Genomic DNA, 122,854 nt, shown 5'->3' with positions numbered 1-122,854 from the left:
ACAATCAACATAACACATTATATATATCAAGATTCATGAGTTTTAGAAACAATTCAATATCAAGAACTAAGTTCCAGTTGAATCACGGTTTGATCAATTTTATTCAAAATACATTGTTCTGACAACAAGATTAAGTATGAAGAATCATGCTATCTAGGAGGCTAGGTCATTCCCCTTACTTGGTCACTGACAAGAAATGTCATAGCAAGCTCTTTTTCTCCTTTCCCTCACTATTCCGTTGATAGAACTTTTTATTGGCCACCAAAAACTTTGTCTCTAATAGCTTTAATCTCTCTTTCTAGTTTATGGGAACGCCACAAAAAATTAGGGTTGCCATGAAATAACTAAGCCCTTATATAGCAGTAGATCTTCTCCTTGCATTAGGATTCCTTTTTCTTGTGGAATCTTGATTTTTAAAAGGTGTATGACTGTACCTCATATAAGGTATGAGCATACCTCTATAAAGTGGTGCACGAGTGTGACTTATCAAGGGTCATAGTTGTGCTCCAAGCCCAAAATTGAATTCCATCTATGATTTTGACCTAAATTTTATTCATATCAAAATCAAGGTTAGGGAAAGGACAATAATGCCTTTGGAATGTACTAGAGGGTGTTACAATGTTGTTGGCTAAAGACGTTGGCTTTTTGTGTAAGAATATATACAACCAAGATATATGCCAATAAAGAAAAGAAATATATATAATGAGATGATTAAACATTTAAACAAGGGTATTGTAGTGTGTATAAGGTAACTAAAATATTTGACCATATCAATCTATATTAATTAGGATATTTGATCATATCAGTCTATGTCAATTATATTAATCTATATTAATTAGGATATTTGATCATATCAATCATATCAACTTAATATGTCAATATGGTGTCATGGATAATGCTAGCCATCGAATGGCATCAATCCAACTAAGCGGTTAGTGGTAAGACATGTTATTTGGACACAATTTAACCTAATGTACAAATGAGCGATTTCTAATCAAAGTGGAGATAACACAATAATATTGGCTCAAATAGAGAAAAAGTTTGGTCATTCAGTTAAGGCCACACATCAGCACTAAGTGAAGTGCATAGGCTAATGTTAGAACACTTATTGAGAGAAGATTCTCAACACGACAATCTTTTGGTCCAAATCACATTACATGCAAAATGGTAGCATTGCTTTTTGTAGTTCGGATTACATATGTGTCATTTATGTCAACAAAGATCTAAGGCCCTTATATCTTTGACAATTACAATAATGCCCTTTCTTTCCTTTCATTTAAATGAAAGGTTACACAATAAAATTGGTGCGGATCAAATTTGCTAGGACAGAAGAAGAGCAATTCTCCTTGGCTAGGCAAGCTGCCAAGAAAATATCTTTTTTTCAATCTTGATACAAACTAAAGAGAACAATCTCTTGAATAATTCTTTCAAGAACTCTTTTGAAAACTCTCAGACTTAATCAAACACAAAAAAACACAACTCATTGTAATTGTTACTCATGAACACATTAAAAAAAGAGTTTTAACATAATTATAGACGTAGGTTTTACTTAGACAATCAAACCATTACAAAACTTTTTTATATATTATTATTTATTGTTTTGTGTTTTCCACACATGGATACTTTCCATTGTAATGTCATCACTATTCTAGCATAATATCTCTAGTTATGCCATCAGGTCGATCCAATCTCTTGCATCAACAACTATAATATCAATTAAAAGCTCAATAATCACTTAAAAAAATTGAGTCAAATTGTTGACATTACAATCCGTAATATCTTTCTTGATATAAAATAATGACATAAATAGTATAACAAGAGATAATTGGCCACAAAGTTACACTTGCCCCTTGTTTTATTAAGCTTTGTCACCGAATTAAATGTATTTTGATGTGACTTTCCCCCTCTAAACAAAGTAAATGCATTCGAACTAATGGTATTCTATTGAGTTGAACTTGCAGACTAAGTTTTGGTCGTCAGGCTAAGTACCCAAATTACGCAAATTAATCTCCTATCTCTATCATTTGCCATAAACTAACAAATGATTCTATCGGAACTTGAGGACTAATAGACTTAAATCAATTTGTATTTTATAGTTTATTTACATTTAATGACAAATTGCATGAGGCTTGCTAACGGGTTCTTTCATTTTAAATGTCTTCCTTACATGACCCCTTCCTAGTAATTTTACATAGTGATTAACATTTTCCCAAAGTTTGGCCTTAAAACATTTTTTCATTCGTGCAATGCATAAATCATATTTTTTAACCCTAAATTTAACTTAAATTTAATAGAAAAGTTATTAGTTAATAGAAAAGAATCCCATCCCAAACTTAGAATTTAAATTATCATATTACCTCTAATTATTTCAATTTTCATGATTACCTTATTACTCCAAATAAATAAAATTTTAATAGTCATTTGCATATAAAATTTTTCATCAATACTCTCTTATTAAGTTTGTGGTAGGTTTAGGTTTTAGAATGATAGCAATTACAGTTTCCAAACTTAATTTACAAGTTTTCAAACTTGTAAAGAGTTCATTTTTTTCAATTTCTTATTTTGATAATGAAATTACTATTTTATCTTTATATTTTAAATTTTTTTAAAACAAAGTTAGCTTTTGAAAATGAAAGTGTGTACCATGCATTTAATGGGTGAAAATGGTTTTGAGGTGAAACTTTGGGTGGCACAAGGCAAATTACTCCTCCACATATATATATATATATATAAACAAATTAATTTATACAACCAACTACTAAAAACACAACACATCAATGCATGTCTCATATACACGCTCTTTTTATTGATTGGTCGTGTGTGTGTATGTATATATATATATATATATATGTGTATATGAGACATGCATTGATGTGTTGTGTTTTTAGTAGTTGGTTGTATAAATTAATTTGTTAGACCTAAATGGTTAAACTCTATATAATAACATGCTAAATAACCCAACATTAATATATAAATATAACAAGAATCCTACTTCTTACCAACCAAAAAAAATAATTAATTAATTACTTAATTTTATAGATAAGTGTGAATGTTTAATCATGATAACATATTTTTTAGATAGCACAACATTCGTATTTTAAATTTTAAATCTAATAAGAATCCGGTCTCTCAAAAACAAGCAAAGGAGACAAGGCATTGAATTTTAATACACTATTCTTGCATAATTTGACTATTCTAATTAAGTCCCAAAACTCTTGCAAGTAAAGAATGTTTTGAAGCATGACCAACTGGCGATTTCTTACTCAATGTTTGATGAATTAGCATATTCCCACCCTTTAAGTTTAAAAAAAACCAAATTTTCACTTATTTATCAAAATCAACTGTTACTTTTACGAGTACAAAATTATTGATGTTATTTTGTCTATATATTATAGTAGAGGTGTAATCAATTACATTTTGTCTCGAAGGTTTAGTATATTACAATAACACCTCTATTGGACTAAATTATGCACAATATTTTTTGGGGGTGCAATTAACATTTTTGAAACTATTAACGGGTATATTGAAATTTTATAAATTTCAAAAACCCTTGAAACTTTTTTCAAATCTCAAAACACCAATTAAAAATTTCATTAACACCTCTAACATTTTAAAAAATTGAACTTTATTTACATATATTCAAATTATTGACGTCCTTAAATTTTTTTTTAATTATTAATTGAAATTAATATAAATAGGGTTGATAAGATAATTAAAAAAAAAAACTTAAGGACAAAGAGTTATTCAGTTTGACAACTTTTTTGTCTTTTGGGTAATTTTATAAAAAATTTAACAAATTTTATTAAAAGAATTAATATACGTGTAAGAAATTAGCTTTTTAAAACTTAAAGGGTAGACATACATTTCATTAAACCTTTTGTGGGATATAGTGATTTGGCCTTAAAATATCTCTAGTTTTTTTAATTTCGCACACATGTTTTGTGCTTCTTCAATGTTTATCAATGATCTCATCCTCTTTTTGTCTCTCCCCATATGTCAAGCTTAAATTAATGGCTCAACAACAAAATTTTACGTGGAAATTCTCACCAAAGACATGCATCGGTGGGTCACTATTATTTATAAAAATATATATGTTTGCAAATGTGACTAGTATGACGTATTTGCTCATTATTATTGAATTAAAAAATGACTTTGCTGAACATTTCACAGTTGGCAATTGCATCCGAATGTGTAATTTATTTACATTTATTCAAGTTGCCAACAGATTAAGAGAATAATTCTTTATTTATTGGAGGGTTATGCGAAGAATGCTTAAGCATGCAATAGTAAGTCCTTAATGGCATGTATATTTAGTTTTAAATACTCAATTGAATATCTATCTTAATTTAAAATCACTTAATCACATGATGATATATCATCTAAATATTTAATTAGATATTCGAAACTGAGCGTATATTATTCAAAACTAGCATATGTAAAATCTAATGTATGAGATCAATGCAAATGTCAATTTCCAGAGAAAGTTATAACTGATTCTTTTAAAAATAATCCATATTCATTGAATGGTATAGGTCTCAAAAGGAATTAGGGTTTCATCTAGTTTTTTGTTATTATATTCATTTGTACACACATGTATGCATTTTGGGATGTTAATTAAAACAAGCAAATTTGAGGGACTTTAATAAATATAGTCAACAACTTTGACAAGTTATTTAAGTGCAATTTTATGCTAAGAAATGGTAAAGTAAATTTTCTTCAGGTATACAAAAGGTAGGTGTAGCAATATTATGCTAGGATGGGCTATTGTAATTTGCCACTTGGCGTAGTCTATATGTAATCAAGGTAAAATCTTGAGTGTGGAATTGCTTTGACATATGTGAGGGTAAGCGGAAACATTTTGCTTTAAGAAGGGGTAAAAGGATCTCACTCTAGTCTCTTGGTATTAAAGAAAAATTTTACTTTAATAGGGTGGTTATTGCGATTTACAACATGAAACAGTCTAAAATGGTGAGCGCAAAATTTTAGGTCAACTGATTTTTTTTTAAATGTGCATTCAACACTTTTTTTTTTTTTTTAAATCAATATATGAATTTGTTCATCTTTATGAGTGTCATCTATTTATTTGATTTTTTTAATAATATTAATTATTTTAACAATTTTTTCAACCGTTTGTACAAATTTAGTCACTTTTCTCTTTAATATACATTTATAATCACATTTATGTTTGCCTTCTTTTTAAATTTAAAAATTGTTCAGTCTGATGCTTAGTCAGTAAGCCTACTACTTTTTATAAAAAAAAAATCATTTGAAAATGAAAGTTGTTTAGTCAGATGTCTGATTAAGTGTTTGACCAGTCAACCAACCAAAAAATCCTTTAAAAATGAAAGTTGCTTGGTTAGGTGCTTGACTTGATGCTTGACCAGGTGCTCGGTCGGCTAGCCAACAAAAAAAAAAATCTTTGAAAATGAAAATTGTTTGGCTTGATGCTTGGTGGGGTGTTTAACTAAGCAACGAACCAAAAAAAATCTTTTAAAATGAAAGTTGTTTGGTTTGATACTTGGCTTGATGCTTGGTTGAGTGTTTGATCGACCAGTCAACCAAGAAAAATCTTTAAAAATGAAAGTTGTTTAGCTTAGTGCTTGGTTAGCCAACTAAACACCTAACCAAATAACTTTTATTTTAAAAAAAAGTCAAATATAAATATGAATATAAATAGATATTAAATAAAAAAGTGACCAGACATGTATAGACAGTTGAAAAAGTGACTAAAATAATTAATATCTCGATCTTTTGTTTGCAAAAGTTAGCATTGGGTGGAAAAAAAATTAAGGTTCAAGACACAACACATGTAAATCAAGACACCACATATATAAATGTGTATAATAAGTTAGGGATACCACATATGTAAATCAAGACACTACATATATGAATGTGCAAAATAAATTAAAAGTACTACACATGTGAATCAAGATACTACTTGTATAAAAAAGAAAGGTCTTTAGTATAATAAGTTCAAGTTATAAGACACATTTGCCTTGATGGTGTCATTGGCAAATCCACATAATGGACAAGATTACCCCTTAAATTTTAAATCCTAAACCTATTTTTTAAAACCCTAAACCTTAAACTTGATACTATACATATGATTTAAGACACTACATATGTAAATGTGCATAATATAAGTAAATATATGTAAATTAAATGACACATTGCACCAATTTTGCTATTGTATCATAAATATAACTAAATATAACTGAATTAAATATTGCACCAATAAGCCGTTTTCTCAAAAACATAAGTAAGAATAATACATTCTTCTTGTATCAAAACTAAGTATGAAAGTTTGAGAAGAACTAAATCTCCTTCTATCAAGAAGCTTGAGTAGAAAAAAGAGAGGGTATGGAGGCGAATGGGTCAAACCTATTTTCATAATAAGGCGGTCAAATAGGTGCAATGTTTAAATCACTTATATTTATGATTAGGTTTGGATTTCAGGCTGAGTATTTTCAAACTTGAAAATAAACTCAATTTTAATAAGTTCGAAACAAGGTTAGTTCTAGTAAATTCAAGCTTGGACTCAAGTTTGAGAGTTAAATATTTTTTAGTTGAGATCAAGCTTGAATTTGAGGAATGAAAAAATTTGACACGAATAGACTAAAATAACATTTTTTGATCAATATTCATCAAAATGATATTGTTGTAATAATTTTTCATTCGACAACAGTACTAAACCAAGCTTTACTTGGTTTAGCACAAACTCGAGTTGAATTCAAGTTCGGTTCAAATTTGAATCGAACTTAAGCTCTACTCCTTTCAAACGAGCCAAACTTGAAAAACTTTGAAGGCAGCTTAGCGTGTTCAAGTTCAAATCTAACCTTATTTATGATACAATGGCTAAATTTGTGTATTGTATAATTCGTTTATGTTTATGATACATATGTAGTATCTTGATTTACAAATGCAATTTAGAGTTTAGGGGGGCCATATTGTGGAGTATGTAGTTATTATATCAAGTACCTTTCATATTTATATATGTGGTATCTTGATTTACATATGTTGTACCTTCAACTATGCACATTTACATATGTCAAGTCTTGATTACATGTGTATTACCAGGTTTAGAGTATAAGGTTTTGCAAAATAGGGTTTAAGGGGTCATATTGTCAAATATATGGATCTATTAATGACATTTTCAAAATAAATTACCTTATGATGCCAAGTTATTGCACTTTGACCTTTTCACATTATATTTACTTGTAGCATCCCATTCCTCAATGGATTGGGATGGTTTTTCTTTTTGCTTGTACATTCCCATAATGATGGTGTTTTTTCAAAATAAAACTATGTTATTCAGCATCTTCGACTAACCATCCCTTTGAAGGTATCATTAAAAGATCATCAATTCCTAATGAAATGGAAGTAGTAGTGGCTTGTTTGAGACCCATAGTTTTTACTTAATCCAAAATGTGTGATGCATGTGCCATTCCAAAGTGATCTATTCACTAGCGAATAAGTCCTTTAACAAAAGTGCCGAATATTAAATGGGGGAAAAGGCAATTGTAATTTAGAGTATAATATTGAGAATAAAACTTAGTTGGCATATTCTAGGGTGTCTGACTAGAAAATTTCAACCCTTTCCCCACTTATTGGTAAAAACATAAAAACCCCCTAAACTTATCACCGCACATATAAATCAAGACTCTATAGGTAAATGTGTATAATAAGTTGGAAGTACTAAGTATGTAAATCATAATGCATATATGTAAATGTGAAAAACTCCTTGTGCAATAACTAGGCGCACAAATATACATATTTCATAAAAATGGTTTAGGATTTAATATTCTGTGAAGTATAATTTTATTTCAATGATTAGAGATAGATCATTACATTGCATTTGTAGATGCTTTGTCACTTCAATACAAGGTTAGTTTTTGAAAAGTAAACGTAATTAATGAGCACAAAATTGACTTTGTTAGGTATTTTGTATAGAGAGTTTTAAGTATACTGGTAATATGTCATCATGTGATTAGATGATTTAAATTAAAAAATAAAATAAATTTTAATTATATGATAATATATTATTTATATATCCAATTATACATTTAAAAATATGTATATATAACACTGTTTATTCCATTAACATAAGATCCTTTTATACATAGAATTGTATTATTAATACATAGAATAAAAACTCAGCCTCGCAATCAGCATGAATACTTTATTTCTTAAAAAATTTTACAACCTTCAAGGTTTTAACCCTGCTAGACACTCCAACTTGTGTACTGTTCAAAGAACAAAGTTATATGGTTCTTCACTCTTTGGTTGAATGGAGCTTGATCAAGTCCATTGCCTGATTGAACCAAACTACATGGCAAAGCTCCAGGATTATATCTTGGAAACTGAATGCTTTTTCCATGGTGAAGATCCCATCTCTGCAAAGACAATTCCAGATGATGAGATTCTTGACAATGAGAACCAGGAAAGATTGCTCCAGATAGAGACAGAGCTCATGGATTTTGCTTCAATTAGTCAGCATTCAGTGAGCGGCAGCCCTGGGAGTTCCTTGGAAAAAGAACTGAGTCCAGGAATGGTTAAAGCAACAGAAGAGAAAGTTTTGAATGAAGCCCAGGGAGAGTTGATTGAAGAAACCAGTATAACTGATCTCTTGATGATGGGAGCTGAAGCTGTTGAAGCGCGAAATCATGTTCTGTCTTCAGCCATTATTGCAAAACTCAACAATCTGTTAAGTGAAGGGGAAAATTGCGATAATCCTTTTCATCGGCTGGCTTTGTTCTTCACTCAGGGCCTCTTTTATAAGAGCATTGATGCTCCTGATAAATTCCAGGAGCCTGTTGCTAAACAGGAAGACATTTTGGCCACTTTCCAGGTGCTCCAGGAACTCTCCCCATATGTTAAATTTGCTCATTTCACAGCCAACCAAGCAATCCTGGAAGCCACAGAGGGTGATGCAGAAATTCATGTCATTGATTTCAATATCATGGACGGGATTCAATGGCCGCCTTTGATGGTTGATCTTGCATCAAGAAAGAATGTTGTTTCTCTTAGAGTAACAGCCATCATAACTGACTGGGAAACTTCAGTAAATGTTCAGCAAGCAGGAAGAAGACTTAAAGAATTTGCAGAATCAATCCATTTTCAATTCACATTCGATCAGATGCCAATGATGACTGACAAAAATTTTCAATCACTCGAAGCCGGCCACACTCTGATAGCCAATTGCATGATGCATCAGCTTCACATCCCTAAAAGAAGCCGCTTACTGGTGAAAACTTTCATTGATGGTGTGACAAAACTCTCACCAAAAATTCTCATTTTAGTGGAGGAAGAACTTTTCAATTTTACAAGAACTCCGTCAATGTCATTTGTGGAATTTTTCTGTGAGGCCGTCCACCATTATACAGCACTTTCTGATTCACTGGTAAGCAGTTTTTGCAAGAACTCTGAAGCAGGATTAAGGCAGATAGAAAAAGTGTTTCTGGGGATCAGAATTCTGGACACTCTGAGCCAATTTCCTTCTTCAGATGAAGAGAAAATGCAATGGGGAAAAGGGTATGACTGTTTACGAGAATTCAAGCCCATAACTATGAGTTTTTGCAACATTTCCCAGGCGAAGTTCCTGGCGAGCCTCTTCAGAGGAGGCTATTGGGTACAAAATGAGAAGTGGAAGCTGACTCTGTGCTGGAAATCTAGGCCTCTGACCACAGTTTCCATTTGGGTGCCAATTTCAACATCAAGGTGATGACACAGTTGAAGCCCACTTGATTTGTCAACTTATGAAAATAGATTTGAATGGTTTAGGTATCGCTTGTTCATATGTGAATTTCTAGTTAGTTGTGCTTCGCGTGATTAGTTGCAACTTGCCACCATCTTTAAGTATTGTTCATGTTCACCAAACATCATGCAGACAATTTGCAGAAATACTTATGCATGTAATTCTGTGTTCAGTGTAATGGATCAAGGAGATGTGCACAAAATATTGTAGTAGAATTTATCATTACATCAATTTGATAAACCAGAAAGAAAATAATTATGGAGATATTTGAAACCTATTTCACCATGTTCTCCTACTGACAGAAAGTGGTAATTTTCATAACTGGGGAATGTTTGACCCCTCAAAGTATAACTGATTTCTAAAAAGCCCCGTAAGTTTCATAGTTAAAAAAAAAGGGCCACTACACACACACGCCATGTGAAAGCATAAATTCTAGCTAAGCAACGGAAGCATAAACCCAGAGCAGATATTAATTTTTAATCATGAGCAACTTTCAGACCGCAGTGGACCCTGAAACGTCACAAAATATCTCCAATAACTTAACTAAACTAGCTGGAAACTACCTGTTGAAATCGAAGCTTGGGGAGAGTCCTTCCTCCACGGTGTGGAAAGCGGAGCACGTGTCATCGGGAGATGTAGTTGCGGTGAAGCAAATTTATCTCCACAAACTGAACAAACACCTGAGGAGTTGCTTGGACTGTGAGCTTAATTTTCTTTCTTCTGTAAGGCACCCCAACATAATTCGCCTTTTCGAGGTGTTCCAGGTGGGGTGTAAATGCAAAATTTTGATCTTTGGTGATTGTTTTGTTGTTTTGTTTTGATTTTTAAGTGATTTGAGCAATGCCCTTTTTGTGTTTTATGAATTGGGTGTGTAGATTGTTGGTTTTGGTTGTTTAATTTTTACTTTTAGGCAGTTTATGGACTACCCAGTTTGTGTTTTCCGAATTAGAAGGTGCGTTTGGTGTGATTTTCATTTGTTATTGGATTTTTTATGGGGAATTTTCACTTTTCTACTGAATGATCTAACGAATTCAAGAGTTTTGTTCGGTGAGAAAGCGAGGGATGGTAAGTAGAGATTGTGAGTAAGAGAAAACCCAATTTAGGGAAGAACAGGCAGAATAAAGAGAGCTCTAATGCAGGGTGATTTCAATATTTTTTATGTGACTTACTTTAAATACAAAGACTTCTCAGAAACTAGTTCTTATACATTCTATTGTCTTTATCTTAATTAATCATTTATGCTGTCTTATTAGTTTCACAAATGGTATTTATTTTCTTTGATCTCAGGCTGAAACTTGCATATTCCTTGTTGTTGAGTTTTGTGCTGGGGGAAATCTTGCTTCTTATATTCAGCAACATGGGACACTTCCGGAGCTGACTGCCAGAAAATTTATGCAGCAGCTTGGTAGCTAATTCTGTGCCATTTCATCAATTGTGAAGGTCATTTTCATGCTATCAGTTTTTCACTTCGAGCTAAATATATCATCATTCAATTCTCTGTTGCAGGAGCTGGCTTGGAAATTCTACATTCTCACCACATTATTCACAGGGACTTGAAACCAGAGGTACCAGAGAATTATTAAACATACACATGAAGAAAATTGTAATATCCCTGGTCTAATAGCCTAATCTGCTATTAAAATATTGTCCACTCTGGACACATAGCCTATCATGGTTTTGCTTTTAGATTTTACAATCCAAAACGTCTCTTAACAGTTTAAGGAGCTCATAGACTATTTAACCAGTCAAATCTCTCATCCTTAATCGATATGGGATACACAGATAAAGTATAGACAGACTCAATATTTCTCTCGTGTTTTGTCGATGTGAGATTTGTTTAAAAGTATCATATACACTCTTCCTTACAGGACTTAGCATCCTCGCTGAGGTTTACCCTGTCATCTTTCAAGAAGATATGTGAAGCTGCTCTAATATCGTTTCTAATATCCTTGGTCAAATACCCAACCCACTGTTAAGATATTGCCCATTCTGGATATACAGTCTATCATAGTTTTGTTTCTAGGTTTTGCAATAAAAAACACGTTTTAACAGTTTTAGAATTTCATAGGCTATTTAACCATTCAAATCCTTCCTCTTCTAACTTATGTGGGATACACAGACAGAGTACAGACAGACTCAATATCTCTCCAGTGCTTTGCCAATATGAGATTTGCGTAAGAGTATCAAATAAACGTAAAGTTTGATCTTAATATGTCGTCAAAAAAGAATTGAACTCATATTCTCTTATACATAAAGTTTTTTTTTTTATCACTCAAGCTACTCTTTGGGCAAATTCCACATTGGCAAAACACGAAAGAGATGTTGGATTTATCTGTATTCTATCTATGTATCCTAAATCGGTTAGAGGTGAGAGGATTTGATTAGTTAAATACCTTATAAGCTCCTTAAACTGTTAAGATGCGTTTTTGGTTGCAAAGTGATGTACTATATCTCTAGAGTGGATAATATCTTGACAGTCGGCTAGGTAATTGGACCAGAGATGTTAGAAATAATATCAGAGCGGTTCTGTGTGTCTTTTTAAACGATAGTGGGGCAAACCTTAGCAAGGAAGCTGAGTCCTGCAAGGGAGGGTGTATGTGATACCCTTAGACAAATTTCACATTGGCAAAGTATAAGAGAGATGTTGAGTCTGTCTGTACTCTATCTATATATCCCATATTGGTTAGGGGTGAAAGGATTCAATTGGTTAAATAACCTATGAGTTCTTTAAATTGTTAAGATGAGTTTTGGGTTGCAAAGCGTAAAAGCAAAACCATGATAGACTGTGTGTCGAGAGTGGACAATGTCTTGACTGTAAGCAGGATTATATGTTTAGAGTGAATAATATCTTGACAGTAAGCTGAGCTATTAGATCAGCGATGTTACGAAAATTCTGGATAGTTGTTTTATTTAATTCTTTAACCTGTTTGGAGTAGGTGTATAGCAAAATGCTTATGAGAATGTTGACAATGCCATTCATCGCTGATAGTTTAGAGTGTGAGTCTATTATTGTTAGTACTTTGTTTATTTGTCTGGTAACCAACAGCAGGATGCCATCCTTGACCTAACAGCATGTTACTTCTTCCACTGTTATGCCGTTATAGTTCAGTTCATGCAAATGTAAAATGCTACGACTGATATGAAGACAAACTGGCTTGGTCCTAACCAGATCAACTCTCTTGTTAGGATGCAGATTCAGAGCAGTTGTTTTTAGTGGGCTTCCTTTATAAGTTCCACTCATATTTTTCCATGTTGATCACCCCACTTATGAAGAACAAAATTAAGATAAAACAAATTAGCAATCTTGAAAATGCTATGAAGCTCCCTCGGCTATTAACATCTGTTTTAATTGTAAACCCCAAAGCAACTTTCAATCTTGTTAATTGTCGTTAAATTCTAGCTGTTTCAAATTTTCACCCAGGTTATGCATGCATTTTTTTTCTCATTATGTTTTTTGCAACTGAAAGCCTTATTAATTGACTAATCCTTTTGCTTTTGATTGAGCAGAACATTCTACTATCTCATGCAGAGGATGGTGTGGTGCTCAAGATATCTGATTTTGGTCTTTCAAGGTAAATTATAGTCGTAGGAAGCAATATAAGGCATGTGGATAGGCCTTAGATATAGAACTGGCAGGAAACTGTAATGAGCTTTATGCAATTTCATTTTATTGTTTAGATATAAAGATTATGTTGAAATAACTTCTGTTTTAAAAATTTTGGAAACTTAAATTGATTTTTTTCATCATATTATGAACAGCAATCTCCATCCGGGCAAGTGTGCTGAGAAAGTATGTGGATCGCCATTATACATGGCTCCTGAAGTTCTGCAATTTCTTAGATATGATGAAAAGGTACTTCTTTTTCCCCTAACTAATTGTTGATTTTAAAACACATTGTTAATGTATTAAAATTCCGAACTTATATATAGGTAGACATGTGGAGTGTTGGTGCAATTCTTTTCGAGCTTCTTAATGGCTACCCACCCTTTCATGGTAGGAATAATGTCCAGGTATCACTTCTCCCTAGTGAGGAGTTCTTAATAATCGTTACAGTAGTCTAGCTTCCTCTCCATTAAAAAGCTTTGTTCCTTTCAGTTGCTGCAGAACATCAAGTCATCTACACATCTACCATTCTCTCAGTGTATTCTACCCTGGTTGCATCCAGACTGCCTTGATATGTGTTTAAAACTACTTTCTAAAAATCCAGGTTTTACTTTTTGGTATCAACTTCGCATATTACTTGAATTCCATCCCAAAAGTCTCTTTGTTTGCTCTTGGGTTATTGCAGTCATCCCCTTAACTGGCTTTTTCATTTGTTGCAGTGGATCGTATGTCCTTTAGTGAATTCTATCAGCATAGATTCCTGAGAAGAAAAGAGTGGGAAACTGACACCAACTTTTGATGTTCCATGTTTAATTCTTCCCCTGTATGGTAAATCAGTCTAATCCATTACAGCTATCCATAGTCACTCTTATACTGCACATAAATTTGCGGTGGCGTAGCAGTCATCATAGGTTCATTAACATCAAACTAAGTTTTCTCTGGTGAAATAGTCTTAATTTCTTGTGTCTTCTACTACCTCACGAACCATATTTCCAATTGTATCTTTGATATCACCATGTAAAGAAGCAACTGAAAAATGGCAATTTGGTGGAGGTCGTGGCATTGTAAAGGATTTTCACTTGTTATTGTTAAATAGGTGATCATAGGTAGTGCGAGATTTTGTATCATTGTAATCTACAGTAATACCCATTCCATCAAGTTACATAATTTCCCTCTTTGATGCCTGCACCTTTCTAAGTAGACGTATCTAATATATAAGAATAAGGAAAGGGAAGCGAGACAGCAGAGAAGAAAAATTTAGTCGGATGTGGAAACCCTTAGGAGAGAACCTTGTCTCTCGAAAACCAGGTGTAAGGAGAGGATTTCGGCACTCTCTAACTTGCTAGAAGATTGTATTGAACAGTGAGACAGAGGTACCTAATATAAATTGGTATCAGAGCACTTTTTTGGGATAAATTCGAAATTTAGGGAAATTGGAATCAATAAGAGGAAGCAAGAGAAATGAAAGCAGAGATATAAACACAAATTGGAGACGGATTTTCGAAGAAGTTCTCTGAATTGCACAAATATTGGGTCACTCTTCTGCAAATAAATTGCGAGAGCATTTGATGAAGATTGACACATAGATGATGACACAAAAAAATCGATTCCAACAAAAATGTAGTTAAACTTGACAAGATTCAGTCACCGTAATCTATTCCGTTGTCTAATGGCTTGAGTTTTGTGGTGATAAAGTTCAGACAGAAAGAGCGGGAACTGAATAAAGTGAGCGGAGATGAAAATGAAAGAAAAAAGATGGAAGTAGTAGTGAGTAAAGAAGAAGGAAATCAGGTGTTTGCAGAAATAATAGAAGAAACCAGAGAGAAACTAACGGCGGAGGAAGAGAAAGAAGATAAAAGAGGTACTAATGAAAACTCACTTAGTCAATAGGGTTGGATTTAAACCGAACGTGTTTAAGCTCCGTTCGACTTAATAATAATATAGTTCGAGTTCGAGCTCAAGCTCGTCAAGCTCGTTATGTTTGAGCTCAAACTTGATTCGAATTTAGTTTGACTTATTTCGAATTCGAGTACTCATTATTAAAACGATATCGTTTTAATATATATTAATCAAAACGATGTCGTTTTGTATTAAAAATTTTAATTTACAAGCTTTGACAATTAAGCTCGAGCTCGCGCTTGCTTAAACTGGCTTAGGGTTGACTCTTTTTGAGCTCATTCAAATCGAACTTAAATAGGTTTGGTTCAAATCTAACCTTATTAGTCAAGGAGGAGTCCATTTATGTTAATCACATCAGCCCATTTAAACACTTCCCCACAATCTTAAAGCCTCAAACCCAAGCCCGATACCAAGAAAGCCCACTTCTTACTCAAAACCCGACCCAACCTCCATTTTATGTTAATCACTCCACTAGCCAAACCACAGCCCATTTTTAAGCCCGATTTCCTACCAAATCAGCCTAAACATTTTTTCCCTTTAAACCTAACACCTATCCCAACCCAAAACTCCAACAAACCCAAACCCCAATACTCAATCAACCACTTATAGTAATAACCCAAACCCAAGACGTGACGCAAAAGCCAATAGGGTCAATCTAAGGACCAACACTTAACCCAAGCCTCAATCCATTCAAAACCAACTTGCCTATTTGAGTTAATCTGTGACACATCCACTTCCTTCACCTCTTCCATAACACCAATTTTTATACTATTAAAATCATCATGCATAAGGAAAAGCAAGAATAATACTTTTCTTATTCATAATCATAAGAAAAATAAAACACTTCTATAATTATTAATCACAAGGAAAAATAAGTATAAGTACTTTCATATTCATCAATCATATAGAAAGACAAAATTCATCCTTCTTTAGAAAATAATCTGGAGAAAATTTATAAATGTTGTTCATAATTAGAAAACATAAAATTCATAAGCATATAAATAGAAAAAAAAAATTTGTTAGTTCATAAATAGAAAACATAAAATCCATAAGCTTATAAATAGAGAACATAAAAATATGTAAGGTCATAAATAAAAAACATAAAATTCATATATAACTTTTGTCAAGTAATGTCACTTGTATCTTCGATGACCTTGTTGTTTTCTTATTCATATTCATCATAAATTTGTAAACTTTTTCTCATTCATATTCGTATTCGTATTAGTCCGTAGATTCTTTATCGTATTTGTATTCATACTCATATAGGTTCATAAACCTTTTCTCATATGCATATTTGTGTAGGTCCGCAGATCTTTTATCATATTCATATTTATATACGCATGCAGACTTTTCATCATATTCATATTTATAACTATTTCATAGACCTTTTTTCATATTTATATTCATAATATATCTACATATCTTTCATCATACCAATATATATCCCTAGATGATTTTATAATCAGGTCATATTTATCAATTCATAAATCCATTAATTCTTCATTTTACTACGGACATTCCACAAAAACAATTCTTATAAAACTTTTTCTTTCTTGCAAACCTTTATTTTGAAAAATATCTAAAAATCTTTATTAAATAAATTTATCCAATACTTTCATATAAGTTATGTCTATAAAAGAAATAATTTTCAAAATACTTTAAGTTAAAACATTAGATAGCATAGCCTCATTCAAAACATAAATCATCATGAGATAAAATAGCATAATTCATTACCTATTATCTAAGTTTTTACTTACCTCAAAAGTAGATAGTTCTTAATTACGCCTTTAATCACCCAATGAGATGCAAATGTTCTCATATTGTTTTAGCAACCATAAATCAAACTCAACACTGATAAATCTTAGTCTGATAAATTTCTCCTATTAGTTTGTAAACCTTACAAATCATGATCCTATTGCTAAATCATAAGAAACCCCATCAAAACCTACTATGCATACGCAAAATCTTCACTGGACATATATTGTGCATGTACATACCCTTCGCCAAACCACTATTGTTATAAGATTTTTAATAAATTAATCACTCCTTATAAATTCACAAAATTTGAAAAAATTAAAGTATATATATAAGAAAAATTCATAAAAATTTTCAAATGAAACCTTCACAAAAATTCTTGACTCTAAATTAATTCATTTCATATTTGAAATATTTGATAAAATCATAATATAAAATTGTCCAAAATTCAGAATTTTTACTGAATAATCTTTGTTCTAAAATTTTTAGTAATTCATAAACACATCAAAAATCGCAAAACTTTGTTATGATTTAGCAGAAATATTAATAATTCTTTAAGAAAAATTATAGAAATAAATTTTAATTCAATTTCATTTTCAAGAATTCAATAAAATCAAAATACGATTATTGTCCAAAATTTTCAGAAAACTTTTCAATTACAAATAAAATAAATTTCTTCGTCAAAACATTTAATAAAGATAAAATAAAAAGGGTCAAGATTTTCGATTTTTTAATATTCACAGACACAATTTTAAACCGAATACAATGCTAACACAATTAAAACCTAAGTCATATATAATTTAATAGAGGAAATCCAAAATCCTAAAATTTAAAGTAACTAAATAAAATAAAAGAAAAGACTTAAGCTTACTCGATTTTTTAGCCTCTTAGCGAATTGATACAAACCTTTCACCTCACTTCCTCCAATTGCTCAAAGGTGAATAAAAGAAAAAGAATATTTTTTTTATAAGGGATGTAAAATCTTGGAATAAAGAAAAGAGTAGTTTATATAGGACTCCTTTGAGTAATAAAAGGGATAATAACTCAACTAAAATCCATTTAATGCCTTATATCCCTAAATTTATCTAATCATATGTCTTGTTTTAATCCTTTTTTAATTTGAAAAGTGATAAAATCCATCCAAACTTAAAATCACTTTTAATAATAATAATTTATCTTTAATCTCAAGGATAAAACTTCCTCCAATTTATAACACCTTAATATCCTTTTACATCTATATATATCCAACAATAAAATTATATGTACAAACAATAATATCTCATCATATGATTGAAAATTATTTTATTTTTAATTTGAAACTATCTAATAATATAATAATACGTTATTGTTTTAACACAAAGTTTTACGCATTATTTTTTCATACAGTGTTACTCTTTATCTACTCTTGTCTTTTTCTTTATCCATAAGTATCTCTTCATATTTTTATTTATCATTAATATATTTTTTCTCTATTTTTCATAAAAATTGATATATTAAAATTCTGACACTCTTGTACTTATTAGAAGATTGTATTGAGTAGTGAGATGGAGGAATTAACAAATTGGTATTAGAGCTCTATTCTAGGATAGATTCAAAACTGAGAAAAATTGGGATCAATAACATGAAGCATGGAAAATGAAAGTAGAGATATAAACACAAATTGGAGAGGGATTTTTGAAGAAACTATTTGGATTATACAAATATTAAGGTAGGAAATTGAAATTTTTACCTTAATTTACACCCACATATACATTTATATCACACTTTTTACACTCTAACCATTTTTACCATTTTATATGTTAAAATACCTAAATTGCTCTTCTCTTCAATCTTGATAAACCAGAACAAAGGCAGTAGTATTACTTTTATCTTTTTATGTACTATAGAGAGAGAACATGTGTAGATATTTAATATCAATATTTTGAAACAAGATTTATATATATGTGTTAAATAAGATCAAGTAAATTAAAAATTTTTGAGTTTAAATTTTTAGATTAAATATACAAAAATTATAAATTCACTTGATTTTATCTTCCTAAATTTTGGTTGGTGTCAATCTCATATTGAAGCAGCACATAAAAAGACAATCCAAGAAGCCACCCATAAAGATCAATGATATTATGTGTATAGCATATAACATATATAGCATAAAAGAGAGAGTTGACATATTTAGCACAAATTTGCACGAAGAAAATTCAATGAGCAATCCGTCGACGACGAAAATTCAATGAGTAATGGTAGGATAACAGGTGAGGTTTCTTGTAAAACATAAGCATAATTGTATCGTACCAAATTTAATTCAATTTAAATTTAATGTAAATCAATTAAATTTAATTTGATCTAAATTCAATTAAGTAATTCAAAATATTATTAAATGTAAATTTCGATTTGATCTCAAAATATTGTTAATTAACCAATTGTTGCAATTTTAAAATGAATTAATTTCATGAGAAAAAATTGTCAAGAAATTATAATGTGGCAATTATAAGCATGGTGCATGATGTTATGAATAATTCAAACTGATTTTGGCTTGGAAGGCTAATTAGATAACCAACCCCTTAGCAGTGGGGGTTGGTGTCGCCAACCCTTTTCCTAGATTTTTTCTATTCTTTTAAAAATTTATTGAGGAATTCATTTTAATTAATAATTCAATTTTTTTATTCGAATATTACATTAGTTGATGTTAATCATATTAATTTAATAATGACTTTCTAGTTTGTTTGACCAACCTTCTTTTTGCGAGGTTTGATTCCAATTTTGCTTGTCACCTACCTTTTTTTTTTTAAATGTTACTCATGAAAAAATTCATTTTAATAATGCTAATTTTATTTTATTTTTATTCCAATGTTACATTAGTTGATGCCAACCATGTTAATTTAACAATGATAATCTAGTATGTTTGATTAATCTTTGATTGAAAATGATTGTCTTTAATTAATCTTTCATTAATGTAATTAACGAATTAATATATTTTTTAGACATTTGCAATCAACTACTAGAAGGGGGAATACTGATTCCATGATACATACAAATTTCGAGTGTACATGTCACTTCAGACAAAGATGGACACCGTGACTATAATTAGGAATAAACTAAAATTTACTCAGAGAGCTATTTTTTGGAAAACTTGTTTTGGACACTTTTTAGATTTGGTAGAGCCACGGTTTAGTGCCATTTTTATACAATTGATGTTGCTTTAGATGATTAATCGTGGGAACCTTGAAAGAGAAATATGGTTCAGAATAAATAGTGTTGAGTTCCAATTCAGCCCTGTGGAGTTTGCACTAGTTAGTGGTCTAATTTTCGAAGAGGACATTGACGTGTCCAACTATGTTGATTGCATGGGGATGCCTCGACTGAGAGAGGAATACTTTCCACACATTCAAAGGTTATTATAGCATGAAAGGATCGAGCAAGCAGTTGGCAATCAAATATGGGGAGACAATGAGAATGATGCAGTGAAGTTCATGGTATTGTATTTTGCATTTATGGGATTATTAGGGGCAGACAACAGAACAAGAATATCTTATCATTTTTTACATTTAGTAGGCAATCTAAATGCATTTAGTTGGTATCCATAGGGGACGGTTACATGAAATAAAACAATTAAATCGATGCGGAAGGCTATCTATAACAAATATCAATATTATGTTGAACACTGCCCACCCTACACACGTCTGCTCCCATTTCTTAGTTACAATGTTTTGAGATACTCGATTACTTTCCAGGTAAATATCGCATAATGAATAAAGTTAACATTCATCCTAATGATTGTAAATACTAAACATAAATGTTGTACATTGTGTAGCATTAGATTTATGAGACGATTCACAATCTATCACCTTATGTCTGTCTAAAAGCAAATGATCAAATCTTCTGTATCCTAAAGTAGAAGGCAAATGTACTACCGACTAGGATGACATATCGATACTTTATGAAGCTCCTCCGATAAGTTGCTCATTGGTTGATTTACATTTTATTATTCACTTCATCATTTCATTAATTTTTATAAATTTTCGTCATGTTTTAGAAAGGGATTATAGTTGCATTGCATCCGACTGAGACTGAATATAACTCTAAGTGGTACATTCAAGCTCTGAAGTTTATAGAAGAATAGATACTGCTCGCATCATTAGATGACAAGTCTATAGATTCTGATGATGATGCCCAATCGATTCATCTTATTCCCTGTCAAACAACCTCTAAAGGGTTTTCATAGTCTTCATTTGCTAGGTCATAAGTCTCCTATGTCCCTATGGCATCCCTATTAGTACAAGATTTCCCTCTTTATGTCGCCATCGTATTTATACGAATATCTTCATCATGAATGCCTTGACCCATTGTTCTTGGGACGTCTCATGCTAGATAGGTATCTCCTCTATAGGTGTCATCTTCTCGTACTACGTACTCCCGAGAGTCACATAAAGCCTCTATTAATGTACGTCTATCTTTTCTATGTAGGTTCACCTCCCCTGCCTCCCATCCTCGAGAGTGCCAGAGGGACGAGCTTGTAAGACACTTAGTTCACAGGAAATTGTATAAAGGTGTCTTGTATGACCATTTTCAATAGATTTTAATGGAACATGGAAGAGGCATTAACTCTCAGATACAACAACAGTTGGACTAGCACATTGTGATAATGCATACAGAGTGGGAGCAATATGCAGCGATGATTCATGGAGAGATACAAGGGAAAACATCAATGCTTCGTAGGGACATGTAAGAGCATTGGTAGTAACAAGTATCGGTGTTTCGTGGGAAGTTGAAGGAGTAGTGGTAGTCACAGGCATCAATGTTTTGTGGGGATATGCAAATGTAATGGCAGTAATAGGCATCGATATTCCATAAGGAGATACAAGATCAATGGTAATAGCAAATATCAATGTTTCATAGGGATATGCAAATGCAATGGTAATAATAGGCATTGATGTTTTGTAGGGAGATACATGAGCAACGGTAACAGCAAATATCGATGCTTCAGAGAGAGATGTAAAAACTCCAGTCATCTTTAAATAATCAAATGATGAGACTTGAAGATTCTTATGTTTAGGTATGAGGATTAGTAAAGGTTATTATCAAGTATATATATTTTTTAATTTCAATTAGTTGTATTATAAAATAATGATAACCATAAATTTCTTTTCAGTTAATGACTCATCAGATGACGATGTTTAACAAGAAAAGCAAGATCAACCAACAACTATTGAGAAGTCGATGACAATAAAAAAAGTATCAACATTCAGTCGTGTGCTATGAAAAGGAAAACAATTAGTCAGTCTATTCACAGATCTAATGAAGGCCAAAAAGAACAAACAACCCATACTTAAGTTCCATCCTATTGACTCGCGATTGGTTAAGGCCTACAATGAGTTTTTACTGTGGTATTATAATGCATCAGATAATGATAATCGACGTGTCTTTCTTGGGAGACTAACAAAAATGATAACCTATGTGAGCAAACCTTGGTGAGCCCAAATTGTTACTCTGGGTCAATGGTTAGAAAACATGATATGCACTTTTCCTTTGTATTCATTCATATTGGGTATCACTATCAACTTATGGTCTTACTTGATTATGTATACAACACATCAAAACTTTTATAGGAATACTCCGTAAATCTTTTCTAGATGATAACTAGACGACTATTTTGACCCATTTTGTAGCACTTCTCCACAGTGCTATGATGAGTTCGAATAGTTGGGAGCAAATATGTAGTGATCCTCATTTTTCCTATATCAAATTAATGGCACCTCACGTCTACAATCTATTGAATTCTTTCGGCCATAAAGTAGTGTTAACAAGGTCGTTTATAGTATACGATTATTAGTAACTATACTTATTTCTCTTCATTGGTTAGTAGACATTCATTCCCCTTAACATCGACAACTAACATTGGGTGTGTGGTGTATTGGATATCAACGAATGAAAGTGACTAGCTTAAAGAGGGTGAAGAAGTTGATGATGCCTATAGGACACTAACACACCTAATGAAAGAGAGTAATTTTTATACATCAAAGGGAATTTAACCGCTAAATACTCCACCAAAGTTACAATACAAGTGTGTTCGTGATGTCCCAAAATAAGATGTAGCAAGTTAGGACTGTGACATTTTTTTACTTATTTTTATGGAATACCTTGCATGAGATTGTTCATTCAATTTCACATCAAAACATTCTAGGAGGATAAGAATGCGCGTGACCACTACTATATTCCAAGGGAGGGCCTTCAGTAAGTATTTAAGGTTTATGGTTTATTTATATGTTACTGAACCTGACTTAATTTGTCGTACTTACTAAATCAATTGGATTCTGAAAATGCAGGTTTCGAGGATTTCGATTAAGGCATAGAAGGGCATGCATATGAATTAGATTTCATTTTAGGCCAAAGGACTATTTCCCACCTAAGGTATGCTTTTTTCCCAATTGCACCTCCGTTAACTTTGAAAATCCTATTTATCTACACATGGGCTGTTAAAATTAACTGAGTCTGTTACTCATATTATTTTCCCCTCAAACCTTAAAAATTAACAATTTTTCCCATCCTAAGTTTTCAAAAACTACATTTTCCCCTTAGGGTTTCCAAACCTTCAGACCCATTTCTTTGACAATGATTAACGATCTCCAAGTACTTACTCTCCCTCTCCGATGGCCTTTTCTTTTCGTTATAGATCTCTCAACGTTGTGTGGCATCGTTGTTGATGAAGATGATGCTTCTTTGTCGAGACGAAGACAACTTGTCTTTATCTCTGACGAAGACAAATCATCTTCGTTCAGAGACGAAGACGACGTCTTTATCGACGACAAAGCCTAAAAGGGGAAGACACTACATGATTGAAAAGAGAAGATGCCAGGAAGGAAGAGATGTCACCTGGAGATCGTTAATCGTTGCCGAAAAATTTAATCTAAAAGTTTGGAAACCCTAGAGGGGAAAATGATGTATTAGAAAACTTGAGTTAGGGGAAAATTGTTAGTTTCAGGGTTTGGGGGGAAAAATAAAATAAAATTTAAGTTTATTTTTAATATTACAGATAAAATAACGATTTTACTCTTAAAACCGTTTTTTTAATAGTTTATGGGTAAATAAATTAGATTTTCAAAATTAACGGGGGGAATTTGACAAAAAAGCATACCTTGGGTGGAAAATAGTCCTTTGGCCTTCATTTTATTATTGTTTCAATGATGTATTTTATTATTATTTTAGTGATATATTTGCATTTATTAATTATAATTTCTTTTAGAGGATTTCTTAATGTTTATTAATGAAATGAAACAAATTAATAAAACATATTAATACAAAATACGTGGTGCAATATAATACAAAATCAAATATACACATAAAATGAACATTAATAAATAAATGTCGTGGTAATTTCATTTTGCTATTTCAATCTATTGTCATTGTGTACATGTAAGATCCTAAACATAAAAAATTAATACATTAAAATTTTTACAAAATCCAATAGATAAATTTGAAAAATTAAACATGCAATATATATAATTAAAATTACTATATTAGACGCGATCATAAAATTAATCATGATTACCTATTTGGCCATACAGGTTGCACTGTGAGTACGACAACATTATCCTCGCTTGTTACTTGATATGTGTGACGAGCCAACCATTGGCACTGGAAGTAGACTTAGACAGTTTGAGTGAGTACGACCAGGTTGATGATATCGACTATAATTTTGTTGTCGAACTTCCTCTCCTTGTGAAAGTCTTCTTGTATGATTGAAAAAACGATCGAACCATCGTTGTTCTATCATAGGAGGATAAATTGTAGACATATTTGATGGTGCCCAAATTGATTGATCCTTTAGTGGATTAATATCTTCTCCATATATCCCTCGCAAATATTCAATTGAGTAATATGTACTGACCCAACCTATACAATCCGAGAGGTTATTATACCTTGCAATAGTTGTGGTGTGTACATATGGAATCTAGGAAAGTTGAAATTTCCCATAATCACAAGTTTGATAGAAAAGATTCACAATGAACACTTGTTGTCATGGATCATGGACTTCATATACATACATATTGATTAGCTTAACAACAATATTGGCAAATTTGAAAACATATTGAGCAAGCTTGTTCTCAGCTTGTGGTGTTAACGGGTGAGATCTGTCACTTGTAAAAACAACTAATAAATGCAATGAAAAAAAAAAAACACCGTTATAATTGTAGTTATATGTACTAACCATGTTTTGTCTATTGAAAAACCAATATTGCATTGTGTTCCTAAGAAACTCAATAATATTGGTCGTTATAATGTTGTACTGTTACCCTCTAAATTGGGCACACACCTATCTTTCAGACTCAATATTGGTCAAATAGGCGACTGCAGTGGGACTTACTTGGGCAATTCTACTCATAACAGCTTCAAAGTCCTTGAGGTGATATGTCTTAACAACTTTCTAAAATAATTCTTCAATATATTTAGTTTATTTGAACTGTTAATGTATGTTAACATTTATATGGTAATTACAAAACTCATGATGTGCATGAGGTATTACGTTCCCGACCGACATAATTATTAAATGATGGTGATAAAAAATAATGGCCAAATTTGACAAATTACCAATGCACATGTGAAGGTATGTCAAAAAGGGCATTTATGTATCTATTCCCTCATTATGCCCAATACTAAATACGAGTAGGTAAATTTGATTATTACCATCCTTCGCAACAACAATGAAAAGAGACTTAATATACTTTCTTTTTAAGTGTGAAACATCAATGCATATCATTGGGCGACAAAATTGTTGAAACTCTTTTATTGAACAATGTATACACATGAAGAAAAACTTGAACCTATTTTTTGGGTCGATATCAATACGTGTCACGGTTCCTAAGTTTTTAAGCTCCAAATTATGACAACACTCACACAATAGACTGAAAGACTCTTCTGGAGATCCTCTTAATGCATTTATTACATATGTTTTGGCATGTCATGCTTGCGTGTAGGGTATGTCAATTCTGTACCTATCTGTTATGTCTGAAATAATTTCCTTCGATCGATAAATGTGATTAACCATAAACATTAACTTAAGTATGTTCCCCAAAGACTTTGCATAACTTATCTATGGTGCAACAACATTTGATCCCGCGGACAAGTGTGTGCCTTGTCTATACGTTGTAAAACCCAATAGTCTCTATCTTGCTCTCTCGTTGCTCGTGCCCACCATTTACATTGTGGATATATGCACTTAAGCTCATACCATATATTATCAAAGTGACCAACCTTCCATTGAATTCCTGTCTCTAAGGCATATGTTTAAAATAATGCTTTCAATTTTGCCTTCGAATTATAAAAACCCATCACTTGCAAATGGTTGTCCTTTCATGATGCCTGATTACTAACACTTGCATTCTCAACATCAATAGTAAGCTCAAGAACCCATTAAAATAGATTTGAATTATGGATGTAACTTGGATATGCTCTAATATTCATAGAGCCATGACATCTCATGCTATATTTAACCCTTTCATTACAAGCATGACTTTGACTTCTATCGATGTCTTGGCTTAGAACACGTACATATCCTCATCAAACCTCGAGAATTCATCATCATTATCATCTTTATTACCCTCTACTTCATAATCCTTATCCACGTCGTCATCAATATCATCATCAACACCATAGTTCCCACCAATCTCTTAGAAACTTTACAAATATGTCCACTCATCTATCGAATGATTTTCTCTTTCTTTCTTATGAACATCTTCAACTTGTTGATTGTCCTTTCCATCAATTGGACTCTTGATAACATAGAGTTTTGTTGATCCTTGTAAACTTTTTACTATAACCATCAAAAACTTCATATTACCATCATCTACAAACTCTATTGGAACCACATCACTTAGGGTAAATACGTGCACATTTGACTAAATTCGATTGATTCTTAGACAATAACTTATTCTTGCAATGAATCTTTCAAAATCAATACTTGTATCAATACACATCCCTCTCTCATTCCCACCAACATATCTTGTCACATTATCATCACCTTCGATCCACTACCCTCTCTAGCAAATCTTACTTGTAGCTTTTTCCATCTTGACTACAAATAAATCTAAAAACATAAAAACATCTGTGTTTAGGCAAAATTGATGTATTGTAGATAGTAACTGTTGGTGAACAGTAACTTCGGTAAAGAATAGCAACTTTGAAATGAAGAGAATCACAGTTAGCTCACACAAACAACTAATGCTCTGAAGAATGGAATAAAGGAACTGAGTAGAATGGAAGAAAACAGAAAAAAATAAATTCAGGGGTTGGCATTACTAACCTATTATTTTTTTGAAAATTTTTTAGACTTGAATTTTTGTATTTTATAACCATCAGTACAATATTATAACAACTTTAAATAATAAAAACAACATGAAATAACAACATTAAACAACATGAAATTGAATAGAATGGAAGAAAATAGAAAAAAATAAATTCGGGGGTTAGCGTCGCCAACCCATTCTTTGTTTGGAAATTTTTCATACTTGAATTTTTGTATTTTATAAAACAATAAAAACAACAAGAAATAACAACATTAAACAATCTAACAATATGAAATCACAATAAAATTAAATTTCACATGAAGTCATGAACATGAATATACCATACATTATTTAATTTTCAATTGTTCATAAAGAAAACACATAACATATGAGCTTAAATCAAGATTGACCTGAATGTAGATGATTCTGCTGTGAAATCCTCGCAATAAATGCTAATTCTCTAAATAAATTTAACAATTTTCGTCTTTCCCTCCCTTCTGTCCAATTTGAATCCTTTATAATAGTTTTCTTATGGGTTTTATTGTTCAATGACATGTTTTCTCTGTTGAAGAAGTGTTTTTTTCCATACTGTAGAAATTTTTTCCTCATTGGAAGGCTGAGGAAAAAGAGGGATATGATATTCTTTCTTTCTACATATATGAGTTACATTAATGGGGATATTTTGTAAAAATGAAATAATATTGTTATATTTTTATTTAGGCTTTGAGATGAGTGACATATATGTATATACGGTTAAAAAAAGAGATAAAAATTTCAATTTTCCTATTAAGGTTTCTTTATGCAAATAAATTGTAGGAACATTTGGTGAAGATTAAATCACAAATGATGCCACAAAAAAGGAGTCGACAGGTTATGCGATAATAAAAATCGATTCCAACAAAAATGTAGTTGAATTTGATGAGATCTAGTTGCTAGAATCTATTCCTTTGTCAAATGGCTTGAGTTTTGTGGTGGCGGAGTTAAAATAGTTGGGAATGGAACCGAATAAAGTGAGTGGAGATGAAAATGGAAAAAAGAAGATGGAAGAAATGAGTTAAGAAGATGAAAGTAAGGTGTATGCAGAAATAGTAGAAGAAACGGGGGAGAAACTAATGGTGGAGGAAGAGAAAAAAGATAGAAAAGATATCAATGAAACCTTACCTAGTCAAGATATCCGATCTAGTCTAAATCGGGTTTGTCTTAACCCAATCTTTTAAATCCAATCAAACCCAACTCATTTTTACATGTCAACCCATTTAAATGCACCCCTCTTATTACAAAGCCCCAAACCCGAACCTAATACCAAGACAACCTATTTCTTACTCAAAACCCAACCTAACCTCCATTTTATTTTAATCACTTCACTAGACAAATCACAACCCATTTTGCATACCCAATTTCCAACCATATCAACCCAAACATTTTTTTCCCTTTAAACTTAAGCACCACCTATCACAACCCCAAAAACCTTCACACTAAAAAACCCAAACCTCAACACTCAATCAACCACCCATAGTAATAACCCAAACCCAAGACCCGACCTAAAACTCAATTAGGTCATTCTAAAGATCAACCGACCGTCTACCAAACCAACCTAAATGACAATTATCCCATTCTCCAAGCCCAAACTCAATTAATTCATCCGGTATTACAGGAAAATGAGCATTTAACAACTAAGAAAATGAGAGATGTCATCTTAAGATTATTGGTGAGAATAATATTAACGACATAAATAATATTATTAATTAGATAAATAGTATCATTAGTGAAATAAATAATATCATAAAAAAATAAATAATATTATAAAAAATAAATAATATCACTTACAGAAATAAACAATATTGTCAATTAAGCTTCATTGTTGAAAAGACAAGATAAAAAGATAAAAACGAAAAATTGATAATTGAAACTATGAAAAGGGAAGTGATGTGTTGAATTATGGCCTGTGAAATGAGGAAATAGCACAACCTCACAATTGTGAAGATAAAGTCAAGTCTTCTTGGAATCTTGGATTATCTGTGGAAAAAATGCAATGGCAAACAATATTAACTAAAATTGATATGTATTTTCCCTTAACATTTGAACTTGAACTGAAAACTCAAACTTTATCAGCCATCCAAAGGAAAAAAAATTTAAATTTTTAGAATTTAAAATTTTAATGATAAAATATTGTTTTATTTTTTTTAACTAACGATTTTAGTTAAGTTAAGAATGTATAGATAAATATTTGAATTTTTTATACTCAACATGTGTGTGTTTGAAAATGAGTTAACTTTGAAATGAAAAGAAGCCTTTTGGCCTTAGTAAAAGCATGCAAATTCAATATAATTATTCTTACCAAAATGTTAAAACAACACAATTTCCTTAACATATTAATTTTATATTATTAGTTGAAGGATCATAATTTAACACTCCTTCTTGATGTTTTTATTGACAAATCTAAGCTAAAATATCATGAACTCAAATCTTGTTCTGGTCAGGTTTTGGTGGAAATATAACTTCAAAAATCTCAGATCACCAAAGTATAGTAGAAATATTTTGTTTATTTGTTCATCTCACATCACTAAAGGATATTAAAATAAGATTGATTAAATAATTTGTTAGTTCTTTAAACTATTAAAACATGTTTTAGATTGTAAAATCCAAAAGAAAAACCATGATTTATTATATGATCAAAATAGACAATATCTTGAAAATGGATAAGACTTTCAGAGACTCTTGAAACCATCTGTTTCCCTGCTAGGAGATGTTGAAATGTGAACAGTGTATTGGTAGGGTGTACAAAATTCTGCCATATGACCTTATCAGAATTATAGAAAATAAAATTCCCTGAATCAAGCATCGGTGCTTTTGCAAAAGGTTCAGAAATTCACACAATGGATGTCTCCTGACCTTCTAGTGATTGTTGAATGAATCTACCAGCACATTTAGGAATCAATGTAACATCAGCGGGAACTGTACGGTTGTCATAATTCGCTGTCCAAACAACAATTTTCCTATCTATTCTGGCAATAAAGATTCCCACTGTAAAACCATTCCCTGTTTATAGAATCCAAAACCATATAAACCAGAAGACGACAGCCATGAGGAGTTTCCGCAGGTGATAACAAAGCCCCCAGACTTGTATTAGCATAACAGAAAATAAGATGGCAACCATTTTTGTAGTGTTTTCGTTTTTGTTACAATCCTGAGAACTGGAGTAATAAACTAATTTAGTACTAGTGGGAACATAGTATTCTACGAATGTGGCAATTGCATTTTCCAAGTGGTATGTATAAGCAGTGAAGAACAGTCAAAGATTTTTGTGCCTTCTAGCAACAAACCTTACTGGCATTCCATGGTTATATTTAAGTAGATTATCGGGGTGGCTTCAGTCTCTTTGGAAAATATTTTGGTTTTTAAAGCATTATAAAAATGGAGTGGAGCTTTCAGGATTTTCACTTTGTGTTAAAAGAAAAACGGTTTAACAATCCAAAACTAACTATTCCTACATAAATTTGAATTAATCAAGTGATAACCCCTTATCAATGTTAAACGTAAATATTTTAAATATACAAAATGGGCATACGGATAATGTAATATAATATGATTGTATGTTATTTTATTTTTAATTTAAAATTATCAAATCACATAATAACATATCATTTTTGTACTTATTTATATATTCAAAAATATGTGTATGTAGTTTTATTGTAACCCCCAAAGGTAGTTGACAAAAGTTAGGGCACCCAAACAATAAAGAAAGCATGAGTTCGAAACTTGTTAATGATATATCAAAATTAAACTCAATTTATTGGGTGTCATGATTGTGGGATTGGTCAGTAGACCGGGAGTCCCTCGTTGGCATAAACAATCCCACAAGTTGAAGGATTACATTCAAGATTAATATTAGCTACTCTTTTTTTTTTTTTTTGGGTAAACTAATATTAGCTACTCTATCTGCAATAAGAGTTACCTTATTCTAAATTATGATTTTTAGATTCACAAGAGAATGGTTATTATTAAATGAGAGGAAGTAGAACATAAATCCACTCTCTAAATTACATAGATACATTTGAAAGAAATAAAAGAAATGGAAAATCGGTTGAGCTTCATTCTCTTTTGCAGGACTCAGATAGAAGTAACAAAAGAGGTAGAGCTTGGAGGAATTGGAATCTCAACACTTCCTTCAAGCATTAGTAAAACTTTCTTCATTGAAGGACGTACTGATGGCTCATCAAGAATACACCAAAGTGCAACTTTGATCATCCTCTTCAATTGTTTTAGATCAACCTCTTCATTTCTTACCAGTTGCCTCAAATCACCAGCATCAAAACACTGGCAAACCCAATCTTGGAGAACAATTTGATTGTCTGGAAAGTTTTGGTCCATGCATCTTCGACAACATATGATCTCTAACAACACCACTCCAAAACTATAAACATCTGTTTTTACTGTCACGGCTAGATTTCGATACCATTCTGGTGCAACATATCCTCTTGTTCCTCTTATGCCGGTAAAAGTGTTAGTTTGATCCGGTTTCAATAGCTTCGCCAATCCAAAGTCAGCAATTTTTGCGCACCTATTCTCGTCCATGAGTACGTTGTGAGGTTTTATGTCACAATGGATGATTTGCGTTCGACACTCACTGTGCAAATAAAGAATTCCTCGTGCTATATCCCGAGCAATGTCCATTCTTTCTATCCAATTAAGCTGTTTTTCTGGTGTGAAAAGTAGATCAGCGAGAGAACCATTGCTCATGTACTCGTACACTAACACCTTGTTAGGTCCATCAAAGGAATAACCAAGCAAACGAACTAAATTCTTGTGATGGGTTCTCCCAATTACCTTTATCTCAGTCAGAAATTCCCTTTCCCCTTCTGCTAACACCTTCTCTAATTTTTTGACAGCTACAAACTTATTGCAATGCATCATAATCCCCTTATAAACTATACTTGAAGATCCTTTGCCAATCTCTTCCTTGAAACCATCAGTTAGTTTCTCGATTTCTGCAAAAGTAAAAGATACCGGTGCGATGTCCTCACAAAACCTGAAATTACCGTTTCCAGCAATTATTCTGTTTGACCAGACTTGGTATCCGTGAATGAAAATCAAGCAAGCTGCAAAAACAAGTATAGAAGCACCAAATACACAACTTAATGTAATTATCAAACCGGTTCTGAGGCATTTCTTCTCCTTTCTAGGCTCATTGTTTACATCAGAGGATGCAATTCCCACCTTGATGAAAGCAAAATTTTTTGATCCATTACCCATATCTCTTTTCCCAAATCTCAAAGGAAGCTTTTGCATTCTGCACTTGCGATCATTGCTCTTGAAGAGTGCAGCTTCGCAATTGCAGTCCTCCAAACATGCTTGTTGACAGTCTTCTTTGGTTGTTTCTGACAGATCTAAGTATGAGCCATCTTCCCAGAGAGTATCCTCCAATTGTTCAATCTTGACTTTGACAGGTCCATGCCCATTGCTGCAACTTTCTAGAATGAAATCTCTTTCACACCCGGATGTCCAATTGCCTTGGTTTACAGAGGCAAATCCTGGAAGACAGCTACAGTCGGTTTTTTTATCATTTGTAAAACAAAAGCTGTTAATGCCACACTGACCCTTAGGATCACACTTGTTTTTCGAAGATTCCCACAGAGCAGACCATGTACCATTTGGTCTCAAATTGTGTGAATATAATCTTAATATCCCATCCCAATCAACTCTCATCAAATAAAGTATTCCCCCTGTTGGATACCCTTCTGTAATACTCCATATATTGAAGCCACTGGCGTTAAGCAGGTAAAGATGGCCACTAACATCAAGGTTTAGCGTCACATGATCACCTCGGCCCCCTGTACCAGTCGACCAATAGGCATATGCAGGTGCGTCTTCAGTATGCGTTGGGTACTGAATAAGGTTCCCATCTCTGTGTATCTTAAGCCGGAATTTCCCTGTGGAAGGATTTGTTTCTGAAACACTTGAAAACAACTCATATCCTGTCAAAAGACGTTGAGTTGGCAAAATAGTGTCAGTTGGGTAATCAAAACTTTGCCAGATTATTTCCCCACTAGAGTTGTAAAGCACAAAGTTTCCAGAGTCGAGCATGGAAGCAGAAGAGGCAGACCCAGTAATCTGATTAGCAATATCAGTAACTTGGCTTTGTGCTGATTGCAAGACAAGCCTGCCTTCAGTATTCAACAGCAAGGTAGCGTTGCTGGGGATTGGTGGATCATCGCGGTACACTGTCCACACTACAGTTTTCTCAGGAATTCCGGCAAGGAAAATTCCAAAAGCATAGCCATTGCCTCGTGGGTAAAATCCGAAGGCATAGAGTTTAGAACTTGACAGCCATGAGGAGTTTGTGGTTGGTCTTAGAGAAGATCCCAGGCTTATATTAGACTGTCTTTGTTGAGCCGTAACACAAGAAGATGCAAATAAGAAGAACAAGAAGATAGAATGGATTGAAAGAAATTGAAATCTCTGCATTCTAAAGTAAAAAAAATGAATTTTGATTGTAGTGAATCGATTTGGGGCTAAATAATAAACAGGATCCTGGAATGCATATTTCTAAGACCTATGAAAATTAATCAAAAGTCTCCTAAGTCAAGTAGTCATCCATTAGGACCATTACCATTCAGTATTATACCAATTAGTGGCATGCTGACTTCTCTTCTTCTTCTCCTTTTCTAGTTCTTTTCACATTTTTTCCAATTTTCATATCAGCTTTGAAAAACAAAGATTATTCTAAATTTCAAGTATAACAAATGAGCAATATTATTTGCACCTAGTTTTGAACATTTAATTAGATACTAAAATATATTTTATTATATGAATGACTTTTATTTTAATTCAAAATCACTCAATCTTATAAAGACGTATCATTTAAGTATCAAATTGGATATTGAAATTAGATGTATATAATTTTATTAAAATACATTTTTGAATTTGAATTATAATATTGTGCTCAAAAGTCTGTGAAGTGATCAATTTTCTTAACCTTTGTAGAACTGTCTCTCTTATTTGAATTTGAAAATTGATCATGCAGTAATTGGAAGAATAATGCAGCTAGAGATGCTCATTGTCAAAAGCTACTTCCCGCAAATTACTATGCCACTAACATACCATTTCTAAGTCTTTTTATTTTTCTCTAATTACACGGCTTCCAGAAAAGCTGATATCCCTCACCCTACAAACACGGGATTGAAACTTGGGTTGCCCAATATTTTTACTTTTTCATTGAAAGAAAGAGAGATAATTACAGCAGACAGTTCTATTACTAAACTTTGCTGGTGTGCTAACATGTTTTAATTAGATTTTGTTCATACGTTTATAAGGAGTCATTTTTATAATTTTAGCATTGTTTTTAAAATCCGAACTATTGGTTATTACCCTCGCGAACCTTTTGCTAGCATTTGTTGATATGAAGTCAAACTTTTTAACGAATCTATCAATACGAATGTTTAAGCTTTTCAAAACTTATTTAAATTTATAAATGGATTTTTGCAAGTTACATAGCTTACCAACTTACTAATTGAGAATGAAACCATTCGGGTTGTGTATAAAACACATCCTCTACAAGGTTTTATTTTTGGAAAACGGTCTTGATCTCTGATAGGCGTCCAATTAACAAGACCTATCACAGGAAGGGCAGGAAAGGAAATTCCTCTCCAGTAGCTGAGATAGCAATGACCCAGGATAAACATTATCAAGATAAAGCAAAGAAACCTGATGAAGATAAAGCAAAGAAACCAGATAAGGCTCATCAAGATAAATAAGAAAAAAATAGTTAATGCACATCTGCAAGGCTGCTTGGCTATAAAAGGAAAAGAAGGCAGTGAAGGAGAGCATGACGAGAAACACAATTAATTGGGGTTTGGGGGCTTAGGCCTAGGGCCGTTGGTTACTGTTCTCAGCAGTCCAATGTATTGAATCTGGTATTTCTGATTCAATTAAATAAGCAGTGTAATCTGCACGTCATAATAAAATAAAAGTAGCGTTGTTTATTCATTATCATTTTGTCTTTTACATACAACTTTCTTTCCTTATTACATTCACGCAAGAACACATAATCACTCCTATTTCCAGCTTGTTGGCACTTGAGTCAGCTCCAGGGGACAGCAACATTCCTGCAGGAGGCACCACTCCCAGTCCAGGAATGCATCACAAGTGGTGTCCGAGCGAGGGAGAAGTCAGGGCATGGTCAGCACAAGCATGGAATCCAAGGTAGAACAATTCGAAAAAACGACAACTAAAAGATTTAATGACCTGGAATTAGAGGTCGGAATACTCAAAGAAGAATTGAAAGGGATTTAAACGGAGTTAAGAGAAGTTCGTTCAATGAGGAAGGAATTGTCAGAAATCAAAGATATCACAGCTGTGGTTTGCCAAAAAGAACTCAAAGGCAAATCAATCACTGACCACTCACAAGTTCAAGAAAACATTGAAGTATTGGGAAGCAGTAAAAGTGCAGAAGAGGAACATAGAGAAAATAACCATAAGGAGCCAAAAGTAACCCACCTGGAAGCAGGAGAAGCTGTTAGCAACAGAGGAATAGGGGGAGGAGAGATCTACCCAAGGCGCATAGAAATACCCATGTTCGGAGGAGATGATCCATAGGCTGGATTTTCAAGGTTAAAAAATATTTCTCAGTCAATCGCGTCAGAGAGGAAGACAAGGTTCAGGCGGTTAGTGTGTGTATGGAAGGAGTGACACTAACATGGATTCAATGGGAGGAGGCCTGAGGAACATTTGGCAGTTAGGAAGAATTTAAAGAAGCACTGATCGAAAGATTTCGGGCAACCCAAGATGGCACAACATATGAGGAACTCCTCTCTCTAAGACAATGGGGAACGGTTGCTGACTACCGTTATTATTTTGAAAAACTCTTGGCCTCTCTATTAGATATGTCGGACGGCGCACTAAAAGGGGTATTTGTAAATGGATGAAGGATGAAATCCAAGCTGAGATCAGGGTCATAGCACCAGCAAATCTGCGCTAAGCTATGGGTGCAGCTCAACGTGTTGAAGATCAAAATGTCTTATTGGTTCAGGTGCTGCATAAACGACCTGTAAAGCACAGCCCAAGTGTCTTTAGTTCATCTCAACACTAGATGACTAACAGGCCTAACCTAAGGCCATTCCAGCAGCAGCCTTCCACAGCCCAATCCAATAACTCCACCCAGCCTTTGCATACTAGAAGTCCATCAACGCAGGCTGCTACAACCACCCGACCCAATCCGATAACCCTGACCTGTATCCTCCTTCAACCAATCGAATAATTGGGTTCTAACAAACCGTAGTAGCTCTGTCGCCAATTCGTTCAGACAACCACTGATCAAAGTTTCAAACAACAAGAAAAGTACATGAAAGGTTGTGTTATCGTTGTGATGAGCCATTCGGCCCCAATCATCGATGTTGACAAAAAACACTCTAGGTACTACTCATCGGTGATGCAAGAGAGGGCAGAGTAATGCCAGACTCAGGCGAAATGACAGTAGTAGAAGTAGTAGCAAGGGAAAAGGAGACGACAAACATTTTTGAGGAAACCATTGAACTCGTAGCCCATTTGGTAGCCGAAATCAACCCCTATCGAACATTCAAAATTGCTGGAGAAATTTTAGGCCATGGTGTGTGCATTCTTATTGACAGTGAGGCCAGTCATAATTTCATTTCAGAGTCATTGGCTCGAAAAATTAATCTACCTATAATGGCTACAAAAAATTTTGGGGTTACAGTGGGGGATGGCTATCAATTGAAGGGGACCGGTAACTGTAAAAATATAAAACTAAAAATGCAAGGGATCGAAGTCATCCAAGATTTCCTACCTATTAAACTTGGGAATATTGATGTTATCTTAGGAATAGAATGGCTCTCTAAGCTAGGGGATGTGAAAACCAATTGGAAATTATTAACTCTCAAGTTCAGACAAAACAGCAAGTGGTTAGAACTATAAGGGGACCCTACACTTACCAGGTTGGGAACTTCTTTAAAAACTCTCCTCAAAACAGTTTAAGATGAGGGAATTGGCCATTGGGTTGAATGGTCCAAAACTGGAGAAGAAAAGCACACTTTAATTGACCTACCTAAAGACATCCTCAACCTTCTACAAGAATTCCATCAAATATTTGAAGCTTCCAACAGTTTGCCATCCCAACGCACCAGCGACCATGTCATCACATTGATTGAAGAAGCACTACCACCAAACATTCGTTTATATCATTACCGTCATTGCCAGAAGACCAAGATGGAAAAAATAGATAAAGAAATGTTAGATTCTGGGATCATTAGACCAAGTACCAGTCCGTATTCCAATCCAATTTTGTTGGTCAAGAAAAAGGATAGAGGATGGTGCTTCTGTGTTTACTGTAGGGCCCTTAACAACATTACTGTTCTAGACAAGTTTCCAATCCCTACCATTGATAAATTCTTAGATGAACTAAGGGGAGCTACCATCTTTTCCAAATTGGATTTGAAATCTAGATATCACCAAATTAGGGTAGTTAAGAATGATATTGAGAAAACAACTTTCAGAACTCATAATGGGCACTACAAATTGCTGGTTATGCCATTCGGCTTGTCTAATGCACCAGTTACCTTTCAAGCTTTGATGAATAACATCTTTTGTCCTCACTTATGAAGATTTATTTTGGTTTTCTTTGATGACATCCTTATCTATAGCCTTGGCAGGAAGACTCATTTGACCTACCTCTATACAACTTTTCAAATATTAAAACAACATGAGTTGATAGTTAACAAAAAGAAATGTTTTTTTGGGTGTGCACAAATTGAATATCTAAGGCATATCATTTCTGTTGAAGAAGTAGCAGCAAATCCATCAAAGGTGTCAAGGGATTACATGGATTTTTGGGACTCACAGGGTACTACTGAAGATTCATGAAAGGATATGGAAAGATTGTCGAACCTTTAACTAGATTACTCAAAAAAGACAACTTTGCTTGGGACAAATTAGCTCAAGATTCCTTCGACAAACTCAAAATAGCCATGACAATAGTACTCGTATTAGCTATGCCTAATTTCACTAAACCTTTTGTTATTGAAACAGATGCTTCAAGTGTTCGAGTAGGCACGGTATTTATGCAAGAAAGGAGACCTATAGCCTTCCTCAGTCGAGAACTCTTACCATGTAACAGGTTAAAATCTGTCTATGAAAGAGAACTAATGGACATAGTCTTTGCTGTCCAGAAATGGAGACATTATCTTTTGGGTAGACATTTTATCATTCGAACGGACCAACGCAGTCTTAAATCCTCATGAAATAAAGTGTGTTAGGTGACGATCAACAACAATGGGTGATGAAATTATTAGGATATGATTTTGAGATACAATATAAACTGAGGCGAGATAATCAAGCTGCCAACGCTTTATCAAGACAAGGGGAGATTTCAACCCTTTCTCCAATACAAGCCAATTATACAGATAAGGTGATGGAGGAAATTGCCAATGACCCACGCTTACACCAAATAGTACAGGATCTTATACAAAACCCTATGTCCCACCCAGGTTACCAAGTAAGAAAAGAAGTATTACTCTACAAGGTCGTCTGGTCATATCATGTCACTTTCAACATATTCCCCAATTTCTCTAAGAAATACACTCCTCACCAGGTGGCGGTCACTCAGATTTCTTCTGAACCTTTAAAAGGGTCTCCAACATCTTATATTGAGATGGACAAGAGTCTAATATGAGAAACTATGTCACCTCCTGTGAAACTTGTCAATGCAATAAATATGAGGCTTTGAAACTAGTAGGACTTTTACAACCTCTTCTTATCCCTACTTAAGTCTGGGAAGACATCACTATGGATTTTATTGGTGAATTACCTAAATCTAACGATTATGACACCATTATGGTTGTAGTTGATCGTCTTATAAAATACAATCACTTTTTACCCTTCAAGCATCCATACACCACATGTCAAGTTGCTGCACTCTTTGTTCCATGAAATTATTTGATTTTATGGCTACCCTCACACCATTGTGTCTGATCGAGATAAAATATTTTTGAGTACTTTTTGGATTGAACTTTTTCGTCTTGTAGGTACCTTACTAAAATACAGCTATGCCTACCACCTGTAGACTGATGAACAAACTAAGGTGATCAACCAAAGCCTCAAAACATACCTCAGTTGTTTCTCCACTTCCAAGTCATCTCAATGGGTGAAATGGCTCGCTTGGACAGAATTTTAGTACAACACCACCTAGCATAGCTTCATAAGGATGACACCATTCAAAACATTATATAGCCGCAATCTACCCACGCTTCTTCAATTCGGCAATGATAACTCTCTTATGGAAAATGTGCAAGCCTAAATGAAAGAAAAGAATCTGATTCTGGATGAACCCAAAGAAAATTTAACCAAGGCTCAAAACCGCATAAAGAAATATGTTGATTCCTCCTGGCAAGAAGTTCAATATCAACCAGGTGATTGGGTTTTTCTCAAGCTGCAGCCTTACCACCTTCGATCTCTAACCTAGCGACCTAACGAGAAACTCAGCCCATGTTATTATAGGCTTTATCATATCTTGGAAAAGATTGGTTCGGTTGCGTACAAGTTAGCCCTTCCACCTTAACCAAAATTCATCTTGTCTTTCATGTGTCTCAACTAAAAAAGGTCATTAGGGCCTATAACCCATGTCAACTGTTGTCATCATGCCTAACTAAAGACATGGAATTGAATGTTCATCCCCACGAGGTGTTAGCAGTTCGTGGTGACTCCTCTAATACTTTGGAAGTCCTCATTTGTTGGCTTAGTCTTCTGTTAGGTAAGAGTTCATGGGAGCCTTATGCCACCATCGCTACTTCTTTCCCTTCCTTTCACCTTGAGGACAAGGTGAAACTCCTTGGGGGAGGGGGAGTATTGATAGACCTCCAATTATCAAGACTTATCATAGAAAGGGCAGGAAAGGAAATTCCTCTCCAATAGCTGAGATAACAATTATCCAGGATAACCATCATCAAGATAAAGCAAAGAAAACTGATGAAGATAAAACAAAGAAATAGATAAGGCTCATCAAGATAAATTAGAAAAAAATAGTTAATGCATATCTGTAAGGCTACTTGGCTATAAAAAGAAAATAAAGCAGTGAAGGAGAGCATGACAAGAAACACAATTAATTGGGGTTTGAGGGCTTAGGCCTAAAGGTATTGGTTACTGTTCTCGATAATCCAATGTATTGAATTTGGTCTTTCTAATTCAATTAAATAAGCAATGTAATCTGCACATCATAATTAAATAAAAGTAGTGTTAATTCATTATCATTTTATCTATTACATACATCTTTCTTTCCTTATTACATTCGTACAAGAACACATAATCACTCATATTTCTAGCTTGTTAGCACCTGAGTCACCTCTACGGGATAGCAACATTCTTGCAGAAGGTACCACTCCTAGTCCAGAATGCATCGATCTCCATCTATTAAACTTTATAATTCATATGCAACAATCATAAGGGAATTTAAAATGGACTTTAGTATTATAGTGGGTGAGAAGGTTCTATCATAATTAAGGGCATGCTTTTGTTTGAATTTTTTAGCATTCAACCGTGCTTTATAGGTATGCACATTACCATCTATGTCGTTCTTCTTCTTGAAGACTCATTTACGCTTTATGAGTTTTACCTTTTCATATGGATTCGCCAAAGTTCATACATGGTTTGGTATAAAGAGTTAATCTTAGATTTCATGATTTCAAGTGATTTAACGAATTTTTGATCTAATATATCATTATTGAAAGTTGTGGGTTTATTGTCATGAATGACTAGTACATTGTTGTGCTTAATTATGAGAAATCCAAATCTCTCGAGCTTGTAATGTACTAGACTAGACTTACATGGCTCTGATGTAGCTAATGGTGGTTCCATTAGGTGTGGAATAACCTTCTCATGATGTTAAATCACCTTATGTGGCACTTCACTTTGTCTAACATATATGTTATCCTATGTAATCAAACATCATTTCTAACTTCCACCACTAGTCCTTCTTAGAATGAATACATCCTCTAAGAAGATTACAAAACAAGCAACAAAGAATTTGTACTCATTTGTATGTTGGAAATAGTATCCTTTAATTTCTTTAGGAAACCCCATAAAGACACACTTATTAGATTTAGAGCCTAATTTATTTGAAGTCAACTTTTTTACATAAGTATCACAATCCGAAACTGTCAAATAAGTTATGTTGGGTTTTTCACTAGTCCATAGCTCATATAGAGTCTTGCCCACAAACTTGAATGGTTCCTAGTTTAATGAGTGAGCAACATCGTTTAGATTATAACTTTAGAATGATGCAGACAAATTAGTAAAACTCATTATCAATTGAATCATATCCAAAAATGTTTGAATCCTTCTTTTATGCATAAGACTATATTTACAATATGCATTTTTTGTCCCAATTTTAAGGTGTACAGCCTATTTTAAAAACTTGATCTTATAGTGCGTATGTAGGCCTAGATTGTCATAGTATGTGTGTGGACCTCAATCCCATAGCACACATGTCAACCTAAGATACTTGTAGTACATGTGTAGGGCATCTTTCATAGTTTTCAAAGTTTTCATGACACCCACGAAAATATATTTTCTCATGATAGTTTTTACATATATTTTATGAGAGTTGTTACAAGGGAATACTCATGGGACTCTTCCCACATCGCTTGTAGTAGAGCCAACAAAAAACATGGACTCCTGCGAGTGTCATATATGGAATTTTTTTGTTGAAACTTCCGTATATGATGCTAATAAATGCTTTTCTAATTATTACTAAACCATTTGCTAAAGTTGAAGATTCTTCATGAAAGTAAATATTAAACAGTATTGAATCAACTAGTTAAGCTCTACAAACAAGTTTAGGTAGGAGCTCTACAAACAAGTTTAGGTAGGAGCTCTACAAACAAGTCTAGGTAGGAGAATGTTGAATGAATGCATCAGTAGCTGTTGAATTCCTAAAAAATCTACAAATTATTTTTTACCAAAGTCTTTTTTATTTTTTGTTATTTACTAGTTGTTACTGTTAGTAGCTAAAATATAGGAAGTTTGTTGCTTTTACTAGATTGCTCTCTAATATTTATCAAAAATGCAATGTTGTTGTTCTTAAACTAGAAGGGTATTAGGAAGCTAAAAAGATCACAAGTTGAGGCCTGCAATGTAGGAGGAGCTCTCCATGATTGAAAAAAATAAAACTTGGGAAATAGTTGAAAGACTTAAACATAGAAAAGTGATTGGAGTCAAGTGGGTGTTTAGAAGAAAGCTAAATGCAGATGGCTCAATCAATAAGCATAAAGCAAGGTTAGTAGTAAAGGGACATTTTCAAATTTTTAAAATAGATTTTTTTGATACATTTGCTCCTGTTGCAAGGTTAGATACTATCAAAATGCTACTAGCTATTGCAACACAGAAAAAATGGAAAATCTACCAGCTCAATGTCAAGTCAACATTCTTAAATGGATTTCTAGAGGAAGAAATCTATGTCAAGCAACATAAAGGCTTTGCTGTGAAAGGGCATGAGGACAAGGTCTATCAACTAAAGAAGGCTTTGTATGGTTTAAAACAATCCCTAAGAGCTTGGTACAACAGCGTTGATGATTACTTATTGAAACTAGGCTTTGTTAAAAGTCTTTGTGAATCTACTTTACATATCAAAGGTGATCAAGCTAACTTTATCGTGATCCCTTTATATGTGGATGGTCTGCTGGTCACAGGCAATAATGTTGGACTTATTCAATAGTTCAAAAAAGACATGATGCAAGTTTTTGAGATGACAGACCTAGGAGAAATGTCTTAATTTCAATTTGTGATTGGTTGACTTTGAAGTAAAAGAAAATATAAATACTCACATCACTTAATCATAAACTATTATATCAATATATAGAGATAAATTTATACAATTTATTTATATACATATTTTTATTCATAAATTATTAAGCATATATAAGAGACTTCACCCCAAGGAAGAAGTGGGACAAGGAGGGATACAGACATCAGTAATCCCTTCTAACATCATCACTACACTCTTCATTGAAGGACGCAGAGCTGGTTCATCTTGAACACACCAGAGCCCCACCTTTACCAGGTTCTCGAAAATCTTCTTATCTACTTCATCACGAACAAGTTTATTCAACTCTCGGTTAACGAAGCACTTGTAAACCCAGTTAATAAGAACGATTTCATCCGGGTTTGATGCTTTAGTGTCCATGTTTCTTCTGCAAGCAATAATTTCAAGGAGCACAACTCCGTAACTGTAAATGTCTGCTTTGACTGATATTGGAGTATTCTTCGACCATTCAGGTGCCATGTAACCTCTTGTTCCTCTCATCAAGGTGAAAGTCCTTGTTTGTTCTGGCATTAACAATTTTGCTAGCCCAAAATCGGAGATCTTCGCTGTCCAGAAATCATCTAGTAGGATGTTTTGAGGCTTTATATCACAATGAATGATGGGTGTTTCACATTCATCGTGAAGATAGAGAATTCCTTTAGCAACATCCAATGCGATTCTCACTCTCTCGTTCCAATCTGGGGATGTTTCAGAGTGAAAGAGGAGATCAGCTAGAGAGCCATTACTCATGTATTCATACACCAAAAGCCTCTTCGAATCCACAGCACAGTAACCAAGCAATCGAACCAAATTCTTGTGATGAATTCTACTTATTACCTGCATTTCTGCGTGGAATTCTCTTTCACTACTCTCATTTATCATTTTCTCCAGCCTCTTCACCGCAACAAGTTTTTCACCTTTGTAAAAGGCTCCTTTATATACTGCCCCAAAAGAGCCCCTGCCCACCTCTTCTTTAAATCCATTGGTTGCCTTCTTAAGCTCGTTGTAGGAAAACGATCGCATAGTAAGCTCATCGGACAAGCCAAAGTTTCCAGTTTCCAACAGCCATTTGTATTTCGCAACTCGGTATTTGAAAACAAAAATTCCGGACATTCCAAGGAGAATACATGAACAAGTAACGAAGCTGAAAGTCATTGCCAGAATTAGCACAATTGCCTTCTTGCTTGTCACTACTGGTGGCTCTGGTAAACTATTGCCACGTGCATCTCTTGTGATATTTTTCTTGCTCAATTTGAAGTAAGCTATGGCCGAGGAACCTCCACTTTGGTCTCTCCTAGCAGTTGTCAACGGAAGCTTTTGTTTCTTGCAAGTCTGTTCTTTGTACAACGCCGCATCACAATTGCAGTCCTCTAAACAGGATTTCCCGCAGTCTTCTTTAGAGTCCATTCCTTCTTGGAGATATGGATAATCATCCCATGTGATCATCTCCATTGAAGTCAGGTTGTATAATTTTGTAGTAGTTAAATTCATTTCTGCGCAGATTTCTTCAACATAATATCTCTCGCACCCGCTATTCATGTCACCAGGGTCAACAAAATCAGTACCAGGAAGACAACGGCATCTGGCTTCGTCATCATACAGTGAACAATAGCTGTTAAAGCCACAAAAAGTCTTCACCAGACAGGCCTCTTCCGGTTTTTTCCATTCGAGGGATGTGTTGTACTCACCATTATGAGAATACAAACGAAAAATTCCGTCATGGCCTAGAGTTGCCCTATAAATGATTGAGCTGTTGTATAAAGAAGAATCAGGATACAAAATCTGGATAGGATTAGATTTGTTATTGATCAAGACAAGTCCACCAGTAAGATTTAGATATAAGCTGTGAACTGCAGATCCGTAAGAGTTGCCACTGGCCCAGTATGCCTCTGATTCGTCCGTTGTTGTGCTTGTGGGATATGAGACAAGATTCCCATCTCCTTGCAAGATCACGCGAAATCTTCCAGATGAACTATTTGCTTCAGATACACTGGAAACCAATTGATTGTTAGTATATAAACTCTGGCCTCCCAGTAATGTATCTGTGGGGAAGTCGAAGCTTGACCAGATCTTTTGAAAGCTATTATTGTAGAGCACGAAATTGCCGGAATCAAACATTAAAGCAAAAGAAGCAGGCCCTGAGGAGTTAGCGATGAGAATATCCTTGGTTTGATGATCACTGGTTCTCAGAATGAGCTGACCATCCTTGGTTAAAGTCAGCGTAGAATTTGGTGAAACTGGGGGATCGTCTCGATATGCAGTCCAAACTAGTGTGATATCTGGTTTAGTGGTTAACCAAGTTCCCACTGAGAAGCCATCGCCTTGTTTGTAGAACCCAAATGCGAAACGGCCAGAAGGCGAGGGCCATGAAGTGTGTTTAGTGAGAGGGGAGAGTGAAGAGCCTCGTGCTATGTTTTTTGATGGAATGTCAATAGGACTGGCTTCAACTTCAAGCATCATCATCAAGAATAAGAATGAAAGAATATATGCTGCAGTGGCCATGGGAGAAATCAACTGATTAGTTAATAGCTCCATGCTCAATTTAACTTTGAGCTTGATCGTCGAAAAAACACGATAAAAAAAAATATAACAGAAAAACTGATTATTGAAACTCTGAAGAGAGAAGTGATGAGTTGACTGACTTATGCCTTGTAAAATGGGGAAACGCCACAGCCTCACAATTGTGAAAATAAAGTCAAGTCTTCTTGGAAAAAATGCAGTGACAGAAAATATTGACTAAAATCAATGTGCTTGTTATTACTGTGAATTTTCCCCGGACTTCATCGGTCAAACTTTTGAATATATAAACGGGCGTAAATATGATATACCTTTATATGAATAAAAAATTTTAAAATAATATTATATATTTATTTTTAATAGTTAATTTAAATCAACAGATAATATCAAATATTTGTATATTAATTTATATTATATAACAAAAATATAGACACACAATTTTATTAATAAAATAATACTCACTCGTATTTATATCCAATAGTTGTAAACACTTCTAAACATAATTTCATATTGATAAAGTATAATAAAAATGTTAGAGTTGTGTGTATATCTCATATCACTCGAAGATTTTACGATAAAACTATTAAATAGCTTATAAGTTTTTTAAGCTATCAAGACATATATTTTGAGTTGAAAAATACAAATGATGTCATAAATAATATATTTTGGGTTTTATTATGTGTTCAAAATAAATAATATTTTAAAAGTAAGTCTGACTATTAAATTAAAGATGTTACAAAATAAAAGTATAGTGATGTCATATTATGCAATTAGATCAAAAGTATTATTGAAATCAATCCTAATAGACTGTTGAACATAGGGATGACAATGGGGAGGGGATATCCATAGGCATAAATTCCTTTCTTTTCTTGTTTTTCAATACTTATAAATAGGTGTTTGATTTAGATAATATTTTATTACCAAATTTGAAAGATTATATTAGAAGATTATTAGGTATAAATGATTATATTGTTTGATAAAAATTGGTATGTATAAATAATTATTTTGTTTGGTTAAAAAAATAAAACAATATTAGTATATTATTTTACTTAAATACCTTTAAGTATAATTATTCTAAAATATATTTTATATTACTTATTATATTAATAAAAAATGAAATTATTTTTGTTTTAAAAAATTAATAAATAATAATAATAAAATTAAGAGTGTTTTAATAACCTTTTAATATTTAAAGTGAAGACGATAATCAATTTACTATTTACATTATTTGTCATATCACTATTGATAATAGAGGATTATTGTACATAAAAATTAAGAGAAATTGAAAATTTTATCTTTTTTTTAAATTAAGAGAATAGAGTTTCTGGTGTTATGGAAAAGGAAGTTTGAGACCAAAGCCACTTGGGAAAGAGACACAACATTGTGGCAATTCGAGAAACAAATTGCAGAATACTTATAAGGTACTAATACTCAAACCGCAGAACAAGTTCATCTGAATCTTATTTTGATTTCGAGGAATCATATGGAAGAGGACTTTTAGATACCTGAGGATGTCTTTGAAGTGTACATATATGTCTCTACTAATGAACTCCAATCTGTTATCCTTTTTTATGGAGAACCACTGGAGCATAATATTTGGGAATTAAATACAAGTGCGGTTGCCTACAATGATGTAGTAAAGGAGATGTTGTGCACAATGTTTTGTTTAAGGGAACATGAACACTTTTTGGGAGAGGAGCAATTTCTTGTTTTCACAGACCATATTGATAATAGATTTTTCTTAGAGCCAGATGGTGGTAACATGTGTCAAACATGCCTGGAATTTTTGTTAAACTTCGATTTTGCTTGGATTCGAAGGACTGGGGTGAATCCAAGATGGAATGACTCAACCAGAATACAAACACTCTCAACGAGAATGTTGAGTTCAACGGGTGGGGGTGGTTTGTCACACCCTTAAAGTCAGACATACTGCAATGGGTCGAATGTGTGCGCAACTGGTGCCACAAGTACACATACATGAGGTCAGGATGGGCACGCGCGAATACACTCAATGACGCGCGCACATATGGGATACGAATGGGGCGTTGTGGTGGTGCCAAAGATGAATGTAGGAGCGCGCAGCGCCAAGTGACGGGGCGCACGCACAACTTGGAAGCAAGGCGCGGAGCGCCAAGCAAAGGAACATACGCGCAGGACCTTGGCAAGACGCGCATAAAGCAAGTACTCGGTTGGGCCATTGGAGCTGTGCGGGTGCTTGTGGGCATACAAACTTGCGGGCTTGATTAATGAGCAAAGTACACTGGGGAGATTAGGTTACATCCCATCTACCCAATAAAGGCAGATGAATCATAGAGTTAGGCTAAGGATGTTGCAGACCAAACAGATGCATTGGTCCAGAGGCAAGAAACTTGGGTAGGCTTGCTTGTCTACAATATGATGCGGGCTAATGAGGGTGACCAAGCAAGGGCTAGCATTGATGGGAGCCAGCCTGACAAAGAAACAGTTGGAGATGTCCAAGATGCTTCAGTTATTGGGACAAGAAGGAATATGCCTTGGTAGTTTTATAACTGTCTAGTTTGAATTTGAACACATAACTACTTGTAACTGCCCTATCTCTTATGTAACTGTTGTATTTACATGTGTCTATAAATAGGGCTAGGTGTCCTATGCACAGGAGAGAATGGAAACGTGAGAAAGCCAGTACTATTGTTATACATATATATTATCCTTTGTAATCTATCATTGAGATTAATTTGCCTGTACATTGACTTGTTCTCTTTGTTGCATGTATTGTGGCTTATTGTGCCTTGTTGTGCATTAATCTTGCTCTTCTTTATCCGAACATATTGTGAGGAAATTGCTTAACCAAGTTGCAGAAACTTGGTTGCATCACAAGGTGCCAATTGTATATTGACGCTACCGGAAAGATTGACCTTGTGACACCAACCCTCTACCAAATTTTTTTTTATTTTCTTTCATATGTGGAGCCCCAGAGTGAAAGGAAGGATTCAAAACAGAGAATTAAAAAAAAAAAAAAAAAGGAAAATCTTTAAATGTACTGGAGCCCATTGCATGGAAGAAAATTTAAAAAAAAAATAAATAAATCCAATGGCGATGTGTAGAGCCCACGGTGCAAGGAAGAATCTAGAATCCAGAATCCAAAAAACAGAAATAAAGAAAAGGGAAAATCTTTAAAGGTAATAGGGCCCACTGTACAAAAAAAACTGAAAAAAAGTAAAGTCAGTGGGGTGTTGGGCCACGCCACCAAGGGTTGACGTCACTAACTCGCTCATTGTTTAAAAATTTTCGTAATTTAAATTTTTGTATCATATAATTATTAATATAATGTTAAATAATATTATAATAATTTTAAACAATATAAAATAACATCATTAAATAATTTAATAATATAAAATTATAACAAAATTAAATATTATATAAATTCATGAATATAAATCTATTATATATTATTTTATTTTTAATTATTTATAAAAATAATATATAATATATATATTTTATTGTTTAATCACAAGTTTTTTTGGTTAAAAGATTTCATGTTATAAAGGTTTTTTTAACTAAAAAGCTAAAAAAAAGGTGATATTTTCTTTTTTTTTTGGTTTTATAAATTATATTATTAAAAGTAAAAAGTTAATGATATTTTTTATTAAATTTTAGAATGGATAATATATAAAATTTTCAATTTTTCAATAAGGGAGGTTAATAACTATAGACAACAACTTCTTGAGTGCCGGGGAGTAATCAAGTAACAGTCATCACGGCTACCTCTATTGCTCGGCGTTGAGCACTCATCACGCTAAACATTCCCTGTTGCCAAACGCGAGATACGGATATAGCGCCAGCGAAAACAGGCAAAGCCAAGGCGAAATTGGACGAGTCAACTCTGTTCGCAGAAGCCTCCACTAACAAAACTCAAAACGACAATTTCCCTTCATGTATTCGCATCGTTTCTTCCACCTTTGTGGCCACCGCTTTCCACGCCAAGCCCGACTCCAAAGTCTCCTCTATTACAAGTTCGTATAAATTCTTGATTATTTGATTTTTTTTTTCTTTATATATATATATATATATATATATATATATATATCTTATTTTCATTTGTGTGTTAATGTTATTTTGTTATTCGTAGACGTGAGTGATGACGCTGTGGGAGTGCAAATTGACGCGCCGGCGAAAGACGGCAAAGCGAACAGGGCGCTTCTCGAGTACATCAGCCCGGTGAGTTCTGGTTGGGTTTTCAATTTTTTTCCTTTTTCTTTTTTGAAAAGAGAATTTTGCAGACGAATGGGAATATTAAGAAAGAGTGTGGATACTGTTATGTTTCCTTCTTGTTGGTCCAATCCAAAAATTTCACTTTACATATCCTGAAAGCATGAATGGATAAGTCACATTCACAAGAACATTTAATGTAAAATCTGTAGGTGATAGTAGATTTTAGTTCTACTGGATGCACCTTAACATTGTCTAAATTAATGTTTATAATTGTGGAGTAAAAGCTTTTCCCTGGTAACATCGTTGTAGTCTTTTACCCTTTCGTTCTATCATTGAAGTTAATTTCACGTTCATTCAGTTGGAGTAATCTGTTTTCATATTTTTTTTAGAGAATCTGATACAAGCTCCCTGTAAAATTTTTAAAATTAATAAAATTCTGGATTAAGAATCCAATTTTCCTTCCGTCATTATTGCAGAAGCTTGGTCTGCAGCTATTTGGAACGTCTCTCTCAACCATTGCATAATAACAGCCATTCAAACTAGAGTGTATTATTGAAAGCCACACAAAAGTTGGCCTAAGAACATTTCCCTCTCTATGAAGTACCAAAATTTACTAACTCCCCAAAAGAAAACTAGATCCCAGCTGCATATATCTGTATTCATCGTAAGTATGCAGACTTTTTCTCATTCATATTCATATTCGTATTAGTTCACAAACCCTTTCACCATATTCATGTTAGTATAAGTTTATAAACCTTTTCTCATGTTCACATATGTATAAGTTTGTAGACCCTTCATCCTATTCATATTTATAACAAGTTTGTGAACCTTTTTTCGTATTCATATTCGTAATAGGTCTGTAGACCTTTTATCCCTATATGTATTATAATCCAATCATATTTATTAATTCATAAATTCATAAATTTCTTATGTTATTATAGATATTCAACTAAAACAATTCTTATAAAACATTCCTTTCAAGAAAATCTTTATTTTGAAAAATATATGAGAATCCTTATTCAAAAAATCTATCAAATACTTTTGTCTCGACAACTATATAAAATAATATAAGTTCTGTTTATAAAAGAAATAATCTTAGAACACAATTTTTAAAATATTTAATTTAAAACATTAAACAACATAGCATGAGATAAAATAGTATAATTCATTACATATCATGTAAGGTTTTACTTAACAGTTTCTAATTACCTCTTTAATCACATAATAAAATGCAAGTATTTTCGTATTGTCCTAGTAATCATAAATAGAACTCTAACACTACAAAACCTTCACTCAACATACATTATGTATATACAGACCCTTCACTGGCCAACTGTTATAAGATTTTTAATAAATTAATCACTCATAGTAAATTCACAAAAGTTGAAAAAATTAAAGCGTACATGTAAGAAAAATTCACAAAAAATTTCTACTGAAACAAAGTATAATTTTTCTTCAAAACACTCAATAAAATCAAAATACAATTATCATCCAGAATTTCCAAAAAACTTTCAATTACAAATAAAATAAATTTTTTCATCAAAACATTTAACAAAAATAGGATAATGTATTATCCAAATTTTCAAATCCATAGACACAATTTTAACCGGAATACTATGCTTGCACAATTAAAACCTAAGTCATATATAATCTAATAGAAGAAATCCAAAATCCTAAAATTTAACGTAACTAAATAAAATAAAAGAGAAGATTTAAACTTACTCAATTTCCTATCCTCTTATCGAACCGATACAAACTTTTCATATCTCTTCCTTCAATTGTCTAAAGAGCAATACTATACATACCTATTTTAAGTGCACAAATAAATTTACACTTATACGTGTAATCATATAATTAAATATTATTTATTTTTAATTTAAAATCATTTAATTATATAATCAAAGCATCTAATAAATCTCACCACTTTGCCACTCACGTTTGAGTTAATTTGCAATAATGCAACCAAAATTGTAAAGGGCATGAAAAAGTGTTATCCTTTTGATGCAACTAATGCGCAACTCACTCCTTTCCACCTTGAGGTCAAAGTGGCTCTCGTTGGGCAAGGCAATGTGGTCAAGGTGGGTCTCGTTGGGCAAGGCAATGTTAGGACTTTGGTATATTGTGATGAGGTATAGCAATTCAAGGGAGGAAAGGACACGTGGCCAACTTTAGGGAAAAATCACAAAACTTGTGAAGAAAGACAAACAGTATATATGAAAAAGGAAAAGGAAGGCAGCAGAGAAGAAAAATATAGTTAGTTGTGGAAACCCTTAAGAGAGACCCTCGTCTCTGGAAAACTAAGCCCCAAAAAAGGATTTTGACACTCTCGAACTTGGTGAAAGATCGTATTGAGTAGTGAGACAAGGGTACCTAACATTCATCCCCAACAATAGTAACAATTATTGGCACTTGGCATCAGGTAATTTTGCATTTAGTTTCTATCAGCAAGGCAAAAATTTGCAGTGAGAATTTAGTTGGTTGATGAACCTAATATCACATTTGTGTGGACTGCAAATCAAGATGGACCTAACAGTCCCTTTTAATTCTCTAATAGAATCCACCAAACTTGGTCTGCTTCTCCAAACACCCCAAGGTGGTGAGAAAACCATTGCTCCATTATCTGAGCCTACTTCAGCATTCTAGTTACTTTATCATCTATGACAATGAATCTCAGGTCATTTGGGAAAGCTTAGATAGCCTAACTCACCATATTAGGTGTCCAATCTGTTTATATCTACATAAATAAAATAAAAGACAAAGGATCCATCGACAACACAATCTAAAAGGTTATAGACATAAATATATTATAGTTAGATAACTCACTGTTTTGGTAATCGGTGTAGATGACTCTCTAATTAAAAGAAAAAAACAAATTACAAAGAATCTAAATGAACTCACAAACTCTATGAGTTTCAAGAACTTCCAAGATGAAAGAAATTTAAGTGTATCATCTCCTCTTATAGCCAAACTAAGATGGAAAGAGAAGCCATCTTAGTTGTCCAAATCAACCCTAAAACATGTGTCACAATCTTACTATGCAAACAAAACATGTCCAATAAGAATTCAGTGCACACAACACAAAACATATGAAACATTAATAGCACTAGCTAAAATATCATTATTATGATAAATTACAAAGATCTTAACTCTTTATGTGTTATCTATCTATATAAGAAAGTAAATAGTTTTTAAAGTCCTCACACTCTAAAAACTAAAGGGTAATTGTTATACGGTTAATATTTCTTGACCAAAATCATGAAGTGACACCCAATAAAGTGATCAGTTACAAGAATAATTAGGTATATTTTTTACGCAACTTAACCTATGAAAATAAAACTTCATATAAAAAAGAGAGTCAAAGGAGATGAACTGTATCTAATCTCAGTTAATCTTGAAATGTTGTTGGGGGACATGCTGATGTGAATAATGTCACACAATAATGTCCTAGGGGCACAAGTATAAAAAATCGAGGTAGAGCTTGACATAAAAGCTTACACGAGAAATGAATCTCACTCATATATAACGTGTATAGTTATAGTAACACAAAGCATTCTAGCCATAAATACTCAATAACTTGAATAATAACATGTTTCACATATTTTGTTGACGAAACCAAATCCAGAAAACTAGAAACTTAAAAAATGGACATGCCTAAAGGCTATAGTTCCTTCAAATAAGAAGAGTTGGACATGGATGGACAGGAATGTCCATAGTTCCTTCTAACATCAATATCACATTTTTCATAGAAGGACGCAGATTTAGGTCATCTTTAGTACACGACAATCCAACCTTCACCATCCTTTCCAGCATTTTCATGTCAACTTCTTCCTCCGCTACCAGCTTCTTTAACTCTCTGGAAACAAAGCAGTTATTGACCCAAGTAGAAAGAAGAACTTCATCTGGTGTAGAAACATTCACTTTAATATTGCTTCTACAACATATAATCTCCAACAGCACGACTCCAAAACTATAAACATCTGATTTTACTGTTATTGGCCCATTCGATTGCCATTCAGGTGCTGTGTAGCCTCGGGTGCCTTTGAACCCAGCAAGCATTTCCCCTTGATTCGGTATTAAACGTCTAGCTAAGCTGAAATTAGAGATCTTAGCAGTCCAAGAGTCATCCACGAGAATAGTTTTGGAATTAATGTCACGGTGAATTATTGGGAGCTCACACTCTTCATGGAGATAATGGATTCCTCTCGCCACATCTAAAGCAATTTTCACTCTTTCTGTCCAGTAAGGGCGTTTGTCTTCATTAAATATGAAATCTGCAACAGAACCCTTCCCCATATCTTCGTAAACAAGAGCCTTCCTGGAGCCATCCAGACAAAATCCAAGCAAACGAACCAAGTTTCTGTGATGCGTTTGGCGAACTATAGCCATCTCTTCTCGAAACTTCTTTTCTCCTTCTTCCATAGGATTTTCCAACCGCTTTACTGAAATCTTCTTCTTTCCATTAAACATATACCCTCTGTAGACTGCTCCAAACCAGTCTCTCATCAACTCGTCCTTAAACCCATCTGTGGCCTTATCTAGTTCATTATAAGAAAACGATTGTAATGAGAACTCTTGGGTTGAATCTAAATTCGAATTTCCTTGAAGCTTTCTATATCTCTTAACTCGGAGCTTGTACATAAAGAAACTGGAAATCGCTATGATGAAACACAAGAATGTGATGGAACTCAAACTTGCAGCAAGAATTGAAATAAGTTTTTTTTTGCTTTCAGTCTCAACTCCATCTTGAAGAGCGTCCGGTGAGATAATTTGATCATGTGGGATGTTGGGGCCAGTGTTGCCTGAACTCCACTTGACAAAGACAGTAGCTGAATCAGACTGATTCTTTACCCCCTACATCAGTGGAAGTTTGAATGTACTGCAAGTTCCATTAACATATAATGCAGCTCCACAGTGACAATCGTACAAGCAAGACTTGTTGCAATCTTCCTTGTTCATAGATAACTTGGCATCAGGCAAACCTCCCAACTTTGTATTCTCCATATCAGCAATATTGTAAAAAAGTTCCGGCTCCTTCCTTCTACAGCCTTCTTCGTCGGTGAAATTTCTGTAGCAGCCCAGGAATCTCTTCCGCGGGTTGATGAAGTCAAACCCGGGGAAACATTTACAGTCTGCTTCACTACTGTTGCTATAACAGTAGCTATTAAAACCGCAGGAGCCTTTCACCTCACATTTATTCTTTAACGCAAACCACTCCACCTTCACATTAGATTTTCCACTAGTGTCAAAGTGATGTGAGTATAGCCTTAAGATCCCATCAGTATCAAGTGTTGCACGGTAAATTACAGTTTTGTTATCGTCGGAATAAGAGCTGTTGGCTAATATTTTCAGAGTTTTGTTACCATTGCGTAACATTAAAACACCAACAGTACTAAGAAATAATTCTGACTCGTCGTCAAGTCCAGTAATTTTCCAATAAAATTCCGTAGCTCCATGGGTATGGTTTACAGGATAGGTAACAAGTTCTCCATTGGTTATTCTGAGACGAAACTGTCCTGTGGAGTGATCAAATGTTGATTTACTTGACATCAGTTGGGAGGAGCAGTCCATGCTTTGGCCCCCTAATATGGTGTCAGTCGGTTGACGGAAGTTTTCAGTGTCTTTTGCACGCTTAAATTAGTGCACCTCTTTTTGTTTGGAAGATTTTAAAGTATCCATGACTAGCAAATAAACATTACTTTAGCTCATAACTTGAAGAAAACGTTTTAAACTAAATGTGACCTCATCAGGAAGCCACAGATTGGAAATAGGAACCATATCTATCATGAGTATTGTAATATATCAAACATGAAATATTTGTTTCATATTATCTTGGAGTCACTTTCCCTAACTTTAATAATCATAATTGAAGTGCAATTACTCTCCTAACATATCAAGATCATGACAATGTTTATCAAACCACCAACTTCCATACTTACAAAATAATGCTACAAGTAACTTTAACTTTCACTACTATAAATTATTAATAATTAAAAAATTATAGAAAGAGTAAACATACAAAAAGATATTCTTATCAATTAATTGTTTCAATAATATAACTATATTATTATTTTAGTGATAATCACACCGTGAATGTAAACTCTTATTATTATCGGATAAACAACATTAATAACTCACTCTTTATCTTCTTTTGTTTGTCTTTTTGTATTATTACATATAAATCCACCAAAGTTTGATTTAATTTTTGTTAGTAAAAACTTCTACATCAATAGAGGATACTGATAGTAAATATTTATAATTTTATTGGGCTTCTCCTTGATAATTTTTATTTTATTTTTTATAATTTTAAATAACATTTTAGGATTTTTGGTTCAAATAAAATTTGAATTGAAAATTTTTTACTAAAAAAAATAATTTTCTCTCAGCAACTAACCATTTATAAAAACTTAAGTATAGTAATAATTTTTATTAAAAGAAATTGAACCAAAAGGATTCAATAGATATTAATGCTTATATTATTTTAAGTTAGAAAATTCCAACAATAAATTAAAGAAAATCTTATTTAATAACTAATTATATTTATTTATTAAATTTCAAAAAGAAATAAAAAATAATTTAACCTTTTAAATTTAAATCTCCAACTACTAAACAATATTTGAGGATCTCAATATCTCGTTCAATAAAACTAACGATGGATCTGGCCAATTTAAATTTAGTATAGCTCATTATACAACAAACCTTGTCATATCGTGCTAGAGCCCGTCTTGCATTTTTGAAAGGCTCAAAGCATGACTCATAACATGACAAGCGTGCTTTTGTGAGCATTTTAACAAGCTAGCCTATATGTTTTGTGGGCCAATTCACCAATAATTAAACTTTTTATTTTTTTTAATTTTTTGTAAAATTATTAAAACTCATAATTTTTTAGGTTAAATGAGGACAATATTTATTAAAATTTATTTAAAAATTCTTGTTTATGAAAGAAAAAAATCTCAGTAATATGATAAAAGATAATCAAACTAATAAAATAAAGAAAATCATACATGGAAAAATAAAATGATATGTATTATAATTTAAAAAGTATCATATATTTTTACTTTAAACTATATCTGAATTTAAAAAATTTTTAAATATAATTTTAACAACACGATTTTGCAGTTTGAAATCTACGGTCTTTCAATCTTTTCTGCATATAATATTTTAAAAAATACTTGAATGTAAACTTGATTTTGGATCATCTAATACACATCCACTAACAGTCAAAGTTGATATTGAAAAATATTTTTTATGTGCTCTCCACCATGCAATAATACCAAATTAATCATTTTTGGATCAATACTTACGTAACTTATAAATTTACCAAAAAAGAGTTTGAAACTATCTATTATATATCTTTCGAGATGATAGATCAAAGATATTGTTTACTTTTAAATGAATCCAAACTTCTATTTATTTCATAATTTAAACACATTTCAAGTAAAAATTCTTTAATATATTCTATTGTCAATGATAAAGGGACCTCCAAAGTTTCCCCAATAATTTCTAACAAATTGTTATACAATAATTTTAGTCTAGGGTTTAGGGTTATACAATAAACATAATGAGGTCTAAGAAGTTCAAATAATAAAGGTATTGGGGAAACTTTTGTTATACAATAAAGGTAAATACAATAAAGGTAAACATTTCTTATACAATAATTTTAGATAAATCAAATAATAAATGAGTATTTTTATAGGATTTTAACATTAAACATAATGAGGTCTAAGAAGTTCTAACATCAATTTTAATTTTTCTTTGTTCCTATTTTATCTCTTATGTTAATTTTATTTCATCTTATACAATTAAATTTATTATATAACATACATTTAATATAAAATAATTTATCACCGAAAGGTAGATTTATATATCACTACATTATGAATGAAATTTGTTGTTGCCTTTTACGTGTTGTATCATTTTTTTTAATGCTCGTAATATGCTTACGGAGTTATCCCGTACCACTTGAACTTGCATATGTTAAGCTTTAATGACAATGTTTGTATAATATATGTTAAATCATTTTGCTACCAATATTTTCTTCTGCTTACTAAAGTGCTTCCAAACTTACAACCTTCTTCTTTTTTTTTTTTTTTCCTGTAAACCCGGCATGCACCGGCCATGGGCTGGTATTGTTTTGGGGCCGTGACGGCCCACCTCTATTGCTCAACGTTGAGCAGTCATCACGCTAAACATTCCCGTTTGCCAAACTGAGGTGCCGATATGGCGCCAGCGAAAAAAGGTAAAGCGAAGGCGAAATTGGACGAGTCAACTCTGTCCTCACAAGCCTCCGCTAACAAAACTCAAAACGACAATTTCCCTTCATGTATTCGCGTTGTTTCTTCCACCTCTGTGGCCATCACCATCCACGCCAAGCCCGGCTCCAAAGTCTCCTCTATTACAGGTTCGTATAAAATTTTGATTATTTGATTTTTTCTTTATTTTTTTAAATTTTCATTTGTGTGTTCATGTTGTTTTCTTATTCGAAGATGTGAGTGATGAGGCTGTGGGAGTGCAAATTGACGCGCCGGCGAAGGTGTTGCACGAAGTCGCACTTAATTTGAGAATTAAGAAAATTCCATAAGCAGAGAAAGGTTACAGAATAGGAGAGGGAAGCTTAACATGAGTTTTGCGCCAAAACTGAACATTTTCATTATGCTTTCATTATTTAAGACACCACAATCCACTAATGGAACGACATCGTATCAGCTAACAATTGCAATCAACAAGCAAGACAACGACACCGTATCATCTAATTACGTACAATTGAAAAGCACTAAGTAATGAAATATAATTGCAAAACGACACTGTCCTTATGCCCAGCTAACTTTTTCATTTACTTCATATTTCCATTTTCCCTCCATCACCCCATAAGTGCCTCTAAATTGTTCAGTCCGCAACAATTGCCCCCTCCCCAGCTTCCTTGTCCTCAAGGGAGAAGTCAGGAAAGCGTTGCCTAATCACGTCGGCAAATTCCCAGGTAGCAGCTTGAACAGGTTCCCCATGCCACTGAATCAACAATTTAACAGCTGGAGCATGGCCACGCTTGATAAGCTTCCTATCAAGAACAGCCTGAGGAGATTTTAGAACTTGTTGAAATTGAGGAGGCAAAAAGGGAGAAGCCGATACGCGAGCATAAGCAGGTCGTAAAAGTGAAACATGAAATACATCATGAATCATGGCCTCAGGAGGAAGCTGCAGCTTGTAAGCAACCTGTCCCACAACATCCAGAATTTGATAAGGGCCAAAGTATTTTGGCTGAAACTTGGAATTGCCCTGATGAACAGTAACTTGGCGATAAGGCTGTAGCTTGACATAGACAAAATCGCCAATCTGAAAATGACGATCAGTCCTCTTTTTATCTGCCAATAACTTCATACGATGCTGAGCTAGTGCTAGGTTCCGCTTAAGAATCTGGATGGTGGCTTCACGAATCCGCATCATTGTGTCAACCTCTGGCATGTTGGAATCCTTAGGGAAATAAGGAACATGGATTGGAGGAGCATAGCCATATAAGGCCTCAAAAGGAGACATGTTTATACTGGAGTGGTGATTGGTATTGTACCAATATTCTGCCAAGGAAAGCCATCGAAACCAGTAACTAGGAATTTCACCCGCCATGCATCTAAGGTACCCTTCTAAGCATCTATTCACCACTTCTGTCTGACCATCCGTTTGAGGATGGTAGGCAGTAGAGTACTGAAGAGAAACACCTTGCAAACGGAAGAGTTCTTTCCAAAAATTGCTAAGGAAAACCATACCGCGATCACTAGTTATTGTATTTGGGTTACCATGCAGCTTATACACTTGATCTAAAAAGAGTTGAGCTACCATCTGTACTGAGAAGGGGTGACTCAGGCCAATAAAATGGCCATATTTTGTTAAGCGATCAACAACCACAAAGATAACAGATTTTCCCTGCGACTTCGGCAAGCCTTCAATAAAGTCCATGGTTAAATCAGTGAATACTCCTGAAGGCATTGGAAGAGGTTGTAACAGACCAGGAGAAGCCACATTTTCAGGCTTATATTGTTGACAAGTGGAGCAACTACGAATGTAATTCCTCACAGCCTTCCACATCCCTTTCCAATAAACCACCTGCGCTAATTTTTTCATAGTCGTAGTGATCCCTAAATGCCCACCAATAGACGAATCATGAAACAATTGCAGTAGCTGTTCTTGTAATTGCGGACAATTAGCTATCACCAGCTTGCCTTTCCGTTTCAGATGACCATTCTGCCACTCAAAATTGCTATAAGCCTGAGGATTCTGCTCCTTAGTTGTGATAATATTTCGTAAGTAATCATCATGCTGCCAACCTTTTGTGATTTTTTCCATCAACTCAGCAGGTAAAATGGTAGCAGTTAAGCTATGAATTTCTAATGCAGGCACTCTGGATAATGCATCAGCGACTACGTTTTCTTTTCCCTTCTTGTATTCAATTGTGTAATCGAATTGCATTAACTTAGCAACCCATGCTTGCTGCGAAGGAGTGGTCACTCTTTGTTCCAACAGATACTTTAAACTTTGGTGGTCAGTCCGTATGACAAACCGTTGATTCTTGATATAATGCTCCCATTTTCGAATGGCAAACAAAATGGCAAGCATCTCCTTTTCATAGGCCGAAAGAAGTTGGTTCTTGGGGGAAAGAACCTTGCTAATATACGCAATTGGATGACCATCTTGCATGAGGACTGCTCCAATGCCATTGTTGGAAGCATCTGCCTCAATAAGGAATGGCTTGGTCATGTTAGGAAGTGCTAATACTGGTGCTGTACTCAAGGAACATTTTAGTTGCTCAAAAGAAGCTTGCGTTATTGCTGTCCAATGGAAGGAATCCTTCTTCAAGAGTTCTGTTAGTGGTCTAGCAATCTGCCCATATCCTTTAATAAACCTTCTATAATAACCTGATAATCCCAAAAATCCTCTCAACTGCTTAAGAGTCCTAGGAACAGGCCATGCTTGCACAGCTTCCACCTTTTTAGGGTCTGTTGTCACCCCTGCAGCACTAATAATATAGCCAAGATACTCCACATGTGATGCTCCAAAAATGCACTTACTTCTCTTAGCGTATAAGTGGTTTAACTCTAACAACTTCAACACCTCTTCTAAATGAAATAAATGATCCTGATGGCTTCTACTATAGACCAATATATCATCAAAAAAAACTAAAACAAATCTCCGCAAGTGAGGCCTGAAAATCTCATTCATGATGTTTTGGAACGTGGACGGAGCATTAGTGAGGCCAAAAGGCATCACTAAAAAGTCATAATGGCCCTCGTGAGTCTTAAAGGCAGTTTTGTCAATCGACGAAGGGTGCATTCGAATCTGCCAATACCCCGAACGAAGGTCAATTTTTGAGAAAACAACAGCTCCTCCTAGCTCATCAAGTAGCTCTTCTATAAGTGGAATAGGGTATCTATCTTTAATGGTAACTTGGTTTAGTGCTCTATAATCGATACACATTCTCCAAGTCCCATCTTTCTTCTTCACCAACACCACTGGACTGGAGTAAGGACTGTTGCTGTTTCGAATCACCCCCGATTCCAACATTTCTTGAACCAACTTTTCAATTACATCCTTCTGCATTCCACTGTACCTATATGGCCTCATGTTAATTGGTTGTGCTCCTTCTTGTAATAAAATTCTGTGATCTTGAAGCCTCACTGGTGGTAAACTTGTAGGCTCTTCAAAGATGGCCTGATATTTATTCAACAATTGGTCCAGCTCTTGCCAAGTCCCAGCCTCATTTCCTTCACACGTCTGAAGGTTATAAATCTGCATTTCAGCTCCCTCATTATTAACTAGTAACAACTGAATAAAGGCCAATTGCTGCTGCTTATGTAGTAGTTTGCCTAGCTGCTCATTTCTTATAACACTAACCTCTCGATCTGCATAACCTTTTAAGAAATATTGTTGCCCTCCTACAAAAAACCTCATTGTTAAGGCCTCAAAGTTCCAAACGATGTCACCGAGTCCGACTAACCATTGTGCTCCAAGAATTAAATCATAACTACTCAACGGAAGGGTATAAGCATCTATGTAAAGAATTTGGCCTTGCACCTTAATCTCTAACTTTTCACATAGGCCTTTGCATTGGAGCTCTTGACCATTGGCAACAGTTACCTGAACACCCTTCACTTCTGTAATGACACATCCTAATTTCTGAGCTGTGCATTCACTAAGGAAGTTATGAGTACTTCCTGAGTCTATGAGTATAAAAAGCTTCCTTCTACCATGCATACCACTAACCTTCATAGTTCGAAACCCCACTGAACCATCTAAAGCTTGGAGAGAAAGTTGCATCAGTCCAGGTTCTTCAATTCTGACTTCTGATTCCCTCAGTTCATTTCCTTCTTCCTCATCAGGTTCGACATGCAATTGGATGACAAATGCTTGCTTCTTCTTACACTTATGGCCAGGCACAAATCTTTCATCACACCAAAAACATATTCCCTTAGCCCTTTTTTCATCAAACATTTTACTTGTTGCTGTCTTTTGAGAAACTGGTAATGGTAACTTAGGAATATTCGGTGTCGGTAACAAGCCTGCAGTTGTATTCTGCTTTGGAGGCAAGTTATTATTAGCCCAACCTTGGTACCCAGGTTTATTGGCATAAGGAACCTGAGGTGTCTTAATAAGTGGTTTAGGCTGGTTCTTGATGGCCGCCACCGTAATCTCTTGTAATTTAGCAAGTGAATAAGCTTCGGATAATGTCTTCGGCTTAAACATCCTCACTGGCATCTGTAGCTCATCCACCAATCCAGACAAAAAAAAACTCAAAGCCTGGTCCTCTCTAATGCCAGTTCTTGGATATAATGCATCAAATTCATCAAGATACTTCTGCAACGAATTTACCTGCTTAAGATTCTTCAGGTCGGCCAACGGATCGTCGTACGCAAAGTTGCCAAACCTAGCCCTCATCGCTGTCGTATATTCTTCCCAAGAAATAATCACATCACCTCTAGTTTTCATAAACCCTTGGTGCCATTGCATGGCTCGTCCTTCCAAATGTAATGCCGCAATTTTAATTCGATCATTGGCCGGAGTATCATCTACCTCAAAATAATATTGTGCTCGTAATATCCAATTGTCAAACTCATCACCATTGAAATGAGGGAAGTCCAATTTCGTTGCTCTTCCCCATGGATATCGTGATTCTTGAACCACTCGAGATGTGCCTTCATCTTGTCGTGGTGCTGATTGAGCAATTACCTCCGCTTGTTGAATGCTCAATCCACGTATTAAATTCTGCAAATTCTCCATCGATTGTTGAAGACGGTTTTGTGATTCCTCAAGTCGATCTTGTTGTCGTCGCTCAGATTCAGTCACCGTCTCAGAGATTACTTGTGTGAGCTCTCGCCGCAATTCCTGAAGACGAGTTCCGTCCGCCATGGCCAGGATGAAGCTCTGATACCACTGTTGCACGAAGTCGCACTTAATTTGAGAATTAAGAAAATTCCAGAAGCAGAGAAAGGTTACAGAATAGGAGAGGGAAGCTTAACATGAGTTTTGCGCCAAAACTGAACATTTTCATTATGCTTTCATTATTTAAGACACCACAATCCACTAATGGAACGACATCGTATCAGCTAACAATTGCAATCAACAAGCAAGACAACGACACCGTATCATCTAATTACGTACAATTGAAAAGCACTAAGTAATGAAATATAATTGCAAAACGACACTGTCCTTATGCCCAGCTAACTTTTTCATTTACTTCATATTTCCATTTTCCCTCCATCACCCCATAAGTGCCTCTAAATTGTTCAGTCCGCAACAGAAGGACGGCGAAGCGAACGCGGCACTTCTCGAGTACATCAGCTCGGTGAGTTTTAGTTGGGTTTTCAATTTTTTTCCTTTTTCTTTTTTGAAAACGAAAGGGGATGTTCAGAAAGAGTGTGGATGCTGTTTATCTTTCCTTCTTGTTGGTCCAATCCAAAAATTTCCCTTTACATATCCTGAAAGCATGAATGGACAAGTTACCCAAAAAAAAAAAAAAGGACAAGTAGGGAAGAGAATTAACCTAAACTAAGCACATTCATAAGAACATTCTGTAGGTGATAGTAGATTTAAGTTCTACTGGATGCACCTTGACATGGTCTAAATTAATTTTTATAATTGTGGAGTAAAAGTTTTTACTTGGTAACATTGTTGTAGTCTTTTACCCTTTTCCCCCTTTCATTCAATTTTTTATTCCTGATTTATGTTTTATGCATGATGGGAAGTCATGTTTAATAGAATGGGAATTCATAATTTCACTCTTCCTTGTTTCAGGTTTTAGGGGTGAAAAGAAGGCAAGTGTCTATAGGTTCTGGATCTAAATCAAGGGACAAAATTGTGGTTGTTGAAGAGGTTACTCCACAAAATGTTTTTAATGCTTTGGACAAAGGGTCAAAGTCCTAAACTAAAAGGTGAAATAATAGATGTGCATCTGTTTGCTTGAATTCCTTTCTTCATCCCAACAAAAGCTGGATAATCGGGATGATTCATTCAGCAGTTGACTCTGAAATATTGGCGTGATGAAGATTAGGATACTTCAGAACAGGTATTGGTTGTCATACTTTACCTGCCAAAGGTTATCTGTATTAGTTAGAGTTGTTACTGCAAGAGTTACTAGAGTTTAATTTTACTATGTATTGTTTTCTAATTAGGTCGTTTTTATCATGAATCCTTTCCTATCTATTATTTTCTTCTCTTCAATTTATTTTTGGTTGAGATTTTCTTTTGAATTTATATCAAGGAAAAAATACAGTCACCACACGATGAATGTAGCTATTGTCCAATTATTTATTGCTGGCTTGTAGTTTCCTATCAAGTAATCTGCTAATAAATTTCTGGATTAATAATCTAATTATCCTTCAGTCAATTACTGCAGAAGCTTGGTCTGCAGCTATGTGAAATGTCTCTCTCAACCATTGTATAATAGCAGCCATTCAAACTAGAATTTAGCGTTGAAAGCTACACAAAAATTGCCTTAAGAACATTTCCCTTTCTGTGAAGCACCAGCATGTGAAGCACCAGCACGTACTAACTCTCCTACAGAAAACCAGATCCCAACCACGTAAATCTGTATTATTTCTGTGTTTGAACTCTATTTATTTTTGTCTTTACTATTTTTTGTAAGATTATCGTTAAGATTCTTGATTTTCCTCTCAACTTTTGGTGAGTGCTTTGTGTCCAAATTGAAATTTCTAGACAGTTTGAGCAGAATTGGAGAAAATTTTAACTTTAGAGTATTGATGTGTAGAGGAATTCGACAAAGTGTCTGACTTTCTTGGCTTATGTTGCAAACTTTGCCTCTCATTTTCTTTCTATTTGATATTTTTGTTTCTCAAATGAAGTTAAATGAATTCACTTAACCCAGGAACATCTTGTAGATATTATTTTAATGTAAGAGTTACATGACAACATGAACTTCATGAAAATCATTTCATATTCTCCATATTCAAAATTCAGAAAATGAGAGCAGACAAAGTTGATTCCTTTTAGTCTTAGATTGTTCTTGTGTTTGGACAAAGAGAGTTGTGACTCTAATTTGGTTAGTTTTTTAGTTTTCCTTCAATTTTGTTGGGTAGGAGGTCGGATTTGATTCTCCCTTAAGCAAGCGTCTTTAATATTAGTTCAAACGAACCCACTCATAGCATTCTTGAAGAAATGAAGTTACACACACCAAAAACATCCTGGGAACAAATAACTCTCTTAAATATTTTCCCTGCAAAATTGTCCCAAATGCTCCTCTACCAATCTCTTCATTGAAATGGTTAGTCACTTCCAATAGTTCCGAGTAAGTAAATCATTTTGGACCAACGTCCTCTTCTAATAGAATTTTGCCATTGGTGCAAATACTATTCTATGTGCAAACTGGATTCCTGTAAATGAGGATTCCAACTGTCAAAATAATGAGTGTAAAAGCAGTCAGTGAAACACTGGCAATTAAAATATCTGTTTGATGCTCTTTTTTGCTTCCTTTATTGGCAGCTCCTCCTTTGGTGGCAAATGCAGATGTTGAATTATCTGCTTTGATTATGATATAGTTTCAATTTCCCTATTGTCATGGGAAGTTTGTGTTTTGTGCATTTTCCATGTCTTTGAATATTGCAGCTTGACAGAGACAATCTTTCAAACTTGCTTCTTCACATTCTTCCTTGGATTGTGATTTCGGATCGGAATATGAACCATCTTCTCATGAAATATTACTGTCTTAATTGTGTACTTGATATTCCAGCCTAGCTTTTGCAACTTTCTGCTGAGAAATTCTTTTGACAGCCTGAGGCTCAGCTGCCCTCTTTAATTCTTGCATATCCTGGAAGATATCGACGCCTGATTTCTTGATCATTTTGAACACAATACCCTTTAAGGCTACAGAGACCCATAGGTGAACACTTAAGGGTCTTATATAGAAGCCCAGAGAATTGACCTATTGTTGTTATGTTTTAATTTATTTGAATAGAGTTGAAAGATCACATCCATATTAATTTTCATCAGATAGATCGTTTCTTCTGTAGAATTGTCTCCTGGTGTAAGATTATTTATATTGAAATCTGTTGAATTGAGCAGGTAAAAATGGCCATCAACATCCACGTTTAACGACACATTGCCATAGCCAATAGGCATGTGTGCTTCTGTCTGTAGTATCCTTTGGGTACTGCACAAGGATTTCATCCTTCTGCATCTTAAGCCAAAACATCCTGGTTGATTGATTAGTTTCCAAGACTCTGGAAACCACTTGTTTCCCTGCTAAGAGATGTTGACCTGGTAACAATGTATTGGTGGGGTGTACAAAATTCTGCCATAGGACCTTATCAGAATTATAGAAAATAAAATTTACTGAATTAAGCATTCATGCTTTTGCAAAAGGTTTAGAAATTCACACAATGGATGTCTCCTGACCCTTCAGTGATTGTTGAATGAATCTACCACCGCATTTAAGAATCAATGTAACATCGGCGGGAACTGCAGGTTGTCATAATTCGCTGTCCAAACAACAATTTTCCTATCTATTCTGGCAATAAAGATTCCCGCCCTAAAACCATTGCCTATTTCATAGAATCCAAAATCGTATAAACCAAAAGACTGACAGCCATGAGGAGTTTCCTGTAGGCGATAAGAAAGCACCCAAATTAGCATAACAGAAAGTAAGATGGCAACCAATTTTGTTGTGTTTTCATTTTTGTTACAATCCTGAGAACTAGAGTAATAAACTAATTTAGTAACAGTGGGAACATACTATTTTATGAATGTGACATTTGCATTTTCCTAGTGGTATGTATAAGCAGTGAAGAATAGGACTCTAAGGGTTAACAAAATTGATAGAACATTAGAACTTTTAAGGTAAAAACTTGAGTTTGAGTCTCTATTATGTTTATGGAACTTTAATTTATCTGGTACAATAGTTGTAGGTCAAAAAATAGTGAAGAACAGTCAAAGATTTTTTGTGCCTTCTAGCAACAAACCTTACTGGCATTCCATGGTCATACTTAAGTAGATTATCAGGGTGGCTTCAATCTCTTTGAAAAATATTTTGTTCTGGATTTTCACTTTGTGCTAAAATAAAAATGGTTTAACAATCCAAAACTAAATATTTTTAGATAAATTTGAATTAATCAAGCGATAAACCCCCAAAGGGCAGCTGACAAAAGTGCAAGCATTAACGCAACAAAAATTGCATGAGTTCAAAATTTGTTAACATATCAAAATTAAATTGTGAACCGTACTCTGTTGGCAATGAAGTTACCTTATTCTAAATTATGATTTTTAGCTATACAAAAAGATTATTATTGTATGAGCGGAAGTGGAACATAAATTCACTCTTTAAACTACATAAATACATTTGAAAGAAGGAAATGAAACTGGCAAATCCATTGTGCTATATTTTCTATACCAAGACTCAGATGCAAGTAAGAAAAGAAGTAGGACTTGGAGGAATTGGAATCTCAACAGTTCCTTCTAGCATAAGTAAAACTTTCTTCATTGAAGGACGTAGCGATGGCTCATCAAGAATACACCAAAGTGCAACTTTGACCATTCTCTCCAATTGTTTTAGATCAACCTCTTCATTTCCTACCAATTGCCTCAACTCACCACCATCAAAACATTGGTAAACCCAATCTTCGAGAACAACTTGATCGTCTGGAAAGTTTTGGTCCATACATCTCCGACAACATATGATTTCTAACAACACTACTCCAAAACTATAAACATCTGCTTTCACTGTAATAGGTAGATTTCGATGCCATTCTGGTGCAACATATCCTCTTGTTCCTCTGATGCCGGTAAAAGTGTTAGTTTGGTCTGGTTTCAACAGCTTCGCCAATCCAAAGTCAGCAATTTTCGCGCACCTACTCTCATCCATGAGTACGTTGTGAGGTTTTATATCACAATGGATGATTTGCGTTTGACACTCATCATGCAGATAAAGAATTCCTCGTGCTATATCCCAAGCAATGCCCATTCTTTCTATCCAATTAAGCTGTTTTTCAGGTGTGAAGAGTAGATCAGCAAGAGAACCATTGCTCATGTACTCGTATACTAACACCTTGTTGGGTCCATCAAAGGAATAACCAAGCAAACGAACTAAATTCTTGTGATGGGTTCTCCCAATTACCTTTATCTCAGTCAGGAATTCCCTCTCCCCTTCAACTAGTGCCTTCTCTAATTTCTTGATAGCTACAAACTTATTGCAATGCATCATAGTCCCTTTATAAACTATACCTGAAGATCCTCTTCCAATCTCTTCCTTGAAACCATCAGTTAGTTTTTCGATCTCTGCAAAAGTAAATGATATCGGTGAAACGTCCTCACATAACCTGAAATTACCATTTCCAGGAATTCTTTTGTATGACCAGGCTTGATATCTGTGGATGAAAATCCCACAAGTTGCCAAAACAACAAATATAGAAGCGCCAAATACACAGCTCAGTGTAATTATCAAACTGGTTCCGAGGTATTTCTTCTCCTCTCCAGGCACATTGTTACTATCAGAGGACGCATTTCCTACCTTGATGAAAGCAAAAGTTTTTGATCCACTACCCATATCTCTTCTTCCAAATCTCAAAGGAAGCCTTTGCATTCTGCATGTCCTATCATCACTCTTGAAGAGGGCAGCTTCGCAATTGCAGTCTGCCAAACATGCTTGTTGACAGTCTTCTTTGGTTGTTTCTGACAAATCAAAGTATGAGACATCTTCCCACAGAGTATTCTCCAATGATTGGATCTTGAATTTGACAGATCCATGCCCATTGCTGCAACTTTCTGCAATGAAATCTCTTTCACACCCGGAAGTCTGATTGCTCTGGTTCACAAGGGCAAATCCTGGAAGACATTCACAGTCAGGTTTTTGATCATTTAAAACACAATAGCTGTTAACGCCACACAGACCCTTAGGATCACACTTATTTTGGGACGAGTTCCACACGGCGGACCATGTACCATTTGGTCTCAAACTGTGTGAGTATAATCTGAATATCCCATCCCAATCAACTCTCATTAAATAAAGTACTCCTCCTGTTGGATACACTTCTGCAATATTCTTTATATTGACACCACTGGTGTTAAGCAGGTAAAGATGGCCATCAACACCAAGGTTTAGTGTCACATTATCACCTTGCCCATCTGTACCAGACGCATAATAGGCATATGGAGCTGTGTCATCGGTATTCGTTGGATACTGAACAAGGTTCCCATCTCTTTGCATCTTAAGCCGGAATTTCCCTGTGGAAGGATCTGTTTCTGAAACACCTGGAAACAACTCATGTCCTGCCAGGAGGCGTTGAGTTGGCAAAATAGTATCAGTTGGGTAGTCGAAACTCTGCCATATTATTCCTCCACTAGAGTTGTAAAGCACAAAGTTTCCAGAGTCCAGCATGGAAGCAGAAGAGGCAGACACAAAATTCTGATTGGCAATATCGGTACCTTGGCCTTGTGCTGATTGCAAGACAAGCTTGCCTTCAGTACTCAACAGCAAGGTGGTGTTGTTGGGGAGCGGCGGATCATCGCGGTTTGCTGTCCAGACGACAGTTTTCTCAGGAATTCCGGCAAGAAAAATTCCAACGGCATAGCCATTGCCTCGCGGATAAAATCCGAAGGCGTAGAGTTTAGAAATTGATGGCCATGAGGAGTTTGTGGTAGGTCTTAGAGAAGTTCCCAGGCTTATATTAGACTGTCTTCGTTGAGCTGTAACAACAGAAGATGCAAATAAGAAGAGCAAGAAGATAGAATGGATTAAAAGAAAATGTAATCTCTGCATTTTAATGTTAAAAAATGAAATACGGTTGTAGTGAATGGATTTGGAGCTAAATACAAAAGAGGATCCTGACTGCATATTTTTAAGATCTAAGAAAATTTATCAAGTCTCCCCCAAGTCAAGTTGCTCAAAAGACTTGGACTTTTCAATACTCACCCATTACCATTCAATAATGCACTTGCGGTATGCTGACTTTTCTTCTTCTTCTTCTCCTTTTCTAGTTTTTTTTTTTTTTTTTCACATTTTTTCCCAACTATCATGTCAGCCTAAAAATAAAAGATTACTTTAAATTTCAAGTATAACAATGGAGCGGTACGGTTTTAAATACTTAATTAGGTTACTATGTGTTATTATATGATTGAGTATTATTTTATATTTAATTCAAAATTACTCAATTATATTATAACACATTATATAATCATCTAATTAATATTTAAAATTGAGTATACGTAATTTTATTGAATTTGAATTATAATATAATGCTCAAAAGACTGTGAAGTGGTCAATGGCCTTAACCTTTGTAGAGCTGTCTCTTTCATTTGAATTTGAAAATTGATCATACGGTAAATGGAAGAATGATGCAGCTAGAAATGCTATTTGTCAAAGCAACTTCCTGCAATCTCGTTGCCACTGCCATAACATTTCTAAGTCTTCCCACTTTTCTCCAAGAAAATCACACGGTTTCTAGGAAATCCGATATTCCCCACCCTACTAACACGGGATTCAAATTGGAGGAATTGTAGTTCTGGACTGGTTAAAAGCCCAGAACTCTAAACTACTTATATTGTTCTGGACTGGTTCTCAATCCATCTACAGAACAATAATTCCTCCAATTGGAATAGATGAATTATTTCTCCAAGTCATTAGGCAAAATAGTATTTTTCTAGTTTATTTAGGATGCCTCACAATAGATGAATAATTGCTAGATTTAGGCTAAGGTGTACTAGTATTGTGGTACCATCGCACACTCCTTTAGGTATTCTACTCTAAACTTAATTATTCACCTCGATTTGATTGAAGAAGTTTAATGCCATTGTCAAGCTAAACTTGTACTTCAAATAACTAAGTTTAACTAGAATATATATGTATAGAAAGAAAATGAATTATAGATAAGACATGGATAAGAGTGTACATAATTTAGTTTAAATCGTAAAATCGAATCAAATCGCTTAAAAATTATGGTTTTGTTTAGTTTGGTTTATAAAATAGTTTGGTTTGGTTAAAATTTTTTAAACCGTTTTTTTCATTTGAATTGTGGTTTAAACAATTTTCAAATCGAATCAAATTGTAAACCGTATTAAATGATATATGCATATAATTTTAAAATATTCAAACTATAATAATCAAATTGTGTATCATATAATATATCAAAAACTCAAATTACTATATTGTGTATCATATTGTATGATACCTTTTAAAAATTAAAATAATAAATTAATAATAAAGTAGTATAATTGAAACATCCTCATTTTGAAAAACATCACAAACATCATTAATATTTTAAATTTTTTCATATACATCCTTAATGCATTTATTTTTTCTTAAAAAGTATATCATTTTGTATAAAAACTATATATTGTATCATATTATATTATATGATATGTTTACTATATCGTATTAATTCGATACACCTTATGATATGTATTGTTTTCTATCAATATCGTATTATATCGTACAATACAATATGTATCGTATATCAGAGTATGTGAGCTCTATGGCAACAAAGTTGCATCTCTTATAAACATTTTGCAATGATTTGATATTTCCAACTAGAGATTCTAAAGATGGGTTTTGTAATTATCATACAACTCCACCTCATATGATTTGTTTGAATAAAAAACTTCAATAAGATGAGTAGCTAAAGTAGACCTCTACTCCACCTTTTGATTCTTCCTAATTCCATTGTGCATTCTCATCAAACTCAACAAACCTATTAGTCATAATCTTTTGTGTTTTGAGATTTAATACTCGATACCTTTCCCTTGAGGGCTATAGATAAGAAATTTTCCATTTTCAACATTTTCTTCTAACTTGTGTTGGTTCTTAGCAGGAATTTGTGAATAATTCAATGATCCAACAATTGTTAGATGTTTTACAATTGGTTTTCTATCGAACAATACTATGTGTATATACTTTTTAGAATACAATTAGGTGCATATATAATATGTCATCGTGTGATTAGGGATTACTCTATTCTTAATTTAAAATCCACTTAATCACATTATAACACATCATCTATGTATCTAATGGTGTATTTAAAAGTGTATTTGTATAATTTTATTATTTTATATCACTCCAAGCTTCTAGTAGAATCTTGCCTATGAACTGCACCACAAGCCAACTTGTTCAAAAGATAAACTATTGTATAGATAGTTTCATCCCATAATTTTTTGGGTAAATACTTCTCTATCAATGTGCACTTTGTCGTTTCCATGATTGTTTTGTTTTTCTTTCTGAAACTCCATTTTGTCAAGGAGAATAACTAATTTTAAGTTGATGTTCCACTCCTTCATCTTCAAAATTTTGTCAAATTTGGAAGAATTATACTCCTTACCTCTACTAGACCTAAAAACCTTTATCTTGTAACCACTGTGAGTTTCAAAAGGAGCTTTAAACTTCTTGGACAGATTAAAAACATTACTTCTTTGCATTAAATAAACTCAAGTCATTCTTGAAAAATCATTCATGAACTATATTAAGTACTTGTTGTTAGTTGTCCTTAGTTGATGGAGTTTTTACAAGTGTGAGTGTTATGTCAATCGTTTTGCAATTAGGGTGATTAACGTTTGTTTAAACAACAATAGGACCTGTTAAAGGGATTCACAACTGGCAAATAAACATTACTTTAGCTCATAACTCAAAGAAAATGTTTTAAACTAGATGTGACCTCATCAAGAATCCATAAATAGGAAATAGGGATTAAATCTATCATGATTATTGTAATATATTGAACATTAAATAATTGTTTCATATTATCTTGAAGTCACTTTCCCTAACTTTAATAATCAAAACTGAAGTGCAATTACTTTCCTACAATACCAGGATCAAGACAACGTCTATCAAACCATCAACTTCCATGCTTTAAAAGATAATGTTACATATAACTTTAACTTTCCCTGCTATAAATTATTAATAATAAAAAAATGATAGAAAAAGTAAACACACAAAAAGATATTCTTATCAATTAATTGTTTCAATAATACAACTATGTTATTGTCTTAGTAATAATACCACCGTAATTGTCAGCGTTTGCTATTATCAGATAAACCACATTAATAACTCACTCTTTATTTTCTTTTGTTTGTTTTTTCGAGTTCTTACTTATAAATCCACCAAAGTTTGGTTTAATTTTTGTTGGTAAAAACTTTCATATCAATAGAAGATACTGATAATAAATATTTATAACTTTATTAGGCTTCTCATTGATAATTTTTATTTTATTTTTTATAATTTTAAATAATGTCAAAAAGCTCACAAAAGCACGCTTGTCATGCTATGGGCCATGCTTTGAGCCTTTCAAAAATGCAAGATGACCTGACAAGGTTTGTGGTATAACAAGTTATGCTAAATTTAAATTGGTCAAACTCATCGTTAATTCTACTGAGTGAGATATTGAGATCCTTAAATATTAATTAGTAGTTGGAGATTTAAATTTAAAAAGTTAACTTATTTTTCGTTTTTTTTTAAATTTAACGAACAAATATAATTAGTTATTAAATAATATTTTCTTTAATTTGTTGTTGGAATTTTCTAACTTAAAATAATATAAGCATTAACGTCTATTGAATTTGTTTGATTCAATTTCTTTCAATAAAAATTATTACTATACTTAAGTTTTTGTAAATGGTTAGTTGCCTAGTGAAAATTATTATTTTTTATTAAAAAATTTTCAACTCAAATTTTATTTTAACCAAGCTAGCCTACATGTTTTATGAGCCGGTTCACCAATAATTAAACTTTTTATTTTTTGTAAAATTATTGAAATTCATAATTTTTTAAGTTAAATGAGGATAGTATTTATAGAAATTTATTTAAAAACTCTTGTTTATGAAAGAAAAAAATCTCATATGATAAAAGATAATCAAACCAATAAAATAAAGAAAATCATACATGGAAAAAAAAATGATATGTATTATAATTTACAAGTATAATATATTTTTACTTTGAACTATATCTGAATTTTTAAAATTTTTAAATATAATTTTAACAACCCGATTTTACAATTTGAAATCCACAGTCTCTCAATCATTCCTGCATATAATATTTTAAAAAATACTTGAATGTGAACTTAATCATATATCATCTAATACAGATCCACTAACACTAAAAGTTGATATTGAAAAATATTTTTTATATGCTCTCCACTATGCAATAATACCAAATTGATCATTTTCACTCAAAATTTAAGACAAATTATCAATATTTATGTAATTTGTAAATTCACCAAAAAAAAGTTTGAAACTACTTATTATATATTTTTCGTGATGATAGACCAAAAATATTGTTTACCTCTAAATGAACCTAAACTTCTATCTATTTCATAATTTAAACACATTTCAGATAAAAATTTTCTAACACATTCTATTGTCAATAATGAAGGGGTCTCCAAAGTTTCCCCGATAATTTCTAACAAATTGTTTATTCATAATAAATTATAAAAAAATTGAATAGAGGAATTTTTTTAAAGGTTATAAAATATTCATTACATCATATTCTTAAAAAACAAAAGCTTTTAAGATTTTAACATTAAACATAATGAGGTCTAAGAAGTTCCAACATCAATTTTAATTTTTCTTTGTTCCTATTTCATCTCTTGTGTTAATTTTATTTCATCTTATACAATTAAATTTATTAAATGGTACACATTTAATATAAAATAATTTATTACTATAAGACAGATTTACATGTCACTATATTATGAATGAAATTCGTTGTTACCTTTTACGTGTTGTATCATTTTTTTTTTCAATGCTTGTAATATGCTTACGGAGTTGTCCGATACCACTCGAACTCACACATGTTAAACTTTAATGATAATGTTTGTATAATGTATGTTGAATCATTTTACCACCAATATATTCTTTTGCTTGACTAAAGTGCTTCCAAACTTTTGACTTTTTTTTTTAATTTTTTGGCATTCGCAATTGTGATTGTGATTGTGATTTTTCATCTAAATATTGATTTTCTTTATTGTCAAAATAATTGAATTTTTTTTAATTATAACCCTTTTTGAAATGATTTTGAGAAATGAAATATTATTGAATAAATTATAAAAATTAAAATAAAATTAAAAAACAATTAAGAATTAAGAGAGATTATATTACTTTGATTTGAGAAATGAAAGTTGAATAGTTACGAAAGAATCGAATAAAATTAGGGTAATATTTATAGAAAAATTAATAAATAAATAAATAAATACTAAAATAACTATAGACAATAACTACATCACTGCCGGAGAGTAATAAGTAACTGTTGCATAACGGCTACCCTCTAACGGAATGTTAATTTGTTATTTTTTTTTAAATAATTTTGTAAGGCAAGCCGTCTCAAGGCTGACCTGTGGGCCTTTCCCGTAAACCCGGCATGCACTGGCCATGGGCTGGCATTTTTTGGGGCCGTAACGGCCCACCTCTATTGCTCAACGTTGAACACTCATCACGCTAAACATTCCCCGTTGCCGAACTTGAGATACAGATATGGCGCCGGCGAAAAAAGGAAAAGCCAAGGCGAAATTGGACGAGTCAACTCTGTCCTCCCAGGTCTCTGCTAACAAAACTCAAAACGACAATTTACCTTCATGTATTCGCGTCGTTTCTTCCACCTCTGTGGCCATCACCATCCACGCCAAGCCTGGCTCCAAAGTCTCCTCTATTACAGGTTCGTATAAAATTTTGATTATTTGATTTCTTTCTTTATTTTTTTTATTTTCATTTGTGTGTTCATGTTGTTTTGTTATTCGAAGATGTGAGTGATGAGGCTGTGGGAGTGCAAATTGACGCGCCGGCGAAGGACGGCGAAGCGAACGCGGCACTTCTCGAGTACATCAGCTCGGTGAGTTTTAGTTGGGTTTTCAATTTTTTTCCTTTTTCTTTTTTGAAAACGAAAGGGGATGTTAAGAAAGAGTTTGGATGTTGTTTATCTTTCCTTCTTGTTGGTCCAATCCAAAAATTTCCCTTTACATATCCTGAAAGCATGAATGGACAAGTTACCCAAAAAAAAAAAAAAAAAGGACAAGTAGGGAAGAGAATTAACCTAAACTAAGCACATTCATAAGAACATTCTGTAGGTGATAGTAGATTTAAGTTCTACTGGATGCACCTTGACATGGTCTAAATTAATTTTTATAATTGTGGAGTAAAAGTTTTTACTTGGTAACATTGTTGTAGTCTTTTACCCTTTTCCCCCTTTCATTCAATTTTTTATTCCTGATTTATGTTTTATGCATGATGGGACGTCATGTTTAATAGAATGGGAATTCATAATTTCACTCTTCCTTGTTTCAGGTTTTAGGGGTGAAAAGAAGGCAAGTGTCTATAGGTTCTGGATCTAAATCAAGGGACAAAATTGTGGTTGTCGAAGAGGTTACTCCACAAAATGTTTTTAATGCTTTGGACAAAGCATCAAAGTCCTAAACTAAAAGGTGAAATGATCGATGTGCATCTGTTTGCTTGAATTCCTTTCTTCATCCCAACAAAAGCTGGATAATCGGGATGATTCATTCAGCAGTTGACTCTGAAATATTGGCATGATGAAGATTAGGATGCTTCAGAACAGGTATTGGTTGTCATACTTTACCTGCAAAAGGTTATCTGTATTAGTTAGAGTTGTTACTGCAAGAGTTACTAGAGTTTAATTTTACTATGTATTGTTTTCTAATTAGGTTGTTTTTATCATGAATCCTTTCCTATCTATTTTGTTCTCTTCAATTTATTTTTGGTTGAGATTTTCTTTTGAATTTATATCAAGGATAAATACAGTCACCACACAATGAACGTATCTATGGTCCAATTATTTATTGCTGGCTTGTTGTTTCTTATCAAGTAATCTGCTAATAAATTTCTGGATTAATAATCTAATTATCCTTCAGTCAATTACTGCAGAAGCTTGGTCTGCAGCTATGTGAAATGTCTCTCTCAACCATTGTATAATAGCAGCCATTCAAACTAGAATTTAGCGTTGAAAGCCACAAAAAAATTGCCTTAAGAACATTTCCCTTTCTGTGAAGCACCAGCATGTGAAGCACCTGTACATGCTAACTCTCCTACAGAAAACCAGATCCCAACTACGTAAATCTGTATTATTTCTCTGTTTGAACTCTATTTATTTTTGTCTTTACTATTTTTTGTAAGATTATCGTTAAGATTCTTGATTTTCCTCTCCACTTTTGTTGAGTGCTTTGTGTCCAAATTGAAATTTATAGACAGTTTGAGCAGAATTGGACAAAATTTTAACTTTAGAGTATTGATGTGTAGAGGAATTCGACAAAGTGTCTGACTTTCTTGGCTTATGTTGCAAACTTTGCCTCTCATTTTCTTTCTATTTGATATTTTTGTTTCTCAAATGAAGTTAAATGAATTCACTTAATCCAGGAACATCTTGTAGATATTATTTTAATGTAAGAGTTACATGACAACATGAATTTTATGAAAATCATTTGATATTGTCCATATTCAAATTTCAGAAAATGAGAGAACACAAAGTTGATTCCTTTTAGTCTTAGATTGTTCTTGTGTTTGGACAAAGAGAGTTGTGGCTCTGATTTGTTAGTTTTTTAGTTTTTCCTTCAATTTTTTTGGGTAGGAGGTCAGATTAGATTCTCTTTTGAAGCAAATCCTTAAGCAAGCGTCTTTAATATTACTTCAAACGAACCTACTCATAGCATTCGTGAAGAAATGAAGTTACACACACCACAAACATCCTGGGAACAAATAACTCTCTTAAATATTTTCCCTGCAAAATTGTCCCAAATGCTCCTCTACCAATCTCTTCATTGAAATGGTTAGTCACTTCCAATAGTTCCAAATAAGTAAATCATTTTGGACCAACATCCTCTTCTAATAGAATTTTGCCATTGGTGCAAATGCTATTATATGTGCAAACTGGATTCCTGCAAATGAGGATTCCAACTGTCAAAATAATGAGTGTAAAAGCAGTCAGTGAAGCACTGGCAATTAAAATATCTGTTTGATGCTCTTTTTTGCTTCCTTTATTGGCAGCTCCTCCTTTGGTGGCAAATGCAGATGTTGAATTATCTGCTTTGATTATGATGTAGTTTCAAATTCCCTATTGTCATGGGAAGTTTGTGTTTTGTGCATTTTCCATGTCTTTGAATATTGCAGCTTGACAGAGACAATCTTTCAAACTTGCTTCTTCACATTCTTCCTTGGATTGTGATTTCGGATCGGAATATGAACCATCTTCTCATGAAATATTACTGTCTTAATTGTGTACTTGATATTCCAGCCTAGCTTTTGCAACTTTCTGCTGAGAAATTCTTTTGACAGCCTGAGGCTCAGCTGCCCTCTTTAATTCTTGCATATCCTGGAAGATATCGACGCCTGATTTCTTGATCATTTTGAACACAATACCCTTTAAGGCTACAGAGACCCATAGGTGAACACTTAAGGGTCTTATATAGAAGCCCAGAGAATTGACCTATTGTTGTTATGTTTTAATTTATTTGAATAGAGTTGAAAGATCACATCCATATTAATTTTCATCAGATAGATCGTTTCTTCTGTAGAATTGTCTCCTGGTGTAAGATTATTTATATTGAAATCTGTTGAATTGAGCAGGTAAAAATGGCCATCAACATCCACGTTTAACGACACATTGCCATAGCCAATAGGCATGTGTGCTTCTGTCTGTAGTATCCTTTGGGTACTGCACAAGGATTTCATCCTTCTGCATCTTAAGCCAAAACATCCTGGTTGATTGATTAGTTTCCAAGACTCTGGAAACCACTTGTTTCCCTGCTAAGAGATGTTGACCTGGTAACAATGTATTGGTGGGGTGTACAAAATTCTGCCATAGGACCTTATCAGAATTATAGAAAATAAAATTTACTGAATTAAGCATTCATGCTTTTGCAAAAGGTTTAGAAATTCACACAATGGATGTCTCCTGACCCTTCAGTGATTGTTGAATGAATCTACCACCGCATTTAAGAATCAATGTAACATCGGCGGGAACTGCAGGTTGTCATAATTCGCTGTCCAAACAACAATTTTCCTATCTATTCTGGCAATAAAGATTCCCGCCCTAAAACCATTGCCTATTTCATAGAATCCAAAATCGTATAAACCAAAAGACTGACAGCCATGAGGAGTTTCCTGTAGGCGATAAGAAAGCACCCAAATTAGCATAACAGAAAGTAAGATGGCAACCAATTTTGTTGTGTTTTCATTTTTGTTACAATCCTGAGAACTAGAGTAATAAACTAATTTAGTAACAGTGGGAACATACTATTTTATGAATGTGACATTTGCATTTTCCTAGTGGTATGTATAAGCAGTGAAGAATAGGACTCTAAGGGTTAACAAAATTGATAGAACATTAGAACTTTTAAGGTGAAAACTTGGGTTTGAGTCTCTATTATGTTTATGGAACTTTAATTTATCTGGTACAATAGTTGTAGGTCAAAAAATAGTGAAGAACAGTCAAAGATTTTTTGTGCCTTCTAGCAACAAACCTTACTGGCATTCCATGGTCATACTTAAGTAGATTATCAGGGTGGCTTCAATCTCTTTGAAAAATATTTTGTTCTGGATTTTCACTTTGTGCTAAAATAAAAATGGTTTAACAATCCAAAACTAAATATTTTTAGATAAATTTGAATTAATCAAGCGATAAACCCCCAAAGGGCAGCTGACAAAAGTGCAAGCATTAACGCAACAAAAATTGCATGAGTTCAAAATTTGTTAACATATCAAAATTAAATTGTGAACCGTACTCTGTTGGCAATGAAGTTACCTTATTCTAAATTATGATTTTTAGCTATACAAAAAGATTATTATTGTATGAGCGGAAGTGGAACATAAATTCACTCTTTAAACTACATAAATACATTTGAAAGAAGGAAATGAAACTGGCAAATCCATTGTGCTATATTTTCTATACCAAGACTCAGATGCAAGTAAGAAAAGAAGTAGGACTTGGAGGAATTGGAATCTCAACAGTTCCTTCTAGCATAAGTAAAACTTTCTTCATTGAAGGACGTAGCGATGGCTCATCAAGAATACACCAAAGTGCAACTTTGACCATTCTCTCCAATTGTTTTAGATCAACCTCTTCATTTCCTACCAATTGCCTCAACTCACCACCATCAAAACATTGGTAAACCCAATCTTCGAGAACAACTTGATCGTCTGGAAAGTTTTGGTCCATACATCTCCGACAACATATGATTTCTAACAACACTACTCCAAAACTATAAATATCTGCTTTCACTGTAATAGGTAGATTTCGATGCCATTCTGGTGCAACATATCCTCTTGTTCCTCTGATGCCGGTAAAAGTGTTAGTTTGGTCTGGTTTCAACAGCTTCGCCAATCCAAAGTCAGCAATTTTCGCGCACCTACTCTCATCCATGAGTACATTGTGAGGTTTTATATCACAATGGATGATTTGCGTTTGACACTCATCATGCAGATAAAGAATTCCTCGTGCTATATCCCGAGCAATGCCCATTCTTTCTATCCAATTAAGCTGTTTTTCAGGTGTGAAGAGTAGATCAGCAAGAGAACCATTGCTCATGTACTCGTATACTAACACCTTGTTGGGTCCATCAAAGGAATAACCAAGCAAACGAACTAAATTCTTGTGATGGGTTCTCCCAATTACCTTTATCTCAGTCAGGAATTCCCTCTCCCCTTCAACTAGTGCCTTCTCTAATTTCTTGATAGCTACAAACTTATTGCAATGCATCATAGTCCCTTTATAAACTATACCTGAAGATCCTCTTCCAATCTCTTCCTTGAAACCATCAGTTAGTTTTTCGATCTCTGCAAAAGTAAATGATATCGGTGAAACGTCCTCACATAACCTGAAATTACCATTTCCAGGAATTCTTTTGTATGACCAGGCTTGATATCTGTGGATGAAAATCCCACAAGTTGCCAAAACAACAAATATAGAAGCGCCAAATACACAGCTCAGTGTAATTATCAAACTGGTTCCGAGGTATTTCTTCTCCTCTCCAGGCACATTGTTACTATCAGAGGACGCATTTCCTACCTTGATGAAAGCAAAAGTTTTTGATCCACTACCCATATCTCTTCTTCCAAATCTCAAAGGAAGCCTTTGCATTCTGCACGTCCTATCATCACTCTTGAAGAGGGCAGCTTCGCAATTGCAGTCTGCCAAACATGCTTGTTGACAGTCTTCTTTGGTTGTTTCTGACAAATCAAAGTATGAGACATCTTCCCACAGAGTATTCTCCAATGATTGGATCTTGAATTTGACAGATCCATGCCCATTGCTGCAACTTTCTGCAATGAAATCTCTTTCACACCCGGAAGTCTGATTGCTCTGGTTCACAAGGGCAAATCCTGGAAGACATTCACAGTCAGGTTTTTGATCATTTAAAACACAATAGCTGTTAACGCCACACAGACCCTTAGGATCACACTTATTTTGGGACGAGTTCCACACGGCGGACCATGTACCATTTGGTCTCAAACTGTGTGAGTATAATCTGAATATCCCATCCCAATCAACTCTCATTAAATAAAGTACTCCTCCTGTTGGATACACTTCTGCAATATTCTTTATATTGACACCACTGGTGTTAAGCAGGTAAAGATGGCCATCAACACCAAGGTTTAGTGTCACATTATCACCTTGCCCATCTGTACCAGACGCATAATAGGCATATGGAGCTGTGTCATCGGTATTCGTTGGATACTGAACAAGGTTCCCATCTCTTTGCATCTTAAGCCGGAATTTCCCTGTGGAAGGATCTGTTTCTGAAACACCTGGAAACAACTCATGTCCTGCCAGGAGGCGTTGAGTTGGCAAAATAGTATCAGTTGGGTAGTCGAAACTCTGCCATATTATTCCTCCACTAGAGTTGTAAAGCACAAAGTTTCCAGAGTCCAGCATGGAAGCAGAAGAGGCAGACACAAAATTCTGATTGGCAATATCGGTACCTTGGCCTTGTGCTGATTGCAAGACAAGCTTGCCTTCAGTACTCAACAGCAAGGTGGTGTTGTTGGGGAGCGGCGGATCATCGCGGTTTGCTGTCCAGACGACAGTTTTCTCAGGAATTCCGGCAAGAAAAATTCCAACGGCATAGCCATTGCCTCGCGGATAAAATCCGAAGGCGTAGAGTTTAGAAATTGATGGCCATGAGGAGTTTGTGGTAGGTCTTAGAGAAGTTCCCAGGCTTATATTAGACTGTCTTCGTTGAGCTGTAACAACAGAAGATGCAAATAAGAAGAACAAGAAGATAGAATGGATTAAAAGAAAATGTAATCTCTGCATTTTAATGTTAAAAAATGAAATACGGTTGTAGTGAATGGATTTGGAGCTAAATACAAAAGAGGATCCTGACTGCATATTTTTAAGATCTAAGAAAATTTATCAAGTCTCCCCCAAGTCAAGTTGCTCAAAAGACTTGGACTTTTCAATACTCACCCATTACCATTCAATAATGCACTTGCGGTATGCTGACTTTTCTTCTTCTTCTTCTTCTTCTCCTTTTCTAGTTTTTTTTTTTTTTTTTTTCACAATTTTTCCCAACTATCATGTCAGCCTAAAAATAAAAGATTACTTTAAATTTCAAATATAACAATGGAGCGGTACGGTTTTGAATACTTAATTAACTTACTATGTGTTATTATATGATTGAGTATTATTTTATATTTAATTTAAAATTACTCAATTATATTATAATATATTATATAATCATCAAATTAATATTTCAAATTGAGTATACATAATTTTATTGAATTTGAATTATAATATAATGCTCAAAAGACTGTGAAGTGGTCAATGGTCTTAACCTTTGTAGAGCTGTCTCTTTCATTTGAATTTGAAAATTGATCATACGGTAAATGGAAGAATGATGCAGCTAGAAATGCTATTTGTCAAAGCGACTTCCTGCAATCTCGTTGCCACTACCATAACATTTCTAAGTCTTCCCACTTTTCTCCAAGTCAATCACACGGTTTCTAGGAAAGCTGATATTCCCCACCCTACTAACACGGGATTCAAATTGGAGGAATTATAGTTCTGGACTGGTTAAAAGCCCAGAACTCTAAACTACTTATATTGTTCTGGACCGGTTCTCAATCCATCTACAGAACAATAATTCCTCCAATTGGAATAGATTAATTATTTCTCCAACTCCAAGTCATTAGGCAAAATAGTATTCTTCTAGTTTCTTTAGGATGCCTCACAATAGATGAATTATTGCTAGATTTAGGCAAAGGTGTACTAGGATTGTGGTACCATCGCACACTCCTTTTGGTATTCTGCTCTAAACTTAATTGTTCACCTCGATTTGATTGAAGAAGTTTAATGCCATTGTCAGGCTAAATTTGTACTTCAAATAACTAAGCTTAACTAGAATATATATGTATAGAAAGAAAATGAATAAGAGATAAGACATGGATAAGGGTGTACATAATTTGGTTCAAATCATAAAATTGAATCAAATTGCTTAAAAATTTTAGGTTGGGTTAGTTTGGTTTGGTTAAAATTTTTTAAACCGTTTTTTTTGTTTGGATTGTAGTTTAAGTAATTTTCAAATTGAATCAAACTGTAAACCATATTTAAAATATATATATATATATATATATATATATATATATATATATATATATATATATATATATATATACTATGTTTAACAAAATTTTTCAATAAACAATTAGATTCGGTATACAACTTATTTTTTCATATTTATTTTGTTATTTTTTGTACATGTATATTGTATATATATTTTATATTTATTTTACACGTATATATATATATTATGTTTTAAAAAACTATAATTTAGTTAATTTTATTAAATGATATATGTATATAATTTTAAAATATTCAAACTATAATAGTCAAATTGTGTATCATATAATATATCAAAAAACTCAAATTACTATATTGTGTATCATATTGTATGATACTTTTTAAAAATTAAAATAATAAATTATTAATAAAGTAGTATAATTGAAACGTCTTCATTTTGAAAAACATCACAAACATCTTTAATATTTTAAATTTTTTCATATACATCCTTAATGCATTCATTTTTTCTTAAAAAGTGTATCAATTTGTATAAAAACTATGTATTGTATCATATTGTATTATATGATATGTTTACTGTATCATATTAATTTGATACACCTTATAATACGTATTATTTTTTGTCTGTATCGTATTATATCGTACAATATGATATGTATCGCATATCAGAGTATGTGAGTTCTATGGCAACAAAGTTGCATCTCTTATAAACATTTTGCAATGATTTGATATTTCCAACTAGAGATTCTAAAGATGGGTTTTGTAATTATCATACAACTCCACCTCATGTGCTTTGTTTGAATAAAAAACTTCAATAAGATGAGTAGCTAAAGTAGAGTTCTTCTCCACCTTTTGATTCTTCCTAATTCCATTGTGTATTCTCATCAAACTCAACAAACCTACTAGTCATAATCTTTTGTGTTTTGAGATTTAATACTTGATACCTTTCCCTTGAGGGCTATAAATAAGAAATTTTCCATTTTCAACATTTTCTTCTAACTTGTGTTGGTTCTTAGCAGGAATTTGTGAATAATTCAATGATCCAACAATTGTTAGATGTTTTACAATTGGTTTTCTATCAAACAATATCATGTGTATATACTTTTTAGAATATAATTAGGTGCATATATAATATGTCATCGTGTGATTAGGGATTACTCTATCCTTAATTTAAAATTCACTTAATCACATGATAACACATCATCTATGTATCTAATGGTGTATTTAAAAGTGTATTAGTATAATTTTATTGTTTTATATCACTCCAAGCTTCTAGTAGAATCTTGCCTTTTAACTACACCACAAGCCAACTTGTTCAAAAGATAAACTGTTGTATAGATAGTTTCATCCCATAATTTTTTGGGTAAATACTTCTCTATCAACATGCACTTTGTCGTTTCCATGATTGTTTTGTTTTTCTTTCTGAAACTCCATTTTGTGAAGGAGAGTAACTAATTTTAAGTTGATGTTCCATTCCTTCATCTTCAAAATTTTGTCAAATTTGGAAGAATTATATTTCTTACCTCTACTAGACCTAAAAGCCTTATCTTGTAACCACTGTGAGTTTCAAAAGGAGCTTTAAACTTCTTGGACAGATTAAAAACATTACTTCTTTGCATTAAATAAACTCAAGTCATTCTTGAAAAATCATCTATGAACTATATAAAGTACTTATTGTTAGTTGTCCTTAGTTAATGGAGTTTTTACAAGTGTGAGTATTATGTCAATTATCTTGCAACTAGGGTGATTAACATTTGTTTAAACAACAATAGGACCTGTTAAAAGGATCCACAATTGGCAAATAAACTTTACTTTAGCTCATAACTCAAAGAAAATGTTTTAAACTAGATGTGACCTCATCAAGAATCCATAAATAAGAAATAAGGATCAAATCTATCATGATTATTGTAATATATTGAACATTAAATAATTGTTTCATATTATCTTGAAGTCACTTTCCCTAACTTTAATAATCAAAATTGAAGTGCAATTACTTTCCTACAATACCAGGATCATGACAACGTCTATCAAACCATCAACTTCCATGCCTTAAAAGATAATGTTACATATAACTTTAACTTTCCCTACTATAAATTATTAATAATAAAAAAATGATAGAAAAAGTAAACCCACAAAAAGATATTCTTATCAATTAATTGTTTTAATAATATAACTATGTTATTGTCTTAGTAATAATACCACCGTGATCGTCAGCGTTTGCTATTATCAGATAAACCACATTAATAACTCACTCTTTATTTTCTTTTGTTTGTCTTTTCGTATTCTTACTTATAAATCCACCAAAGTTTGGTTTAATTTTTGTTGGTAAAAACTTTCGTATCAATAGAAGATACTGATAGTAAATATTTATAACTTTATTAGGCTTCTCATTGATAATTTTTATTTTATTTTTTATAATTTTAAATAACGTCAAAAAGCTCACAAAAGCATGCTTGTCATGCTATGGGCCATGCTTTGAGCCTTTCAAAAATGCAAGATGGCCTGACAAGGTTTGTGGTATAACAAGTTATGCTAAATTTAAATTGGTCAAACTCATCGTTAATTCTACTGAGATCCTCAAATATTAATTAGTAGTTGGAGATTTAAATTTAAAAAGTTAAACTTATTTTTCGTTTCTTTTTTAAATTTAACGAATAAATATAATTAGTTATTAAATAATATTTTCTTTAATTTGTTGTTGGAATTTTCTAACTTAAAATAATATAAGCATTAACGTCTATTGAATTTGTTTGATTCAATTTCTTTCAATAAAAATTATTACTATACTTAAGTTTTTGTAAATGGTTAGTTGCCTAGTGAAAATTATTTTTTTTTATAAAAAAATTTTCAACTCAAATTTTATTTTAACCAAGCTAGCCTTCATGTTTTATGAGCCGGTTCACCAATAATTAAACTTTTTATTTTTTGTAAAATTATTAAAATTCATAATTTTTTAAGTTAAATGAGAATAGTATTTATAGAAATTTATTTAAAAACTCTTGTTTATGAAAGAAAAAAATCTCAGTAGTATGATAAAAGATAATCAAACCAATAAAATAAAGAAAATCATACATGAAAAAAAAAATGATATGTATTATAATTTACAAGTATAATATATTTTTACTTTGAACTATATCTGAATTTTTAAAATTTTTAAATATAATTTTAACAACCCGATTTTACAATTTGAAATTCACAGTCTCTCAATCATTCCTGCATATAATATTTTAAAAAATACTTGAATGTGAACTTAATCATATATCATCTAATACATATCCACTAACACTAAAAGTTGATATTGAAAAATATTTTTTATATGCTCTACACTATGCAATAATACCAAATTGATCATTTTCACTCAAAATTTAAGACAAATTATCAATATTTATATAATTTGTAAATTCACCAAAAAAAAGTTTGAAACTACTTATTGTATATTTTTCGTGATGATAGACCAAAAATATTGTTTACCTCTAAATGAACCTAAACTTCTATCTATTTCATAATTTAAACACATTTCAGATAAAAATTTTCTAACACATTCTATTGTCAATAATAAAGGGGTCTCCAAAGTTTCCCCGATAATTTCTAACAAATTGTTTATTCATAATAAATTATAAAAAAATTGAATAGATGAATTTTTTTAAAGGTTATAAAATATTCATTACATCATATTCTTAAAAAACAAAAGCTTTTTAAGATTTTAACATTAAACATAATGAGGTCTAAGAAGTTCCAACATCAATTTTAATTTTTCTTTGTTCCTATTTCATCTCTTGTGTTAATTTTATTTCATCTTATACAATTAAATTTATTAAATGGCACACATTTAATATAAAATAATTTATCACTATAAGATAGATTTATATGTCACTATATTATGAATGAAATTCGTTGTTACCTTTTACGTGTTGTATCATTTTTTTTTCAATGCTTGTAATATGCTTACGGAGTTGTCCGATACCACTCGAACTCACACATGTTAAACTTTAATGATAATGTTTGTATAATGTATGTTGAATCATTTTACCACCAATATATTATTTTGCTTGACTAAAGTGCTTCCAAACTTTTGACTTTTTTTTTAATTTTTTGGCATTCGCAATTGTGATTGTGATTGTGATTTTTCATCTAAATATTGATTTTCTTTATTGTCAAAATAATTGAATTTTTTTAATTTTAACCCTTTTTGAAATGATTTTGAGAAATGAAATATTATTGAATAAATTATAAAAATTAAAATAAAATGAAAAAACAATTAAGAATTAAGAGAGATTATATTACTTTGATTTGAGCAATGAAAGTTGAATAGTTACGAAAGAATCGAATAAAATTAGGGTAATATTTATAGAAAAATTAATAAATAAATAAATAAATACTAAAATAACTATAGACAATAACTACATCACTGCCGGAGAGTAATAAGTAACTGTTGCATAACGGCTACCCTCTAACGGAATGTTAATTTGTTATTTTTTTTTAAATAATTTTGTAAGGCAAGCCGTCTCAAGGCTGACCTGTGGGCCTTTCCCGTAAACCCGGCATGCACTGGCCATGGGCTGGCATTTTTTGGGGCCGTAACGGCCCACCTCTATTGCTCAACGTTGAACACTCATCACGCTAAACATTCCCCGTTGCCGAACTTGAGATACAGATATGGCGCCGGCGAAAAAAGGAAAAGCCAAGGCGAAATTGGACGAGTCAACTCTGTCCTCCCAGGTCTCTGCTAACAAAACTCAAAACGACAATTTACCTTCATGTATTCGCGTCGTTTCTTCCACCTCTGTGGCCATCACCATCCACGCCAAGCCTGGCTCCAAAGTCTCCTCTATTACAGGTTCGTATAAAATTTTGATTATTTGATTTCTTTCTTTATTTTTTTTATTTTCATTTGTGTGTTCATGTTGTTTTGTTATTCGAAGATGTGAGTGATGAGGCTGTGGGAGTGCAAATTGACGCGCCGGCGAAGGACGGCGAAGCGAACGCGGCACTTCTCGAGTACATCAGCTCGGTGAGTTTTAGTTGGGTTTTCAATTTTTTTCCTTTTTCTTTTTTGAAAACGAAAGGGGATGTTAAGAAAGAGTTTGGATGTTGTTTATCTTTCCTTCTTGTTGGTCCAATCCAAAAATTTCCCTTTACATATCCTGAAAGCATGAATGGACAAGTTACCCAAAAAAAAAAAAAAAAAGGACAAGTAGGGAAGAGAATTAACCTAAACTAAGCACATTCATAAGAACATTCTGTAGGTGATAGTAGATTTAAGTTCTACTGGATGCACCTTGACATGGTCTAAATTAATTTTTATAATTGTGGAGTAAAAGTTTTTACTTGGTAACATTGTTGTAGTCTTTTACCCTTTTCCCCCTTTCATTCAATTTTTTATTCCTGATTTATGTTTTATGCATGATGGGACGTCATGTTTAATAGAATGGGAATTCATAATTTCACTCTTCCTTGTTTCAGGTTTTAGGGGTGAAAAGAAGGCAAGTGTCTATAGGTTCTGGATCTAAATCAAGGGACAAAATTGTGGTTGTCGAAGAGGTTACTCCACAAAATGTTTTTAATGCTTTGGACAAAGCATCAAAGTCCTAAACTAAAAGGTGAAATGATCGATGTGCATCTGTTTGCTTGAATTCCTTTCTTCATCCCAACAAAAGCTGGATAATCGGGATGATTCATTCAGCAGTTGACTCTGAAATATTGGCATGATGAAGATTAGGATGCTTCAGAACAGGTATTGGTTGTCATACTTTACCTGCAAAAGGTTATCTGTATTAGTTAGAGTTGTTACTGCAAGAGTTACTAGAGTTTAATTTTACTATGTATTGTTTTCTAATTAGGTTGTTTTTATCATGAATCCTTTCCTATCTATTTTGTTCTCTTCAATTTATTTTTGGTTGAGATTTTCTTTTGAATTTATATCAAGGATAAATACAGTCACCACACAATGAACGTATCTATGGTCCAATTATTTATTGCTGGCTTGTTGTTTCTTATCAAGTAATCTGCTAATAAATTTCTGGATTAATAATCTAATTATCCTTCAGTCAATTACTGCAGAAGCTTGGTCTGCAGCTATGTGAAATGTCTCTCTCAACCATTGTATAATAGCAGCCATTCAAACTAGAATTTAGCGTTGAAAGCCACAAAAAAATTGCCTTAAGAACATTTCCCTTTCTGTGAAGCACCAGCATGTGAAGCACCTGTACATGCTAACTCTCCTACAGAAAACCAGATCCCAACTACGTAAATCTGTATTATTTCTCTGTTTGAACTCTATTTATTTTTGTCTTTACTATTTTTTGTAAGATTATCGTTAAGATTCTTGATTTTCCTCTCCACTTTTGTTGAGTGCTTTGTGTCCAAATTGAAATTTATAGACAGTTTGAGCAGAATTGGACAAAATTTTAACTTTAGAGTATTGATGTGTAGAGGAATTCGACAAAGTGTCTGACTTTCTTGGCTTATGTTGCAAACTTTGCCTCTCATTTTCTTTCTATTTGATATTTTTGTTTCTCAAATGAAGTTAAATGAATTCACTTAATCCAGGAACATCTTGTAGATATTATTTTAATGTAAGAGTTACATGACAACATGAATTTTATGAAAATCATTTGATATTGTCCATATTCAAATTTCAGAAAATGAGAGAACACAAAGTTGATTCCTTTTAGTCTTAGATTGTTCTTGTGTTTGGACAAAGAGAGTTGTGGCTCTGATTTGTTAGTTTTTTAGTTTTTCCTTCAATTTTTTTGGGTAGGAGGTCAGATTAGATTCTCTTTTGAAGCAAATCCTTAAGCAAGCGTCTTTAATATTACTTCAAACGAACCTACTCATAGCATTCGTGAAGAAATGAAGTTACACACACCACAAACATCCTGGGAACAAATAACTCTCTTAAATATTTTCCCTGCAAAATTGTCCCAAATGCTCCTCTACCAATCTCTTCATTGAAATGGTTAGTCACTTCCAATAGTTCCAAATAAGTAAATCATTTTGGACCAACATCCTCTTCTAATAGAATTTTGCCATTGGTGCAAATGCTATTATATGTGCAAACTGGATTCCTGCAAATGAGGATTCCAACTGTCAAAATAATGAGTGTAAAAGCAGTCAGTGAAGCACTGGCAATTAAAATATCTGTTTGATGCTCTTTTTTGCTTCCTTTATTGGCAGCTCCTCCTTTGGTGGCAAATGCAGATGTTGAATTATCTGCTTTGATTATGATGTAGTTTCAAATTCCCTATTGTCATGGGAAGTTTGTGTTTTGTGCATTTTCCATGTCTTTGAATATTGCAGCTTGACAGAGACAATCTTTCAAACTTGCTTCTTCACATTCTTCCTTGGATTGTGATTTCGGATCGGAATATGAACCATCTTCTCATGAAATATTACTGTCTTAATTGTGTACTTGATATTCCAGCCTAGCTTTTGCAACTTTCTGCTGAGAAATTCTTTTGACAGCCTGAGGCTCAGCTGCCCTCTTTAATTCTTGCATATCCTGGAAGATATCGACGCCTGATTTCTTGATCATTTTGAACACAATACCCTTTAAGGCTACAGAGACCCATAGGTGAACACTTAAGGGTCTTATATAGAAGCCCAGAGAATTGACCTATTGTTGTTATGTTTTAATTTATTTGAATAGAGTTGAAAGATCACATCCATATTAATTTTCATCAGATAGATCGTTTCTTCTGTAGAATTGTCTCCTGGTGTAAGATTATTTATATTGAAATCTGTTGAATTGAGCAGGTAAAAATGGCCATCAACATCCACGTTTAACGACACATTGCCATAGCCAATAGGCATGTGTGCTTCTGTCTGTAGTATCCTTTGGGTACTGCACAAGGATTTCATCCTTCTGCATCTTAAGCCAAAACATCCTGGTTGATTGATTAGTTTCCAAGACTCTGGAAACCACTTGTTTCCCTGCTAAGAGATGTTGACCTGGTAACAATGTATTGGTGGGGTGTACAAAATTCTGCCATAGGACCTTATCAGAATTATAGAAAATAAAATTTACTGAATTAAGCATTCATGCTTTTGCAAAAGGTTTAGAAATTCACACAATGGATGTCTCCTGACCCTTCAGTGATTGTTGAATGAATCTACCACCGCATTTAAGAATCAATGTAACATCGGCGGGAACTGCAGGTTGTCATAATTCGCTGTCCAAACAACAATTTTCCTATCTATTCTGGCAATAAAGATTCCCGCCCTAAAACCATTGCCTATTTCATAGAATCCAAAATCGTATAAACCAAAAGACTGACAGCCATGAGGAGTTTCCTGTAGGCGATAAGAAAGCACCCAAATTAGCATAACAGAAAGTAAGATGGCAACCAATTTTGTTGTGTTTTCATTTTTGTTACAATCCTGAGAACTAGAGTAATAAACTAATTTAGTAACAGTGGGAACATACTATTTTATGAATGTGACATTTGCATTTTCCTAGTGGTATGTATAAGCAGTGAAGAATAGGACTCTAAGGGTTAACATAATTGATAGAACATTAGAACTTTTAAGGTGAAAACTTGGGTTTGAGTCTCTATTATGTTTATGGAACTTTAATTTATCTGGTACAATAGTTGTAGGTCAAAAAATAGTGAAGAACAGTCAAAGATTTTTTGTGCCTTCTAGCAACAAACCTTACTGGCATTCCATGGTCATACTTAAGTAGATTATCAGGGTGGCTTCAATCTCTTTGAAAAATATTTTGTTCTGGATTTTCACTTTGTGCTAAAATAAAAATGGTTTAACAATCCAAAACTAAATATTTTTAGATAAATTTGAATTAATCAAGCGATAAACCCCCAAAGGGCAGCTGACAAAAGTGCAAGCATTAACGCAACAAAAATTGCATGAGTTCAAAATTTGTTAACATATCAAAATTAAATTGTGAACCGTACTCTGTTGGCAATGAAGTTACCTTATTCTAAATTATGATTTTTAGCTATACAAAAAGATTATTATTGTATGAGCGGAAGTGGAACATAAATTCACTCTTTAAACTACATAAATACATTTGAAAGAAGGAAATGAAACTGGCAAATCCATTGTGCTATATTTTCTATACCAAGACTCAGATGCAAGTAAGAAAAGAAGTAGGACTTGGAGGAATTGGAATCTCAACAGTTCCTTCTAGCATAAGTAAAACTTTCTTCATTGAAGGACGTAGCGATGGCTCATCAAGAATACACCAAAGTGCAACTTTGACCATTCTCTCCAATTGTTTTAGATCAACCTCTTCATTTCCTACCAATTGCCTCAACTCACCACCATCAAAACATTGGTAAACCCAATCTTCGAGAACAACTTGATCGTCTGGAAAGTTTTGGTCCATACATCTCCGACAACATATGATTTCTAACAACACTACTCCAAAACTATAAATATCTGCTTTCACTGTAATAGGTAGATTTCGATGCCATTCTGGTGCAACATATCCTCTTGTTCCTCTGATGCCGGTAAAAGTGTTAGTTTGGTCTGGTTTCAACAGCTTCGCCAATCCAAAGTCAGCAATTTTCGCGCACCTACTCTCATCCATGAGTACATTGTGAGGTTTTATATCACAATGGATGATTTGCGTTTGACACTCATCATGCAGATAAAGAATTCCTCGTGCTATATCCCGAGCAATGCCCATTCTTTCTATCCAATTAAGCTGTTTTTCAGGTGTGAAGAGTAGATCAGCAAGAGAACCATTGCTCATGTACTCGTATACTAACACCTTGTTGGGTCCATCAAAGGAATAACCAAGCAAACGAACTAAATTCTTGTGATGGGTTCTCCCAATTACCTTTATCTCAGTCAGGAATTCCCTCTCCCCTTCAACTAGTGCCTTATCTAATTTCTTGATAGCTACAAACTTATTGCAATGCATCATAGTCCCTTTATAAACTATACCTGAAGATCCTCTTCCAATCTCTTCCTTGAAACCATCAGTTAGTTTTTCGATCTCTGCAAAAGTAAATGATATCGGTGAAACGTCCTCACATAACCTGAAATTACCATTTCCAGGAATTCTTTTGTATGACCAGGCTTGATATCTGTGGATGAAAATCCCACAAGTTGCCAAAACAACAAATATAGAAGCGCCAAATACACAGCTCAGTGTAATTATCAAACTGGTTCCGAGGTATTTCTTCTCCTCTCCAGGCACATTGTTACTATCAGAGGACGCATTTCCTACCTTGATGAAAGCAAAAGTTTTTGATCCACTACCCATATCTCTTCTTCCAAATCTCAAAGGAAGCCTTTGCATTCTGCACGTCCTATCATCACTCTTGAAGAGGGCAGCTTCGCAATTGCAGTCTGCCAAACATGCTTGTTGACAGTCTTCTTTGGTTGTTTCTGACAAATCAAAGTATGAGACATCTTCCCACAGAGTATTCTCCAATGATTGGATCTTGAATTTGACAGATCCATGCCCATTGCTGCAACTTTCTGCAATGAAATCTCTTTCACACCCGGAAGTCTGATTGCTCTGGTTCACAAGGGCAAATCCTGGAAGACATTCACAGTCAGGTTTTTGATCATTTAAAACACAATAGCTGTTAACGCCACACAGACCCTTAGGATCACACTTATTTTGGGACGAGTTCCACACGGCGGACCATGTACCATTTGGTCTCAAACTGTGTGAGTATAATCTGAATATCCCATCCCAATCAACTCTCATTAAATAAAGTACTCCTCCTGTTGGATACACTTCTGCAATATTCTTTATATTGACACCACTGGTGTTAAGCAGGTAAAGATGGCCATCAACACCAAGGTTTAGTGTCACATTATCACCTTGCCCATCTGTACCAGACGCATAATAGGCATATGGAGCTGTGTCATCGGTATTCGTTGGATACTGAACAAGGTTCCCATCTCTTTGCATCTTAAGCCGGAATTTCCCTGTGGAAGGATCTGTTTCTGAAACACCTGGAAACAACTCATGTCCTGCCAGGAGGCGTTGAGTTGGCAAAATAGTATCAGTTGGGTAGTCGAAACTCTGCCATATTATTCCTCCACTAGAGTTGTAAAGCACAAAGTTTCCAGAGTCCAGCATGGAAGCAGAAGAGGCAGACACAAAATTCTGATTGGCAATATCGGTACCTTGGCCTTGTGCTGATTGCAAGACAAGCTTGCCTTCAGTACTCAACAGCAAGGTGGTGTTGTTGGGGAGCGGCGGATCATCGCGGTTTGCTGTCCAGACGACAGTTTTCTCAGGAATTCCGGCAAGAAAAATTCCAACGGCATAGCCATTGCCTCGCGGATAAAATCCGAAGGCGTAGAGTTTAGAAATTGATGGCCATGAGGAGTTTGTGGTAGGTCTTAGAGAAGTTCCCAGGCTTATATTAGACTGTCTTCGTTGAGCTGTAACAACAGAAGATGCAAATAAGAAGAACAAGAAGATAGAATGGATTAAAAGAAAATGTAATCTCTGCATTTTAATGTTAAAAAATGAAATACGGTTGTAGTGAATGGATTTGGAGCTAAATACAAAAGAGGATCCTGACTGCATATTTTTAAGATCTAAGAAAATTTATCAAGTCTCCCCCAAGTCAAGTTGCTCAAAAGACTTGGACTTTTCAATACTCACCCATTACCATTCAATAATGCACTTGCGGTATGCTGACTTTTCTTCTTCTTCTTCTTCTTCTCCTTTTCTAGTTTTTTTTTTTTTTTTTTCACAATTTTTCCCAACTATCATGTCAGCCTAAAAATAAAAGATTACTTTAAATTTCAAATATAACAATGGAGCGGTACGGTTTTGAATACTTAATTAACTTACTATGTGTTATTATATGATTGAGTATTATTTTATATTTAATTTAAAATTACTCAATTATATTATAATATATTATATAATCATCAAATTAATATTTCAAATTGAGTATACATAATTTTATTGAATTTGAATTATAATATAATGCTCAAAAGACTGTGAAGTGGTCAATGGTCTTAACCTTTGTAGAGCTGTCTCTTTCATTTGAATTTGAAAATTGATCATACGGTAAATGGAAGAATGATGCAGCTAGAAATGCTATTTGTCAAAGCGACTTCCTGCAATCTCGTTGCCACTACCATAACATTTCTAAGTCTTCCCACTTTTCTCCAAGTCAATCACACGGTTTCTAGGAAAGCTGATATTCCCCACCCTACTAACACGGGATTCAAATTGGAGGAATTATAGTTCTGGACTGGTTAAAAGCCCAGAACTCTAAACTACTTATATTGTTCTGGACCGGTTCTCAATCCATCTACAGAACAATAATTCCTCCAATTGGAATAGATTAATTATTTCTCCAACTCCAAGTCATTAGGCAAAATAGTATTCTTCTAGTTTCTTTAGGATGCCTCACAATAGATGAATTATTGCTAGATTTAGGCAAAGGTGTACTAGGATTGTGGTACCATCGCACACTCCTTTTGGTATTCTGCTCTAAACTTAATTGTTCACCTCGATTTGATTGAAGAAGTTTAATGCCATTGTCAGGCTAAATTTGTACTTCAAATAACTAAGCTTAACTAGAATATATATGTATAGAAAGAAAATGAATAAGAGATAAGACATGGATAAGGGTGTACATAATTTGGTTCAAATCATAAAATTGAATCAAATTGCTTAAAAATTTTAGGTTGGGTTAGTTTGGTTTGGTTAAAATTTTTTAAACCGTTTTTTTTGTTTGGATTGTAGTTTAAGTAATTTTCAAATTGAATCAAACTGTAAACCATATTTAAAATATATATATATATATATATATATATATATATATATATAACTATGTTTAACAAAATTTTTCAATAAACAATTAGATTCGGTATACAACTTATTTTTTCATATTTATTTTGTTATTTTTTGTACATGTATATTGTATATATATTTTATATTTATTTTACACGTATATATATATATTATGTTTTAAAAAACTATAATTTAGTTAATTTTATTAAATGATATATGTATATAATTTTAAAATATTCAAACTATAATAGTCAAATTGTGTATCATATAATATATCAAAAAACTCAAATTACTATATTGTGTATCATATTGTATGATACTTTTTAAAAATTAAAATAATAAATTATTAATAAAGTAGTATAATTGAAACGTCTTCATTTTGAAAAACATCACAAACATCTTTAATATTTTAAATTTTTTCATATACATCCTTAATGCATTCATTTTTTCTTAAAAAGTGTATCAATTTGTATAAAAACTATGTATTGTATCATATTGTATTATATGATATGTTTACTGTATCATATTAATTTGATACACCTTATAATACGTATTATTTTTTGTCTGTATCGTATTATATCGTACAATATGATATGTATCGCATATCAGAGTATGTGAGTTCTATGGCAACAAAGTTGCATCTCTTATAAACATTTTGCAATGATTTGATATTTCCAACTAGAGATTCTAAAGATGGGTTTTGTAATTATCATACAACTCCACCTCATGTGCTTTGTTTGAATAAAAAACTTCAATAAGATGAGTAGCTAAAGTAGAGTTCTTCTCCACCTTTTGATTCTTCCTAATTCCATTGTGTATTCTCATCAAACTCAACAAACCTACTAGTCATAATCTTTTGTGTTTTGAGATTTAATACTTGATACCTTTCCCTTGAGGGCTATAAATAAGAAATTTTCCATTTTCAACATTTTCTTCTAACTTGTGTTGGTTCTTAGCAGGAATTTGTGAATAATTCAATGATCCAACAATTGTTAGATGTTTTACAATTGGTTTTCTATCAAACAATATCATGTGTATATACTTTTTAGAATATAATTAGGTGCATATATAATATGTCATCGTGTGATTAGGGATTACTCTATCCTTAATTTAAAATTCACTTAATCACATGATAACACATCATCTATGTATCTAATGGTGTATTTAAAAGTGTATTAGTATAATTTTATTGTTTTATATCACTCCAAGCTTCTAGTAGAATCTTGCCTTTTAACTACACCACAAGCCAACTTGTTCAAAAGATAAACTGTTGTATAGATAGTTTCATCCCATAATTTTTTGGGTAAATACTTCTCTATCAACATGCACTTTGTCGTTTCCATGATTGTTTTGTTTTTCTTTCTGAAACTCCATTTTGTGAAGGAGAGTAACTAATTTTAAGTTGATGTTCCATTCCTTCATCTTCAAAATTTTGTCAAATTTGGAAGAATTATATTTCTTACCTCTACTAGACCTAAAAGCCTTATCTTGTAACCACTGTGAGTTTCAAAAGGAGCTTTAAACTTCTTGGACAGATTAAAAACATTACTTCTTTGCATTAAATAAACTCAAGTCATTCTTGAAAAATCATCTATGAACTATATAAAGTACTTATTGTTAGTTGTCCTTAGTTAATGGAGTTTTTACAAGTGTGAGTATTATGTCAATTATCTTGCAACTAGGGTGATTAACATTTGTTTAAACAACAATAGGACCTGTTAAAAGGATCCACAATTGGCAAATAAACTTTACTTTAGCTCATAACTCAAAGAAAATGTTTTAAACTAGATGTGACCTCATCAAGAATCCATAAATAAGAAATAAGGATCAAATCTATCATGATTATTGTAATATATTGAACATTAAATAATTGTTTCATATTATCTTGAAGTCACTTTCCCTAACTTTAATAATCAAAATTGAAGTGCAATTACTTTCCTACAATACCAGGATCATGACAACGTCTATCAAACCATCAACTTCCATGCCTTAAAAGATAATGTTACATATAACTTTAACTTTCCCTACTATAAATTATTAATAATAAAAAAATGATAGAAAAAGTAAACCCACAAAAAGATATTCTTATCAATTAATTGTTTTAATAATATAACTATGTTATTGTCTTAGTAATAATACCACCGTGATCGTCAGCGTTTGCTATTATCAGATAAACCACATTAATAACTCACTCTTTATTTTCTTTTGTTTGTCTTTTCGTATTCTTACTTATAAATCCACCAAAGTTTGGTTTAATTTTTGTTGGTAAAAACTTTCGTATCAATAGAAGATACTGATAGTAAATATTTATAACTTTATTAGGCTTCTCATTGATAATTTTTATTTTATTTTTTATAATTTTAAATAACGTCAAAAAGCTCACAAAAGCATGCTTGTCATGCTATGGGCCATGCTTTGAGCCTTTCAAAAATGCAAGATGGCCTGACAAGGTTTGTGGTATAACAAGTTATGCTAAATTTAAATTGGTCAAACTCATCGTTAATTCTACTGAGATCCTCAAATATTAATTAGTAGTTGGAGATTTAAATTTAAAAAGTTAAACTTATTTTTCGTTTCTTTTTTAAATTTAACGAATAAATATAATTAGTTATTAAATAATATTTTCTTTAATTTGTTGTTGGAATTTTCTAACTTAAAATAATATAAGCATTAACGTCTATTGAATTTGTTTGATTCAATTTCTTTCAATAAAAATTATTACTATACTTAAGTTTTTGTAAATGGTTAGTTGCCTAGTGAAAATTATTTTTTTTTTATAAAAAAATTTTCAACTCAAATTTTATTTTAACCAAGCTAGCCTTCATGTTTTATGAGCCGGTTCACCAATAATTAAACTTTTTATTTTTTGTAAAATTATTAAAATTCATAATTTTTTAAGTTAAATGAGAATAGTATTTATAGAAATTTATTTAAAAACTCTTGTTTATGAAAGAAAAAAATCTCAGTAGTATGATAAAAGATAATCAAACCAATAAAATAAAGAAAATCATACATGAAAAAAAAAATGATATGTATTATAATTTACAAGTATAATATATTTTTACTTTGAACTATATCTGAATTTTTAAAATTTTTAAATATAATTTTAACAACCCGATTTTACAATTTGAAATCCACAGTCTCTCAATCATTCTTGCATATAATATTTTAAAAAATACTTGAATGTGAACTTAATCATATATCATCTAATACATATCCACTAACACTAAAAGTTGATATTGAAGAATATTTTTTATATGCTCTCCACTATGCAATAATACCAAATTGATCGTTTTCACTCAAAATTTCAGACAAATTATCAATATTTATGTAATTTGTAAATTCACCAAAAAAAAGTTTGAAACTACTTATTATATATTTTTTGTGATGATAGACCAAAGATATTGTTTACCTCTAAATGAACCTAAACTTCTATCTATTTCATAATTTAAATACAATTCAGATAAAAATTTTCTAACACATTCTATTGTCAATAATAAAGGGGTCTCCAAAGTTTCCCCGATAATTTCTAACAAATTGTTTATTCATAATAAATTATAAAAAAATTGAATAGAGGAATTTTTTTAATGGTTATAAAATATTCATTACATCATATTCTTAAAAAACAAAAGCTTTTTAAGATTTTAACATTAAACATAATGAGGTCTAAGAAGTTCCAACATCAATTTTAATTTTTCTTTGTTCCTATTTCATCTCGTGTTAATTTTATTTCATCTTATACAATTAAATTTATTAAATGGTACACATTTAATATAAAATAATTTATTACTATAAGACAGATTTATATGTCACTATATTATGAATGAAATTCGTTGTTACCTTTTACGTGTTGTATCATTTTTTTTTCAATGCTTGTAATATGCTTACGGAGTTGTCCGATACCACTCGAACTCACACATGTTAAACTTTAATGATAATGTTTGTATAATGTATGTTGAATCATTTTACCACCAATATATTATTTTGCTTGACTAAAGTGCTTCCAAACTTTTGACTTTTTTTTTAATTTTTTGGCATTCGCAATTGTGATTGTGATTGTGATTTTTCATCTAAATATTGATTTTCTTTATTGTCAAAATAATTGAATTTTTTTAATTTTAACCCTTTTGAAATGATTTTGAGAAATGAAATATTATTGAATAAATTATAAAAATTAAAATAAAATGAAAAAACAATTAAGAATTAAGAGAGATTATATTACTTTGATTTGAGCAATGAAAGTTGAATAGTTACGAAAGAATCGAATAAAATTAGGGTAATATTTATAGAAAAATTAATAAATAAATAAATAAATACTAAAATAACTATAGACAATAACTACATCACTGCCGGAGAGTAATAAGTAACTGTTGCATAACGGCTACCCTCTAACGGAATGTTAATTTGTTATTTTTTTTTAAATAATTTGTAAGGCAAGCCGTCTCAAGGCTGACCTGTGGGCCTTTCCCGTAAACCCGGCATGCACTGGCCATGGGCTGGCATTTTTTGGGGCCGTAACGGCCCACCTCTATTGCTCAACGTTGAACACTCATCACGCTAAACATTCCCCGTTGCCGAACTTGAGATACAGATATGGCGCCGGCGAAAAAAGGAAAAGCCAAGGCGAAATTGGACGAGTCAACTCTGTCCTCCCAGGTCTCTGCTAACAAAACTCAAAACGACAATTTACCTTCATGTATTCGCGTCGTTTCTTCCACCTCTGTGGCCATCACCATCCACGCCAAGCCTGGCTCCAAAGTCTCCTCTATTACAGGTTCGTATAAAATTTTGATTATTTGATTTCTTTCTTTATTTTTTTTATTTTCATTTGTGTGTTCATGTTGTTTTGTTATTCGAAGATGTGAGTGATGAGGCTGTGGGAGTGCAAATTGACGCGCCGGCGAAGGACGGCGAAGCGAACGCGGCACTTCTCGAGTACATCAGCTCGGTGAGTTTTAGTTGGGTTTTCAATTTTTTTCCTTTTTCTTTTTTGAAAACGAAAGGGGATGTTAAGAAAGAGTTTGGATGTTGTTTATCTTTCCTTCTTGTTGGTCCAATCCAAAAATTTCCCTTTACATATCCTGAAAGCATGAATGGACAAGTTACCCAAAAAAAAAAAAAAAAAGGACAAGTAGGGAAGAGAATTAACCTAAACTAAGCACATTCATAAGAACATTCTGTAGGTGATAGTAGATTTAAGTTCTACTGGATGCACCTTGACATGGTCTAAATTAATTTTTATAATTGTGGAGTAAAAGTTTTTACTTGGTAACATTGTTGTAGTCTTTTACCCTTTTCCCCCTTTCATTCAATTTTTTATTCCTGATTTATGTTTTATGCATGATGGGACGTCATGTTTAATAGAATGGGAATTCATAATTTCACTCTTCCTTGTTTCAGGTTTTAGGGGTGAAAAGAAGGCAAGTGTCTATAGGTTCTGGATCTAAATCAAGGGACAAAATTGTGGTTGTCGAAGAGGTTACTCCACAAAATGTTTTTAATGCTTTGGACAAAGCATCAAAGTCCTAAACTAAAAGGTGAAATGATCGATGTGCATCTGTTTGCTTGAATTCCTTTCTTCATCCCAACAAAAGCTGGATAATCGGGATGATTCATTCAGCAGTTGACTCTGAAATATTGGCATGATGAAGATTAGGATGCTTCAGAACAGGTATTGGTTGTCATACTTTACCTGCAAAAGGTTATCTGTATTAGTTAGAGTTGTTACTGCAAGAGTTACTAGAGTTTAATTTTACTATGTATTGTTTTCTAATTAGGTTGTTTTTATCATGAATCCTTTCCTATCTATTTTGTTCTCTTCAATTTATTTTTGGTTGAGATTTTCTTTTGAATTTATATCAAGGATAAATACAGTCACCACACAATGAACGTATCTATGGTCCAATTATTTATTGCTGGCTTGTTGTTTTCTTATCAAGTAATCTGCTAATAAATTTCTGGATTAATAATCTAATTATCCTTCAGTCAATTACTGCAGAAGCTTGGTCTGCAGCTATGTGAAATGTCTCTCTCAACCATTGTATAATAGCAGCCATTCAAACTAGAATTTAGCGTTGAAAGCCACAAAAAAATTGCCTTAAGAACATTTCCCTTTCTGTGAAGCACCAGCATGTGAAGCACCTGTACATGCTAACTCTCCTACAGAAAACCAGATCCCAACTACGTAAATCTGTATTATTTCTCTGTTTGAACTCTATTTATTTTTGTCTTTACTATTTTTTGTAAGATTATCGTTAAGATTCTTGATTTTCCTCTCCACTTTTGTTGAGTGCTTTGTGTCCAAATTGAAATTTATAGACAGTTTGAGCAGAATTGGACAAAATTTTAACTTTAGAGTATTGATGTGTAGAGGAATTCGACAAAGTGTCTGACTTTCTTGGCTTATGTTGCAAACTTTGCCTCTCATTTTCTTTCTATTTGATATTTTTGTTTCTCAAATGAAGTTAAATGAATTCACTTAATCCAGGAACATCTTGTAGATATTATTTTAATGTAAGAGTTACATGACAACATGAATTTTATGAAAATCATTTGATATTGTCCATATTCAAATTTCAGAAAATGAGAGAACACAAAGTTGATTCCTTTTAGTCTTAGATTGTTCTTGTGTTTGGACAAAGAGAGTTGTGGCTCTGATTTGTTATTTTTTTAGTTTTTCCTTCAATTTTTTTGGTAGGAGGTCAGATTAGATTCTCTTTTGAAGCAAATCCTTAAGCAAGCGTCTTTAATATTACTTCAAACGAACCTACTCATAGCATTCGTGAAGAAATGAAGTTACACACACCACAAACATCCTGGGAACAAATAACTCTCTTAAATATTTTCCCTGCAAAATTGTCCCAAATGCTCCTCTACCAATCTCTTCATTGAAATGGTTAGTCACTTCCAATAGTTCCAAATAAGTAAATCATTTTGGACCAACATCCTCTTCTAATAGAATTTTGCCATTGGTGCAAATGCTATTATATGTGCAAACTGATTCCTGCAAATGAGGATTCCAACTGTCAAAATAATGAGTGTAAAAGCAGTCAGTGAAGCACTGGCAATTAAAATATCTGTTTGATGCTCTTTTTTGCTTCCTTTATTGGCAGCTCCTCCTTTGGTGCAAATGCAGATGTTGAATTATCTGCTTTGATTATGATGTAGTTTCAAATTCCCTATTGTCATGGGAAGTTTGTGTTTTGTGCATTTTCCATGTCTTTGAATATTGCAGCTTGACAGAGACAATCTTTCAAACTTGCTTCTTCACATTCTTCCTTGGATTGTGATTTCGGATCGGAATATGAACCATCTTCTCATGAAATATTACTGTCTTAATTGTGTACTTGATATTCCAGCCTAGCTTTTGCAACTTTCTGCTGAGAAATTCTTTTGACAGCCTGAGGCTCAGCTGCCCTCTTTAATTCTTGCATATCCTGGAAGATATCGACGCCTGATTTCTTGATCATTTTGAACACAATACCCTTTAAGGCTACAGAGACCCATAGGTGAACACTTAAGGGTCTTATATAGAAGCCCAGAGAATTGACCTATTGTTGTTATGTTTTAATTTATTTGAATAGAGTTGAAAGATCACATCCATATTAATTTTCATCAGATAGATCGTTTCTTCTGTAGAATTGTCTCCTGGTGTAAGATTATTTATATTGAAATCTGTTGAATTGAGCAGGTAAAAATGGCCATCAACATCCACGTTTAACGACACATTGCCATAGCCAATAGGCATGTGTGCTTCTGTCTGTAGTATCCTTTGGGTACTGCACAAGGATTTCATCCTTCTGCATCTTAAGCCAAAACATCCTGGTTGATTGATTAGTTTCCAAGACTCTGGAAACCACTTGTTTCCCTGCTAAGAGATGTTGACCTGGTAACAATGTATTGGTGGGGTGTACAAAATTCTGCCATAGGACCTTATCAGAATTATAGAAAATAAAATTTACTGAATTAAGCATTCATGCTTTTGCAAAAGGTTTAGAAATTCACACAATGGATGTCTCCTGACCCTTCAGTGATTGTTGAATGAATCTACACCACCGCATTTAAGAATCAATGTAACATCGGCGGGAACTGCAGGTTGTCATAATTCGCTGTCCAAACAACAATTTTCCTATCTATTCTGGCAATAAAGATTCCCGCCCTAAAACCATTGCCTATTTCATAGAATCCAAAATCGTATAAACCAAAAGACTGACAGCCATGAGGATTTCCATAGGGCGATAAGAAAGCACCCAAATTAGCATAACAGAAAGTAAGATGGCAACCAATTTTGTTGTGTTTTCATTTTGTTACAATCCTGAGAACTAGAGTAATAAACTAATTTATAACAGTGGGGAACATACAATTTTATGAATGTGACATTTGCATTTTCCTAGTGGTATGTATAAGCAGTGAAGAATAGACTCTAAGGGTTAACATAATTGATAAGAACATTAGAACTTTTAAGGTGAAAACTTGGGTTTATGAGTCTCTATTATGTTTATGGAACTTTAATTTATCTGGTACAATAGTTGTAGTCAAAAAATAGTGAAGAACAGTCAAAGAATTTTTGTGCCTTCTAGCAACAAACCTTACTGGCATTCCATGGTCATACTTAAGTAGATTATCAGGGTGGCTTCAATCTCTTTGAAAAATATTTTGTTCTGGATTTTCACTTTGTGCTAAAATAAAAATGGTTTAAACAATCCAAAACTAAATATTTTTAGATAAATTTGAATTAATCAAGCGATAAACCCCCAAAGGGCAGCTGACAAAAGTGCAAGCATTAACGCAACAAAAATTGCATGAGTTCAAAATTTGTTAACATATCAAAATTAAATTGTGAACCGTACTCTGTTGGCAATGAAGTTACCTTATTCTAAATTATGATTTTAGCTATACAAAAAGATTATTATTGTATGAGCGGAAGTGGAACATAAATTCACTCTTTAAACTACATAAATACATTTGAAAGAAGGAAATGAAACTGGCAAATCCATTGTGCTATATTTTCTATACCAAGACTCAGATGCAAGTAAGAAAAGAAGTAGGACTTGGAGGAATTGGAATCTCAACAGTTCCTTCTAGCATAAGTAAAACTTTCTTCATTGAAGGACGTAGCGATGGCTCATCAAGAATACACCAAAGTGCAACTTTGACCATTCTCTCCAATTGTTTTAGATCAACCTCTTCATTTCCTACCAATTGCCTCAACTCACCACCATCAAAACATTGGTAAACCCAATCTTCGAGAACAACTTGATCGTCTGGAAAGTTTTGGTCCATACATCTCCGACAACATATGATTTCTAACAACACTACTCCAAAACTATAAATATCTGCTTTCACTGTAATAGGTAGATTTCGATGCCATTCTGGTGCAACATATCCTCTTGTTCCTCTGATGCCGGTAAAAGTGTTAGTTTGGTCTGGTTTCAACAGCTTCGCCAATCCAAAGTCAGCAATTTTTCGCGCACCTACTCTCATCCATGAGTACATTGTGAGGTTTTATATCACAATGGATGATTTGCGTTTGACACTCATCATGCAGATAAAGAATTCCTCGTGCTATATCCCGAGCAATGCCCATTCTTTCTATCCAATTAAGCTGTTTTTCAGGTGTGAAGAGTAGATCAGCAAGAGAACCATTGCTCATGTACTCGTATACTAACACCTTGTTGGGTCCATCAAAGGAATAACCAAGCAAACGAACTAAATTCTTGTGATGGGTTCTCCCAATTACCTTTATCTCAGTCAGGAATTCCCTCTCCCCTTCAACTAGTGCCTTATCTAATTTCTTGATAGCTACAAACTTATTGCAATGCATCATAGTCCCTTTATAAACTATACCTGAAGATCCTCTTCCAATCTCTTCCTTGAAACCATCAGTTAGTTTTTCGATCTCTGCAAAAGTAAATGATATCGGTGAAACGTCCTCACATAACCTGAAATTACCATTTCCAGGAATTCTTTTGTATGACCAGGCTTGATATCTGTGGATGAAAATCCCACAAGTTAGCCAAAACAACAAATATAGAAGCGCCAAATACACAGCTCAGTGTAATTATCAAACTGGTTCCGAGGTATTTCTTCTCCTCTCCAGGCACATTGTTACTATCAGAGGACGCATTTCCTACCTTGATGAAAGCAAAAGTTTTTGATCCACTACCCATATCTCTTCTTCCAAATCTCAAAGGAAGCTTTTGCATTCTGCACGTCCTATCATCACTCTTGAAGAAGGCAGCTTCGCAATTGCAGTCTGCCAAACATGCTTGTTGACAGTCTTCTTTGGTTGTTTCTGACAAATCAAAGTATGAGACATCTTCCCACAGAGTATTCTCCAAATGATTGGATCTTGAATTTGACAGATCCATGCCCATTGCTGCAACTTTCTGCAATGAAATCTCTTTCACACCCGAAGTGTGATTGCTCTGGTTCACAAAGGCAAATCCTGGAAGACATTCACAGTCAGGTTTTTGATCATTTAAAACACAATAGCTGTTAACGCCACACAGACCCTTAGGATCACACTTATTTTGGGGACGAGTTCCACACGGCGGACCATGTACCATTTGGTCTCAAACTGTGTGATATAATCTGAATATCCCATCCCAATCAACTCTCATTAAATAAAGTACTCCTCCTGTTGGATACACTTCTGCAATACTTTATATTGACACACTGTGTTAAGCAGGAAAGATCATCAACACCAAGGTAAGTGTCACATTACACCTTGCCATCTGTACATACGCATAATAGGCATATGGACTGTGTCATCGGATTCGGTGATACTGAACAGGTTCCCATCTCTTTGCATCTTAAGCCGTTTCCTGTGGAAGGATCTGTTTTCTGAAACACCTGGAAACAACTCATTTCCTTCCAGGAGGCGTTGAGTTTGGCAAAATAGTATCAGTTGGGTAGTCGAAACTCTGCCATATTATTCCTCCACTAGAGTTGTAAAGCACAAAGTTTCCAGAGTCCAGCATGGAAGCAGAAGAGGCAGACACAAAATTCTGATTGGCAATATCGGTACCTTGGCCTTGTTGATTGTTGACCTTCAGAATTATTGAAAATAAAATTCCCTGAATCAAGCACGTGCTTTTGCAAAAGGTTTAGAAATCCAGACGCATTTTCTCCTGAATTCAGGCATTGTTGAAAATCCCGCCACCGCCATTGCCTCGGGATAACATCCGAAGGCTAGGTTTCAAAATTGATGTCCATGAACAATTTTCCTATCTATTAGAATAAGTTCCCGCCTTATAATAACTGTCTTCATAGAATCCAAAACATAAAACCATAAGACTGACAGCCATGAGGATAGAATGGATAAAAGAAAAGTAATCTCTATTTTAATGTTAACAAATGAAATAAATTTTATGAATGGAACAAATAGAGTCCTTGCATATTTTTAAGAATGTGAAATTTGCATTTTCCTAGTGGTATGTTAAGCAGTGAAGAATTGGACTCTAAGGGTTAACATAATTGATAGAACATTAGAGTTTTTAAGGTGAAGACTTGGGTATGAACCTCTATTATGTTTGTGGAACTTTAATTTATCTGGTACAATAGTTGTAGGTAAAAAAATACTGAAGAACAGTCAAAGATTTTTTGTGCCTTCTAGCAACAAACCTTACTGGCATTCCATGGTCATACTTAAGTAGATTATCAGGGTGGCTTCAGTCTCTTTGAAAAATATTTTGTTCAGGATTTTCACTTTGTGCTAAAATAAAAATGGTTTAACAATCCAAAACTAAATATTCTTAGATAAATTTGAATTAATCAAGCGATAAACCCCAAAGGGCAGCTGACAAAAGTGCGAGCACTAAGGCAACAAAAATTACATGAGTTCAAAATTTGTTAACATATCAAAATTAAATTGTGGACCGTACTCTGTTGGCAATGAAGTTACCTTATTCTAAATTATGATTTTTAGCTATACAAAAAGATTATTATTGTATGAGTGGAAGTGGAACATAAATTCACTCTTTAAACTACATAAATACATTTGAAAGAAGGAAATTAAACTGGCAAATCCATTGTGTTATATTTTCTATACCAAGACTCAGATGCAAGTAAGAAAAGAAGTAGGACTTGGAGGAATTGGAATCTCAACAGTTCCTTCTAGCATAAGTAAAACTTTCTTCATTGAAGGGCGTAGCGATGGCTCATCAAGAATGCACCAAAGTGCAACTTTGACCATTCTCTCCAATTGTTTTAGATCAACCTCTTCATTTCCTACCAATTGCCTCAACTCACCACCATCAAAACATTGGTAAACCCAATCTTCGAGAACAACTTGATCGTCTGGAAAGTTTTGGTCCATACATCTTCGACAACATATGATCTCTAACAACATTACTCCAAAACTATAAACATCTGCCTTCACTGTAATAGGTAGATTTCGATGCCATTTTGGTGCAACATATCCTCTTGTTCCTCTAATACCGGTAAAAGTGTTAGTTTGGTCTGGTTTCAACAGCTTCGCCAATCCAAAGTCAGCAATTTTCGCGCACCTACTCTCATCCATGAGTACGTTGTGAGGTTTTATATCACAATGGATGATTTGCGTTTGACACTCATCATGCAGATAAAGAATTCCTCGTGCTATATCCCAAGCAATGCCCATTCTTTCTATCCAATTAAGCTGTTTTTCAGGTGTGAAGAGTAGATCAGCAAGAGAACCATTGCTCATGTACTTGTATACTAACACCTTGTTGGGTCCATCAAAGGAATAACCAAGCAAACGAACTAAATTCTTGTGATGGGTTCTCCCAATTACCTTTATCTCAGTCAGGAATTCCCTCTCCCCTTCAACTAGTGCGTTCTCTAATTTCTTGACAGCTACAAACTTATTGCAATGCATCATAGTCCCTTTATAAACTATACCCGAAGAGCCTCTTCCAATCTCTTCCTTGAAACCATCAGTTAGTTTTTCGATCTCTGCAAAAGTAAATGATATCGGTGCAACGTCCTCACATAACCTGAAATTACCATTTCCAGGAATTCTTTTGTATGACCAGGCTTGATATCTGTGGATGAAAATCCCACAAGTTGCCAAAACAACAAATATAGAAGCGCCAAATACACAGCTCAGTGTAATTATCAAACTGGTTCCGAGGTATTTCTTCTCCTCTCCAGGCACATTGTTACTATCAGAGGACGCATTTCCTACCTTGATGAAAGCAAAAGTTTTTGATCCACTACCCATATCTCTTCTTCCAAATCTCAAAGGAAGCTTTTGCATTCTGCACGTACTATCATCACTCTTGAAGAAGGCAGCTTCGCAATTGCAGTCTGCCAAACATGCTTGTTGACAGTCTTCTTTGGTTGTTTCTGACAAATCAAAGTATGAGACATCTTCCCACAGAGTATTCTCCAATGATTGGATCTTGAATTTGACAGGTCCATGCCCATTGCTGCAACTTTGTGCAATGATATCTCTTTCACACCCGGAAGTGTGATTGCTCTGGTTCACAAAGGCAAATCCTGGAAGACATTCACAGTCAGGTTTTTGATCATTTAAAACACAATAGCTGTTTACGCCACACAGACCCTTAGGATCACACTTATTTTGGGACGAGTTCCACACGGCGGACCATGTACCATTTGGTCTCAAATTGTGTGAATATAATCTGAATATCCCATCCCAATCAACTCTCATTAAATAAAGTACTCCTCCTGTTGGATACCCTCCTGTAATATTCTTTATATTGACACCACTGGTGTTAAGCGTCCTGCCAGGAGGCGTTGAGTTGGCAAAATAGTATCAGTTGGGTAGTCGAAACTCTGCCATATTATTCCTCCACTAGAGTTGTAAAGCACAAAGTTTCCAGAGTCCAGCATGGAAGCAGAAGAGGCAGACACAAAATTCTGATTGGCAATATCGGTACCTTGGCCTTGTGCTGATTGCAAGACAAGCTTGCCTTCAGTACTCAACAGCAAAGTGGTGTTGCTGGGGAGCGGCGGATCATCGCGGTTTGCTGTCCAGACGACAGTTTTCTCAGGAATTCCGGCAAGAAAAATTCCAACGGCATAGCCATTGCCTCGCGGATAAAATCCGAAGGCGTAGAGTTTAGAACTTGATGGCCATGAGGAGTTTGTGGTAGGTCTTAGAGAAGTTCCCAGGCTTATATTAGACTGTCTTCGTTGAGCTGTAACAACAGAAGAGGCAAATAAGAAGAACAAGAAGATAGAATGGATTAAAAGAAAATGTAATCTCTGCATTTTAATGTTAAAAAATGAAATACAATTGTAGTGAATGGACTTGGAGCTAAATACTAAAGAGGATCCTGACTGCATATTTTTAAGATCTAAGAAACTTTATCAAGTCTCCCCCAAGTCAAGTTGCTCGAAAGACTTGGACTTATCAATACTCATCCATTACCATTCAATATTGTACTTGCGGTATGCTGACTTTTCTTCTTCTCCTTTTCTATTTTTTTTTTTTTTTCACAATTTTTCCCAACTATCATATCAGCCTTAAAAAAACAAGATTACTCTATATTTCATGTGTAACAATGGAGCAGTGCTATGTTAACCCGGTTTTGAATACTTAATTAAGATACGATATATTATTATATGAATAAGTATTACTTTATATTTAATTTAAAATTATTTAATTACATTATAACATATTAATTAAGTATTTAATCGAATACTCAAAATTAAAAATACATAACTTAGATTGAATTTGAATTATAATATTATGCTCAAAAGACTATGAAGTGGTCAATGGTCTTAACGTTTGTAGAACTGTCTCTTTCATCTGAATTTGAAAATTCATCATACGGTAATTGGAAGAATGATGCAGCTAGAAATGCTATTTGTCAAAGCAGCTTCCTGCAATCACGTTGCCACTACCATAACATTTCTAAGCCTTCCCACTTTTCTCCAAGTCAATCACACGGTTTCTAGGAAAGCTGATATTCCCCACCCTACTGACACGGGATTCAAATTGGAGGAATTATAGTTCTGGACTGGTTAAAAGCCCAGAACTCTAAACTACTTGTATTGTTCTGGACTGATTCTCAATCCATCTACAGAACAAGTCATTAGGCAAAATGGTATCTTCTAGTTTCTTTAGGATACCTCACAATAGATGAATTATTGCCAGATTTAGGCTACGGTGTACTAGAATTGTGGTACCATCACACACTCCTTTAGGTATTCTACTCTAAACTTAATCATTCACCTCGATTTGATTGAAGAAGTTTAATGCCATTGTCAAGCTGATTTTATACTTCAAATAACTAAGTTTAACCAGAATATACATGTATAGAAAAAAAATGAATAAGAGATAAGACGTGAATAAAAATGTACATAATTTAGTTTAAATTATAAAATTGAATCAAATTATTTAAAAATTATGATTTGATTTAGTTTGGTTTAATTAAAATTTTTTAAACTGTTTTTTTCTTTCGGATTATGGTTTAAGTAATTTTTCAATCGAACCAAACTATAAACCGTATTTAAAAAAAAAATATATATATATATATATATATATATATATATATATATATATATATAAATAATATATATAATATATAAAACTATGTTTGATAAAATTTTTCAATAAACAATTAGATTAGGTATACAACTTATTTTTTCAGATTTATTTTATTATTTTTTGTATATGTATATTGTATATATATTTTATATTTATTTTACACGTATATATATTATGTTTTAAAAAACTATAATTTTGTTAATTTTGTTAAATGATATCTATATATAAATGATTTTAAAATATTCAAACTATAATAGTTAAATTGTGTATCATATAATATATCAAAAATTCAAATTACTATATTGTGTATCATATTGCATAATATACCTTTTAAAAATTAAAATAATAAATTATTAATAAAGTATTATAATTGAGACGTCCTCATTTTAAAAAATATTATAAACATCTTTAATATTTTAAATTTTTTCATATACACCCTTAATGCATTCATTTTTTTTTTTAAAATGTATCAATTTGTATAAGAACTATATATTGTATCATATTATATTATATAATACGTTTACTGTATCGTATTAATTCGATACACCTTATGATACGTATCATTTTCTATCTGTATCGTATTATATCGTATTATACGATATGTATCATATATCAGAGTATGTGAGCTCTATGGCAACAAAGCTTCATCTCTTATAAACATTTTGCAATGATTTGATATTTCTAACTAGAGATTCCAAAGATGGGTTTTGTAATTATCATACAACTCCACCTCATGTGCTTTGTTTGAATAAAAAACTTCTAAAGTAGACTTCTTCTCCACCTTTTGATTCTTTCTAATTCCATTGTGCATTCTCATCAGACTCAACAAACTTACTAGTCACAATCTTTTGTGTTTTGAGATTTACTACTTGATACCTTTGGCTTGAGGGCTATAGATAAGAAATTTTCCATTTTCAATGTTTTCTTCTAACTTGTGTTGGTTTTTACCAGGAATTTGCACATAATTCAATGATTCAACAATTGTTAAATGTTTTACAATTAGTTTTCTATTGAACAATACTATGTATATATACTTTTTAGAATACAATTAGATGCACATATAATATGTTATCAGATGATTAATAATTACTCTATCTTTAATTTAAAATCACTTAATCACATGATAACACATCATTTATGTATCCAATGGTGTATTCAAAAGTGTATTTGTATAATTTTATTGTTTTATATCACTCCAAGCTTCTAGTAGAATCTTGCCTTTTAACTGCACCATAAGCCAACTTGTTCAAAAGATAAACTGTTGTATAGATAGTTTCATCCCATAATTTTTTGGGCAAATACTTCTCTATCAACGTGCACTTTGTCGTTTCCATGATTGTTTTGTTTTTCTTTCTGAAACTCCATTTTGTGAAGGAGAGTAACTAATTTTAAGTTGATGTTCCACGCCTTTATCTTCAAAAATTTTGTCAAATTTGGAAGATTTATACTCCTTACCTCTACTAGACCTAAAAGCCTTTATCCTGCAACCACTATGGGTTTCAAAATGAGCTTTAAACTTCTTGGACAGATTAAAAACATAACTTCTTTGCATTAAATAAACTTAAGTCATTCTTGAAAAATCATCCATGAACTATATAAAGTACTTATTGTCAGTTGTCTCTATTTGATAGATTTCTTACAAGTGTGAGTATTATGTCAATTGTCTTGCAACTAGGGTGATTAAAATTTGTTTAAATAACAATAGGACCTATTAAAGTGATCGACAACTAGCAAATAAACATTGTTGTAGCTCATAACTTGAAGAAAACGTTTTAAACTAGATGTGACCTCATTAAGAATCCATAAATAGGAAACACGAACCAAATCTATCATGATTATTGTAATATATTGAACATTCAATAATTGTTTCATATTATCTTGGAGTCACTTTTCCTAACTTTAATAATCACAATTGAAGTGTAATTACTTTCCTACAATACCAGGATCATGACAAAAACTATCAGACCATCAACTTTTATGCTTTACAAGATAATGCTACATATAACTTTAACTTTCGCTGCTATCAATTATTAATAATAAAAAAATGATAGAAAGAGTAAACACACCAAAAAATATTCTTATCAATTAATTGTTTCAATAATATAACTATGTTATTGTTTTAGTAATAATAACACCGTGACCATCAACGTTTACTATTATCAGATAAACCACATTAATAACTCACTGTTTATTTTCTTTTGTTTGTCTTTTCGTATTCTTACTTATAAATCCACCAAAGTTTGGTTTAATTTTTTTTGGTAAAAACTTTCATATCAATTGAGGATAGTGATAGTAAATATATATAACTTTATTGGGCTTCTCATTGATATTTTTTATTTTATTTTTTATAATTTTAAATAACGTTTTAGGATTTTTGGTTTAAATAAAATTTGAGTTGAAAATTTTTTACTAAAAAATAATAATTTTCACTAGGCAACTAACCATTTACAAAAACTTAAGTATAGTAATATTTTTTATCGAAAGAAATTGAACCAAACAAATTCAATAGACGTTAATGCTTATATTATTTTAAGTTAGAAAATTCCAACAACAAATTAAAGAAAATATTATTTAATAACTAATTATGTTTATTCTTTAATTTTCAAAAAGAAACGAAAAATAAGTTAACCTTTTAAATTTAAATCTCCAACTACTAATTAATATTTGAGAATCTTAGTATCTCATTCAGTAAAATTAATGATGGGTTTGACCAATTTAAATTTGGCACAACTCATTATACCACAAACCTTGTCATACCGTGCTTGAGGCCATCTTGCATTTTTGTAAGGCTCAAAACATGGCCCATAGCATGACAAGCGTGCTTTTGTGAGCTTTTTGATGAGCTAGCCTGCATGTTTTATGAGCTAGTTCACCAATAATTAAACTTTTTATTTTTTGTAAAATTATTAAAATTCATAATTTTTTAAGTTACATGAGGATAGTATTTATAAAAATTTATTTAAAAACTCTTGTTTATGGAAGAAAAAAATCTCAGTAATACGATAAAAGATAATCAAACCAATAAAATAAAGAAAATCATACATGGAAAAAAAATGATATGTATTATAATTTACAAGTATAATATATTTTTACTTTGAACTATATCTGAATTTTTAAAATTTTTAAATATAATTTTAACAACCTGATTTTGCAATTTGAAATCCACAGTCTCTCAATCTTTCCTGCATATAATATTTTAAAAAATACTTGAATATAAACTTAATCATATATCATCTAATACACATCACTAACACTAAAAGTTGGTATTGAAAAATATTTTTTATGTGCTCTCCACTATGCAATAATACCAAATTGATCATTTTCACTCAAAATTTCAGACAAATAATCAATATTTATGTAATTTGTAAATTCACCAAAAAAAAGTTTGAAACTACCTTTAAATAAACCCAAACTTCTATCTATTTGATAATTTAAACACATTTTAGGTAAAATTTTTCTAACACATTCTATTGTCAATAATAAAGGGGTCTCCAAAATTTCCCCGATAATTTCTAACAAATTGTTTATTCATAATAAATTGTAAAAAAATTGAATAGAGGAATTTTTTTTAAAGGTTCTAAAATATTCATTACATCATATTCAACTTCTCAAATATGTTAACTAAAAAATAAAAGCTTTTTAGTTAACATGTTTATAGTTGTATATTAAAATATTGAGTAATAACATTTTCGTAACCTTTATAGGATTTTAACATTAAACATAATGAGGTCTAAGAAGTTTTAACATCAATTTTAATTTTTCTTTATTCCTATTTCATCTCTTGTGTTAATTTTATTTCATCTTATACAATTAAATTTATTAAATGACACAATTTTAATATAAAATAATTTGTCACCATAAAATAGATTTATATGTCACTACATTATGAATGAAATTTGTTTTTACCTTTTAAGTATTGTAACATTTTTTTAATGCTCGTGATATGATTATGGAGTTGTCGAATACCACTTGAACTTGTACATGTTAAGCTTAAATGATAATATTTGTATATTGTATGTTGAATCATGTTACCACCAATGTTTTCTTTTGCTTAACTAAAGTGCTTCCAAACTTTTGGCTTTTTTTTTTCATTTTTTTGGTATTCGCAATTGTGATTGTGATTTTTCATCTAAAATAATAAAAAATAATTACTGTTAAAATAATTAAAAATAATTGAATTTTTTGAATTATAACCCTTGTTGAAATGATTTTGAGAAAAGAAATATAATTGAAAAAATTATAAAAATTAAAATAAAATGAAAAAAAATTAAGAATTAAAAGAGATTATATTACTTTGATTTGAGAAATGAAAGTTGAACAGTTACGAAAAAATGGAATAAAATTAGGGTAATATTTATAGAAAATAAATAAATAAACAAATAACTATAGACAACAACTACTACATCAATGCTGGAGAGTAATCAAGTAAGTGTAGGCAAACGGTCTCAAGGCTGAGCATGCACCGGCCATGGGCTGGTATTTTTTTGGGGCCGTGACGGCCCACCTCTATTGCTCAACGTTGAGCACTCATCGCGCTAAACATTCCCCGTTGCCAAACTGGACGTACCGATATGGCGCCAGCGAAAAAAAGGCAAAGCGAAGGCGAAATTGGACGAGTCAACTCAGTCCTTGCAAGCCTCCGCTAACAAAACTCAAAACGACAATTTCCCTTCATGTATTCGCTTCGTTTCTTCCACCTCGGTGGCCATCACCATCCACGCCAAGCCCGGCTCCAAAGTGTCCTCTATTACAGGTTCGTATAAAATTTTGATTATCTGATTTTTTTTCTTTATTTTTTTAAATTTTCATTTGTGTGTTGATGTTGTTTTGTTATTCGAAGATGTGAGTGATGAGGCTGTGGGAGTGCAAATTGACGCGCCGGCGAAGGACGGCGAAGCGAACGCGGCACTTCTCGAGTACATCAGCTCGGTGAGTTTTAGTTGGGTTTTCAATTTTTTTCCTTTTTCTTTTTTGAAAACGAAAGGGGATGCTAAGAAAGAGTGTGGATGCTGTTTATCTTTCCTTCTTGTTGGTCCAATCCAAAAATTTCCCTTTACATATCCTGAAAGCATGAATGGACAAGTTACCCAAAAAAAAAAAAAAGGACAAGTGGGCAAGAGAATTAACCTAAACTAAGCACATTCATAAGAACATTCTGTAGGTGATAGTAGATTTAAGTTCTACTGGATGCACCTTGACATGGTCTAAATTAATTTTTATAATTGTGGAGTAAAAGTTTTTACTTGGTAACATTGTTGTAGTCTTTGACCCTTTTCCCCCTTTCATTCAATTTTTTATTCCTGATTTATGTTTTATGCATGATGGGAAGTCATGTTTAATAGAATGGGAATTCATAATTTCGCTCTTCCTTGTTTCAGGTTTTAGGGGTGAAAAGGAGGCAAGTGTCTATAGGTTCTGGATTTAAATCAAGGGTAAAAATTGTGGTTGTCGAAGAGTTTACTCCACAAAATGTTTTTAATGCTTTGGACAAAGCGTCAAAGTCCTAAACTAAAAGGTGAAATAATAGATGTGCATCTGTTTGCTTGAATTCCTTTCTTCATCCCAACAAAAGCTGGATAATCGGGATGATTCATTCAGCAGTTGACTCTGAAATATTGGCATGATGAAGATTAGGATGCTTCAGAACAGGTATTGGTTGTCATACTTCACCTGCAAAAGGTTATCTGTATTAGTTAGAGTTGTTACTGCAAGAGTACTGTAGTTTAATTTTACTATGTATTGTTTTCTAATTAGGTCGTTTTTATCATGAATCCTTTCCCATCTATTATCTTCTTCTCTTCAATTTATTTTTGGTTGAGATTTTCTTTTGAATTTATATCAAGGATAAAATACAGTCACCACACGATGAATGTAGCTATGGTCCAATTATTTATTGCTGGCTTGTAGTTTCTTATCAAGTAATCTGCTAATAAATATCTGGATTAATAATCTAATTATCCTTCAGTCAATTACTGCAGAAGCTTGGTCTGCAGCTATGTGAAATGTCTCTCTCAACCATTGTATAATAGCAGCCATTCAAACTAGAATTTAGCATTGAAAGCCACACAAAAATTGCCTTACATTTCCCTTTCTGTGAAGCACTAGCATGTGAAGCACCAGCACGTACTAACTCTCCTACAGAAAACCCAATCCGAACTATGTAAATCTGTATTATTTCTGTGTTTGAACTCTATTTATTTTTGTCTTTACTATTTTTTGTAAGATTATCGTTAAGATTCTTGATTTTCCTCTCAACTTTTGTTGAGTGCTTTGTGTCCAAATTGAAATTTCTAGACAGTTTGAGCAGAATTGGAGAAAATGTTAACTTTAGAGTATTGATGTGTAGAGGAATTCGACAAAGTGTCCGACTTTCTTGGCTTATGTTGCAAACTTTGCCTCTCATTTTCTTTCTATTTGATATTTTTGTTTTTCAAGTGAAGTTAAATGAATTCACTCAATCCAGGAACATCTTGTAGATATTATTTTAATGTAAGAGTTACATGACAACATGAATTTCATGAAAATCATTTCATATTTTCCATATTCAAAATTCAGAAAATGAGAGAAGACAAAGTTGATTCCTTTTAGTCTTAGATTGTTCTTGTGTTTGGACAAGGAGAGTTGTGACTCTAATTTGGTTAGTTTTTTAGTTTTTCCTTCAATTTTTTTGGGTAGGAGGTCGGATTTGATTCTCTTTAGAAGCAAATCGTTAAGCAAGCGTCTCTAATATTAGTTCAAATGAACCTACTCACAGCATTCTTGAAGAAATGAAGTTACACACACCACAAACATCCTGGGAACAAATAACTCTCTTAAATATTTCCCTGCAAAATTGTCCCAAATGCTCCTCTACCAAATCTCTTCATTGAAATGGTTAGTCACTTCCAATAGTTCCGAGTTAGTAAATCATTTTGGACCAACGTCCTCTTCTAATAGAATTTTGCCATTGGTGCAAATGCTATTATATGTGCAAATTGGATTCCTGTAAATGAGGATTCCAACTGTCAAAATAATGAGTGTAAAGGCAGTCAGTGAAACACTGGCAATTAAAATATCTGTTTGATGCTCTTTTTTGCTTCCTTTATTGGCAGCCCCTCCTTTGGTGGCAAATGCAGATGTTGAATTATCTGCTTTGATTATGATATAGTTTCAATTTCCCTGTTTTCATGGCCCATGTGTCATGGGAAGTTTGTGTATTGTGCATTTTCCATGTCTTTGAATATTGCAGCTTGACAGAAACAATCTTTCAAACTTGCTTCTTCACATTCTTCCTTGGATTGTGATTTCGGATCGGAATATGAACCATCTTCTCATGAAATATTACTGTCTCATTGGTGTACTTGATGTTCCAACCTAGCTTTTGCAACTTTCTGCTGAGAAATTCTTTTGACAGCCTGAGGCTCAGCTGCCCTCTTTGATTCTTGCATATCCTGGAAGACATCGACGCCTGATTTCTTGATTGTTTTGAACACAATACCCTTTAAGGCTACAGAGTCCCATGGGTGAACACTTAAGGAAGCCCAGAGAATTGACCTATTGTTGTTATGTTTTAATTTATTTGAATAGAGTTGAAAGATCACATCCATATTAATTTTCATCAGATAGATTGTTGCTTCTGTAGAATTGTCTCCTGATGTAGTATTATTTATATTGAAATCTGTTTAATTGAGCAGGTAAAAATGGCCATCAACATCCACGTTTAACGACACATTGCCATAGCCAATAGGCATGTGTGCTTCTGTCTGTAGTATCCTTTGGGTATTGCACAAGGATTTCATCCTTCTGCATCTTAAGCCAAAACATCCTGGTTGATTGATTAGTTTCCAAGGCTCTAGAAACCACTTGTTTCCCTGCTAAGAGATGTTGACATGGTAACAATGTGTTGGTGGGGTGTACAAAATTCTGCCATAGGACCTTATCAGAATTATAGAAAATAAAATTTACTGAATTAAGCATTCATGCTTTTGCAAAAGGTTTAGAAATTCACACAATGGATGTCTCCTGACCTTCTAGTGATTGTTGAATGAATCGACCAGCAAATTTAAGTGTTGATGTAACATCTGTTAATTTTATTATCTGCTAATAAATTTTTGAATTAATTATCTAACTATCCTTCAGTCATTATTGCAGAAGCTTCGTCTGCAGCTATCTGAAACGTCTCTTTCAACCATCATATAATAGAATTTTGCTGTTGGTGCAAATGCTATTATATGTGCAAACTTGATTCCTGTAAATGAGGGTTCCAACTGTCAAAATAGTGAGTGTAAAAGAAGTCAGTGAAACACTGGCAATTAAAATATCTGCTTGATGCTCTTTTTTGCTTCCTTTATTGGCAGCTTCTCCTTTGGTGGCAAATGCAGATGTTGAATTACCTGCTTTGATTATGATATAGTTTGAATTTCCCTATTGTCATGGTCCATATCTCATGGGAAGTTTGTGTTTTGTGCATTTTCCTTATCTTTGAATATTGCAGCTTCACAGAAACAATCTTTTAAACTTGCTGCTTCACATTCTTCCTTGGATTGTGATTTTGGATTGGAATATGAACCATCTTCCAATGAAATATTACTGTCTCAATGGTGTACTTGATATTTCCAGCCTACCTTTTGCAACTTTTTGCTGAGAAATTCTTTTGACAGCCTGAAACTCAGCTGCCCTCTTTAATTCTTGCATATCCTGGAAGACAATGACACCTGATCTCCTAATCATTTGAACAGAATACACATTAAGGCTACAAAGACCTTTAGGTAAACACTTATGGGTTCCTAAGGGTCCTCTTTAAGCAGGTAAAAAGGGCCATCAACATCCAGGTTTAACGACACATTGTTACCCGTTCTGGCTCTTCAAGATAGCCAATATGCATGTGTTCTTCTGTCTGTAGTATCCTTTGGGTACTGTACAAGGTTTTCATATTTCTACATCTTAAGCAAAAACATCCCGGTTGATTGATTGGTTTCCAAGACTCTTGAAACCATCTTTATCCCTCTAGGAGACGTTGAACTGGTAGGGAGTACAAATTCTGCCATATGACCTCATCAGAATTATAGAAAATAAAATTCCCTGAGTAAAGCATCGGTGCTTTTGCAAAAGGTTTAGAAATTCACACAATGCATGTCGCCTGACCTTTTAGTGATTGTTGAATGAATCTACCAGCGCATTTAAGAATCAATGTAACATCGGCGGCAACTGGAGGTTGTCATAATTCGCTGTCCAAACAACAATTTTCCTATCTATTCTGGCAATAAAAATTCCCGCCTTAAAACCATTCACTCTTTCATAGAATCGAAAATCATATAAACCAAAAGACGACAGCCATGAGGAGTTTCCTGTGGTCGATAAGAAAGCACCCGAACTTATATTAGCATAACAGAAAGATGGCAACCAATTTTGTTGTGTTTTCGTTTTTGTTACAATCCTGAGAACTAAGTAATAAACTAACTTACACCAGTGGGAACATAGTATTTTATGAATGTGACATTTGCATTTTTCTAATGGTATGTATAAGTAGTGAAGAACAGGACTTCAAATGTTAGCAAAACTGATAAAGTATTAAACGTTCTAAGATGAAGGTCTGGGTTTAAACCTCTATTATGTTTGTGAAATTTTGATTTACTTAATACAGTAGTTGTGAGTCAAAAAATAGTGAAGAACAGTCAGATTTTGTATGCCTTCTAGCAACAAACCTTACTAGCATTCCGTGGTTATACTCAAGTGGATTATCAGGGTGGCTTCAATCTCTGAAAAATATTTTGTTTAGGATTTTCACTTTCTGTTAAAAGAAAAATGGTTTAACAATCCAAAACTAAATATTTTTAGATAAATTTGAATTAATCAAGCAATAAACCCCTAAAGGCAGTTGATAAAAGTGCGAGCATTCAAGCAACAAAAATTGCATGAGTTAAAAATTTGTTAACATAGTAAAATTAAATTGTGGAGCCTACTCTGTTGCCAATGAACTTACCTTATTCTAAATTATGATTTTTAGATATACAAAAAGAATGATTATTATTGTATGAGTGGAAGTGGAACATATATTCACTCTTTAAACTACATAAATACATTTGAAAGAAGGAAATGAAACTGGCAAATCCATTGGGTTATATTTTCTTTACTAGGACTCAAATGCAAGTAAGAAAAGAAGTAGGACTTGGAGGAATTGGAATCTCAACAGTTCCTTCTAGCATAAGTAAAACTTTCTTCATTGAAGGGCGTAGTGATGGCTCATCAAGAATGCACCAAAGTGCAACTTTGACCATCCTCTCCAGTTGTTTTAGATCAACCTCTTCATTTCCTACCAGTTGCCTCAACTCACCACCATCAAAACATTGATAAACCCAATCTTCGAGAACAACTTGATCGTCTGGAAAGTTTTGGTCCATACATCTTCGACAGCATATGATCTCTAACAACACCACTCCAAAACTATAAACATCTGCTTTCACTGTAATAGGTAGATTTCGATGCCATTCTGGCGCAACATATCCTCTCGTTCCTCTTATGCCGGTGAAAGTGTTAGTTTGGTCTGGTTTCAATAGCTTTGCCAATCCAAAGTCAGCAATTTTCGCGCACCTATTTTCATCCATGAGTACGTTGTGAGGTTTTATGTCACAATGGATGATTTGCGTTTCACACTCATCATGTAGATAAAGAATTCCTCGTCCTATATCTAGAGCAATGCCCATTCTTTCTATCCAATTAAGCTGTTTTTCAGGTGTGAAAAGTAGATCAGCGAGAGAACCATTGCTCATGTACTCGTATACTAACACTTTGTTGGGTCCATCAAAGGAATAACCAAGCAAACGAACTAAATTCTTGTGATG

At 33.2% G+C, this 122,854-nt stretch overlaps 14 protein-coding genes, 2 long non-coding RNA genes and 2 pseudogenes across 43 annotated transcripts in view; 9 read left to right on the top strand and 9 right to left on the bottom strand.

The window, feature by feature from the left end:
- Positions 1 to 8,329: 8,329 nt before the first annotated feature.
- LOC123198921 (protein NODULATION SIGNALING PATHWAY 2-like) lies at positions 8,330 to 9,866 on the top strand. Its single transcript, XM_044613728.1, has one exon. It carries the CDS (start codon positions 8,330 to 8,332, stop codon positions 9,719 to 9,721), a length of 1,392 nt encoding a protein of 463 aa, XP_044469663.1. The 3' UTR covers positions 9,722 to 9,866.
- A 308-nt stretch (positions 9,867 to 10,174) lies between these two features.
- LOC123198629 (serine/threonine-protein kinase ATG1t-like) lies at positions 10,175 to 14,542 on the top strand. Of its 4 annotated transcripts, none has more exons than XM_044613354.1 (8): positions 10,175 to 10,518; positions 11,042 to 11,159; positions 11,261 to 11,319; positions 13,262 to 13,326; positions 13,514 to 13,607; positions 13,685 to 13,765; positions 13,851 to 13,975; positions 14,078 to 14,542. In XM_044613354.1, exons 1-8 carry the CDS (start codon positions 10,237 to 10,239, stop codon positions 14,094 to 14,096), a joined length of 843 nt encoding a protein of 280 aa, XP_044469289.1. In that variant the 5' UTR covers positions 10,175 to 10,236; the 3' UTR covers positions 14,097 to 14,542. The 4 variants fall into 4 exon arrangements, with proteins under 4 accessions (XP_044469289.1, XP_044469290.1, XP_044469291.1 ...); XM_044613355.1 differs by having other exon boundaries at positions 10,176 to 10,518; positions 13,685 to 13,748; XM_044613356.1 differs by having other exon boundaries at positions 10,178 to 10,518; positions 13,685 to 13,748; positions 13,851 to 13,962.
- A 16,727-nt stretch (positions 14,543 to 31,269) lies between these two features.
- On the bottom strand, positions 31,270 to 33,754 carry LOC123198920 (G-type lectin S-receptor-like serine/threonine-protein kinase LECRK3). The gene has a single exon (XM_044613727.1). It carries the CDS (start codon positions 33,752 to 33,754, stop codon positions 31,400 to 31,402), a length of 2,355 nt encoding a protein of 784 aa, XP_044469662.1. The 3' UTR covers positions 31,270 to 31,399.
- A 9,367-nt stretch (positions 33,755 to 43,121) lies between these two features.
- On the bottom strand, positions 43,122 to 45,669 carry LOC123198904 (G-type lectin S-receptor-like serine/threonine-protein kinase RLK1). The gene has a single exon (XM_044613709.1). The coding sequence runs from the start codon at positions 45,627 to 45,629 to the stop codon at positions 43,221 to 43,223; it is 2,409 nt and encodes an 802-aa protein (XP_044469644.1). The 5' UTR covers positions 45,630 to 45,669; the 3' UTR covers positions 43,122 to 43,220.
- Positions 45,670 to 49,302: 3,633 nt separating this feature from the next.
- On the top strand, positions 49,303 to 50,102 carry LOC123199787. Its single transcript, XR_006498420.1, has 2 exons — positions 49,303 to 49,603; positions 49,720 to 50,102. It is a non-coding gene; the product is annotated as an uncharacterized LOC123199787 (long non-coding RNA).
- A 3,369-nt stretch (positions 50,103 to 53,471) lies between these two features.
- LOC123198919 (G-type lectin S-receptor-like serine/threonine-protein kinase LECRK3) lies at positions 53,472 to 55,370 on the bottom strand. Its single transcript, XM_044613726.1, has 2 exons — positions 54,696 to 55,370; positions 53,472 to 54,653 (listed from the first exon to the last, which is right to left on the bottom strand). The coding sequence occupies exons 1-2, from the start codon at positions 55,368 to 55,370 to the stop codon at positions 53,472 to 53,474; spliced, it is 1,857 nt and encodes a 618-aa protein (XP_044469661.1).
- A 2,615-nt stretch (positions 55,371 to 57,985) lies between these two features.
- LOC123199131 (UPF0235 protein C15orf40 homolog) lies at positions 57,986 to 65,093 on the top strand. Of its 3 annotated transcripts, none has more exons than XR_006498199.1 (5): positions 57,986 to 58,200; positions 58,286 to 58,332; positions 63,586 to 63,627; positions 64,077 to 64,347; positions 64,678 to 65,093. XR_006498199.1 is itself a non-coding variant. In XM_044613994.1 (4 exons), the coding sequence occupies exons 1-4, from the start codon at positions 58,020 to 58,022 to the stop codon at positions 64,203 to 64,205; spliced, it is 399 nt and encodes a 132-aa protein (XP_044469929.1). In that variant the 5' UTR covers positions 57,986 to 58,019; the 3' UTR covers positions 64,206 to 64,502. The 3 variants fall into 3 exon arrangements, 1 of the variants encoding a protein (XP_044469929.1); XR_006498198.1 differs by having other exon boundaries at positions 64,665 to 65,093; XM_044613994.1 differs by lacking the exon at positions 64,678 to 65,093 and having other exon boundaries at positions 64,077 to 64,502.
- A 756-nt stretch (positions 65,094 to 65,849) lies between these two features.
- On the top strand, positions 65,850 to 66,643 carry LOC123199132. The gene is made up of 2 exons (XR_006498200.1): positions 65,850 to 66,177; positions 66,360 to 66,643. It is a non-coding gene; the product is annotated as an uncharacterized LOC123199132 (long non-coding RNA).
- An 855-nt stretch (positions 66,644 to 67,498) lies between these two features.
- LOC123199130 (G-type lectin S-receptor-like serine/threonine-protein kinase LECRK1) lies at positions 67,499 to 70,253 on the bottom strand. Of its 2 annotated transcripts, XM_044613993.1 has the most exons (2): positions 70,201 to 70,253; positions 67,499 to 69,974 (listed from the first exon to the last, which is right to left on the bottom strand). In XM_044613993.1, exons 1-2 carry the CDS (start codon positions 70,208 to 70,210, stop codon positions 67,690 to 67,692), a joined length of 2,295 nt encoding a protein of 764 aa, XP_044469928.1. In that variant the 5' UTR covers positions 70,211 to 70,253; the 3' UTR covers positions 67,499 to 67,689. The 2 variants fall into 2 exon arrangements, with proteins under 2 accessions (XP_044469928.1, XP_044469926.1); XM_044613991.1 differs by lacking the exon at positions 70,201 to 70,253 and having other exon boundaries at positions 67,499 to 70,169.
- Positions 70,254 to 75,644: 5,391 nt separating this feature from the next.
- Positions 75,645 to 79,123, top strand: LOC123199128 (UPF0235 protein C15orf40 homolog). Of its 8 annotated transcripts, none has more exons than XR_006498197.1 (5): positions 75,645 to 75,921; positions 76,007 to 76,095; positions 76,548 to 76,818; positions 78,549 to 78,657; positions 78,840 to 79,123. XR_006498197.1 is itself a non-coding variant. In XM_044613990.1 (3 exons), the coding sequence occupies exons 1-3, from the start codon at positions 75,741 to 75,743 to the stop codon at positions 76,674 to 76,676; spliced, it is 399 nt and encodes a 132-aa protein (XP_044469925.1). In that variant the 5' UTR covers positions 75,646 to 75,740; the 3' UTR covers positions 76,677 to 76,955. The 8 variants fall into 8 exon arrangements, 1 of the variants encoding a protein (XP_044469925.1); XR_006498193.1 differs by lacking the exon at positions 78,549 to 78,657 and adding an exon at positions 77,132 to 77,338; XR_006498194.1 differs by lacking the exon at positions 78,549 to 78,657.
- Positions 79,124 to 79,978: 855 nt separating this feature from the next.
- LOC123198780 (G-type lectin S-receptor-like serine/threonine-protein kinase LECRK1) lies at positions 79,979 to 82,653 on the bottom strand. The gene has a single exon (XM_044613553.1). The coding sequence runs from the start codon at positions 82,600 to 82,602 to the stop codon at positions 80,170 to 80,172; it is 2,433 nt and encodes an 810-aa protein (XP_044469488.1). The 5' UTR covers positions 82,603 to 82,653; the 3' UTR covers positions 79,979 to 80,169.
- A 5,697-nt stretch (positions 82,654 to 88,350) lies between these two features.
- Positions 88,351 to 91,829, top strand: LOC123198662 (UPF0235 protein C15orf40 homolog). 8 transcript variants are annotated; one of them, XR_006498098.1, is made up of 5 exons: positions 88,351 to 88,627; positions 88,713 to 88,801; positions 89,254 to 89,524; positions 91,255 to 91,363; positions 91,546 to 91,829. XR_006498098.1 is itself a non-coding variant. In XM_044613398.1 (3 exons), exons 1-3 carry the CDS (start codon positions 88,447 to 88,449, stop codon positions 89,380 to 89,382), a joined length of 399 nt encoding a protein of 132 aa, XP_044469333.1. In that variant the 5' UTR covers positions 88,352 to 88,446; the 3' UTR covers positions 89,383 to 89,661. The 8 variants fall into 8 exon arrangements, 1 of the variants encoding a protein (XP_044469333.1); XR_006498094.1 differs by lacking the exon at positions 91,255 to 91,363 and adding an exon at positions 89,838 to 90,044; XR_006498095.1 differs by lacking the exon at positions 91,255 to 91,363.
- Positions 91,830 to 92,684: 855 nt separating this feature from the next.
- LOC123199071 (G-type lectin S-receptor-like serine/threonine-protein kinase LECRK1) lies at positions 92,685 to 95,360 on the bottom strand. Its single transcript, XM_044613900.1, has one exon. The coding sequence runs from the start codon at positions 95,306 to 95,308 to the stop codon at positions 92,876 to 92,878; it is 2,433 nt and encodes an 810-aa protein (XP_044469835.1). The 5' UTR covers positions 95,309 to 95,360; the 3' UTR covers positions 92,685 to 92,875.
- Positions 95,361 to 101,030: 5,670 nt separating this feature from the next.
- LOC123199073 (UPF0235 protein C15orf40 homolog) lies at positions 101,031 to 104,506 on the top strand. Of its 8 annotated transcripts, none has more exons than XR_006498176.1 (5): positions 101,031 to 101,306; positions 101,392 to 101,480; positions 101,933 to 102,203; positions 103,932 to 104,040; positions 104,223 to 104,506. XR_006498176.1 is itself a non-coding variant. In XM_044613901.1 (3 exons), the coding sequence occupies exons 1-3, from the start codon at positions 101,126 to 101,128 to the stop codon at positions 102,059 to 102,061; spliced, it is 399 nt and encodes a 132-aa protein (XP_044469836.1). In that variant the 5' UTR covers positions 101,031 to 101,125; the 3' UTR covers positions 102,062 to 102,340. The 8 variants fall into 8 exon arrangements, 1 of the variants encoding a protein (XP_044469836.1); XR_006498172.1 differs by lacking the exon at positions 103,932 to 104,040 and adding an exon at positions 102,518 to 102,724; XR_006498173.1 differs by lacking the exon at positions 103,932 to 104,040.
- A 912-nt stretch (positions 104,507 to 105,418) lies between these two features.
- On the bottom strand, positions 105,419 to 107,100 carry LOC123198918 (annotated as a pseudogene).
- A 1,163-nt stretch (positions 107,101 to 108,263) lies between these two features.
- Positions 108,264 to 110,850, bottom strand: LOC123199072 (annotated as a pseudogene).
- Positions 110,851 to 116,576: 5,726 nt separating this feature from the next.
- LOC123198917 (UPF0235 protein C15orf40 homolog) lies at positions 116,577 to 117,927 on the top strand (the record flags this gene model as incomplete). Its single annotated transcript, XM_044613725.1, has 3 exons — positions 116,577 to 116,787; positions 116,875 to 116,963; positions 117,413 to 117,927. Coding segments are annotated over 3 exons (429 nt in total), but the record flags the coding sequence as incomplete, so codon positions are not given.
- Positions 117,928 to 122,020: 4,093 nt separating this feature from the next.
- Positions 122,021 to 122,854, bottom strand: part of LOC123198675 (G-type lectin S-receptor-like serine/threonine-protein kinase LECRK2) — a 2,585-nt gene continuing 1,751 nt past the window's right edge. The window contains exon 1 of the mRNA XM_044613416.1: positions 122,021 to 122,854. This exon is cut by the window's right edge and continues 1,751 nt beyond it. Coding sequence (XP_044469351.1) covers positions 122,153 to 122,854 — 702 coding nt within the window. The 3' untranslated portion in view covers positions 122,021 to 122,152.

The sequence above is a fragment of the Mangifera indica genome, chromosome 16 (assembly GCF_011075055.1).
Source record: "Mangifera indica cultivar Alphonso chromosome 16, CATAS_Mindica_2.1, whole genome shotgun sequence".
In the NCBI taxonomy this organism is placed as follows: domain Eukaryota; kingdom Viridiplantae; phylum Streptophyta; class Magnoliopsida; order Sapindales; family Anacardiaceae; genus Mangifera; species Mangifera indica.
Note: the sequence above shows the minus strand (reverse complement) of the source record. Positions and strands in the feature narration are given on the sequence as shown.

Bases quoted from the DNA above. Each gene is read 5' to 3' on its own strand.
- LOC123198921 (XM_044613728.1), top strand. From the start codon at position 8,330: ATGGCAAAGCTCCAGGATTATATCTTGGAAACTGAATGCTTTTTCCAT.
- LOC123198629 (XM_044613353.1), top strand. From the start codon at position 10,237: ATGAGCAACTTTCAGACCGCAGTGGACCCTGAAACGTCACAAAATATC. The intron at 10,519-11,041 runs GTGGGGTGTAAA...CTTTGATCTCAG, and splicing joins GCCTTTTCGAGGTGTTCCAG to GCTGAAACTTGCATATTCCT. The intron at 13,608-13,684 runs GTACTTCTTTTT...ACTTATATATAG, and splicing joins TTCTTAGATATGATGAAAAG to GTAGACATGTGGAGTGTTGG.
- LOC123198920 (XM_044613727.1), bottom strand. From the start codon at position 33,754: ATGCAGAGATTTCAATTTCTTTCAATCCATTCTATCTTCTTGTTCTTC.
- LOC123198904 (XM_044613709.1), bottom strand. From the start codon at position 45,629: ATGGAGCTATTAACTAATCAGTTGATTTCTCCCATGGCCACTGCAGCA.
- LOC123198919 (XM_044613726.1), bottom strand. From the start codon at position 55,370: ATGGACTGCTCCTCCCAACTGATGTCAAGTAAATCAACATTTGATCAC. The intron at 54,654-54,695 runs GTTAATGGAACT...CCACTGATGTAG, and splicing joins ACTGTGGAGCTGCATTATAT to GGGGTAAAGAATCAGTCTGA.
- LOC123199131 (XM_044613994.1), top strand. From the start codon at position 58,020: ATGGCGCCAGCGAAAAAAGGTAAAGCGAAGGCGAAATTGGACGAGTCA. The intron at 58,201-58,285 runs GTTCGTATAAAA...TCTTATTCGAAG, and splicing joins CAAAGTCTCCTCTATTACAG to ATGTGAGTGATGAGGCTGTG. The intron at 58,333-63,585 runs GTGTTGCACGAA...CCGCAACAGAAG, and splicing joins AAATTGACGCGCCGGCGAAG to GACGGCGAAGCGAACGCGGC.
- LOC123199130 (XM_044613991.1), bottom strand. From the start codon at position 70,122: ATGCAGTCAGGATCCTCTTTTGTATTTAGCTCCAAATCCATTCACTAC.
- LOC123199128 (XM_044613990.1), top strand. From the start codon at position 75,741: ATGGCGCCGGCGAAAAAAGGAAAAGCCAAGGCGAAATTGGACGAGTCA. The intron at 75,922-76,006 runs GTTCGTATAAAA...TGTTATTCGAAG, and splicing joins CAAAGTCTCCTCTATTACAG to ATGTGAGTGATGAGGCTGTG. The intron at 76,096-76,547 runs GTGAGTTTTAGT...TCCTTGTTTCAG, and splicing joins TTCTCGAGTACATCAGCTCG to GTTTTAGGGGTGAAAAGAAG.
- LOC123198780 (XM_044613553.1), bottom strand. From the start codon at position 82,602: ATGCAGTCAGGATCCTCTTTTGTATTTAGCTCCAAATCCATTCACTAC.
- LOC123198662 (XM_044613398.1), top strand. From the start codon at position 88,447: ATGGCGCCGGCGAAAAAAGGAAAAGCCAAGGCGAAATTGGACGAGTCA. The intron at 88,628-88,712 runs GTTCGTATAAAA...TGTTATTCGAAG, and splicing joins CAAAGTCTCCTCTATTACAG to ATGTGAGTGATGAGGCTGTG. The intron at 88,802-89,253 runs GTGAGTTTTAGT...TCCTTGTTTCAG, and splicing joins TTCTCGAGTACATCAGCTCG to GTTTTAGGGGTGAAAAGAAG.
- LOC123199071 (XM_044613900.1), bottom strand. From the start codon at position 95,308: ATGCAGTCAGGATCCTCTTTTGTATTTAGCTCCAAATCCATTCACTAC.
- LOC123199073 (XM_044613901.1), top strand. From the start codon at position 101,126: ATGGCGCCGGCGAAAAAAGGAAAAGCCAAGGCGAAATTGGACGAGTCA. The intron at 101,307-101,391 runs GTTCGTATAAAA...TGTTATTCGAAG, and splicing joins CAAAGTCTCCTCTATTACAG to ATGTGAGTGATGAGGCTGTG. The intron at 101,481-101,932 runs GTGAGTTTTAGT...TCCTTGTTTCAG, and splicing joins TTCTCGAGTACATCAGCTCG to GTTTTAGGGGTGAAAAGAAG.